This window comes from Diospyros lotus, chromosome 11 (genome assembly GCF_014633365.1).
Source record: "Diospyros lotus cultivar Yz01 chromosome 11, ASM1463336v1, whole genome shotgun sequence".
NCBI classification, from domain to species: Eukaryota; Viridiplantae; Streptophyta; class Magnoliopsida; order Ericales; family Ebenaceae; genus Diospyros; species Diospyros lotus.
This window is the reverse complement of record NC_068348.1, coordinates 18,416,954-18,524,192: the sequence shown is the minus strand read 5'-3', so window position 1 is coordinate 18,524,192 and position 107,239 is coordinate 18,416,954. Positions and strand designations below refer to the sequence as shown.

At 36.5% G+C, this 107,239-nt stretch overlaps 2 protein-coding genes and 1 pseudogene across 4 annotated transcripts; 2 read left to right on the top strand and 1 right to left on the bottom strand.

Moving 5' to 3' along the window:
• Positions 1–1,482: 1,482 nt before the first annotated feature.
• On the bottom strand, positions 1,483–2,848 carry LOC127812759 (uncharacterized; annotated as a pseudogene).
• A 24,288-nt stretch (positions 2,849–27,136) lies between these two features.
• Positions 27,137–29,997, top strand: LOC127812972 (uncharacterized). The gene is made up of 7 exons (XM_052353596.1): positions 27,137–27,439; positions 27,639–27,809; positions 28,457–28,621; positions 28,697–28,861; positions 29,029–29,163; positions 29,254–29,351; positions 29,485–29,997. Exons 1-7 carry the CDS (start codon positions 27,260–27,262, stop codon positions 29,702–29,704), a joined length of 1,134 nt encoding a protein of 377 aa, XP_052209556.1. The 5' UTR covers positions 27,137–27,259; the 3' UTR covers positions 29,705–29,997.
• A 145-nt stretch (positions 29,998–30,142) lies between these two features.
• On the top strand, positions 30,143–94,786 carry LOC127812971 (DNA mismatch repair protein MSH4). 3 transcript variants are annotated; one of them, XM_052353594.1, is made up of 24 exons: positions 30,143–30,788; positions 31,531–31,734; positions 31,855–31,890; positions 31,990–32,102; positions 38,242–38,287; positions 53,835–53,881; positions 54,078–54,185; positions 55,087–55,162; positions 55,611–55,683; positions 55,786–55,931; positions 56,009–56,094; positions 58,660–58,799; positions 58,895–59,034; positions 59,134–59,184; positions 59,539–59,602; positions 73,613–73,756; positions 73,836–73,903; positions 74,050–74,108; positions 82,470–82,626; positions 90,878–90,930; positions 91,022–91,120; positions 92,956–93,070; positions 93,152–93,274; positions 94,288–94,786. In XM_052353594.1, the coding sequence occupies exons 1-24, from the start codon at positions 30,723–30,725 to the stop codon at positions 94,453–94,455; spliced, it is 2,382 nt and encodes a 793-aa protein (XP_052209554.1). In that variant the 5' UTR covers positions 30,143–30,722; the 3' UTR covers positions 94,456–94,786. The 3 variants fall into 3 exon arrangements, 2 of the variants coding, with proteins under 2 accessions (XP_052209554.1, XP_052209555.1); XR_008026026.1 differs by lacking the exon at positions 94,288–94,786 and having other exon boundaries at positions 91,022–91,155; positions 93,152–93,175; XM_052353595.1 differs by lacking the exon at positions 59,134–59,184.
• The last annotated feature ends 12,453 nt before the right edge of the window (positions 94,787–107,239 follow it).

Below are 107,239 nucleotides of genomic sequence, written 5' to 3'. Positions count from 1 at the left end.
ATAAGTATTCTTGTCATTTATAATGCATTATATAATTCAAAGTATAATTTAAGGAATATCAATAGCATGATCCATATTAGAGAGATTATTTGTATCATAAATATAAAAATAAAAATTTAAAAGATTTTAAATAAATATTCATTTATTAGTGTTTAAGAATCATATTTCAAATGTTAGTTTTCAATAAAATTTAACTATGAAAGGGGATGTGATATAATGATCAAAATATTTTCAAATTTATAGTAATTGGATATGTTATGAGTTCAAATCTTATTAGTATCTTACTATAGTTATTTTTTTATTTTTCTAAACAAAATAGATAAAATGATGTTTTAAGAATTTAATTTATTAACAAAATTTCAAACCAACAAAATATGACATTTGCTTATATTATAAAATAAATGACAACAATTCCCTCATATTTTTTGACATTTCCTCTTTGTTTCTTCTCACTCTAGCGACTAACTTTTCGTTGTGTCTAATTTCTTTCCTAAGATTTTTTATTTTTTTTCTCTTTCTCAATCAAAATGACAATCTCTCCAATTAAAAAAATATGACTCTTAACCATAATTGTTAGTTTCAATCACGATTTTTCTTATAATAGTAGCTAACAATCATAATGGCTTTCCAAGCGAAATAAAGATGAGAGGTTAGAGAAATAATTTGTATGAAAATTCTAAGATTAGAATGATTTTTTATTATTTCTTTTACAATTAGAATCTTTGTCTTTTTTAAATGTTAGGGGTGTTTGTATCTTTTAGTCAAACCTCAAAGTATTAAGTGTAATTTCCTATGACAACATTTCAAAATATTTAAAGGTTTAAAGAAATAAATTCAAGTTCAATTTAAAGAAAAATTTATTTGCCTAAGTGAGTCAAATGGGCTAAATATAGGTTTATAAATACATATATATAGGTATAATATAAATATACCAGTTAAGCATAATATATATAATTGTATTTATTTATGTACTATATATATAGGTATATATATATAGGTAATACGAACATAGTGGACTGGCCAATTGCCAACTGTCAGGCTCCCATCCCCCTTAAATTTTCATCCTATTTTTTCCACGGAAAGAACCCACGAGACTATCTCTAACCCAAAACTTCAAAATTGTGCAACTTTTTGCACTAAAATGGTATAACTTTCATACTATCCTATCAAGACATCTCTAACCCATTACACCAAAAGTTACACCAAATGAATAGTATTATTTCTATTTTCTTATTTCTTTAATTCATAACAATTAATTTATTTCAAAAAATTACTTAATTATTTATGCAATTGCAAATTAAATATGTAAAAAAAAAATTATACATATTTACATAAAATATTACATTTATTTAAAAAATAAAATACGATATTATACATAATATCGCAATCTACAAGATTTATAATTTAACACGACAAGATTCAAAAAAGATTATTTGAATGAAAAAATATTACAAAGAAAAAAATACAATTAAGACTCGACATTTAATTCTCAGAATTAGTATATTCCTTCCACAAATGTTCAATCAATTCATTTTGAAGTGCAATGTGAGCCTCTTTATCCTTGATTTTTCGGTGTCGAGCGAGGAATTCTTGAAATCGGGTGCCTTCATCAACAACCATCTCAACGTCTAGACTTGGTGCTTCTACCCAATTTCGAATTGGCGACTCAACATCACGTTCATCCTCGATAATCATGTTGTGCATAATAATGCACACAATCATTATATCGTGTAAAACACTTTTTTACCAAAAGCGTGACAGTCCTGTAACTATTGCAAATCTAGATTGTAGAACCCCAAATGTCCGTTCTACATCTTTTCTACAACTCTCTTGTTTCATTGCAAAATATTTTTTTATTGGGACCACGTGGCTCATGAATTATTTGTACAAGAGTAGATAACTTCGGGTATATACCGTCTGCTAAATAGTAATCCATATTATATTCGTGTCCCTATATAACGTAATTAGCGAGAGGAGTAATACCTTCAGCTAGGTTGGCGAACAGATGAGAGGCCTCCAAAACATTAATGTCGTTATTTGAACCCGGCATATCGAAGTGTGTGTGCCATATACAAAGATCGTAATCTGCTACAGCATCAAGAATAATTGTTGGAAATCCACTTCAGCCTGCATATTGGCCGACCCAAGCGGTTGGACAATTTTTCCATTTCCAGTGCATACAATCAAAACTACCCAACATTCCAAGAAAACCACGTTGTCTACCAACATAGAGCAGGCTCGCAATGTTGTCAGCGTTTGGTGACCTCAGATATCGACCCCCAAATACCTCCACAACAGCACAACAAAATTTCTTCATACTTTCAATAGCAGTGGACTCCCCAATTTTGATGTACTCATCAGTTGCATCTGCTGCGACACCATATGCCAACATCCGAAACACAACAGTTACCTTTTGAATCAATGACAAATCAAGTCTTCTTAGAGCATCCATTTTCTGTACAAAGTAGTTGTCATGAGCTGCGGCGGCTTGAAATATATGCAAAAATAATCTTCGTGACATTCGAAAGCGGCGGCGAAACATCCCTTCGTCGTAACGTGGGTTCTTGACAAAGTAGTCGTTGAACAATCTTTCATCGGCAGCCTCCCGATTTGGATGAATGATGATATGACCAGGTATCGAGCCTCCATGTATCGGTTGGTGTTGTTTCTGATCAAGCAGGTGAGCGAGAAGGATGTTATTGTTGCTATACAAAAGACTGACTGCTTCAATTTGGACATCAATTGCTGCTAGGTGATTCGTAAGTTCTACTTCGTTATCATTATCACTTTCGGACAACGATGCCGAAGAAGTAGAACAATTTGAGGGACCTCCAAGATTGAAATTCATTATCGTCAATAGGGAATATCTTTTTCAATGATTTTTTGCAAATACTGAGTGTTGCAATTTATAGTTGTCGGATATATCTTATCCTCAATTCTCACCTCGTTATGCAAACATGCATCACAACCATTGATTGGATATCATCAAACCTCACCCATTGAATTTAATTCCCTATACCTAACCCTATCTTATCCCCAAGTCTCACCTCGTTATGCGAACATGCATCACAACCATTGATTGGATATCATGAAACCTCACCCATTGGATTTAATTCCCCATACCTAACCCTATCTTATCCCCAAGTCTCACCTCGTTATGCGAACATGCATCACAATTATTGATTGGATATCATGAAACCTCACCCATTGGATTTAATTCCCCATACCTAACCCTATCTTATCCCCAAGTCTCACCTCGTTATGCGAACCTGCATCACAACCATTTATTGGATATCATCAAACCTCACCCATTGGATTTGATTTCCCATATCTAACCCTATCCTTCTTTTTATTTTACTATAAATAGTGTGAGCCTCTTCATTATTTGCCACATTTACCTTCTGCTAACATTCATCTTCTGCTACCTCCACCTTCTACTAACCAACAAAAAATGAGTTCCAACAAACAAAGTGGCTCATACACCGTTTAAGAAGATATACACATATGTCATGTATATCTAGATGTTTCTAAAAACCCGATCATAGGTATGAATCAAACGAAAGAGAGATTCTGGTCTCGAGTTGAGATTGATTACAATAACGCACTACCAAAGTGTATTACTCAGACTTGACCGCTAAGATCATTGCAGACTCGCTACACGACAATTTCAAAAGTTATTAGCAAATTGCGAGGATGCATTCGACAAGTGGAAAATCTGAATCCAAGTGGTGCTGCTGAACAAGATATTGTAAGTATTGATTGAAAAGTTTGTATTCTTATATTATTCGTAATAAATATTAACATGTATATTGATATCATTTTATAAATCGATCGAGCCAAAATCTTATTGTCACAGGATTAAATTTGATCATGTCTGGCCCATCCTTAAGGATACAAAAAAATTTGGAAAACACGTGCAAGTGGAATTATCAAGCTTTCAAACACAAGTAGAGTCTCCAACTCTGGAGACTCCTACCTCAGGGTCTCCTGGATTGTCTTCATTTTCTTTTGATATAAATGAACAAAATCCAAGCGACAATTCGAGTCAACGGCCTATTAGGATTAAAAAGGCGAAATCAAAAGGGAAAAATGAAGAAGAGTTTTCAAAAATGATTGCAGAAAAGATGGAAGAGCAAAGTCAACTCGCTGAAATCATATGTAAGGGAATTGAAGATAGACAGGAAATTTATGAAATTCAGAGAGCTCGAACTGAAAGTAATCTAAAAAAAGCTAACGCGACGGAATTTTGTTCTGAAAATAAAATTCTACTAAAAGATTTGAGCTCTATTTCAGATCCAGAACTATGCGAGTTTATACGAAAAGAACAGAGAACTCGGAAGTTCTTCAACTCCATTTGGTCATTATTTTGATGGTCTTAGAGGATCTGAAAATAATCTACCGGATTATTAAATATTTGTCTTTCATTTTTAGTGTATCTTGCAATTTAATTTTCAATGTTTACGCTTCTGTATTGCTCATGTTGTTCTCAACTTTTTAAATCCTATGGGGTAATTTATTTTATCTTGTTAAATAATTATAATTGTTTTTGCTTAATTTTAATTTATTATGTTCTTAAAAATAATGATCAAATTAAATATATAAATTAAGACTAAAATCAATTATTATACATACTAAAACAAAATTTAAAAATGATATAATGGGAATAACATTTTTTTACATTGAAAGGGGAAAGGTAATTTGGGCATTAACTTCCCACGATATTTTTGTCGTGGGTGAACAGTGGGATGCTAAATATGGCATCCCACTGTTCATCACACCATTTTGGTGTGATGTTTTGCCGTCTCCATTGGAGATGGCCTGATGCTCATAAGGAGCAGTAATCGAGTTGTTCACTGCGGGGTTACCTTCAACAATCCCCCATGTTGTACCAAAATGACTTCTTAAGAGATTCTTAAGATGAGTCGAAATGTTCGACAAGTATAAAAGAGGTTTAGTATTATTATTAAGTAATGAATCTAGAAAATTACATATCGTAAAATATGGTATTTTTAATCAGGTCCATGCATTTATAATGTTTTCAATAACATCAAGAGTTAATAGTGGGTCTTAACATGTCATTATAAGTCAATGACGGAGTATGTTAAGTGTTTATAAACCATATGTAGCTAAATGGAGGCCATGCAACATATGAAGTGAAACTGTCAACTGCTTTTGTTATTGGTCGATAATTTTTTCAAGAGTTGGAAAAAACGATCAACAGTTCCTTAAAATCAGTCAACTGATTTTGTATTTTAAACAACTAGTGGAAGCTTCAGGAGACACAGGTCCACCTCGATAGTGGCTTACACGTGGTAAATTTATGAAGCGTGCTTGGGCCACTCCGTGTGCACCAATTGGACCCTTTAATGTGAAGCTTAACAAGAGACATTAGAAAAAAAAGATGGATTGTGCATGGGTTATTCATTCATGCTCTCGGCCATATTCACTCATGCATTGTAGCTTCTTATTTTCTCTTTTTTTTTTTCTTTTTTTTTCTACTACCCAATAGCTATTGGTTGCTTAAGAGTTGAGCTGGGTTTAAAAGACCAAGGAAAACTGAACAGGTGTCGATAACTTGGAGTCCTCAGTCTAGCACAAGACGAGGACAATGAGTTGGTTTTGGATAGCTTGATTAGTATGGACAAACTAGACCCTCCATGACTTGAGGAGGATTCGATCTCAATGTAGAAATTGTTTCTACACCCACATGACATTGAGCTTCCAAGTACACATTCATTTAATTACATATGATGTGATATTGTGTTGCTTAAATATCCAAACTACATATTGTTTGTGTAGAATTCCGTTGTGCATCTCTAACGTAAAATTTTTTAAAATCTATACACATCCATATGGCATATCTAATAGTGGTATCAGAGCCTCAGATTAGTGTTTAATGCATATGCAAGTGTGTTTGTGTTAAGTTTTGTAGGTTTTTGGCCAGTCGAGTATGTGCAAAATGAAAAAAAATTAACCATTTTTTGAGCATTGTCGACCGTTTTTCCTTATTATCTTAAAATCTGTCAACTTGTTAGTGTAACAAGTCAACTATTTTTCAAAAAACCAAAATCAATTAACAGTTTTGTTGTAACAAGTCGATTATTTTTCAAATGCCAAAATTGGTTGACAATTTTGTTGGAATAGTTGACCATTTTTTATTGTATTGCACAACTGCTTATATTACATGCTAATTGTCATTCATTGTGTAATAAGATTACATTAGGCAACAACATGTGAATGTCATGCATGAGATGTCGGGTGCCCAAAAATTAATTCTTAACATAAGCATGTGTTTATTTTTGAATGTGAATGTAGAATGGTTTGATGTGATCAAACAAGGTGATCATAGTCTTGGATATATGAATGAATGAATGAATGTTACAAGGTTCATATTAATTTGATTAATATGTAATTATTCTTTCATTCGATTTGTAATTGAGACGTAAGTCTTTGTAGCTTCTTTTAGTCTTTATTTTACAAAAGCTGTAAATGAAGACATGCATCAAGAGTTGATGAAAAAGACATCAAGAGTTGATGGATTCTCAATATAAGAAGCTAAAAGTGCCGAGAGGAATTCGAGTCACATGAGATGTGGTTTGATATAGTGTTGATTATTCCTAGAAGCTTGTGTTTAATTAGTGTCAAGTCCATGATCATCCCAGTTTTATATGTTTATTCATTCGTTTTATCTTTCGTGTGATTTTTGATGGAATTATCAATGGAAATGATGAGACTTGTAATAAGAGACCCGGAAATCTTAACATGTGCAATCAATATTAGATCTAAGAGATAAATTTGATTCATCATAGCCTTCCACTATCGTAGGAGTGCATCAGTCCAATTGGGTGTGTTATGACTACGAATTCGTAGGCGGGCACATTTTATGAAAGGTTGTTTTCCCTATTTAAACCATATGATGAAGTGGTGTTCAATGGTTCTTACTCGACCAAGTAACTATTATGGGCATGTTTGTTGCAGCTTAAAAGCTGTAACTTTTAGCTTCTAACTTCAAAAAAGTTGGGATGTAGTGTTTGTTTTAGTTTATAGAATTTTAACTTATAGCTTCTACTAGCTTTTAGAAGGGGTAGAAGCTGGGATTTTCAAAGCTAGGGTACCCCAGCTTTTACAACTTCTGCTTAAATAATTACATTTTTATGACAATTTTGCCCTTATTTTTAACAAAAAAATTACCCTCTTGTCTACGCAATCATGGGTTTTTCTTCTCTACCGCAATCTCCATTTTCAGATCTTTTCCTCTCTCTCATCATCTTCCTCTCTCTCTATACTTTAATTAATTTTTTTATAACACTTGAAACTTATACGTATACACTAATTAATTTTTAATTATCATTCTATAACTACTAAGGGTATTATGGACAATTATACAAAAATAAGTTATTTTACAGCTTATGGTATCAAACACCACAACTACTTAAATACAACTTTTAAAAAGTTGCAGCAAACAGGTTCATAACTTATTCTAAGTTTTAGAAGCTATAATCTAATAAGCTAGAAGCTATAATTTCTTTAATTAAGCTGCAACAAACGGGGCCTAAGTGAAGAAGAGTGATGTTCAAAACATTGCACTTAATTGAAACAGTGGGTTTGACTTAACTAGCTCACCGGGCTAAGTAACTTTTATGTGTGGTTATTGATAAGTTAAAGGCTAAATGTCAAGCTCAACATATGATGTGATGGCAAGCTATTGCCTACTCAATTATGTGAGTACTCCAAGTAACTATTATGTGAGAGGTATTCATATTAAAGAGAAATTGACCACCTACTATTGAATCTTAACGAATCATGTTTTCTACTTAGGAAGTGCATAATTTGAAAAAATTTAGTGGGAACAACCATTTAGCTTAAAATTCTTAATTAAATGGTATTTTTCAAAGATATATTTACTAATAATCTATTTATTTTTTGTAGTACAAATGACAAGTAATATGAATCCAAATTGGCCCAAATTTTGGATACTAATAGACTTATTGGCCCAAATTTTGCTAGTTAGTTCAGAAATTTTAAAATAGTGCTTAATATGGAGAAAATAGACAACGTTTATACCTTAGTTCTCCTAAGTTTTTATCTAAGGATGTGACTAATAAGCCTTACATTAGGATTAGAATTGATCAAACTAGTTTATTCTTATATAAATTAACTGGAGATAAATAATGTAAAGGGTTAGTGCAACACAATTTGTACAGTCAATGAAAGTCACCACTACTTCCAAAACTTTAAAGATTCTACCAATATTTATGCTAAGTATCAAGGGTACTGAGTGTCTCTCCTTTAAAATTAAGTATTTAAAATAATATATATATATAGGGACATTATTTTAAATAGCGAAGTATTTTGCAATTATTGCTTGCAATAACACATCTTATTTATGCTAATATAGAAATATATCCCAGAGTAAATAACATGTTTGATGATGACACCATATAAATTAAAGGGCTAATTATAAAAAAAATAAGCAATTATTAATTTTTCAATAGTTACTATCACATTTATTAGTTTATTAAATTTTATAATACTGGAAGCTTTTATCAATTCTCCCTTTAAGTGATGATGTAAGCTACAACGGTGGATTATCTTAACTTAAAAAAGTTATTCCCTTTTTCAAAGCTAACAAGCAACATTGCACTATTCTTTTTTTTCTCTTTGCCTCATGGTGTGGTATGGTTGTAATGATATAATCATCTTCTTCAATGGATAAAGATGAGAATGAAATTGGTGTTGTTAGAGATAGAATTTTATGATGGAGACCCAAACCCCTAGTGTAGTTTGTGATAGTGTAAAGATCTAGAAAAAATAAACTAATAATAGTATTAATAATTTATTCTGAAATAAATAAATAAATAATAAGTAAAATAATATATGTATATAAAAAAAACAAGATATAAAAAGAAAAGGGGAGGCACGCGGGTAGCCCTCCCCGAAATCATCTCTCTCTTTTCTTTTTTGCTCTCTCTCGAATTTTTATTAATTTCAAGTGATCGAGCCGTTCGATCTTCGATCCGACTTCACTTCCTTCGTTTAAGCGCCCTCGATCTACAAGGAGGTAAGTGTTTTGCTTTGATTTTTGTTGGTTTGGCAGTTGTTTTGCGAGATGTATGTATAGGCGCGATGTGAGTTTTGGCTGGTTATTTAAGGTCAAATCTACGGAGATCTGACCGTAGGATTTTGTTGGTTTTGGGATATGTTGGTCTGATTTCTCAAGGGTGTCGAATAGCAGTCTCTTATTGTAGGAAATCGTCGGTCACCTTGGCCGGCGATGACTGGTAGTGAGCTTTATTTTTTGCAGAAAACTAAACCTTAGATCTATGAAAATCTAGCCGTCCGATCTTTGTTATTTTCGGGTATGTTGGTCACCTAGGTGTTGTGCACCTTGTGGTAGCCTTCGATTGTTGGAAAAATGGCCGGCGGTTGGCGATGGCCAGATTTTGTCCCTATTTTGGCTAAAAATTAATTCTTAGATCTGTTAAAATCTAACCATCTGATGGCTCTCATATTGAGATATGTCGGTGTTTATAGCGAGGGCTTCGATTCGATATGCTTGTCGACCATGTTTCCCTGGTTGGCGGCAGCAGTAGATTGTTGAGAAGAAAGAAAAGAAAGAAAAAAATAAGAGAAGAGAAGAAAAGAAAGAAAGAGAAAAAAAGAAGAAAAGGAAATAAAAGAAAAGAAAAAGAGGGCTTTTGGAGTTGGGCAGGTCGAGTAAGGTTTAGCCTAGGATGGCGGGGCCCGATTGGGTTATAGAATGGCCCAATGTATTGGGCATGGTTTGACCCAGTTGTGGTAGCCCTTGGGCTGGCCCAGTCGACTTGTTTTCCCTTCTAGTCGCTTGTCCGTGGACCTAGGATGACTTGGTTAGGTTGGTCATACTCAGGATATTGACATCAGTCCAATTTGGTTTCTCTTTTAAGTCTCTTGGAATTGATGATATGACTGGCAAGTCACTTTATTTATCAGAGTTCTAAGAACGAAGCCCTATTAGATGACTCAAGGCCGAGAAAGACTGACCCCGAGTGCATTCTAGGCTAACTTATGATGATGACTTGGGTTTATTTCGAATCCTGATTTCTGATGGATTCATTTTATTATGAAGTTAGCACATTGTAAATTATTTCTTTTAAGCCATTTATTAAATCACTAATTAATTAATTATTATGTTTTTAAAAATTTACCAATTGAGTTATAAATATATATGTATTTTGAAAAAGAGAAACTTTAAAAATATTATTATCTATATTCATAGAAAACTAGTTTATGGGTGAATATAGAAATATATATATTATTTTATAGGAGCCTATAAGTGGGCATGTAGTTCCACTATACACTTACGTGTAGCATGCAAGGCGAGGCATGATGACGTAGTCGATGGCTAAGCTTGACGAATTTCATGGCGCCAAATTCGAATATTATGCGGGTCAAGGTATAAAATAACTGATTCAAAGTGTTAGGCAATGGTTAGGATTTTTGATAATTTTTATTACGTTGTTACTTGTATTACCCAAATATGACCACCCCATTCTATTTATTGTAGGCTTGGATTCCCAAGATTTTGTTCGATCTTCTTCCTAGACTCGGACTTGAGTTATCATTTGCCAGGCGAGTAGACATGATATGTTATAGTTACCTTATCTTATGCACACACACACACACACACATATATATATATATTGTTCCATGCATAATTTGTATATGATTTTTATATGCGAATCATAGAAAAACACTTTTGAATGTTTCTAAATTGTATGAAATATTTTCGTTCTACTGAGAGAGACATAAGTAGAAAGATACCCTAACTGATTTCTTGTCTTGAGAATGTGAAATATTGAATGAGATGATGTATTTTAGGCACCGCATGAATTGATAAATGGTTATGATTTGTGCATTAAGTAGGGTATCATTTGCATTACTATTAGAGGACTATCTAGTAGATTCCCTGGTAACTCATAGCAGGAAAAAATCATGGTACTGTGAGGTTTGGCATGGCAAGGCCATGAGAGATACGGATAGTATATTTCAACATTGTTATCACGTGGGCTATAATGGTATTATAGTGTGATGATGATGTATGTGTCAGTATATGTACTTGTGTGCATGTGTGTATAGGTGTTATGCCAGATTCTACTAGTGTGTCCTCAAATTCAATGCATGCATCGCATATAAAAAGTATATGAGACTTAGGTGGGTAGGTGAGCAACTTATGGGGATTGTCTCTAGGCACCTATTTTTCCTACACTATATTTTCCTTTGAACCTCAAATTAATTAAACGTATGGTACATATTCTCATTGTTCCTATTATTATTATTATGTTATTGTGTCCATGATATTCATCCTAGCATTTTTATTGCATACTCTCCTAATGGGCATGACATACCTTATACTCGTGAGTCCACAAGACTCACCATTTTTTTAAAAAATATTTTCAGGAGATTCTCCTTTTGAATACTGGTCCAGCAAATCTTCTAGTATAATGTCGGACCCTTTTTGATTATTAATGTGATATAGGATGCTCTATGGAGACCCACATGCACTGTCAAGCCTATTCTTTTGTATTTTATTTTTGTGGTACATAATTGTGCCAAAGGCCCGAGATATGGGACTGTATATGTATTTATGACAGCAAGATGATGGATATTCATATTTTTGTGCAGTTGTTGTATATGAGATATTGAAATATTTTTGTGGAAAGTTGATATGGTATTTTACTCCGTGTTCTATATTTTGTCAGTAGTACTAATGCTTTTAGCAAATTGAGCTAGAGAAGAGACTTACTAGTCCACGGTGGGGTCGTTGGGCCTAGGGATTAGTGCCGATCATGACTATTTAGAATCCAGGTCATGACAGATAATGTGTGTAAAGAAAGGAGAACCAATGTGACACCCCAAATTTTTTCTAGAATTTTGGAAGGAATTTATTAAGGAAGATATTTACTCAAAATTTTAAATAGATGACACTTTTCTCTTAAAATGGAAATATATACATACATACAAATATATGTGTGGAAATAAGAGTGCCACATATCAAATAGGCTGCATTTAAAGCAAGGGTGGCATATTTGATGTTGAGGAATGAAATAACTAGGAAAGGGAGTAGCATAATAAATGAAGGCAAAGAGACATAACTGAAATTGAAGATTTTAGACGACAAGAAACTAGGGAATAATAAGGAAGATAAGGGCTAGGTAATGGGAGGAGCGAGGATGCTAAGCAGACATCATAGAAAAAATCTAGTATGAAAGAAGAGATTACCTTCTTTTTTCTCTTCTTCTTCGACACTTTTAAGAAAATGAGCATCAGAGAATAAGGTAGAGAAGAAAGGAAGAAGATGGAAAGAACAAAGAAAGCTCAAACTCTAGGTGAAGGTCATTGTTATGTTTTAAATTGCATATTGCATAAATATTATAACTGTGACATTTCTACTATTTTCTTAAGCATTAATTTTTTGTATTTCTTGTGGTATCAAAGAAATATGTTTTCTTTTTTTCATTTTATGAAACTATGATGATACATTTAAACGTGAAGATAATACAATAGAGTATACTTTTTGCCACAAGATGAATGCTGAATGCATTCAGACTCATCTTGCAAATGGGAACATGGTAAAAGTTTAAAAGTTTGTTACCAATCTCTTGTCCTAGGCTATCAAAGTACTATTTTTGTTGGTCATGGTATAATCATGCACAAAATGTTTTCTAACCCTCACTAAGTGTTAAGCACTTACACATTTAAAGTGTTTAGGTGAAGTTGGGTCATCCAAGGGTAAGGAGAAGCTTTCCGAGTAAAATTTTAGTGTATAGTGGATTAGTAGTTTGAAATTATTTTCTGTGTTCAAGGTCTATTTAGGCGCTCAATATAGACCCTAGTACCTTATAGATGAAAAACTAAACTCCTTGGGGATAACACTAAGCTTTTGAGTTGAAATGAGAATAGTATTGTTAAATTTGTTTTTAGATTATTTGTTGAAACTTGTAATTATATAAGTGTGGAAAAGTTACTATTTTTATGATACGTTAACATGGCTACTAAATGCCCTGAAAGTGGGATAGAAAATAGTTTAAAGTTAATGGACGAAGTGTAGCATCCCAAAAATTTGGAGACAAGTAAAAATAATTAATTTGGGTATTTGAGGATATTTTAGAATATTTGAAGATTTTTGAGAAAATACTTATCTATGATATTTTGAAGAAATAGGAAATTAAGGTGATTAATTAAATTAATTGGAAGTATTTATGAAAATAATAATAAAATAAAATATAGTAAAAATAATAATAATAATAGAAATAATAATAATAATAATAATAAAAGATTAAATTAAATTAAATTAATTAGTTAACTAATTAATATATATATATATATATTTGTTTGTGTGCGTGGTAGCTTCTTGGCCTTCCCTTTGTATGGCTTAAAAGCCACTCAAATGTGATATAAATTGATGGAAGCTTAGACAACAAGCAAGAGGGGCCTTTAAAGGCCTTAATCGAGGGTGCTCTGGAGCCTTTGGCAGAGGAGAAAATTGGAGAAAGAAGAAGGCACGGCCAGCGACTTGAGGAAGAAAAAAAAATGGGACAAATGAGAGAAATTAATGAGATTTTGGGGAATATTTGGTATCTAAAATATCCAGGTAAGTGGGTAAAATTGTTAGATGTGTTATATATTTAAATTATGGATTTCTCATGGTTAAATTATGTGGATTAAGCAGTTAGATTTAATTAATTTAGGTCAAAACGCTATTACTTGCAGCAAAACATTTTACTTCGCATCGAGAGCGTAGAAAAGTCAAGAATCAACCTCTTACATGCAAGCTTCTAACCCTCCCCTCGTGTTCTTCATTTCCTGCGAGAGTTTTTGTTATTTTTCACATTTTAAACCCTCCCTCACCTTGACTCGGTTCCATGCATTAATAACGTAAATCCGTGTGGCCACTACCTTATGTCTTATATGTTAATAATGGGTTTATTGGTGATTAAATAAGCTACATAAATGATTCTTTGCTGTCATTTCTTATGTCCGTCACAGGGTCTTGTATCGCCCCGCTTCCCTTGGGAATGATGCCATACCCGTTGGGTTAGGTTCCTAGAAAAGTTGTTTATGGTTTAATGGGGTTATATTAATTATGTATGTTGAGATGGTTTTATGTGAATGAGAAGGAATGAGAATGGTGTCACGATGTTATGCAGTTATGTACATGAAGAGTTATGGAGAAATGTTGTGTAAAGTTAAGCTGGGAAGGTATAAAGTTAATAGTGTCTATGTGTGTCTTAAGGGTATGGGGTACAAAGCCACTGACTGTCGACCGTTGTTCGTGGCAGTTGATGGATGGATGTATGGGCGTTAGTCATCGGTTGTTACGATAAGTGCTAGACGGGCCAGAAAAGCTAGTACTTCAGATTCCCGCCTTGGTTTGTGCATATCATGATGTGTGTACAACATAAGGACTGGATTGCATTCACTTGGGGACATACTTTGTAGGGGTGTGCATTCAGTTTAACCGAATTGAACTGGCCGATTTTAAGATAATTGAACTGAATCGCCGATAACCCTATAACCGAACCGAACCGAACTGAACAAAAACACTAATCGAAATACCCGAACCGATTTGAACCGATTTTCAGTTTGGTCTGACTGAACCGATAATCGAACCGGAAAACCTAGCCTATAATCGTAACGAACCGAACCGAATTTAATAAAAATCGAACTAACTGAAACCTTTAATAAACAGCGATCTAACCGAATTTAACACTAAACTGAACATAAAACACAACCAAATTTGTGGCAGACCGTTAATGCAACAAATAGTTGTAGAATGTCTTTCAAAAATCATAAATAATCATGTCTTTCACATAATCATTCACTAATAAACACATAATCAACAAGGTCATGACAGAAAGTGCTCACTGCTCAATGTAAATCATCATCCATGAATAATTAGACAACATAGAACATTAATCACCTTGTAAGGCAATTAGACAACATAGAAAATTAATAAGCAACTCACGGTAATGAAGTATTTGGAAGGCACTATATTGCCAATTCTGTTGAAACAAATCAACAACTATGCTCTTTGGAACCTACATGAATTGAAACATAAGAAACCATGGATTAAGAGTTGCCAAACAACAACCAGGATATGATAAAGGCACATTCACACAGGAAGAGAAACCATGGATTAAGTTCATTAATATATGCAAACAATATTCCCCAATCACGAGGGGGGAAAAAAAGATGAGAAGAAAATATAGATTAAGATGGCAACATACATTTTTTAACGGGAATATGAAAATATAGATTAAGATGGCATTTAATCTTCATTAAGATATAGTTCTTTTGCCAAGATAAGAGACAAAATGTAGCCAGATTTATGAAACCATGGTTGATATTACTTATTACATATATGTTACATGCTTTTTCGAAGTGTAAGAAGGATCATTAGGACACTTGTGCACAGCTGCAGGATAACCCAGATATGTCTGGTTGGACATCCACCCAATATGTGGAATAATACTTCCAAGTCTACTAATACACACAAGTACCTAAACTTCATTCTCCTTTCGCTTTTACTTCCACAATATAGTTTCTTTAAGATAGCCAAGGAATCCACGCTTTAACACCATACAAATTATGCAATATACCTTAAAAGAGAAACTAAGAATATTTACTGGTGTCCTAGTATCATTGGATTCTAGAAATAGAAAAATCTAGCACACCCAACTCACGATTCACACAAAACCAAAATAAATCAAAACCAAAACCGCAAAACCAAAATAAATCAAAAAATACGTCCTAGGAGTGGACGGAAGATGGAAGGCCAAAGGCGGACAGACGGTGATGATTGACGTTGATATCTGCAAAACCAACAGCTAAGTTAAAAATCGAAGAGAGAGAGAGAGAGAGAGAGAGAGAGCAAGACACGATGAGTCATGAGACTCACTTGTCACCGTTGTGGCTATGTTGACGTCTAACAGCAAAGCGCAAGGCGGCGGATGGATGAGGCGACGAAGGAATAGACGACAACGTAAGGCAGAGGTGACGAAGAAACTGATGGCGACGGTAAGGCTTTGATTCCGAAGGAAAGGGCATTAGGGTTGGGTTGCGGGTTGGTTTATGGCTTCTAAGTGCAAAACGACGTCGTTTTGAGAAATACAAAATGACGTCGTTTTAAATATCGGTTAGTTCAGTTTATTCGGATACTCGACCGAGCTAATTGAACCGCAAAACCGAACCGCGAATAAACCAGCATTCAAACCGAACCGCAACAAACTAAGCAAAATAATCGAACCGAACCGATCGGTTCGGTTCGATTCGGCCGGTTCGGTTAACCCAAAAATTTGCACACCCCTAATGCTTTGTGTGTAATGGGATGTGTGAGCATCTGCATGACCTTGTTGGTCTAAGAGCCAATTTGGGTACCATAGGTAAACATGTGCATTTAGAGTATGCCGCATGTGTGCATTCCTATGTCAGCGTAGCATGGCCTGATGCTTGATTTATAGGGGGCTTTGTCATCACGTTTATGCTACAAAAGCCATTGCACTTCTTATGTGTTGCATTGCATGGTTCTATTGTTACTGTTATTCTTGGCGGGAGTACCGTGCCAGGTGTCGGGAGTACCGACTCGGTGGGCTTCGACTCGGCTTAGATATTAGCTCGGGGGTGGCCCGAGGGAAGACTAAGATCACGAAAGGATATGATAATGTGATGGATGACAGGAAGAGCATATGAGGGTATGATGGGTATTAGGAAGAACATGTAACGAGTATCAGGAAAAGCCAAATGTTGAATGTCAAGAAAAGCCGACCATGTCAGGAAAAGGCGAGTCCAAGCAAATGATGAAATGGTAGCCTATGTTAGGCTACAACAGGTTTGAATGCGGGACCTGAATGCCAATGTATGACTTATATGGGCCCCTAGTTCCTTTATGTGCAGTTAACTTTATGTTATGCATTTTGACGTAAAGCACGTATGGATCATGACTTGGCGTGGTTGCATTGGCATGAATTGCATAGGGTGTCTTAGGAAGAGTCCAATCTTAAACCTATAACCTTCCTTTCATGAGCTTGCTAAGTCTCGCGACTCACGTTTAATTTCCATCATTCCAGGTAAGTGTATCTCGAGACCGCAAGTGCGTACGACAAAGTTGGGTCCGGATCGTCTAGTTAAGATAGCAAGTGCAGAGCTCTCCCAAAACTAGATCCTGGGTGTCATTGTACTTGTATTAAGGTTAATGTTTTATGTTTGAGATATATGTGTATTTTGTAAGCCAAAAAGGGGCTCACGGTTATCAGCTATGTAATGACGATTATGAGACGTGATAAAAAAAAAAAAAAAGGATTATGATTTAAATAAGGGTTGTTTGTGAGTTGTAGTTGTGTTATTGTTCGGTATCATTTTAGTAATGACCTTCTCACGGATCTTCTATGCGCACAGAGACTCTGGGAGGCAGGCTGTTACACGAAGTGTACTGCACTAGGCCCTAGCTCAGCATAACCATCAACTAAAGGGAGAAAAGTATGAACGAAGAAAAGTATTAATTTGAGCATCATTTAAAGGCTAAAGTCCTAGCTTGGAAAAAGGGCAAAGTCCGAGCTCAATAGAAGCCTGAATACCACACTCAATGAAGTGTTAACATCTAAACTTAGTAAAAGATAAAAAACCAACCTCAATGGAAGGTTGAAGTCAAGCTTAGCAGAAGGTTGAGGATTGAGCAATAGGAAGCCAAAGTCTAATGTTGGGAGAAACTAAAGTTCAAGTACAATTAAAAATCAAGCTCTCATGCCACATAGATTCTCAAAGTGAGTTGGGTTCCACTCAGAAGTTGGACACTTTTTAATATTTCAATTAGAATTTCTAAGGTTGAAAACTAGCTTTAGGGTGACACCAAGGCTCTAACCTCAATGACCCTTGAAGAAAGGCGAGAAACATCACTTATAATGTGAGAGAGGTTCGAAGGGCAATTTAAGTGAAACTCTTACCCTTAGGTAAATATTCAAGGTTCAAACCCAACGCTTTTATAGAATTGAACTAAATAATTTCCCTTAATTTTTCACCTCACCCACAAGAATTGGGAGAGATAGGCTAATTGGGAAATAAGGATGCAAAAAACCTCTAGTGCGGTAAGAAGGAAAGTTCTTGTTGAGGAATTGGTATTTAGGGTTAATCGGTTATTGGAAAAAAAAAAAGAATATATATAATACTAAATATACATACATTCGATAAAATTAGGCAATATCATATTGAAAAAGAATGGGGTGTAACAACCAAGTTGGTTCAAGTCGTTATAGTGTTTGTTGCCTTGGTTATCACTGATTGTCATCGCTACTAATAAAGAAGATGGTCATGTTAACTCTATTGTTGTGTTGTAGAGCAAAGCTAATTCCTAGAGAAGGGACTTGTGAGTTGCTATTGTTCGTGTTTGAAAAGCGGATCACTAGGAGATGTGTTTGTGTTTGAAGAGCAAAACGCTAAGAGATGTTTGTTTTTAAAAAATATATCATGGAGAGAAATAGAAAGAGAAAGATCTTTTTTGTTTTAGTTTACCAAGGAGGCCCGTTCACCCTTACTAGGAGAAGAATCTCAACTATTGAAAAAGCTCCCATTGTTAAAAAGCGAGAATAGAAAAAGACCATTTTGCTCAAAGATTGATCAAAGCCACAAAATGAGAATCCAATGATGATATTAAAGAGATATTTGGGAAGTAGTTTGCATACTTAGTTGGTGAGATGAAAGGCGTGAATGGCACGCCAACAATTACATTTTGGGGGAATCAGCAAAGATAAGAGTTGTAAATTTGAGAAAAAAAACATGATGTAGGGGCTACCATAGCTAATATTTTGCATACTAGAAGCAAAAGCTACAGTGGTAAGAGGAATATTGAGAGGTTTGACTAATTATACAATTTTCCTTCATGCTGAAGTTCATGTATGTTCAATCTTTTACTTAATTATAATATTTTTATTTTTTAGAAAATCAACTCATCATTTAACGAAAAGAATAAACTGAAGATCACAATAGATATGGCTATTGAAAAAAATTAAAAAGCGGTTGTAAAATAAAAAATGTAATTAAAGATTGGTATTCCTTTTAGTAATTAAGCCAATAAAAATTTCAACAAATTTAATTTTATTTCATTTTATTGACTCATAAAAAAATAAAATTTATAATAATAAGACAATATTTAAGTAATTGAAATAAATAACAATTAAATATATAAACAAAATTTTTACCAAATATTAAATGCAATATGTTTTATTCTATTATTTATTTATTTCATAAAACATTATTAAAATTATTGAATTTAAAATATTTTCATTTTTTAAATTTTATCCAAAAAATAATTTATAAATGAAAGAATTTGAAATGTTAATATTTTAAAGGAAAAACAAGGCACCATATCGTTTCCAGGTAATAGGAAGTTACCACATGTAAAGGTGTTTCCGACTTTCACCAGTTGGAACCCAGTTTGGGTCAAAACTGGGTTTGATGTTCCAAGAAACTAAATCTAGTACGTAAGGATGAAATTGGTAATAAATTTGTTATAAGCACTCCCGTCCGGATATCCCAACCACCCGAACTATCCAATCAGAAGCGCTTACGAAAGGGAAAAAGAATGGAACACAAGACGGGAATTACCCTGGCAAGTAACAGAAGAAAGAAAAATAGCGAAAGCAAAGCTATATACATGCACGCACATAGGTACCCCGCTAAAACAGTGGTCACATAATATATATATATATATATATATATACATGAGCCTGTGCCATCAAATAGAGAATACAAGGAACAATCCGGCATAAAAATAAGGGACAAAAATCCTGCCAATCAATAGAGACAACGGGGGCAATCTAACTGTACACTATACCAACACGGCTAGCTGCTATGTGGTGCGATCCTTACCCTTAATTTTTGCTTTACCCTTACCTGGAATGATGGAAAGCAAGATGAGTCGCAAGACTCAGCAAGTTTATAAGAAAAGAAAGGCTATAAATTAAATAGAATAGGAGATCTCCCCAAACACAGTCCCACACATACACACAAGCCATGAGACACTACAACACAAAAGCATAGCATAAGGAAAACACCTACCGATCCTTGGGGCCTACACAAGACACTCGGTACCCAAGTCCCATACTAACTTGTCGCTGCCCTGTAAGGCAACATAAGTCTTCAACAAACCTGTGCGCACTCCTCGGGTCGGTACTCCCGACACCCGAGCCTCTGAATAACCGAGCCCTAGGCTCTCTCGAACGGTACTCTTGTCCGAGACTACTGAACAGATAATAACCATGCAATGCGCATATAAAATGCAAGGCGTAGTAAGCATCAACTAGATACACTGGCTACATCCAAGCATCAGGTAGATGTTTCGCCCACATAGTAAATCACACGCGATACATATGCCCGTGCCAGATACAACTAATAATTCTAGGATGTCCGTGTTCAAGTATAAACAGAACATGAAAACCCCAACATGCAGGCCGTACCCATGTGCATACCAAACCATGCAACATGAATAAAATATAACAAGTCATGCTATAACCACATAACGACAGAGCTAGTCAGCAATTCCTAGCATCGATCGATGGTTAGTGGCTAGGAGTGTCCGACCGACGGCCTAAGAAAGACCGTAAAATAGTAGCTTCAATGTCATCGAATAGCCAACCCTTGCCTCTACTGCCCAACAGCTCTAGCCTATTAACAACCAAGAATCCATAATTATACCTGAACATCTAAGAACCAAATCCCTGAGTGAGTACGGCATCATTCCCATAGGCGTGGGGGTGGCACAAACCCCCGTAGGCAATCGATAAATAAAATCCTCGAAACTAACTTATTAAATTTAATTTACATCAAAGGGCTCATAATTCCATAATTAATAAACGGGCCGAAACAAACGAAGGGAGGGTAAATAAATTGACAACAGAAAAAACATCGCAGAGGGGATAAGGAACTTGCCTCAAAGAAGGTATCTTTGGGCTTGTTCTGTCCCAACGCGGTAAAAATTATATAAAGTGTAACATCGTATAATTTGCTAAAATTAATAAAATTGGACTCTAAATGAAATTTCAACCGTACAGAATGTAGTATTCGGCTTCCTTAATTACCTGGTATTCTCATACTGCGATTAAAAGTGAGATTTTCTAAAAAAAAATCATAATTTTCCTCTAATTCTTCGCTGCTTACGTGCGCGTCGTTGCTTCTGTTCCCTTCTAATTTTGCTGCCAATTAATACTCCAATTGGTTGGAATTGTGGCTTTAATTTAGAAGGAGGAAGACTTGGTGGAGGGGAGCCATGTGGGCTAGGCAACAGAGGCGGCTCCTTCTTCATGCGATGCCGTTTTGGTGCTTCAATTGCTGAGAAAAATTATTTCCCAACAAAACAATGAAGCTCCAGCGCATACACCACCCCCCCCCCCCCCCCCCCCCCCCCCCCCCTCCCCCCATTTAAATATGCACACCCATTTAATCATATATGTAAACTTGTGGCTGCGATTTAATACCTTCACCCCATCCAATTTCTTTAGTTAAATATATTACATCCCCATAACCTATATCTATATTACATATGTTAGTGATGATAGCACGTGTGTAAGAAATATGAAGGAAAATTAAATACTATTGGGGGAAGAATCACTCCTTGTTTTTGGGTATTAACTTAAGTACATTCTATTTATTTTTTAATTTTTAATTTTAAGTTTTAAATACATTTTCAATTTTTTATTTTAATAATATATTTTCAAAAACTAAATAATGAGTTTTTTTTATCATTTTGAAAAATTATTTCTCAAAACAAAAAACTAGAAAATGCATTCTCTTTGAAATTTTGAAAATAAATTTTTAATTATATTTTATTAAATTAATTTAATTATCCAAAAAAATAAAACTATTTAATTTTTAATAAATAAATTAATTAATTTGAAAAAAAAATAGCAAGTGCGATCATAATGTAATTATAAACAGGAAATATTAAAATAAGAATTAAAGACTTTAACTAATATTACATAATATGATTATAAATAATAAGATTGTATCATTAGAAAATGCGTTTACTTTATAATTTTGAAAAAAAATATTTTATAATATTTTATTTAATAAATATAATTATTAAATGATAAAATTAACTATTTTTAATAAAAATTTACTATTAAAATAAAATAATAAATTTAATTAATAAATTACTGAGTAATAATTTATATTAAATATTATTATACATAATATGTGTAATATACTTAATAATATACTATATGTTATCTTATATTTTTAATTATAATATAAATATACTATATTTTTTAAATTTTAAATAAATATATAATTTTATTTTTAAAATTTAAGAATATTTTTTTTCTTTCTTCTTTTCTTTTTTTAGAGCCAAAATATGAAAAATAGATTGTATTTTTTATGTTTTGGATTTAAAGATTGTTTTGGTTGAAAACAACTAAAACAAGATTTTGTTGTTTTGAGTTTTTTTATAATTTTTTTTATTTTTAAAAATATATTTTTGAAAATGACAAAGTAAATGCATTTTCATTATTTTAAAAAATTAAAAACTAAAAATAGCCTAAAAACAACAAAAAGAATGCAACTTTAGATTTTTTTATTTCAAATATAGAAAAATCATAGAAGATGTACATGTTTCATTATCTTGAATATTTTGAAGAGAATTAAACCATATTCCCATTCATGTTTCTCGTATAATTATATTTATTTATTTATTCTTATTTATTATTTTTTATATATTGGTTTATTTTAAAAATTTTGACTTACTGCACATGCCTAGTCACGGCCTACCATCATTGCCTTTTCCTAATGCACTGCTTATCTTCTTCATTGCATCGTTCGTTGTATGATCGCCAAGAACGTTTGGATTTTTAGGTTTTAGGATATTTCTCTTATTTTTTCTTTTTTCTCTCCTTCCTTTACTTCTTCTAACCATCAATGGCATCGATAAGTGCTTGAAACTCCTCAAATTTGGCCGAGACACCTTGATGTTTTAGCAAACTATTCATTTTCATCGAAATTTCCTTTTTTGTCTTGATAAAAAGTTTGTGTTACTCATATCAAGGACTATTTCTTAGATTTAGTAGAAGCTTACTAAAACATTTAAAGCTCTGTTCTCTTTGTTGTTTTTAGCCTATTTTGAGTTTTTAATTTTTTAAAATATTGAAAACACGTTTATTTTGCTACTTTCAAAAATACGTTTTTGAAAACAATGAAAACTTTTGTTAAGAAAACCCAAAACAATATTTGTTGGTTTGGGTATTTTCAACAAAAACTAGCTGAAAACACCAAAACACAAAAAACCAACCCCTCCAAACCCAATCTTTCACAAAACCCATCGTCTCTCTCTATCTTATCTCATTTCTCCTCATTTCCCTTCCCTCTCAAGCTGCTATTGATCTCACTTGCCACCATTGCGTTTGCTGACTCATTTTTCTTCTTAATCCCCCATTGCTGGCGGCCACATGAAGGCAACGATGATGGCTTGATGATGCGGATGGCCAAGCAACGTCCAAACGACGACCGTGGTAGATATATAAAGGCTGACGACCATGGCGGTGCATAAGGCCACGGTTAGTCGAGCATGGCGGAGGGGCTCGAGGCCTTTGATCTTCGAAAACCACCGGCCACGGTGGCCGGTGGCGACTAATTGCGTTTTTTGCATTTTGGTTGAAAATTAAAAATTAGATGTATGAAAATCCAACTGTTAAATCTGGTCAATTTTTGTGTGTGTTAACCCTTTTGACTTAGCCTTTATAATGGTAGACTCTGATTGTGTAAATCTCTAATCGATTGTGATTGTTGGCAACGGAGAAGATGCAGGCGTTGGAAAGAATAGAAAATAAAAAAGAAAAAAGAAAAGGAAAAAAAGAAAATTTATTCTTAAATTTAGAAATAAAATTATATATTTAAAAAAAATTAAAAATATAGTATATATATTATAACTAAAAATATAGGATAACATATAGTTTATTATTAAGTGTATTACACATATTATATATAATAATATTTAATATAAAATATTATATTCAAAAGAGTTAATTTTATTATTTAATAATCAAATTTATTGAATAAAATATCATAATTTTTTTTTTCAAAATTTCAAAGTAAACATGTTTTCTAGTTTTTTGTTTTAAGAAAGAGTTTTTCAAAATGATAAAAATAACGTATTTTTTAAAATCTCAAAATAGATACTTAAAACATAAAATTGAAAATGAATTCAAAACTAAAAACTGAAACACGAAAAAAATACCACCTTAAACTACATTCTCTTTTCGTTTTTAATTTTTAGTTTTTAGTTTTAAATTCATTTTTAGTTTTCTATTTTGATAGTTTGTTTTCAAAAAATTGAAAATGTATTCTTTTTGTTATTTTAAAAAATTGTTTCTTAAAATAGAAAATTAGAAAATGTATTTACTTTAGAATTTTAAGAAAAATTATTTTATAATATTTTATTCAAAAAATTTAATTATTAAATGATAAAATTAATTTTTTTTCATAAAATTTTAATATTAAATTAAAATAATAAATTTAATTAATAAATTATTAACATCTAAGTGATAATATTATGCATAATATGTGTAATATACTTAATAATATCCTATATGTTATCATATATTTTTAATTATAATATAGATGTACTATATTTTTTAAATTTTAAATAAATATATAATTTTTTAAAAAAAATTAAGAATTTTTTTTTCTTGTTTTCTTTTTTTTCTTTTTCTTTTTTTAGAGTCAAAACATAAAAAATAGATTGTGTTTTTTATATTTTGGATTTAGAGATTATTTTGGTTGAAAACAACCAAAACAACATTTTATTATTTTGGGTTTTCTTTATAAATTTTTTTCTTATTTTTGAAAATGACAAAGTAAATGCATTTTAATTGTTTTAAAAAACTTAAAACTAAAAATGATTTGAAAACAAATGTAGTCTAAGGGTGTGTTTGATTGCAAGGGTGAAATTTAGGTGGAAAGAAAATGAATTCTATGGAATTAAATTACCTAGAATTAAATTCTAGGGAAAATATCAATTTAGAGCGTTTGATTGACTTAATTTTCTACTTATAAATTGTTTTATTTTTCTAACTTTTGGTGTTTGATTGCCATTATTTTCTATGGAAATAATCATTTTTTCTAACTTTTGATGTTTGATTGCCATTATTTTTCCTAGAAAATAAATATTTTCATGAAAAAATACCTTTTTTACCTTGAAATTCAAAACAAATTCAAAATCACCAATATGAATATGAAAGCAAATTTAAAGTCAAATTTCAATTTTGCAATTCCTATTAAAATGAATCGACCAATTTTACAATTTTTTTTTTTTAAAAAGAAGGCAGCGAATGTGAAAGCTACTCAATCAAACAACATGGATAGAAGACCATCATTGCTGTAATTCTTGACATTTAACAAAAAATAAATAAAAACCAACATAATACACCTATAACGCAAACAACAACAAAAAATATGCCCCCACAATTGTAACTCAAATAGCAACATTGCCAACAACATAAAGCCATAAACATAATACATTTGTAACGCAAACAACAACAAGAGCGATGGACAAATATCAAGATCGCTCACTGAAACAGAGAGAAAAACCAAGATCGATGGACAAATACCAAGATTGCTCATCAGATCTATAGAAATAAGAACAGAACGAGGACGAAAACCTTACCGTGGACGAAGATGAAGATGCGCCGGTGGTGTGAAACTTGAGATCGAAGATGGTCTTTTGCGGAGATGACGACGAAAACGAAGTCAGAGCTGGTCTTTTGTGGAGATGGCGACGAAGCCCTAGTGGAAGATAGATGGTAGTGGATGGCGAGTCACAGGAAGTCGGAGATGGGCTTCTTTGGCGGTGGATGACGACTCACAGGAAGTCGAATATGGCGACAAAGCCCAAGTAGGGGCTTAACTTCGACGGTGGATGGCGACGAAGAGGAAGGGAACGAAGCTGGCTCGAAGGCTCGAATGGGAGAGGAAACCCTAGAAAAATCGAGGAGGAGTCGGCTGTGCGCGCGATGAGGAATTCCCTGAAAATGTAAAACAACCCCCCTAGGAAAACTATTTCCAGCAAAAGCTAGAAAATAGGGTCACGTGACCGAAAGTGAGAACTTAAGTTCTCTAAAAAATAAATGCAATCAAACATCACAAAAGATAGAATTTAGATGGAAAACACTCATTTTTTATAGAAAAAAAGCGCAATCAAACAGGGCCTAAGTGTCTCAAATTATAAATTTTGAAAATATTTAATGAATTTTAACTTAACTATTTAATATCACAACGTTTTTCTAGTCATTTTAGAATTTATGGTATCACAACAAAATATTATTTAAATACTTATTATTTACTTTTAATATTAATAAGTACAGTACAATCCCCAATCACGAAACACAAATTTATTAATATTATTTTTATAGCAGAACCACTACTTTTACTTCGTCTCTGTTTTTTTTTCCTTGCTCAGCTGTTACACCGGGAAGACAATTTTCTTTCTTCCTGAAAAATTGAAACAAATGTGATCGTGAACCTGGATACCTGTTGGAGATAGGAGGGAAGAAGAATGAACCTAGACGTCTTTTTAGTTGAGGAGGGAAAATTATTTATTTAACTGAGAATGGCATGGCACCAGCTCAGCATGCTTATCGAGACACCTCGACATCATCGTGGATGGACATAGAAAGAGGAAAGAAAACTGATCTTTGCTTTCGAAAGAGGAAAATTAATCATTAACCCCAAACTGTGCTCATGAGTTATGACTATTTTATTTGTATTTTTATTTAATTTCTTTTTATTACTGTCCGAATTAAAACTTCTAAAAATGTTAAGAATTAATTTATTTTTATCATTTTTAAATTCGATATATTGTGATTAGAAATTTTAAAAAGTAATTTCCAAAACAAATACAATAAATAATAAATATGCTCCTTTAATTCTATAATAATTCCGAAATTAAAGTCGTGAAATTTGCGAGCACGTGCCAACCGGTGGAGCTATGACTCGGCTACCCAATTTACCCAATTAGCCCGTCGGAATATTCGGAATTTGTACGTTATCCCCGCACCATAGGCAGAGATGCTTTATATGCAAAAGGTCAAAAGAGTAATCAAGTTTACCGCCAACATTTGATTATTATTGGTATGGAAATGGAATCCACGCCAATGCCATGAAGATTGAAGACGGAACCAACCGTGAACGTAGCGACAAATAGACAATTTGGGGAGAGACAGAGAGCTCTGGAACGAAGAAGATGAAAGAGAAGACGGTGAGATATGGAATCGTAGGGGCGGGGATGATGGGAACGGAGCACCTCATCAACCTCCGCCACCTCCGCTGCGAAGGCGTCGCCGTCGTCTGCGTAGCCGATCCCCACCTCCCCTCCCGCCAACTTGCTGTGGATTTAGCGAAATCCTTCGACTGGCCTCTCAAGGTTAATTAGCTTTTCGATGGCTTCCCCTATGTGAATTTATTCTGTCTATTTCATGCTCTGTCTGAATTTTATGCATGACCTGATGATGAGTGTTTAGAGAAAATCTGGCATCTCTGTATCATCATCTGTTGCCCAATCATAATCCACTAGAAGGGATAATATTAATACTGAAACTTTTGTGAACTTGTTTCTTGAAAAGGTTTTTTCAGGACATCTGGAGCTCCTGGAAAGTGGGCTCTGCGATGTGGTGGTTGTTTCTACTCCAAACATTACTCATTACCAAATCCTGATGGACATCATTAACCACCCAAGGCCTCATCATATACTAGTGGAGAAGCCTCTTTGCACCACAGTTGCGGATTGCTGGAAGGTCAGGATCCTAGTATATTAACCATCCGTATTTAGGTTCTTATTTTTATTACTGATGCATCTTTTCATGTTGCATCTTGGGATGATGCTTATATATATATATATAAATTGATGGATGCAATTACTTAGAGTTGACTATTTGTAGGAAATCTTTCCTCAAAATTTCTGTTCTGGCTGATAGCTGATAGCTGATAGCAATGATGATTTTTATTGTTAATATTGATAATCATATCTGTTAGGGAACCAAATTGAGGGTTATAGTAAGTATAAAAACATTTTCTTATCAATTGAAATGCTAATCTTCAAAATATGCACATGACTAGTGCATAAAGACAGTGAAGTCAGACATTGTGTGCAACTAACAATTGGTTTGTTGTTGCAAATTTTATCTGATCCTGACTGGTGCATCTTTCACACAAGTGCTCTGCTTTTGATTTAGAAAGTATTACTGGAGTTTATACCATAGCTTTTCTAACCCACCAAATGCGCAAGATGTTTTTCATCTTGTATAATCTACTAGACCAAAAAAGCTTATCTGGATTTTGAGTCTCACTCTTCTGATAAATGCTTCGACATATTCTCCTCTACTAGTCTCTCTCTTTGAGTTATAAGATCAATGTAATGATAATTCTATGATACTGCATTTAGGTAATAGAGGCTGCTAGAAAGAGACCAGAGATGCTGGTGCAAGTTGGGCTGGAGTACAGATACATGCCACCTATTGCTAAACTAATAGAAATAGTTAAAGATGGATTATTGGGGCACATCAAAATGGTGGCTATACGGGAGCACCGATTTCCCTTTTTGGTTAAGGTACATGCTCTACTTGGTTTTTGTTTTGCTATTTGTTGTTGTGGGTGTTATCTCATTGATTTATTCATGTTATAGGTGAAAAATTGGAATCGGTTCAACAGTAATACTGGAGGAACTCTTGTAGAGAAATGCTGCCACTTTTTTGATCTGATGAGGTTGTTTGCTGGTTCAAATCCTGTCCGTGTGATGGCTTCAGGAGGTGTTGATGTCAATCACAAAAATGAAATTTATGATGGCAAAGTGAGTATATTTCAGAAATTCTGTCATAATAAACTCAATCAAACATTTGTTTTTTGTATTCATGAAAAATGCTATTTCTTTAAGATCTTTAATCTTGTAGACTATTGACGTTTTCAAGCTCTTCCCAATTCCTTCATCCAATTTTATTTACTGTTTTTTTGCTTCAGGTACCTGACATAATTGACAATGCATACGTCATTATCGAATTTGAGAATGGTTCTCGAGGCATGCTTGACCTCTGTATGTTTGCTGAAGGGAGCAAAAATGAGCAAGAAATATGTGTCGTTGGTGATATTGGAAAGGTTAACTCCCTCTCTTTCTCTCCGATGAGCACGCACACTGCAATTTTCTTTTTTGCAGTTGTCTTTATCTGACTCCAATTCCTTAAACAGGGGGAGGCCCTTGTTCCCGAGAGCATTGTGCGCATAAGCACTAGGCAAGATGGAAGAGATGGGGTTCGAACTTTAAAAGCTGAAGATGACCGAATTAAGTGGGTTAATCTCAACTTTTTCTGAACACAATTTGTGTTTTCGGTTCCTTTATCCATTCTTCTTATAGATTTTTTTTTCCCTCTCCCAGGCATTTAATTTACCTTGTAATAAGCTTTCTTATTTGTTTATTAGATATCAGGGGCTGCATCATGGTTCCAGCTATTTGGAGCACCTGAACTTCTTGTCTGCAATTAGACATAAGGGCAAACGAACTCCTGCCGTTGGTCTACATGATGGGTTGGTTTCAGTTGCCATGGGAGTTGCAGCACAGCTTTCGATCGAGCAAGGCCGTTTTGTTTCAATCAAAGAAGTGACGAGTGAAAACAAATTCAAGCCTTCCGAGTTGTTTTGAGTCCTAATTCCTAAATCCTGGTGGAGGTCGTGCTTGTTCATCATCCATTCCTTTTTCTGCTACACCTAAGGAAGAAACTAAACAAATTGGAAAGGCAGAAGAGGCTTCATCCAATAAGAAAGGCCAATTTAATTTCTCCATCCAGTACTTGTATTATTCTATTCTTTCCCTACTCTCTTCTCTTGGAACGGAGGATGGGAAGAGATTCTGATTCTGTCTTATAAAAATCACAAATACAGACCCGCACAACTGTTGAAAGAAGGGAAATTTTTATGACTTGTTCCTCTGCTGAACTCATTGCTCTTGCTTTGTACGCTCCAACTCTTGATGATTTCTCAGTCGCAGAGAATTAATTTTAATGGTGCTATCAAAGATCGCGCTGGCTTCAAAGTATGTGTTTTCTTTTGAAAAAAAAAAAAAAACAATTATCTAGAAAAATAAGATACAATTAATAAATGAATTATAGTTGAAAACCATGATGTCTTTTTCAATATTTAGACTATTTTCTTCCCAATACACACAGATAGACTAGTTGTAAAATTGGCACAATGCGATCAATATAAGATAAATGAATATTGTTAAATAGGATTTATGGGTATGAGTAAAGAGATTAATGATATTGTTCTTGATTATTTTATCATATATTATTTATAATAACATAGACAGTTACTTTAAATAAGGTGAATAATAAAATATTAAATTAATCGCACAAAATCTACTCTGACGATCAGTGAGGGGAGGGAGGACAAAAGATAAAGTCACGAAGCTGATATAACCCTCATTTCATCCATGGGAATCAATATATATTTTGCTAATTAGCCCATAAAAGTGAAGAACGCAAATTTGAAGCATGCTGCACAACTTAAGCATGAAGCGCTTATTACTATCGCACAAAATATAAATTCAAGCACCACTTCCGTCCTGCAGAAGCGGGAGGAGGTAGCATCTTTATTAGAGTTGGTAAGTTGGGGCGATTTTCAAAATCTGAAGAGTCTCTGTTCGTACTGAGTGGAGAGCAATGGAAGACGATGCAGGGGAAAGATCGAGCTTCGTTGTCGGTTTGATCGAGAACAGAGCCAAGGAGGTGTCTTCTTCAATCTCTCTCTCTCTCTCTCTACGTATGTATATATATGTACGTGCTAGGCTTATATGTAAAACATGCCGTATGCACGTGCAAATGTCACGATATTTAGGTTTCAAATCTTGTGCCGAGCGGTTGTTTCAAGACTATCGCAGATCGTAATGGATCAACCGCCAATGGAGCTTATACAATGTTTTGATTCTGCATTTTATGATCCATTGTTACGAAGTTGTGGAATTTCAGGAACGATCTTTCTGCAGTAAGCTTACTTCTTTTACGTGATGCAGTAGCAAATTGTTGCTTCAGCCACGTAGTTTGTTTTCAATCATTTGTTCACGGATAGAAATGACGAAATCTTTTTAGGTGACTTTTTCGTTTTTGGCGTCTACTACACTACTTGCGGATGGATGACTTGATATTTTCTTTGTTAGATTTGTGAAGATGATTGTGAATTTGATACTAGTGGTCTCTTTCTGTCTAGATGAACTATGCAGAAGAAAACTATGATCAAATAAAACTTATCTTTGAACTTTTTTTGTTCTCTTATTAGCTCAAGAAACTCTTGCTTATAATTTCTAAAAGAACCTAAAATTTGTGCTATTGGTTGAATAAAATATGCTATGTTGCACTTACTGCTGTCTGTTGTAATTCACAATTACTCAGCAATGAAGATTTTCTGACAGCTCAGTTTCTTTCGGTAGTGATGATTGATTTCATCATGCCTGACAACCAATTCTTCTTGCAGGTTGGAGTGGCTGGCTTTGACTTGAGATCAGCTTCACTCCATCTTTCACAATATATTGAAACTAGTAGTTCGTATCAGAACACGAAGACGTTGTTGCATTTCTATGATCCAATGGTTATTATTGTTGCACCTAATAAGCTAGCACCTGACAGTATGGTTGGTGTCTCAATACTGGTGGACAGATACTTTCCATCAACCAAGAAGGTGAACTCTCTGTGTTAATTGCATGTGCACTCTCACAAATGCTTTTATATGTCTTTACATAGAACATTAGTATTCGCATTTTTAGGCTTATGATTTCTGTATTTGTGCTGGTTTGTACAGGTCATTATGGCCCGTGGTTGCTTTGACGATACTAAGGTACTCCCCACAATTTCTAAAAGTGTGTTCTTTCTTTCATCTAGTTGCAACTGATGCACACATCTTTGCTGCAAACCTTTTTGTGGTTTACCATTGTAGGGTGCTGTGCTGGTAAAAAATTTAGCGGCCAAGGAACTGTTAACACTTGGACTGGATACTTACTACAAGCAGTATTATCTTTGCTTGGCTGCAGCTTCTGCAACAATCAAGTGGTACTGTGAAACTTTGTCCTTGGCAGAATTAATAATGCCAAACTAGTGGTTATTTTTTTTTTTAATTTGCACAGAGTGAAAGTAAAATAAACATACCTTTAAGAACCTGGTTCTTTTGGATGCTACAAACTATCACAAATAATATACAGCCACGATTTTGATTCCCCTGTCAATGGGCATTTCATAGCCAATTAAATTGTTGAAGTAACTAGGTGGAAGAATTAAGGGAAAATCACCATGAATAATTTCATTGATCAGAAAAATATATATACACAAAAGTCCTAAAAAACCTGTTAAAAAATCTCCTAACTTTTCTCCTATTTTATAGGAATAGATTACAACACTTTGCTATCTACTTTACAGATTTAGATCAACAATAATTAGGATAACTTATGACTAAACTATCCTTATCTTTCTGTTTGAACTTTCGGATTACATGAAACTATAATCTCGAGTCTCCTATGAATCCTAAGCTTTCTCTAACACTCCTCCTCAAGATGAGGAATAGATGCCAATCATACCCAGCTTGCCTCTAAGAATTTCAAAACCTTGTTTTTGCATAGCTTTAGTTAGGATGTCTGCTTCTTGATCTGCAGTAGGAACATAAGTGAGTATTATGTCTCCTTCTTCCATCTCTTGCTTGACGAAATGCCTGTCAATTCTGACATGCTTCATCCGGTCATACTAAACCGGATTGTTTACAATGCTGAAAACTGATTTGCTATCACTATAGAGTAATTTAGGAGATGATATAGGCATAGAAAGATCTTTTCATCAGTCTTTCTATCCATACTATCTCACTGCTACAAGCAATGGCTCGATACTCTACTTCCGCATTGCTACAAGCAACAACTTGTTGTTTCTTGCTCCTCCAAGTCACTAAGTTTTCCCAGAGCTTGGTACAATACCATGATGTGGACCTTCTATCTTCAATGGAACCTGTCCAATCTGAATTAGCATAGCCAATAATTCCTCTATCTTGATTTTTCTTGAACAACAACCCTTTTCCAGGTATTCCTTTGAGATATCTGAGAATGTGGTAAGTTGCTTCAAGATGTCTTTTAGTTGGTAGATGCATGAATTGGCTGATGATGCTCACAACATAGGTAATATTCGGCCTTGTGTGAGATAAATAGATAAGCTTTCCTACTAAGCGTTGATATCTTCCTTTGTCAACCTGATATTCTTCTTTCTCTTCCTTATTCTTCCAAATAGGCTCTAGGGGAGTACTTGTTTGTTTACACCCTAGTTTCCCTGTTTCCCGCAGCAAATCTAGGATGTATTTCCTTTGAGATATGAATATTCTTTCCTTGCTTCTTGCCACTTCCAATCCAAGGAAGTATCTTAATTCCCCCAACTCTTTTACCTCGAATGCTTGTCTCAGTTGATGCTTTAATATCTCAATCTCTTGATTGTTGTCTCCTGTGATGATGATATCATCCACATAAACTATTAAGTTTGTTCTCCTTCCATCCTCTTCAATCTTGGTAAAAAGAGTGTGATCAGCCTGTCCTTGCTTGTATCCATGCTTGTGTAGGGTGTCACTAAACCTCTTAAACCAGGCTCTAAGAGATTGTTTGAGACTGTATAGTGATTTCTTTAGCTTGCATACCTTTCCTCTCGTGTCATTTCCGTCAAAACCTGGAGGTATTTTCATATAGATCTCCTCTTCTAGCTCTCCATTCAAGAAAGAATTTAAATTTTTGACATCCAATTGATGTAGTCTCCAGTCTAGATTTACTGCCAATGACAATAGAACCCAGATGGAATTTAGTTTATCCAGTCGAGCAAATGTTTCCTCGTAGTCCAAGCCTTGAGTTTGAGTGAATCCTTGAGCTACAAGTCTTGCCTTGTACCTATCAATACCCCCATCAGATTTGTACTTTATAGTGAACACCCACTTGCTGCCTACTGCTTTCTTTCCCTTTGGTAGCTCCATAACTTCCCATGTATTATTCTTTTCCAAAGCTTTCATCTCTTCCATGAATGCTACCTTCCATTTTTCATCTTGTAGTGCCTGATAAATATCTCTCGGAATAGCCGCACTATCAAGACTGACAATAAATGATTTGTATTAGGGAGATAATCTTGAGTATCCAAGATAATTTGAAATAGGATGTTTTGTACAAGATCTTACCCCCTTTCTTAGAGCAATTGGAATACCTAGATCATCTTCAAATTTGTTCTATACTTTAGTATCTCTTGCAGCCACACTTTCTGGACTTATCTCTTGATTAGATGATTTAGTTGGTTGAGGATCACGAGGCCTTCTCGAATAAACCATTAGTGGTGGTTTATTTTGGACTTTGTTAAAATACATTTGTACTAGATTAGGGCTTGTAATGTAAGGGAAGTGTCATGTTGTATTTTCTGTATTTGTTCTTCTAGAAAGGGATGTTTTTTAGAAGGCTGACCGAGATTGTTTTAACTGCCATTTGGGCAGTCGGTCAGGAGGTTATCTCCCGCCCCTATAGCTTATAAATAGGGGCCGAGAGGTAGGCTTTAGGAGAGCTTTCAGTTGTGGGTTTACAAACTGTCTTGTGCGAGTATGTGCGGTGAGAAGGAGGGTATTACTTTCTGCTTTACAACTCTATATAGCTTTCAGGTTTATGGGCTAGGTGAGAGTTGGGTTTTGTGGCACATGTAATCGTGTATTGGTATTCAAGATAGTGGAGAAAGCTAAGGGAAAAGCCAATCTGGATGTAGGTCTTAATTGAGACGGAACCAGGATAAACTTCTTGTGTTGTTTGTCATTCTTGCTTATTTCTTGATTAATTCTGTCTTTCTGTTATGTTGCGGATTTGAGAGGTCGATTAGTGTGTGCTTGAGTGATTGAGAGATCATAGCTAAGGGTGAGATCTAGGTTAACAGACTTGATCATCTTCTTGAATTTTGGTGTTCTCTTTCTCTCCCCCTTGATGGTTGAATTTGAACTGAATTCAGGACTGATCTAAGGGTTTTTAGAGTTAAGGACAAGGCTTGGTAATGAATCAGTGAGAGGAGTAGGAGAGGAATGATCAGGTATAGGCATGATTGTACTCCAAAGATCTTTAGTTTTGGAGATACTTTCCTGTAGAGGAATGTTTTGAAAAAATGATTGATGCTCAATGAAAGAGACATCACAAGAAATAATGAACCTTCGGTTAGTAGGGTCATAACATTTATATCCCTGCTGAGTAGGAGAGTAACCAACAAATATGCACTTGAGTGCTTTAGGGTCCAATTTAAATTGAATGAGTTGGTTTTTGTGTACAAAAACAATACATCAAAAAACGTTAGGAGAAAGAGAATTTAGGACCCTAGTATAGTGGGGAAAGGATTCAAGAAACACATTCAAGGGAGTTTTAAACTCCAGAATTTTTGAAGGGAGTCTATTGATGAGATAGGCTGTTGTAAGGACAACTTCCCCCTAATAGACGTTTGGAACTGATTGAGCAAACATCAGGGCTCTTGTTGTCTCAAGAAGATGTCGGTTCTTTCTTTCAGCTATCCCATTCTGTTGGGGATTGTAGGGACATGAGCTTTGGTGAATAATACCATGCTCATTTAGGTATTGGTTGAATTCATTGGAGAAGTACTCTCGACCATTATCAGATCTCAGTATATGAATAGGTGATTGAAAAACATTTTTTACCATTTGATGAAACCTTTTGAATACAAGATAGGTTTCAGATTTATCTTTTATTAGGAACACCAAACACACTCTTGTGTGATCATCAATAAATGTGATGAACCATCGTGTATTTGTAAGGTTGGGAGTCCTAGCTGGTCCCCAAATGTCGCTATGAACCAAATGAAATGGTTTTGAAGGTTTATAGGTATGATTAGGATGAGAACTCTTGGTTTGCTTTGCAAGGATACAATGTTCACAATAGAAATTCTGAATTTTATTGCTAGGAAGAGAAGGATACAAAACTCTCAAATACTCTAGGCTAGGATGCCCTAACCGTTGATGCCATAACATTAGTTCAGATTCTGAAACAGTAGCTAAAGAAGATTGAAAAGATAACCTAAATTCTATAGGACGATCAAATCTTGAAAATTGATAAATTCCTACCTTCTCCTTAGCTTTGCCAATCATCCTCCTCAAGGATATGTACTGAAAAACACAATGAGAGTGGAAAAATATCACTGAGCAATTCCTTTCTTTAGTTATTTTACTTACTGATAGCAGGTTGCATTTTAAATCTGGTACATAAAATACTGAATTTAGGGTTAAACCTGCTATGTAAGTTGTTCCTCTCCCTTGGGCTAAGGAGGTTGTGCCATCAGCCATAAACACAGTAATGCCTTGATCACAAGGTTCATAATTAGATAAAATTTTGAGGGAACCTGTCATGTTGTCTGATGTTCCAGTATCTATGATCCAAAAGTTTGTAGAAAACTTTTGAGAAAGTAGAGAGTGACTTGTATTACCTTGTTTTGCCAAGGACACCACTGGATTGTTGTCTGCACTTTTAGCGTCCTTATGCACCTTAGTTTGGCTTTGTAACTGTTGTAGGGCCTCCTCTGTTAAAGAAAAAACAGTTGAATTCCTTTTTCAACTTCTACCATGTATGTGGATTGACCTCCCTTTTGCTGATTTCTGGGTTTCCAATTTGCTGGCTTTCCATGTAGCTTCCAGCATGTTTCCCTAGTATGATAGGGTTTCTTGCACCACTGCTTATCTTTTTGCATCTCACCTTTGGTTGTGATAGGAAACTTTCCTTGAGATATGTTCAGGGCAGAATTCTGAGTATACACCTCATTGTTTGAATGACTAGAAGTAGGTAGCATCACTTTCTTCCTACTCTCTTCTCTTCTTACTTCAACAAACACCTCTCTCATAGATGGGAAGGGCTTAATCTCAAGTAATCTGCCTCGTACTTCATCTAAATCTGAGTTTAGACCATGTAATAAGTCAAAAACTCTTTCTTTCTCCACCATCTTGTCATACTTTCTTCCATCCGCAGGACACTCCCATGTGATCTCATAGAACATCTCCTGCCATAATTTAGTCAAGGTGTTATAATACTCAGTAACAAAGTTATTACCTTGCTTTGTGGTTCAGATGATAGACCGGACTTAAAAACTTTGGGCTGTGTTTTCAAGATCTGAATAAATCTCCTTGATAGCCTTCCAAACCTCACTAGCTGTCTTGTAGAATAAATAAGTTTTTCCAATCTTGGGCTCCATAGAGTTTATTAACCAGGCCATAACAATAACATTCCCAGCTTCCCATACTGCATAAGTTGCTGACTCGGAGCTTGGCTTTGCAATATCTCCTGTTAGATAGCCTACTTTGCCCTTCCCTCTAACTACAAGCATAACTGATTGGGACCACTGGTTCCATTCAGCTTGTGTAGAGTAATTTGGAGAGAATAACTATCAATAACTGTTGGAGTAATTGGAACTTGATTGTTCTTCATTGGAAGAGAATTGGTGGTTGAAGTCTCACTTGCTGTTAGAATCTTAGCCATTGCGAGAGCTTTAAGAGTCCTATCTGAAATAGAACACTAGCTATCGGGTGCCGCAAGGACGTGGCTTTGATACCATGAAGAAACTAGGTAGAAGAATTAAGGGAAAACCACTGTGAATAATTTCATTGATCTGGAAAATATATGTACACAAAAGTCCTAAAAAACCTGCTAAAAAACCTCCTAACTTTTCTCCTAACTATTCTCCTATTTTATAGGAATAGATTGCAACACTTTGCTATCTACTTTATTGATTTAGATCAACAATAATTAGGATAACTTATGACTAAACTATCCTTATCTTGTTGTTTGAACTTCCAGATTACATGAAACTGTAATCCTGAGTCTCTTATGAATCCTTAACTTCCTCCAACATAAATATCTCTCAAAATTTGGAATTTTCTCTGATTGTGATTGAGAAGGTGCTATTATGGAAAATTGTTTTAGACAAGGTATAGACTAATATTGGTTGATGGAGGGCAGTTGGGTGCTACAGATAAATGTTGAAAGAAGCACGGTTGAGGAGTTGAAAAGATGCTTAAGTGAGAAGCCTGTGCAAAGCTATTTGGGAATTAATCACAGGCAGCAAAAACCTAATTAAATTTTGGATTTTCAGGTATTTGATTTTTTCTTGATTGGACTGCATAATCCTGAAACACAGGTTTCAACTGCATCATTCACAGGACTGAAGCAGAGAAAGGAGTCATCATTACAAACCACTCATTGTCGGTATGAGTTCACTTTGCATTTTATGTTCCGCATCCCTTACAAGCAATGGTCTTTAAATGTTATTTGTTGTATTTCTTGTCAACATTATGACTTCATTACACATACAGTTTCACCCTTCTACTTTCATAGTGAAAACTAAAGCAGGAATCAGGTCTAGGAATGGGAATATGGGAGTGCTGATGTAACTTAAGGGTCATGGTACATGTAAAACATTTTAGTCCAAAAAGAGGATTCATCATCTCTTCCTATATTTCCTAGTCTAGTGGCTCTTCCCCTTGAATTGGCTGTGATTAGCTGAAAATTTGCTGGTATTTTGGAAGCTTCCAGAAATTTAGACATCTTGCCATGGAGGATCTGGGGAAAAACCTCTTGGCAGTTCTCTGCAGTTGCTGAAGTTTGGCTCTGCTGAAATTCTTTCAATATGTTGAGCCTCTATGCTATTTATTATTTTTCAGTACCAATCAAGTCTTATACTTTGTACTCATCTTATTTGGATTTGGTCATTCTCTTGGATTTTCCAACCTTAAATATTTACTTAAACCAAATACATTTTTTTTTATTGAAGCTCATGTGAATAATTGAGGACTTATGTTCGAAAGATGACTAGTTGGTCTATCTAATCTTTACACTGCCACTTTTCCCATAGCTCTATTAGTGATTCTGGAAGCTGATTCCTTGCTAAGAGTCTCGTGTTGTCTTTTGGGGTGCTTTAGCCTGCTGACTTCCTTGGAGGCTATGTTTCTTTGGCCTGAAATATTTTTTATGTAACTCATAATTTCGTTCTTTTGGAGCCTTCGCCTTTCCTTTTCTGTCTCAAGGGTTCCTCTCACAGCATGACAATGTGAATATCATGTTAAACAAGACCCTTGGAAGATTCAAAAGAAGCAGAGTAAAGATGAAATATGATTGGAAAATCTGGTCCATACATTTGTGCCTGGAGAAATCCACTGATGAATTAGAGATACAAATAAGTCCAGAAAGGAGTAGTCACAGGGCTGCATGTGAGGATGACTTTTTCATTGCAAGTGACAATAGATAGCTCGCCCAAAATGGCTAGTCAATAAGATGACAACTGGATTTCATTTTCCTATTTATATCTCTAAAACCTCTCTTAACACCTTTTAATGGGGACAGAGAAGGGTTTTGCCCATAACTCCCACTGCCGTCCTTCGAGACACCCATAGTTGGAGAACACTCACATGAGGAGATTACAATTTTCAAACTAAAAAAGAATTCTGCTCCATCGAGGTTCTGACCAAAGGCATTAGGAAGCCAGGGTAGTAGATGTGGGAGGAAACTCCAGCCTATTCTATTGTAGAAGTTGTATGAAGAGGTCTTTTATAAGTAAGTAGGAGCAAGTAACCTGATTAAGAGTAATCCACAGGTCTTTTTACTGATTTTGCATGTGGGTGCTTCGCTGCTTGCTGGTTTCTTGATCTCTCTGAAGGCGCTGGATCCTTGCTTGTTCTGTGCTGCCTTCCTCGTGTGTTATTCTGTTTGGAGTTCTCAGTTTTGATTTCTGGTCGTTCTAACGACTGATGGAGCAGATTCAAAGTTTGAATTTTCAAACTCTGTTTTCCCGCCCATGCAAAGCTTGTTTTTGGGGATGCGTTTCTTCATTTGCGGGTTTACGCGTCCACATCCAGGTTGATTTTGGTGCTCTGGCATCTTTCTCGGTGATTATTAAAGCTTTGCTGCTTGATTATTGCTCGAGGCGACCCAGCTCGTGAAGATTAGTGTAGGAAATGGAGACAAAGCATCCTTACTTTATGGGATCCCCAAATTAAGGGATCATGTAACTATATTTTCTGGATGCTTTGTCTCTCTTAGTTGGATTGGGATGTGTGAGTAAATTTGTATATATTGTGTGTTGAAGATTATTTAGTTGAGGTAGAAGATATCATTTTCATCTTGTAAGATCCTATGTTATCAGAGCCATCCACGAGACCTGTGCGTTCAGCCATACCAGACAAGAGTTGCAGCTGCTGCCTCCGATCTATCGCTGGAGTTAGCAGAGTCCACCATTGTCTTCAAACGCCGGGAGTAGAGTAGGGAAAGGGTCTTCACCAGTACAGCAGGAAAAACGGCCTCCTGCATCCACCGGCATTAGCACCACTGAGCGCCACCAGCAGCCACGCCACAGTGTGTCACCTTCAGCAGCACCGCCATGCGCCGCCTTCAGCAGCGCCACCCACAACCACCGTTGATCTGTCAATCTCTCCACCACCACCATCACGGTCGCCGGCATCAGATCAACCAAACCTTCGGAGCCCAGCCGTCGGTGAGCCTCCACGCGTTGCCCATTGACTCTGTGCACAGATCGATTTTTTGCTCCAATCTCTCTCTTCGATGCCCCAATCGCAACACCGTTACCATCGTTAGACTCGGCTCACTCAGCCCATTCAGATTCCATTGGTTTCGACCACCGTTAACCACCACTTGTCGTTGTCCAATTTTGTCTGTTCCACCAGCTAGCGTTGTTCTCTCTTCATTGATGGTTTTGCATCATTTTTTGGTTCTTCTGTGTTGTTAATGAGTCCACTAGCACACTTCTGCCACTGCTCCCTTCTCTTCTCTTCCTAACTAAGTTCTCTTCTTCATCCCTTTGTGATAGATATCAGATCTGATTTTCATAATCTCAGATCTGGTAGACATTGATCTCAGATATGATTTTCACAATCTCAAATCTAGTGTGCATTATCCCTCTGAATTCATACTAGCAACTACCATTATCAAAAAATGGCCAACTCCAGTACATCTATAACAGAATCAACCAGTATCTCAACTGTCTCCACCCCCCAATTATCTTTCGTTCCCAGTCATTCTGAAAATCCCGCACTACAAATCACATCTCATAAATTGAATGGGAGCAATTTTAGAGAGTTGTATCAGTCAGTATTGCTTGTGATCAAGGGAAGTGGAAAAATTGGCTATTTGATAAGAGCAATGGCAGCACCTCCATCAGATTCCGTCACCTATAGTGTATGGGAAGCAGAAAACTCAATTGTGATGGCATGGTTGATAAACTCGATGGAACAAAAGATTGGACGTCTATATCTGTTCTACCAAACAGCAAAAGAAGTATGGGATGCAATACAAGAAATGTACTCTGACCTTGAGGATATATCACAAAGTTTCGAGGTTCGCTCTAAGATTCAGAACACTCAACAAGGTACACTATCTGTCACTGAGTATTTTAATATGCTCTCATAATTGTGGCAACAAATCGATCTATTTCACAATATTAAATGGAAGTGTATTGATGATGGAGTCCTATATAATAAGATGGTAGAAAAAGATTGAATGTTTGATTTCTTGCAAGGGCTAAATCAAGAATTTGATGACGTTCGAGGATGTATTCTTAGCACAAAGCCTTTGCCCAACCTGAAAGAGGTGTTTGCTGAAGTTCGGCGAGAAGAAACAAGGAGAAAAGTGATGTCCTCTCCAATGCAAAGTCCATCCATCGAAACAACAGTCCAGGGATCTGCCTTAGCAGCTAAACGAAATGAAGGGTATAATAAAAAAGGAACTCTTGGGAAGGACAAGCGGATGTGGTGTAAGCATTGTAAAAAGCCCAATCATACCAAAGACATGTGTTGGGATATTCATGGAAAACCTCCAGATTGGAAGCCACGAAGCCAGAGAAAAAAGAATGTTTATGTAGCAGAGAGTACAACTAGTGCGGCCTCTCAACCATTCACAGCAGAATAGATGGAAATTCTTTGAAAACTGATGACTTCCTCATCTATGATAGATGCCTTCATGTCTGTCCCATCAACTTCTACTAGCCTTGCAACACCTACATCACATAAAGGTATCGTTTCCTTATTGTCATATAAAGACTCACATGATACTTGGATAGTGGATACAGGTGCTACAGACCATATGACGAGCTCCAAAATAGGATTCAGTAACTATCAACCATGTAAGGAAAATGTTGGTATTATTATTGCAGATGGTTCTATGTGCACAACAACAAGGAGAGGAGATATGAAACTTAATGGGTTGAAATTGAATTCAGTTCTTCACGTTCCAAATTTGCAATGCAATCTACTTTCAGTGAGTAAATTGACCAAGGATTTGAATTGTTCAATAACGTCTCTTCCTTCTGGTTGTAAATTTCAAGATTTGCCATCGCAGAGGATGATTGGGAATGCTGAGGAGCAAAATGGTCTCTATTACTTGTCAGGTGTTGGTTCTCCTTCAAGACCAAAGTTACCTATTGTTTTTCCTTATTTTCTAATTCCAATGTTTTGTTGTGGCATCGTAGATTAGGTCACCCCAATTTCTCTTATCTAAAGCATCTGTACCCTCATCTGTTTGTTAATAAAGATCCTTCATCATTCCGGTGTGATCATTGTACTCTTGCTAAACAAACATGTGCATTTTATCCACCTCACACATACAAACCTTCTACTCCATTCCATTTAGTTCATAGTGATGTGTGGGGACCATCACGAGTGTTAAATCTAACTGGGGAACGATGGTTTGTTACCTTTATTGATGACCATACTCGGGTCTGTTGGGTTTACTTGATGAGAGAAAAATCTGAAGTGACTACCATTTTTAAACAATTCCACAAACTTGTCACAAATGTCTTCTAGTCGTCTATCCATATTCTTCGAACAGATAATGGTAGAGAGTATTTCTCCCATGAATTGAATGAATATCTCCGAGAATATGAGATACTTCATCAAAGTTCATGTGCGTATACTCTTCAACAAAATGGGGTTGCTGAGAGAAAAAATCGTCACTTATTGGAAGTTGCTCGATCCATCATGTTTGCTAGTAATGTTCCACTCTTTTTGGGGTGAAGCAATTCTTACATCAGCATTTCTCATCAATCGTGTTCCCTCCAAAGTCCTTCAATACCGAACACCCCTCAATGCATTGTTATCTGTTTTTCCTTCGCCTTGGGTTCATAATTCTCTTGAACCTCGTGTGTTTGGGTGTGTGGTATTTGTCCATAATGTTCAACCCAACCGGGTGCAAGTTTGATCCTAAAGCTCTCAAATGTGTCTTTCTTGGTTATTCCACGACACAAAAGGGTTATAAGTGCTATCATCCTCCTACAAAACGATTCATGATCTCATGTGATGTTTCCTTTGTCAAAAATCAAACCTTCTACCCCCATGTTTCTCTCCAGGGGGAGATTCATTCTGAAGGAGACAAACATTGGGAACCAAATGTTTTTGAGCCTGAGCTTTTTCCTTCGATCTCCTCATTCTTTCCTTCCCAATCTGACTCTGTACCCAGAAACAGTGGTGATGCAGGTCAAGGGGAGAATCTAACACTATTGACCCAAAACCAATTCTGGTTTACTCTAGAAGACCACAAGCTCCAATGCAAACTCAAGAGGATGAACGAATGATAGATCCCAATACGATGGATAATCAAGAAGAAGAGAAAAATGAGTCATGTTGTGAGGAAGAAGAAGAACCTATCAATAACATTGATCTTTTGATTGCCATAAGGAAGGGGGTAAGGTCTTGTATGAGAAATTCTAAGTATCCTATATTAGATTATGTTGCATACACCAAGTTATCAAGAAATTTCAAAACATTTGTTGCAAAGATTGATGGGATTCACGTTCCTAGAAATGTTCAAGAGGCACTTCAAGATCCAAATTGGAAGAAAGCCGTGCTAGAAGAGATGAAGGCATTAAATGATAATGAGAGTTGGGAGACGGTGAAGCTACCAGAAGGAAAGAAAACAGTGGGCAGTAAATGGATTTTCTCAGTGAAGTACAAACTAGATGGAACTATAGAACGATATGAGGCAAGACTAGTAGCACAAGGTTTTATTCAAACCTATGGAATTGATTATGAAGAAACCTTTGCACCAGTTGCCAAACTTAACTCAATCAGAGTTCTATTGTCTATTGTTGCTAATTTAGATTGGAGACTACACCAACTTGACATCAAGAATGCTTTTCTCAATGGCACATTAGAAGAGGAAGTATATATGAGAGTTCCTCTTGGACTTGAAGCAAATGGAAATCCAAATAAGGTATGTAAGCTAAAAAAGGCCCTTTATGGTTTGAAACAATCACCTCGGGCTTGGTTTACACGGTTCGGCACTTATATGAGGGACCTTGGATATAGCCAAGGGCAAGTTGATTACACCCTGTTTGTAAAGAAGAACAAGTCAAGACAACAAGCAATACTCATTGTATATGTAGATGGTATGATAATCACAGGTGATGATGAAATGGAGATTGAAAATCTAAAAAAGAGACTTCAAGCTGAATTCATGGTAAAAGATCTTGGGGAACTTAGATACTTTCTTGGAATGGAGGTTGCAAGAAGTCACAAAGGGATTTTCATTTCACAAAGAAAGTACACACTTGACTTACTTAAAGAGATAGGAAAAGTTGGGTGTAAACCTTCTAGAACGCCTCTGGAGCTTAACTGGAAGCACAAGGTGTCAGATACTGATCCTCCAGTGAATAAAGAGAGCTATCAACATTTGGTAGGAAAACTCATCTACCTATCACTCACGAGACCAGATATTGCCTTTAGTGTGAGTGTGGTAAGCCAGTTCATGCATGCTCCCACTAAAAGGCACATGGAGGCAACAAACCAGATACTGAGGTATTTAAAGGGAAGTCCTAGTAAAGGGTTATTGTTTAAAAAGACTGGAGTCAGGGATATCGTTGGTTTTTCAGATGCAGATTGGGCAGGAGCTGTTAACGATAGCAAGTCAACAACCGGGTATTGCACAAAAGTTTGGGGTAATCTAGTAACATGGAGAAGCAAAAAGCAGTTCGTAGTTGCTTGAAGCAGTGCATAAACAGAGTATAGAGCTATAACTCAAGGAATATGTGAACTCATTTGGATACAGAGGTTGATGATAGACTTAAACATGCCAGTAACAGGTCCTATGAAGTTGTTTAGTGATAGCAAATCAGCTATCAGTGTAGTCCATAACTCGGTTCAACATGATCGAATGAAACATGTGAGGATTGACAGAGACTTCATCAAGTTAGAAATTAAGAATGGTACTATTGCCTTGTTCTACATTCCTACCAAGTCCCAAGAAGTTGATGTTTTAACCAAAGTACTTCAGAAATCAAGTTTCAATATCTGTATTTGCAAGTTGAGAATAATTGACATCTATTCTCCAGCTTGAGGGAGAGTGTAGGAAATGGAGACAAAGCATCCTTACTTTATGGGATCCCCAAATTAAGGGATCATGTAACCATATTTTCTGGATGCTTTGTCTCTCTTAGTTGGATTGGGATGTGTGAGTAAATTTGTATATATTTTGTGTTGAAGATTATTTAGTTGAGGTAGAAGATATCATTTTCATCTTGTAAGATCATAATTAGGATCCGAGTTTTGCAGTTGTTGATTGAAAAGTAATGGTGCATTAAAATCGGTAGGCCCTACAGTGGAGGAGGTGTTTAACGCATTCAGGGTCAAACCCTCTGATGTTCGTCCAATGGGGTCAGCAGTGACTGGTAAGGATATAAGGCCTATTGAGATTCAGAGCATTGTGTCGGGTGAGAAGGCGCTAAAGGCTCTAGAAGAGGTCCTAGCTCTGACACAGGAAGCTTCCCATCCAGTAAGTTCTGCTCAGGAGCTTGTGTCTAGTTGCAGGGAGGAGGAAAATCCCTCCAATGAGAGTCATCCTCTAGTGGAGAAAGATTCGACTAAGTCCTCTTTGTCAGTTCAATGGAGAAAGATTCGACTAAGTCCTCTTTGTCAGTTCAAGTTCCCGAAGCCAATCCTCCTACAAAACCAATGTCTAAGATGGCTCCATGGGTTGGTTTGTTTAAGGATAATAGGAAGTTGGACCAGGGCATATGCTGAAAATGTTTGAGAATGAGCAAGATGATGTGTTTCTTGATGACCAGGATGTTTATTCGGTTGAAGTTGCCTAGGGTTTTTGTCTTGTTGGTTACTTTGCGGGAAAATTCCTAGGAAGATCGGCCATTCTAAAAATGTGCGAGAGCTGGAATGTAAGGTGCCAGTTTCTTACTCATGCTAGTGGTTGGTTAATTTTCAAATTTGCAGATGAGGCTTCCAGAGAATAGGTACTTAAAGGTGGACTTTATTTTTTATTTGGATGTCCTCTTATGCTCAAGGTAATGCCACCTTGTTTTGAATTTAATGCTGATAGCTTTTGGCCCTGTTTGTTGCAGCTTAAAAGCTGCAACTTCTAGCTTCTAGCTTCAAAAAAGTTGGGATGTAGTGTTTGTTTTAGCTTATAGAATTCTAACTTATAGCTTCTACTAGCTTTTAGAAGGGGTAGAAGCTGGCTTTTTCAAAGCTGGGGTACCCCAGCTTTTACAACTTCTGCTTAAATAATTACATTTTTATGACAATTTTGCCCTTATTTTTAGCAAAGAATTACCCTCTTGTCTACGCAATCATGGTTTTTTCTTCTCCACCGCCATCTCCATTTTCAAATCTCTTCCTCTCTCTCGTCATCTTCCTCTCTCTCTATACTTTAATTAATTTTTTTATAACACTTGAAATTTATACATATACACTAATTAATTTTTAAATTATCATTCTATAACTACTAAGGGTATTATGGACAATTAAACAAAAATAAGTTATTTTACAGCTTATGGTATCAAACACCACAACTACTTAACTACAACTTCTAAGAAGTTGCAGCAAACAGGTTCACAACTTATTCTAAGTTTTAGAAGCTATAATCTAAGAAGCTATAAGCTATAATTTCTTTAATTAAGTTGCAACAAACGGGGCCTTTGTTTGGCTTCGGTTTGGATTAACCTCCCAGGCCTCCCCATTGAGTGTTTGCATCCTAACGCTCTAGGGAAGATTGTGTCTAAGGTGGGAAAGCCCATTGCAACAGACAAGATGACAACGTTGCTAGAGAGGTGTCCTTTGCTAGAGTGTTGGGGGAAATAGACGCTTCAAAAGAGTTGATTCGTAATGTTCGTATTAGATTACCTTTTGGAAATTTTAGAGATCAAAAGATTGTCTTTGAGTTTGAGCCAAAGTTCTGTTTGGATTGCAAGACCTTGGATCACTCTATTGGCAAATGTAAGCTGAAGGTTTCGGTTCCAGTGGATGCTCAGGTGGACCCGAATAAGGAGAAAGGTCTAAGTCCAATGGATACTCAGGTGGATCCCAAGAAAGAGAAAGTTGCTGTAAGCTGTGAAATCTCGAATCCGAGTGGGCAGATGCAGGAGGTTATTTTTGATGGGGGGGTTAAGCCTAGGAAGGAGCATGATGCCGTGGATTCTAATGCGATTGAGATGGAAAAAGAGGTTCCAGATGGCCCTTTGAAATGACCAGATCTCCTGATATCTGATAAGGAAGCCCCTTTCCAATTGGTTTACAAGAAAAAGAAGAAAGTAAGCCTTGTTAAGAAGTCTTTGCTTATTAAAAAAAGGATATCAAGAAGGGCCATGCCCTTCTCATATCACCATGATTATAGCATGTTGGAATATTAGGGGCTTCTCTAGGGCCCGTAAGCATAATGGGGTTAAACACCTCATTAGGAAGCATGCGATTGATGTTTTGGGTTTTTTGGAGACAAAAATCAGGCTTGATAAGTTCCGTGAGAAAATAACTATGAGAGAAAAATCTAAAAGATTAGCCTCTCTTAGCTTGTTGTTTATAATAGGCATAATGAGCCTTAAACATCTATGGGCTAACCTATGGGCTTAACTTAATTACAAATAAAACACACACATATAATAATTACAATTATATTAATAATTCTAACACTCCCCCTCAAGCTGGAGCATAGATATCATATGCACCAAGCTTGTTACAAATATATTCCACTCGAGAACCCTTTAGAGATTTGGTGAAGACATCTGCAAGTTGATCATTGGGGTTAACAAACTCGATAACAATAACACCTTCAACCAGCTTTTCTCTAATAAAGTGACAGTCGATTTCAATTTGCTTAGTTCACTCATGGAACACTGGAATGGAAGCAATGTGTAAGGCAATCTGATTATCACAAACAAGCTTCACAGGGGATACTTCACAAAACTTGAGTTCCTGCAGAAGTTGTTTAAGCCAGATGAGCTCACAAGTTGCATTAGCCATAGCTTGATACTCTGCCTCTGCACTAGATCTAGTCGTTACATTCTATTTCTTATTTTTCCAAGAAACCAGATTTCCTCCCACATAAACACAATACCTAGAGGTTGACCGATGATTAGAAGGAGATCCTGCCTAATCTGCATCTGCATAACAACAAATATCTGTGTCCCTTATCCTCATAGAGTAGCCCTTTACCTAATGCTCTTTTGATATATTTCAGAATCCGGATAATAGCATCCTAGTGAGAATCACATGGAGAACTGATGAACTGACTAACTACACTCACAACAAAAGCATTGTTGGGACGAGTGACTGTGAGATAGTTCAACTTCCCTACCAGTCTCTTATACCTTCCAAGATCTGAATAAAGCTCCCCTGTCCTGGCAAGAGTCGAACATTTGAATCCATTGGGGTGTCAACTGGTTTGCAGTTCACCATACTAGTTTCTTTTAAGATGTCAAGGGCATACTTCCTATGAGAAATTGAGATACCATGTCTTGACTGAGCAAATTCAATACCCAAGAAATACCGAAGTCGGCCTGGGTCTTTGGTCTGAAAGTGTTGATGTAGATGTTCCTTCAGCTTCTGTATTCCAACCTGATCACTCCTTGTAATAACAATGTCATCTACATAAACAACAAGGTAGATACATAAGGAAGAAGAATGGTGATAGAAAACCGAATGATCAGCTTCACTTCGAGTGAGACCAAAGGCTTGAACCATAGTGCTAAACTTGCCAAACCACGCCTGTGGAGATTGTTTTAGATCTTAGAGAGACTTCTTGAGTTTGCAGACTACATTGGACTTCCCCTAAACAACAAAACCAGGTGGTTGCTCCATATATACCTTTTCCTACAAATCACCATGAAGAAAGACATTTTTAATATCAAGTTGATAGAGTGGCCAATGAAGCATGGCAGCCAGAGAGAGAAAGAAACGAACAGAGGCCATTTTCGCAACAGGAAAGAATGTATCATTGTAATTCAGCCCATAGATCTGTGTAAAGCCTTTGGCAACCAAGTGGGCCTTAAGACATTCCACTTGGCCATCAGGATCCACTTTGGGAATGAATACCCATCGACAACCAATGAGAGTCTTTCTTAGTTGTAACGGCACCAAATCCCAAGTACCATTTGAATGCAAGGCGTCAATCTCATCTAATATAGCCTGGCGCCAACCAGGATCAGGATGGGACAGAGCTTCACTTGTGGTTTTAGGAATAGAAATAGAGGAAAGACTCGAAACAAAGACACTATAAGAAGGAGACAAATAATCATAGCATAAAAAGTTATAAATAAGATGAGGATTACGAGTAGACTGTGTACCTTTGCGAAGAGCAACATGGAGATTGTCGGGCTCAGGATCTAGAACAGGAGGGACCATAGACGGAGAGAGCGAGTTAGGAGAGTCCTGGGCTGGAGAAATGCTTGCGCCAGTAGCGGGATGAGGACGATGGTGATATGTAAGAAGTGGAGGAGCTGTGGAAGGTGGATTGGAAAATGGTAGGATTGACGCCATGGTGGGTACCATAGAGGAGACAAATGGACTTGATGAGGACAACGGAAGAAAAGAAAAAGGAACAGACAAAACCTGGTGAAGACTCTGTGAATCAGGCTGAGCAATCAAAAAGAAAGATTGTTGTTCAAAGAATGTGACATTAGTAGACAAAAAATAGGGGTTCAGCTCAGGAGAGTGACACTTATAGCCTTTCTACAATTGGGAATAGTCGAAGAAGATATACTTGACAGATTTTGCAGCAAGCTTATCCTATCTAAGTGAAAAAGAATTCACAAAACAAATATAACCAAAAACACGAAAAGGAATAGAATAAAGCGGCTGTGTAGGGAACAAAAGAGAATGAGGAATTTGGTCCTGTAATGCTGAAGATGGCATGCGATTGATTAGATAATATGTAGTTAGAACAACATGACTCCAAAATTTAGTGGAAAGATTGGCTTGTAAAAGGAGCGTTCATGTAGTCTCAATAAGATGACGATTCTTACGCTTAGCAACACCATTTTGTTGAGGTGTGTAAGGATAAGAGGATTGATGCAGGATGCCATTAGCAGTCATAAAGGTAGTAAATTGAGAAGAAAAATACTCAGGGGCATTATCACTGCGTAAGGTACCTATAGAAACTCTAAACTGTGTTTTTATTTCAGTAATAAATGTCTGAAAGTTAGAAAACAAATTGGACCAACTCTTCATAAGAAACAACCAAGTGCAACGAGAAAAGTTATCAATGAAAGTAACGAAATATGAAAGACCAAGAGTAGAATGGACACGACTGGGCCCCCATACATTAGAGTGCACAAGGGAAAAGGGAGCCTCAACCCTATTATGGACTTGTCAAGAAAAAGAATTACGAGCGTGTTTACCACGCTGACACGACTCACAATTAAACATGGACAACGATGACAAACTAGAAACTAATTTCTTCAGTTTGGAGAAGCTGGGATGACCAAGACAATAGTGGAGAAGATTTGGAGAAGCGGCACTGGTGCAAGTTACTGGGGAATTAGGCACAACAAGATGATTGTGACCCTATGACTCACTCCCGACGCCAATCGTTCGCCCCGTACTCTGGTCCTGAACACAAATAGAGGTAGGAGTAGAGATAACATAATAGTTAAGGGTTTTGGTGAGTTGGCTAACTGAAATCAAATTAAAAGGACTATCAGGAACATATAAAACAGAATTTAATGAGAAAGACGACGTGGGTGTGATTTGGCCAATCCCTTTAACTGCAGTTTTGGTACCATCAGCCAGGGTAACAGTAGGCAAAGTATCAGAATAGGTAAGTGAGGAGAAAAGAAGTTCATTACCACACATATGGTTAGTGGCGCCAGAATCTATAATCCAAGGACTAACAGATGAGCCTTGAGCAACATAAGCAATGGGATTACCAGGATGAGACTGTTGGGTGGCCTGGAACTTCAGGAAGGCATCGTACTCAACTGCAAACATAGGTACAAATTGCGAACCTGGTGGAGATTGAGTAGGACTAGTGTTGTTATGTGTGAAGCATCAAAGCGATGCCATTTTATGCAGGAGCTGGAAGGTGGCATAGGCAACCTCGGGCTGCTTCTTGGCGCCCGATGAATGGCCACGTGGCAACCATCCGTGCATTCTAGATGGCGCCTGATTGAGCCTTTCGTGTTGAGAAATATCGTGTTGCAAGAATTAATCTCAGCCTTCCATCTTGCTTTATGCTTCCTTATCTCATCCGTCCAATATAGCTATTTATCTCTCCATCGGGATTTGAAGCGACATATGATGTACTCGATTCTGCCATTGACAGTGTAAAAAGAGGTAAGGCCGAGGATTAGAGAGAGAAAAGAGAGGAAGAAGGTAAGTTCTTCGGAAGGGTTTTCTGTCTGAGGTAGCCTTGTGGCTTCCCTCGGTTTGTTTTGTAAAGCTCTGTACAAGTTTTTGTATGTATGATTTTCTTTCTGGTTTGATAGTTGTGCCCTAATCTGTATTAGTGATTTTGGGCGATTTTTGATTATCAAATTAGTATTGTACAAAGAGTTTTGTGAGCTTCCTTAGAACTTGTAATCTCTATTTCTCGTATAGTGCAGTGAGCTCTTCTCACCAGAGCTCAATGTGGACGTAGCCCATTTGGGTGAACCACGGTAAAATCTCTTGTGTCCTTTACTTCTATTTTTGTGTGCTTTCTATTTGTGGTTATTTTTCCAGTACTGTTTCCATCTCTGTTGTTAGGTTTAAAGGCTTCAGTGGTATCAGTGTGTGTGTGCGATTCTGTTGTTTGTGCAACAACTAGGATTGCTTTGAAATACATGAACTGCACTGGTAGATGATGTAGGTGGAGCAGCTGACCAACCATGTTTCTTCCAGCATTTGTCCTTAAGATGACCCAATTTCTTACAAAAGGTACACTGTGGACGTGGGCGACCATTATTGCGTCCTCTAGTTCCTCCAACGGTGGAAGCTTGAGACACAAGAGCTGAAGATTCGGTTAGAAGAACAGCATGAGAAGAAGAGGACATACCATGAGTACCTGTCATATTCAACAACCGTTTAAAAGAGTCCTTCATGGTAGGACTAGCGGAGCTAGTCAAGATTTGATGCCTGATAGTGTTAAACTCTGGTTTCAAGCCAGAGAGAGCAATAACCATAAAAAACTTCTCTCGTTGAGCAATCTATTCGGTGCGGGTCGTAGCAAGAGGAAGAAAAACATCAAATTCTTGCATAAGAGCCTGAACTTACCCCAGATAAGATTCCATGGATGACTCCTGCTTGAGATTCTTGATATTAGAGACCACAGTGTACAAATGTTGGATGTCGTTTGTATAACACTCTTCAGCTTCCTTCCACACATCAACTCAAGTTTCAAAGGGGCGAAAGTGCTACATGATGGACGGATTAATAGATTGCCATAGGAGGCTACATAACTGGGCATCAACTTGTTCCCATCTAGCCTGATTAGCTTCTGTCACACTTTCAGTCTTTGTGGTAAGATGATCCTCTTGGCCTTGCCCTTTGAACTACATTCTGACAGAGGCTGCCCATGAGAGATAATTAGCAGACCGTATCAATTTGACAGTGGTAATTTTGGCCGTCTCAAGATTGGAGACAGTAAAGGATTGAGAGGCAGCAGAGGCAACGGCAGAAACTAGAGCGGGAGTAGCACCGGCATAAATCACGTCACTGAGATCAGACATGGCGAGGACTTTGACACCGAAAGTAGCTTTAGGGGTCGTCGGAGGTCAGATTTGGAGAAGTCGGAGAAGAACGTCTGGCGGACGCGCTGTCCCACGCCAGTGTGTGGAGGTAAAGGCAGTGCGTGGTGGTGGCGCGTGGGTGGTTTGGCGGTGGCGATTCTTTGGTGGTCGGTCGATCTGGTGGCAGCGAACCCTAGGGTGGTGGCCAGACAGTGGGGTTTTGGTATGGGTAGTGACGATGACAGTGATGGCTAGGGTTTGACAGTCGTTGGAAAAAGATACATAGCGATGGCTAGGGTTTTTCTCATCGGTGGCTCTGATACCATGTGAGAAAATAATTATGAGAGAAAAACCTAAAAGATTAGCCTCTCTTAGTTTGTTATTTATAAGAGGAATAGCGGGTCTTAAACATTTATGGGTTTAACCTAATTACAAATAAAACACACACATAATAATTACAATTATACTAATAATTCTAACAAGTTCCATTGGATTATGCACAATATGTTCCTTGAAAATCAGATTTTTTCCTGCACATGCTTCAATTTTTTTTTTTGTTTTGAAGTGACTGAACTGTCTCTAAATGAAAACTCCATTATGCCCAAATTATTTCTTGTTTTTGCATTTGGTTTTAAGAAATTAGAGACTACTGTTTCTGATATAATTTCTGAATGCATATCGTTGCTCCATCACTTTTTAACTCATCCATGGAACCACCCTAAAGATAAAAATTAAAATTTAATTCTTTTCAACTTTTTTTCTTCTACCTTAAAAAGTAAACTGAGGATGTTAAGCTTTATTTTTATTCTTCATTTTCTTTAACAGGTTACTTTCAATGGATCATTTGACCACATGAATATTGATGCCACTAGGTACCATTTCTGAATGCCAACTAACAACTATTACCCTTTTCTTTTTCTTTTTCTTTTTCTTTTTCCTTCCTTGATAGAACCAATGTCTGTTCTTCCATCATGTAGAAGTATTCGGTAGATATTTACATGAGAGCTCTTATAATTTGCAATCTGTTTGTGTATGTGAAACATTTTAATACTTGCAATTTGATAACAGTGTCCAGAATTTGGAAATCATTGAGCCATTCAATTCAACTCTTTGGGGCACAAGAAACAAAAAGAGAAGTCTGTTCCAAATGCTGAAGACAACAAGAACTGTTGGAGGGTATGTTGACAACTGTAACAAAAGGCAGATGGTGCAAATGTAGCATTAGCTGCACTTTCTTACTTTGAAGGTTAATCATTTATTACTTAGGGAATGAAAATATACCAAATATATCTGAGGCTTGTATTTATTTAAAGCTATTTTGGCATTATCAGATATATATGCCATTAACATGATTCAATTACCAGTTATGTTAAGACTTAATTATGAGTGTCGGGAGCAGGTGTGTTTCCAAGTATTGGATGATTTAGATCTTTAATCTTATAATAGATATCTATCCCAAAGTTGGGTATGGGACATAGGCACATGAATATTTAAAAATAATGTATGTTGTATGATATTCTGAAACAAATGTGTTGTATGAGATCTATCCTATGAGGCAATAGTGCAGATGCGGATATAGAAATGAATAAGGACTCTGACATGAGATATGCAATTATGGAAAAATTAAGGGTATGCACATGTTATATTTTTTTCTGTAATGTTATGTACATAATAAATAAAAAAATGTAAAAGTGTTAAAAAGTACCACTAATCCAACTTAAAGATGTAATTTAATCCATTATAACGATAATATAAACATCATTCAACATACAAAAGAAAAATGAACCATTTTTCTGAGTTCTAATTATGCTTAACTCTTTGCCCAAAAACTTACTGCAGATGTAGATTTTAACTTCAAAAAAGTTCTTTAAAAAAACTCTATTACATACTGCATCATGTTACCAAGTGTATTGTTCATGTGTCTAACACATGGGTACCCATGTCCTAAAATTGTCCAAGAATAAAAATAATAATAAAATATTAGGGCATGGCCCTTGGTTTGTCCAACATGTATTGTGACATGTTCAAGGAATATCAAGTTTCATTTGACCAATGACTGATATCTGATATGCTGCAGGACTAGACTTCTCCGTGCCAATCTTTTGCAGCCGCTGAAAGACATTGAAACTATCAGTGCTCGACTTGATTGCCTGGTCAGTTTTGAATATGGTCCTCTTAGGTGACATGCCAGATTTTGTAAAATTAGTTTTTTAATATAGAATGAAGCCACAATTAGATTATAGCTTGAGAACTATTCTTTCTTCTGAATCTTCTATTTGTGTAACTTGGGTAGGACTGGGACTCGTCTGCTTGTACATTTTTGCTATATCATACTTCTGATTTCTTTATCCTTTATACTATGGCTGTTGTCTGAATGTATTAATGTACAGCTCAAAAATTCATGGTGTTGATGTCATACATATTATATTTCTTTTTGTTGGACTAATCAGAACTGGAGAAACATGTAAAGAGAATTTTTTAAATATCCAATCTGGGCTACATAATATTCATGCAACTTGTAATGATTCTATTCCAAAGATTTAAGTTGTAGAAGTCAATTTTTATTTGAGATCAAGGTCTATTTTTTAACTTGAACTCCAGGATGAATTGATGAGCAATGAGCAACTGTTCTTTGGTCTCTCCCAGGTTCTCCGTAAGTTTCCAAAAGAAACTGGTAAGCAGAAAAGGAAAGCCATGGTAATTTGTTTTTGCAGTTTAGGGGGCCAATATACTTGTTCTTAGTTTGGAAATGAACTTATTAATGATTTTAATCCAGATCGGGTTCTTTGTCACTTCTGCTTCAAACCAAAGAAAGTTACAAATGAGGTCTTGGGCATTGATAATGCTAGGAAGAGCCAAATTTTGATTTCAAGCATTATTCTTCTTAAAACTGCTCTTGATGCATTGCCATTACTCTCCAAGGTACAGTAGGTTGATTTCCTTTGCATTTCTTTGTTCTATAACAATCGCATAAGTAATATCATTTTTATTCATCTCAGGTACTCAAGGATGCAAACAGTTTTCTTCTTGGAAACATTTACAGATCTGTATGTGAAAATGAAAAATATGCGTTGATAAGAAAAAGGTAAACTTGAAGGTTTGATTTTGCTTTTGATAATTTAGCTTTATTGATCCTGCTTGGAGATCTTTAGATGACTGTAAAATTTGAAATTTGGCACTTACAAAAATGCCTAAACTACGAGTCCTAGAAACTTCTTGAAAAGGAGTATATTCACTGTAGTCAGACTGATTTGAACTCTTGTTAGTACATGGATGCACCTTTTATTAATGTGAGGAAACATTGATTTCCTACAAAATTCATTACGCATCACTTCTCTTCTTTTGTTTTGATCATCATCTCTCATGAGCAATGTGGAAATCCGATCTTGATCTCTTTTAGAATAATCAACAATATTTGTTTTTAGTTAAGTTCTTATTTTTAGTATATTGTGATTTGGGTCCATTAACTTGTTTCCTAGTTTGAGTGGAGAATAAATCTCTCTCAAAGCTAGCTGTAGCTTCCTAATCTATTGTAGCTGTAACTTCCTAATTTAGTGTATGTAAATCTCAGAATAAGGAAGCTAGGATATTCAGTCTTCTGTATTTATATTCCAGTGAGGCAGATGAATAATATCATCTTTTCCTACCAAAATTTCTACAAACAATTATGTTCTATCTTGTATATATCCTACCGTTTTATCTCTGTTGCAGCCAAGCTCTTTTTATATGCTGAATTTCCATTCATTTGTGGAATGTTGTTCACCAAATGTCTTATGTATTATTCTGTCAATTGTAAGATATTAACAGAGTTAAGCCCGGTGCATAAGGCTCCCACATTGCAGGCTTTGGGGAAGTCAACCTTACCCTTGGTTAGTTAGCAAAGAGGCTGTTTCCTGACAAATGTAAGATATTTATGAAAAAGAAAAGAATCCACCACATAAAACCTTATCCCGCATGGCAGCCTATTCAGTATGTACCTTTTTGTTTTTTTCTTTCAAGATAACTTATTTTAATAAATATTTTGTCTTCCTTTATCCTGAGTCACTTGTTTCTTGTTAAACTTATGTTTGTATGAATTGAGTAATTAAACATATTAGAATTTCTCATTCATAAATTTTATGATAAATTTTTTATTTGTGCATAAAAATATAGTTTTTTCATTTTTTTTTTGATCAAATGTAAATATATATATAAAGATCAAAATGTACAGTATACACCGGGCATACTCGGAACGATAGAGGCAACAAAACTAAAGCCCCTGAAGAAGAGTCTCATACTGGATCAAAACATGGGGATACAAAGAAAATATAGCTTTGTATTTCTTTGTATCCCAAGGTTTTAATCCTATATGAAATACTCTTACTACAAGGCTTTAAATTATAAAAAACGCTCCGATTTCTAGCAACCTAAATCTGGTAGACCGTGGCTGCCAAAGCTATCCTTTTAACACGACTCTGCCAAGAAGACCCTCTGGCTTGCCTCTGGATACACTTTAACACCCTTGACAGTGTTGGCATTGTGCAGGAAAGGCCTAGCCAAGCCCTGATCGAGCTCCAAATGTTTGAACTAACATGGCATTGAAAGAAAAGATGTCTTAAAGACTCTTCAGCTGTGCCACACATAGGGCATGATCGATCGATATTAAGAAACAAAAGCTTGTCCTTCGTGAGAATTTTTGCCTTGGCACACAGCCACAAAATGAAAGCCTGCTTAGGGATCAAGTTGGACTTCCACACCACTGAGAACCATATGACTCTTTGACCCTTAGGCCTGAAATAATCATATGCTGCCTTAGACCTGAAGGCCCCGTTCTCAATCCAACCCGATATAATGGCCACAATGCCATCGGGGGTTCCTCCATCCTGTAATAAAGAGTCCCTGATACACAACAATTTTTTGAATAAGGATGAGTCATCCTCTCTGCGCTTCCTTTCCCAAATGGACCCTGTCCCTAAGTATTGGTGGCTAATCCATTTAACCCATAGAGAATCCTTCTTGGAGTGAATGTTCCATAAGATCTTGGATAGCAACCTAGTGTTCCAGCTTTTGAGATCTCTAAGGCCAAGGCCTCCTTCAGTCTTCAGCAAATATAGTTTTTTCATTTCTTGCACTGTTGGTGGTTTCGTTCCTGGTGCACTAAGGATGCTCTATTGGTGGTCTTGTTGCAGATAACTATAATATGAGTGGGTGATTGTTTATTTTTTCAAAAATGAAAAATAACCAAATTGACTTAGGTCATTCAAACTTGTTTGTATATACATGAGTTGTCATTTTCATAGAAAAGAACACCACAAGATCAATGATTTGATTTGTCATTTTTTAATCTTTGATCAGTATGCCCTCCTAACCTTAAATCCTGGCTATGCTCTGCATATATGGAGCAAAGATGTAGAAATCATGGAGGTGTCATTCACCGTGATGAATTCTGTTACTATGAGCGACTTCATGAGTGACGTGGACAGAACAACATAATCAAAGATGTTTTAATTTGGTTACAATTTCGGTATTCAAAGACGTTTTAATTTGTGCATATATATGCTTTGCTTTAATGCATAAATATATTGACTGGTCATATGTATTGATGGTCAATATCATTTGGAAAATGCATAGATAATTCTTTAGTCACTGTACTTGCTCAAAAAAATTTCAGAATAGGAGAGGTGATTGATGAAGATGTTCTTCATGCCCGGGTCCCTTTTGTTGCCCAGACACAGCAGTGCTTTGCTGTTAAAGCTGGAATAGATGGACTTCTTGATATTGCAAGGAGGTCTTTTTGTGATATCAGTGAAGGTTCTCTGTTAATTAGCTGGTTGATTATACCCCAACTCCTCCACATGAGCAATTATGTTATCATGCCTGCATCCTAATCAACAGTGAATTGACAGCCATACACAACCTTGCTAACAAATATCGTGAAGATTTCAAGCTTCCAAATTTGAAAATCCCCTTCAACAAGAGGCAGGGGTTTTACTTTAGCATTCCACAGAAGGACATACAAGGAAAGCTTCCAAGCAAGTTCATTCAGGTTGCCAAGGCGATGTTTTTCTGCTACAATTTTTTTTTTGGCAAGAAACATTTCAAGTGTCCTTCCAGTTAATTTTATGTGGTTTTGGAATGAAACCAGGTAATGAAACATGGGAACAATATCCATTGTTCAACTTTGGAACTTGCTTCTGTGAGTACTGCCATAACTAGTCCTTAATATTCTCGTATTTAGTGTGTCACAGTATGACATGAAGTTTCTTAGCTTTCTTTCCATTGCTTTGCCTTATGTGATCTTATGGAAATTGTTGTGTTGCATGTGAACCTGATTTGGAAACTAATGTATGTGTCTAAACATGCATGCATGCATGTCTTTATTTATGTTATTGCTCCTGTTGATGTGAATGTGTATGTGCATGTGGCTTTTTGTTTCATGACCCTTTGGTACTTGATAATTTGCTTTTTCTTTTTATTGTTTATTGTTGTGACCCTGTCCATGGTCTAGAAAGCTTTTTGTTTTTCCTGATCTATTGCATGAAATTTCCAGTTAAATGCAAGGAACAAGTCTGCAGCTGCTGAATGCTATATAAGAACAGAACTTTGCCTGGAAGGTCAGACTAAACTAGACAATTATGTACATATTGATCAAGTGATGGAGCATAATTTGTTTCCTTGACTGTATGTGAATGTTCTGGAACATCAACTGCATTACATGCTTTATATATGTAGTCGCCACAAAATGCAACTTGCAAGGTAAATTTAAGGTGGCTTTCCCATATGGTGTTTTAGTTGATGTTGATCATTATCATATGACTGAGTTTCCTAATTAGAGGTTACATTATCTGGGAGGCGAAGGGGTGGATTTATGTTGTGCGATTTCAGCTGATGAAAGTTTTGCAATGACAAACTGCTTCAGTCAAGTTATTCGACACAATTTTTCACAGCTGGACATAATTGGAATAATTGATACCACTTTGGATATATCAACTAAAGCACTTTGCATCAGACACACATCTACAAAATGCTGAATTCCTGCACTTGGGGGGAGGGGGGGAACAGAGTGTTGGAAGATCAGAAGATTCAAATCAAATCAAGGAGATTTACTCTGTTTCCTTTTTTTTCAATATTTCCTTTCTTCGTTTGTTTCCTGTTTCATGTCATTTCCTAGTTTAGAGATTGAGGAGTCAATTGTTTCCAAATTAACTCCTTAATCTTTGCCCTCCTCTATCTATATATTGTTCTTGAATCCAATGAATGAATTATCGGTGGTATTATTTTTCAATATACCTATTGATTTCATGGTATTAGAGCACGACTGTGGTAAACCCTAGCCGTTTAGGTTCCGATCCTCCATTGCTGTCCAGGTTCTGAAAACCCAGCCGTCCAATGCCGCTATGACCAACCCTAGCCGTGCCCAAGCCCGCTATCCAATGTCGCTACAGTCAAACTTAGCCGACTAGGCCAACTGTCCAACATCACCATCCACTGCCGAATGAAAACCAGATTTGGCCTCATGGAGGACATCCCTCCATCGCTAACCAACATGGAGTTTAATCCCTCCATTCAAATCACCCAACACAAAAAAAACGGGTTGAACTTCCGTGAGTGGTTCCAGTTGGTTCTTTTAGTAATCAAAGGGAAAGGGAAGATGGGCTACTTAACTGGTGAAACTACTGCTCCACCTACAACTGATCCAACATTCAAGACGTGGGATTCTGAAAATTCCAGTCATGGCATGGTTGATCAATTCCATGCAATCAAAAATAGGTAGGACGTACCTGTTCTTCAACATAGTCCATGAGATCTAGATAACAATTCAAGAAATGTACTTTGATCTCCAAAATTCTGCCCAATGCTTCGAAATTTGTTCTGCCCTTCGTAATACTTTGCAAGGAAATAGGCCAGTCATTGAATACTTCAACATTTTAATTGAGTTATGGTAAGAAATGGATTTGTTCTTGTTGGAGAAGATAAAGGAAAATAAAAATTGATTCAAAGCTGTGAACGAGTAGATAAGGAGATGAGGTTGTTATGAGAAAAGATTGGAGAAGTTCAAACTAAGAGGATAAAGGAAAGAAAGGATAAAGCAGTGTTTCAAAAACAAAAGAGGGAATCCAAGTTCAAATTTATTGTAATCTGTAATATATTGTTATTTAAATTTGTTGTAATCTATTCATGTAATTTAGGAGAGTTTTTAGTATATTTTGTGTATATATAGTTCACCCTACAGATCAATGAAGTGTGAGGAAGAACATTTTATTTCTCCCATTTATTTCTCATGGTATCTGTTAGAATATTTTGAATTTCCTGTATTAGCTTATTAGGTTTTATTCTATTCTTATTTTATTTGGTACATTATGTTGTTATACTTTGTGGTACAAATCTCGTAATGCATATAGATCCATGTATATATATTGGCATGTTAAATGAATAAAATAATACATATAAGTTACGTGACATGGTATCAGAGCCCTTGTCCTAGGGTCTCTGGGTTCTTCTCGATTGTTCTTCTTCGCTGGTTGGGTATAGTCGTCACCGGAGTCCCTCCTCCCGTGGTGATGAGCCACACTAGTGTTCGTCATCGGCCGGTCTGTCATTGCCGGTGTCGACTCTTGTTCCAGTCAATTGGTGCGCCATCACAATGTGGTGCATTCAGTGGTCTTCTAGTCTTCGTTATCGGTTGGTCAACTTGTTGGTCGCCGTTTCATCTCCTTGGTCACTGTTGGTTGTCGGTCGCCGTTTCTCTCCTCGATCACCATTTCATCTTCTCGGTCACTGTTGGCTGCCGGTTGTTTCGTTAGTCGCCATTTGTCTCCCCAGTCTTCTCGGTCGTCGTTTCTTCTTCCTCTTGACTGTTAGGTGTCTCCGTGGTTATCCTTGAACTCTGTCGGCAGTGGCTTCCCAGACAGTCTGTCACTACTTGGGTTGTGTGGGCTGTCGTCTCCTGCTGAAGCTTCTAAACCAAGGTTGAACTTAAACCCTAGAACACCATGGTTGACCCTTCAGCTTCCGATGCTGTTAGTCCCAGTAATTCCATGTTTCTGGTTGAACTGGTGAACCATTCCCCTTCTGGTGAGTTATAGATGTTAGTGAAAGTGCCCTAGATGCTAAATTTACACTTTGAGATGTAAGTGAGCGGCATTGTTGATTATTCTTGATGATAAAGGTTATATCTTCATTCATATCTCTTCATCTCATTATATGAATGAGTCCCTAGACTTCTTGGTAAACTTCCTACTCTCAAGGTGTTGAGACCGTGTGACTTGGATTTTTAGTGTAATAACCAGTATTTAATATTAAGAGTATTTTCAGAAATTACGGGATCAAAATTGGTATTTACTATAGTTTCGGGCCTACGTGTAATATTCAAAACGCAACCGAAGGGTGAGGGACTATGTCAAGCAAGTTAATGAAGGTATAATTGTCCAAACAAGCAATATTTGATAAAACCAAGAGATTCGCGAAGGTTTGAAGTCAAAAACACGTGATTAGGGGCATCCGAGCAAAAGTGCAGATTTTGTAAACTACCTGAGGAGGTCGAAACGACGAATTTTCTAGAAATTCTTGAGGGAAATGAATAGTTTAGAACTTGAGGGCAGTCAAGGAATTAATGAGAAGTTTAGGGGTGCCAAGGATAGGGAGAAAATGAGATTAAAAAATAACTTAGGGGCTAAAGTGCAAAATCTGGAAAATCAAGTGGGAAACCGATTGGCTGCTCTGTGGCAGCCGGCCAGCAGCCTGGAGGCGTCGGGAAGGTCGCCTGGAGGTGCTAGGTTGGTCTCCAGGTGATGATGAGGTGGTTTGTGGTTGCCATTGGCCGAAAATAGCTTTGATGTGATCGGTTTTAATGGCGGATAAGATTTCCGATTTGGCCGAATTTTTCGAGGGCTTTAGCTCACGATTTGGGGCTTTTTGGTTGGTTAGGAGGCTAGATCTAGGGACAAGGGGATAAGATTAATTGAGTTCTGGTGGAAATTCGGGTTAAAGAACGGGTATAAATAGCCAATCGAGGCCGAGGGTTTTTCAAAGAAATCGAGAGAAATTAAGGGTGTTTTGGCTTGAATCGAGGCTCACGGATAAGGGGGTTTTGTTCTTTGAAGTTTTGGGAGAATTTTTGGAAAATTTGAGAGGAATTGGTATAGGTTTAGAGGGGTTTCGCAAAGCTTGCCGGAAAATCGGGCTCGACCGGACCGCGACCTGCAACTGGGTTTTAAACCCTCTTCCGGCTACTTTTTCTGAGGTTTGAAGGCACCATCGAGGTCACCTCATCAAGCTCTTCAAGCCCCTATAGTCGTTTGGAGCATCGGAGATCGCCGGAGAAGATAACCTGGCTGGCTGCGCGTGGGCTTCACTTGCCGAGGCCTTGGGTAGCACGTGAGGGAGCGTGAGGTTAGCTTTGCCTCTGAAATTAATTTTGTAATTTTGTTAAGATTATTTTAGGAATAATCATGGAAAAATATTTGGTGAAATTTGATGTTAGGTATTTTTTATGAATTTTCGAAAGTAAGGAAGGTTTAAAAATAAAGAAAAATAGAGAAAATTAAGGAAAAATAGAAATATTGATTTCTAAGGTCTTAAATGGTAAATAGGAGACGATTGGGCTGTTGGAAGAAAGGATTGCACGAATTTCGAGGCAAAAACCGGACTTTTCCGAATTGAAGTGAGTGGTCTGATTTCAGTTTTACCCTTGTTTGGAAGTGTCTTGGTGTGCATGTAGTGAGTTCAAGTGAGCGGTTTTACCCTCCCGAGCTTAGGTTATATGTGATTGAACCATTTCAAGTGAGCGGTTATACCCTCCAGAACTTGGGTTGTTTTGCAAAGACATTTCTCTTGTGTACTTGTGACATCATTTGCATATTGAACATGTGGTATATTGCATCAACTGTTTTTAACTTATAAAAGAGTCGGTGCATGGCGTGTGATTTTCATATAGTCGAGATGTCGATTTTCGTGTCGTTGTTGGGTCTGTATGGGACGGGATGGGGTCTTCTTGAAAATGGGACAAGGTTAATCCAGGTGAACGAGTGACACGGTAGGGCACTCGGGGATTAAGTATGTCACGGCAAGGTCAACCCCAACGGTGTGTGGAATGGATTTTCCATAGGAGGTTGAGTATGTCAGGGAGATTTCTCAAGTTAGACGTGTTTGCATGTTGTTGTTTTGTCCGTATATGCCATGCTCGTATGTCTTTCATGCATTATGTAAACTGTTTCATGCCATCACTTAGATGTTTTATCATCTAACCTGGGTTATGCCCCTGGAACATTCAACGTTCTAGCAAGAGACTGTTGCGAGGTCGAAGGACATGGCCGGTGAGGCCAACGGTGTTTAGTTGGATAGTTGTTGTATTACTTTGGAGGCGATAGTATTTATTTTGGTATATGTATGAACGGTTGTATGATAACGCTGTTATCTTTTGATAGTTTGTAATACATATTGCGGTGTGGGAACACCTTGTAAGGAACTCATGTTAGGTCACGACATTTTGATATTATTTAATCCGTTGCGTTATATTATGTCTCGTTTAGTTTTAAGTCTACTGATCTTGTTAGTTAAACGAGCAAGATTGGGGTTCTCGGGATTTTTACCTGCATGTGAAGATTGTTCTTGAAATCACCGCGGGCGCCGGCCATTGTATGCGACGGGTGTTTCATCTGCATGTGAAGATTGTACTCATGGCGCCGCGTGTGACAGACTTGGAAGAAAAAAAAAGATTCATGGGGATTCCCTTATAGTGACGCGCCTGTGTAAGGCGGGGTGTTATATCTAGTCTAGGATTTCTTAAAGGTATTCCTAGTCCTTAGACTTACTATGATCTGTTGATTAGTGGACTGACACATGGGCTACTACCATTGTTTAGCATGGAGATGCTAATGAGATGGGGTGGTGAGTCACACGCCACATTGTATAGGGATTCATATAGTAGACATGTGGGTGGGTATTGGAGAACATCCACTGAATGTGACGCCTGCGATGATCACATGGCTTTGGGATTAATGATCGGTCGATGGCTCTCGATTGTGTATATGGTCCTTTGACCAGAGGCAACATAGTGTCTTGTGCACTACTATCAGGGATTTGCTGTTGAGCGGAACCATCCGGTGTAAGAGGTGGGAATGCTCACTGTGCGGTCTCTGTATAGTGGTGTATGGAGATAGATGTTCGTCGATGGGATCCATCGACCTCCATTGGTTGGAGGGTACATCTTGTAAGAACTGTGTTGGTGGTGATTGGCAATTCCATGGCCAGGGTGAGCATGAGATTAGAAAGAGTTCCAATGTTAGATTAGAAAGAGTTCCAATGTCGGATTATCTGTGATATGCTATCGCAATCACACTGTGTAGATCAGACCCAGCTACCAAGTCCTGTGAGTTTAATCAGTCCATGACTCTCACTCGGTTAGGATGTTAGTCAGTGGAAGGACAATAGTGCACAATAATCAAGGAGCCTTAATAGGTTCATATGAAGTTTGACTTCATTACCATTGGGATCGTCCTGAGTTCTGGCTAGAAGATACTTAGTATCTTTCAGGGTGTTTTGGGGATTTGGAGAAATCCTCTTAGTAGGTTGATGGGGATTAACCGACGTCAAGGAGTTGACATGTCCTGATTGTTACATGGCTGTGAACCTAGAAAGTCACATGCATACTGAGTAATGTTCGGATTAGTGATTCATTGCTCTTAGTGTGTTCCTTGTCGTTGTTGAATAGTGATGTTGTGTTCTTTAATGTGTTGGGCACATTGATTTATGGTATGGGAGGCTTCTATTGAATAGCAGGGGCCTTGTTTGCATTATTGGATAGTGCAAAGGCTATTACTTGTTAATAGCAGGGCCGGGATGCAAATTAGACGAAGTAGGCAGATGGGGCTACATCGGTCGACTGGACCCTTCAGGTCAGTTGACCGGAATCAAACCGTGAGGTCAATTGAACCCGAACAACAAGGTTCTGGTTGACTTCAGTCGACTGAACCTTGTAGTTCGGTCGACCGGAACTCCGCCGCGTTTGTCACGTTCGAGCATTTATTGCTTTGACGTGTTGCATAAAGGGGGTATGGGTTTGAGGGACGCTTTCACAATTGGAGAAGAGGCATTTGTAGAAATTGGAAAGGGTTTTGGAGAAGGCCTCTCATGACAACTCCTCTCTTCATCTTCTTCTTGCTTCTTCCTTGCTTTCGAGTGTGGCTTCCTCTTCTCCATCTTTGTTGCTGCCATTCTCTTGTTCTTGCTCCAAGAGTTGGTTGGTGTGGCTCCTCATCTTCTTCTCCCATTTAGATCGGTTGTGAGACAACCAAGGAGCAACCAAGAGGGAACCATAATAGAGCTTTGGGTCATCTCCTTTGAGAGGGTCCTACCACGGCTTCGTTGGAGGGTTTTGAAGTCGTCTCAGACGTGGACCGACTAGGTTCTCCACACTTGAGGAGGCGGGTTGGTCACCCAACATGCGGGTTGGTCACCCAACATTGTAGCTGGTTTGAAGGAGCTAATCAGGTTAAACAAACAACAAGGAGGCGGGGTGGTTGCTGAACCTAGTGGCTTGTTAGTGGGAGCTCATTCGGACGACAAGGAGGAGAAGCATCTATTGGGACAACCAGCATCCAAACCGTCATTGACCTTCTTGAAAGGTGTTGGAGAGTCCTAGGATTCTAAGGAGTCTTTCTGTGGGAAAGAGTATGAAACAAAAGAGGAGACTGCTGAAGATGTGGGCCTTGGTTATGGGCTGCTGCGTCAAGATAGAGAAGAAGAACTAAAGGGATAAACTTCCAAAAATCAGGAGAAATTGTAGGAATAGGATTTGTACATTATCTTGTAAATAAATTCAAATAATGTTGTATCCTATCTGCTAGGTGTTGGGAAGAGATAGCATTATCAGCTAGAATTTAGGAGAAGATAGCATAGAACCTCTGTATATATTATTCCTTTCTCGGAAAATCAAGGCAGGAGTTTGATTTCCACAAACTCAATTGTTAGTTTCAAGTTCCATTCCCTAGGAACCGATTATGTTCAAAGGGTATACCAATAAAACCCCCTATGGCATGGTTTTATGGTTTTGCATATGGATGAGTTATATCGAGTCTTGCAAGGATCGTTTTTGCTTTCGCTGCTCTGATGTTATTTTTGGTTTTGAAAAAGTTTTAAAACCCATAGATCCTTGCAATGATCCACTTGTGGTTGGCTTTTGGCCTAGGCCCCCCATTTTTCCTCGCTCCCCTTCAGTGGTATCAGAGCCTCAGCTCGATATTTTTATCCTATGCGAGTGTTTGATGTATTGTGTTCTTATTTCGGATATATATATTTGTTTTGGTGTTGGTTTGTGTTGTTCGTCGTTGCTCGTCTAAGATTATTGGACTGCTTTCCGAGTAAGTTCAATTGTTCGAACCGTTCAGGTCAGTCGACCGAAGTCAGAACCGTTTGGTTGTGGATGGCTTCGGTCGACCGAACGTCCTTAGTCGGTTGACCGAACCTAGACCCAACGTTTCAGTCGACTATTTTTGGGGACCTATCGATCGAACATACGAAACCAACTTAAAATAGGCGATTGCTATGAGATTGTGTTTACCGATTATTCCAGTGGGAGGATCTATTGACTGTCTTCGGGATAGTCGACTGATCCAAGACCACAAGGGAATTTTGGTGTACCATTTTCATACTTTTGGGTTGCTGGTTGTCCAATTTTTTGATGTATTTGCTTGGATGTAATTTGTTTACATTGGGCGGGCTTTATGAGATTGATGTTGATGGAGACGTTGAGTCATCCGGTGTTGGTGCCTCGAGGGAGCAAGTCAACCTCATTTGATGGAAGCGGTAAATGAATGGTTGAATGTCTCTTGGAAGCCTCTTTAATTAAATCCTGAGGCTCAGGTTTAATTAAAAGCTTAAAAGCCCATAATCATCTAGGAAATGTGCATGTATGCTTTTTGTTTTATTATGTATTCGTTACATTGATTGAAACTTAATGCATGTGCAAAGTGAGACCTAAAAATTAAAGATCGGAAAATTCTTCCCAATTGTGCAAGAGATATTAGATTTAAATGGTGAATTCAGTTCATTGTGGCCTTCCACCGCCGTAGGATAAATCCTCGCTTGATTGAGTGTGCCTTGGCTGCCCATAAATTGGAGGGTACATTTCTTGAGAGTTGATTGATATTCTTATATAAGCATTGTTATGTTGTCGACTATCCCACATGGATATGGCCAACATATACCACCATAGTGTTGAGGCTATAGACGTTCCAAGTGGACTACTGGCTGGTGCGGTGGGTGGAATCTAATTGTGTCACTATCCTAGAAACTACCATAGTGTTACAGAGTCAGTGACACAGGGGCTGAAGATTGAACTCCATTGGGGATGTGGAAAGGAGGCAAGGAGTTGCCTCTTCAATCACCCACTACAAGTCTTCCATCGGGATTTGCGTTTACAACTTGGGGAGTGTGGATTCGAAAAAGTTAGTGGGAGGTACCTTTAATTCAAGACCAGAATTAATTGTATTTTCAAGATAATCACATTGACAAACTTTAAATTCTTTTGCAGCTAAATCTCTTTTAGAATGACAAATGAGTCAAACCCATTTTCTCGTAGTCTGGAAAAAATCGTTTTGACAGGACCTAATTTTATAAACTGGCTTAGGAATTTAAAATTGGTTTTAAATTTGGAGGGAATTGCATACGTCTTGGATCGACTAGTTCCTTTTGGACTTCCTAAGGGTTCCAATTAGGAGGAGCGAGTCTCTAATAGATTCAAATCCTTGCTTTTGCATAGCTTTAATAAGGATATTTGCTTCTTAACACTCGGTAGGAATATAGGTGAGACTTATACCTTCTCTCTCAATTTCTTGCTTGACAAAGTGTCAGTCAATTCTCACATGTTTCATCTGGTCACGTTATACCAGATTATTCACAATGCTAATTGTCGACTTACTGTCACCATATAGTATTTTGGGAGAGGATGTTGGTAGGTGTAGGTCTTTCATCATTTTCTCCACCCAAATCACTTCACATAGCCCTTGTGCAATAGCCCTATACTCTGCTTCACTACGCTGCTTCTTGCCACTACTGACTGCTTCTTACTTCTCCAAGTTACAAAATTCCCCCATAATTTTGTACAAAATTTAGGTGTAGATCTACTGTCTTCAATAGAACCAGCCCAATCAACATCTACAAATGCTCTTATTCCTCTATCTTGACTCTTCTTAAACAAGAGTCCTTTCTCGGAGGTTCCTTTTAAGTACCTTAGAATGTGATATGCAACCTCAAGATGTCTTCTTGTGGGAGAATGCATGAACTGACTCACTATGCTTACAACATTTGCAATGTTAGGTCATGTGAGTGATAAGTAGATCAACTTCCCCACCAACCGCTGATATCTTCCCTTGTCTACTTGATACTCTCTTTTGCTATCTTCTTTATTCTTCCATTTAGGCTCTAAGGGAGTACTAGTAGGTTTACAACCAAGTTTACTAGTTTACTTTAGCAAATCAAGTGTGTGCTTCCTTTGAGATATAAATATCCCTTCCTTGCTTCTTGCTACTCCCATCCCTAGGAAGTATTTTAGTTCTCCTAGATCTTTTACTTCAAATGCAATCCTTAGTTACCCTATTAGGTTTTCAATTTCCAGAACATTATCCCCTGTGACGATAATGTCATCCACATAAACAATAAGGGTTGTCTTTCTGCCATCAGTTTCAATTTTTGTAAATAAGGTATGATCTGCTTGCCCTTGTTTGTATCGTAGTTGAATAAGAGTGTCATTGAACCACTTGAACTAGGCCCTTGGAGACTGCTTGAGGCCGTATAGAGACTTCTTTAACTTGTATAACTTTCCTCTTGTGCTTTCTATCTCAAAACCTGGGGGGTATTCTCATATATATTTCTTCTTCCAGCTCCCCATTTAAGAATGCATTCTTGATGTCCAGCTAATGTAACCTCCAATCTAGATTAATGGCTAATGATAGTAAAATTCGGATAGAATTAAACTTAGCCACTGGAGCAAAAATTTCTTCATAATCAGGCCCTTGGGTTTGGGTAAACCCTTGGGCTATTAACCTTGCCTTGTACCTATCAATACTTCCATTTGACTTGTACTTTATTGTGAAAAATCATTTGCTGCCAACAATGTTCTTCCCATATGGTAGATAGACAATATCCCATGTTTTATTAGCTTCTAGGGCATGCATCTCATCCATTACTACCTTCCATATCTCATCTTGCAATGCATGATATATATGCTTAGGGATTACTGTATCATCAATGCTGGCTGTGAAGGCCTTGAATTGTGGGGCTTTGAATATCCCTCATAATTTGAAATAGGATGTTTAGTACATGATCTCTCCCCTTTCCTTAGTGCTATTGGAATATCAAGATCATCAAATTTGTTAGTTGCCAACCTTTCCATGTTGCCATTGTCATTAGTTTCTGGACATATCTCTGGATTAGACAATGGGCTTGGCTGAGGGGCATGAGGCCTTCTAGAATATACCAAAGTAGGTTTATCAGATGCTGGATTTTCCTGAATCTAATCTTCTTGATCTCCCCCTGAATTAGGTACTGAAGTTTGAGTAAAAGGTTGAGGTTCAAGGACTGATTCAGTAACAAGAGGAGTTTTTGAAGTTTAGATCATAGGTAGAGACAAAGTGGAATCCCATTGTTCCTCTGCATTAGGTACTTGCTCCTGTAGAGAAGTGACGTGAAAAAATGGTTGATGTTCAAGGAAGGATGCATCACAAAATACAATAAGTTTTCGGGTAGAAGGGTGATAGCATTTATGTCCTTGTTGAATAGGAAAATAGCCAATAAATATGCATTTGAGAGCTTTAGGTTTAAGTTTAGATTGAGAAGGCTGATATTTATGTACAAACATGGTGCATCCAAACACTTTAGGTGACAAAGAGTTTAGCACCCTAGTATGATGGAGATAAAAATCAAGGACACTCAAAGGGGTTTTGAAGCCAAGGACTTTGGAGAGAAGGCAGTTAATAAGGTAAGAGGATGCAAGAATAGCTTCCCCCCAATATAAATTAGGAACCAAGCTTGTGAACATAAGTGCCCTTGCAGTCTCAAGGAGGTGGCAGTTTTTTCTTTTTGCCACCCCATTTTGTTGGGGATTGTAAGGGCATGAACTTTGATGAATAATGCCATGTTTAGCTAGATAATGACTAAAATCATTGGAAAAATATTCCTGGCCTTTATCTGATCTTAAAACATGGATTGAGGCTTGAATACTTTGTTTATCATTTGATAAAACCTTTTAAACACAACATAGGCTTCAGATTTGTCTTTCATTAAGAACACCCAACTAACCCTTGTATGATCATCTATTAATGTGATGAACCATTGAGTGTTAGTCAAATTAGGAGTCCTTGTTGGTCCCTAAATGTCACTATGAATTAGATAGAAGGGCCTTGTAGGTTTATATTTATGAGATGGATGAAAACTTTCGATTTGTTTAGCAGGGATGCATTGCTCACAATGAAACAAATGGCTTCTTTTATTAATGAAAAGATGGGGATACAAAACTTTGAGATAACTAAAACTAGGGTGCCCTAAACGCTGGTGCCATAATATAAGTTCATAATCTAAAATAGTAGACAAGGAGTATTGGATTTGTGACCTATATCCAAGGGGCTATCCAAGCTTTTGATATATAATAGAGGCCTCCTTTTTCCTCAGCACTACCAATCGTCTTCCTCGAAGATAGGTCCTGAAATTCACAATAGGAAGGAAAAAATATCACCAAACACTTCTCTTCTTTGGTTAATTTACTCATTGACAGTAGATTGTACTTTAAATCAAGAACATATGGGACTGACTTCAGATTTAGACCTACCACACTAGTTATACCTTTCCTTTGAGCCATGGTTGTAGTACCATCAACCATTGAGATGGTTAAACCTTGAGAACAAGGTTCATAGGCTGAGAGTACCTCAAGAGATCCAGTCATGTGATCTGAAGCGTCTGTGTCAATTATCCAACAATCTATAGGAAATTTGAAGGAGATTAGAGAGTGTCTAAGTGTACCATGTTTAGCTACATGTTTAGCAAGAGACACTACCGGATTAGGGGATTTTGTTGTCTCAGGTTTGGTCACCTTGGTTTGGCTTAACAGTTATTGTAAGATCTCCAACTAATCTGTAGATAAAATTAGGTCAGTTGATTTTCCAGTCTCCACTTCTCCCCCATAGGTTGCTTGATTTCCTTTCCTTTGATTTTTAGGTTTCCAATTTGCTGGTTTTCCATGTATTTTCTAGCAAGTTTCCTTTGTGTGATATGACTTGTTGCAGTGGTCACACCATAGTTTGTCTTTTTGGGGCTCTCCCTTGGGTGGATTAGATGGTTTTATCCTTGAGGAGACCAAGACTGATGTTTGTGAACTTGCATCAGAATTGGACATCCCTGAAGGATTTAACATCACCCTTTTTCTGCTCTCTTCTCTCCTGACTTCTGCAAAGACTTCCCTTATTGATGGAAAGGGTTTGGTTCCAAGCAACCGCCCTCTTACTTCATAAAGATCAGCATTAAGTCCATTGAAAAAATCAAACACTCTTTTTCTATCATCTTTTCATATTTCTTCCCATCTCTAACAAATTCCCATTTACTCTCGTGGAATAGATCCATCTCCTGCCACAACTCGGTTAAAGTATTGTAATATTCAGTAACTGAACTATTACCTTGTTTTGTTGTCTGAATTGTAAACCGGATCGGGAAACTTTGGGCTGCATTTTCCATGTCAGAGTAGATTTGTTGCACAGCTTCCCAAATCTCCTAAGTTGTCTTGTAGAATAGAGAAGTCCTTCCAATCTTCGGTTCCATAGAATTGACCAGCCATGCCATCACAATAGAGTTTTCAGCCTCCCACACACCATAGTTTGCTGAATCTGTGCTTGGCTTAGAGACTGTCTCTGTTAGGTATCCAACCTTGCATTTTCCTCGAATTACCAACAAAACTGACTAGAACCATTCTCTAAAGTTGGTTCCATTCAGCTTATGCTGAGTGATCTGGAGGGAATGGCTGTCGAGGGTGATTGGAGACGTTGGAACTTGAGTATTCCTTGCTAGAGGAGGTAAATTGGTCGAAGCTTCACTTGCTGCTTGAGTTTCAGCCATATCGTGAGCTTAAAGGAGTCTACAAACTATAGAAAGAGGAGAATAGGTAGGAGATCTTGCCATGAAACCGTGGCTCTGATACCATGAAAAATAAACTTTGTTGGAAGTTTTAATGAGAGGAATAAACTTCCATAATTTCATTAATCAATGGGATGTAAATATATACACAAAAACTCCTAAGAAAACTCCTACAATTTAGGACTAGATTACAACAACATATTTTCAGATTTGGATTAGGTTAACTCCAGGATTTCCTTATCTGATTTAAGGAACATCCTTATCCTTTTATCTTGAATTCTTCTTTATCTCTTTACATCTTTATCTTTACCATCTTCTCTTCTTTATCTTCTCGTGTGAAGCTTGAATTCTCTCTCTTTTATCTCTCCAACAAGACATGTTCAAAAATTCCTTTGAGGAAGCATCCTTAAACAGTCTTTCCCTGAGACATTTGATCAATTGTCAATTAGTGCTACTGCAGGTGGAAGATATGGTACTGGTTTTTAAGTGTTTCTTTATGGATGCAGCACTTGTTGATGCCATAAGGGAGCATGTATCTCTGCTTAACCTGCTCTCTGAGGTTTTATGCCTTCTAGATATGATTGTGAATTCATTTGCTCACACAATATCCACTAAGCCTGTTGATCAATGCATTAGACCTCAATTTACAGGTGCCAGTTCTATATTGCCTTAGTATACTGCATAAAAACAGGAATAGATGAGTGCTTGACCCTGTCATGTTGTTTGTAGATAATGGCCCGTTAGCAATTGATGCTGGAAGACACCCTATCCTGGAAAGTATACACAATGATTTTGTTGTATGTTCTATTTTTCTTTCTGAAAATTTGATTGTGCTTCAAATTGTTTATCAATGAAGAAATTTAATACTTTTCATAATGTCAGTTTCAAGATTGTGAAATTGTGAATGCATTAAGAAGGTACCATCTATCTTTGTCTTTTGCAGCCCAACAATGTCTTCCTTTCTGAAACATCAAATATGATAATTGTCATGGGCCCGAACATGTAAGAAATGCTAGCACGGGATTTTCCAATTTTAGCACGATTTTTTTGCCACTAAAATTCAAGTTTTATCCATGAAGGCTACACAACCTTTTGACACATTTGTGCTTATTGGGCCAGAAAATAAATGGATAATATTTTTTTCCATTATGAATGATAAATCAAAATGTTTGTGATCCTAATTGGTTTTATAATACTCAACCTTATACATGCTGCCTTTTTTACTAGCTCAAAATAATTTTTTTCCTATAATATTGTGAATGCAGATATGTGGAATGTAGTTCAATAAAAAATAGAAGTGTGGATGGTGTCATTGTGAGACTTGGAAATCAAACAATCCCAAGAAAAGATCAACTTAGGTATCTTGGATCAATTGTTCAAAAGGAAGTGGAGATTGTGGAGGATGTTACTTATAGAATCAAGACATGATGGTTAAAATGGAGAAGTGTGTCCAGCATTATGTGATCATAAAATCCCTTTAAACATAAAGGGAAGTTTTATTGGTTAGCTATAAGGTCATCTTTATTGTATGGTTCAAAATTTTGGGTCGTTCAATACCAATATATTAAATATGAGTATAATTGAAATGAGGATGTTACGGTGGATGTGCTTCCATTCAAGAAAAAACAAAATAGGAACAAAATTGTGTGTAATAAAGGTGAAGATAAGATGTCGGTGAGAGGGGGGGGGGGGGATGTGCTTCCATTCAAGAAAAAAAAAATAGGAAACAAAAATGTTTATAATAAAGGTGAAGATAAACACATCAAGAATGGATGTGCTTTTATTCAAGAAAAAATAAAATAGGAAACAAAATTGAATGTGATAAAGGTGAAGATAAGCACATCGTGAATGGATGTGCTTCCATTCAAGAAAATACAAAGATGAAGATAAGATGTCAGGGAGAGAATAAAAGAGGATGTTACTGGATCTGCTTCTATTCAAGAAAAAAAATAAAGGCAAAGATAAGATGGTGGGGGGTGGGGGGTGGGGGAGAGGGGGAGAGAGAGAGAGAGTGACCCATTCAAGTCAGTTTGACTCGGAACTACAAATAGCATTTCCCTTCACCTTGTTTCTTTGAAATAATTACGGTCTATGATATGCGATAGGATATTCTGAACTGAGAACTGCGCACGAGTTAAATGCTTGTACTTCAGAACATTTATGCAGAACTTCCAAAACTAGAGATATGGATGTTTGAAGTCAATAAGAATTTTTCCTCTAAAGTGTTTTAGGTGATGCAATATGACATAAAGTTGTACTTCCTTTATCCCCCCCCTCCTGGGTTTTGGCCTAGGGGCAGTTGTGCTGGTTCCTCGAATTGTTTCTATTAGAATTATTAGTATAATTAGATGTATTACATATTGTTGTATGAGTTTTATTTATTTATTTGTTATAACTATGTGTAATTAGGCTAAGCTCATAGACTATGCCCGTAGGTTATTAGGCCCGTTGTGCCTATTATAAATAACACACTAAGAGACTAATCTCTTAGGTTTTTCTCTTATAATTGTTTTCTCACATGTTATCAGAGCCACCGGTGAGAAAAACCTTAGCCACCGCTGTGTATCTTTTTCCAACGGCCTAAAAAACCTAGTTTTTTTTCTTCATCATCACTGTTCACGCCGAACATCACTGTTTGGCCATCTTTTGCTGGAACCGACCCCACCCTAGGGTTCGCCGCCTTCAGGCCGAGTTGCCGCCGAAAAATCGCAGCCATTGGAGCTCCCACGCGCCGCCATGTGCAGCCGTCTGCCCCCACGCTCCGGCGCTTGAAGGCGCGTCCGTCGGCCGTTTTCTCCCGACTTCTCCAGATTAGCTCGCCTCCCTGCCCTAGGCCTATTCCCGGTGTCAAATCCTTGTTATGTCTAACCTCAGTGACGCAATTTCTGTTGATGCTACTCTCGCAACCGCAACTGTTGCCCTTGCTGCCTTTCAATCCTTTATTGTCTCCAATATCAGAACAACCAATATCACCACTATCAAGTTGATAGGGTTTGCTAATTATCTCTCATGGGCAACCTCTGTCAAAATGTGGTTCAAAGGGCAAGGCCAAGCCGATCATCTTACCATAAAGGCTGAAAGTGTGCCGGAAGCCAATCAGGCTAGATGGGAACAAGTTGATGCCCAGTTATGCAGTCTCCTATGGCAGTCCATTGATCCATCCATCATGCAGCTCTTTCGGCCATTTGAAACTTGTGTTAACGTGTGGAAGGAAGCTAAAGAATGTTATACGAATGATATCCAACGTTTGTACACTGTGGTCTCTAATATCAAGAATCTGAAGCAAGAGTCGTCTATAATATCTTATTTGGGACAGGTTCGGGCTCTCATGCAAGAATTTGATGCTCTTCTCCCCATCACTATGACCAAGACTGAACAGGTTGCTCAAAGAGAGAAGTTTTTTATGGTTATTGTTCTTTTTGGTTTAAAATCAGAATTTGACGCCATCAGGCATCAAATCTTGACTAGCTCCACTAATCCTACTATGAAGGACTCTTTTAAAAGGTTGCTAAACATGACTGGTGCACATGGTATGTCTTCTTCTTCTCATGTTGTTCCTCCAGCCGAATCTTCAGCCTTTGTGTCTCAGGCTTCTCACTCAGGAGGAAATAGAGGCCGTAAAAATAATCAGACACATCCACAGTGTACCTTTTGTAAGAAATTGGGTCATCTTGAGGACAGGTGTTGGAAGAAACATGGTCGGCCCGCTGCTCTGCCTACATCATCTTGTTAGGAAACCGGCCAACCGTGAAGCTTCGATTCTGCCTTGTTTGATCCGTAGAGTCGCAAACACGAACTCCTCCAAGTCGGTCCACACGATCGACCCTTTCCACGAACGTCTCGAGTAATGCTAGTAACCCTAGGCGCCTTTGAGAGATCCGAAATTTTCCCTTCACCTTCCAGCTTCTTAAGTGGCACATTTATAGAGTTAAAAAAAACCCTAATTGTGCCTTTGGAAAACCCCTAAACGATTTAGGCTTGGCCCATAATCACATTGGGCCGAATCTCTCTTTTAAATTGTGGAATGGGCTCGACCTAAGTGTGTGACCCCTTAGGTCCACCATTGGGCTAGATGTAGGGCCAACTCTATTGGGCTATATGAAGGCCCAACTCATTAGATTAATTAAACTCTTTAATTAAACTTATGGGCTTCTTAATTAGCACATCTCATGGGCTTCTTAATTAAACTCTTTAATTAATAGTTTTAGAATTAATCAAATTAATTCTAAAACCCAACATATCATGGTTAACGTCTAGCAACATGCCATGAATACCTAGCAAATGATGAAAAAACACGGATCTTTTCAATTGCAATTACCGTGCAGTAAAATCCTTTCATCAATCTATGTCCCGATTGAATTTAGGGTATGGTTTTATGACGAAATCCTAATAATTCAATAACTATGTATCCATTCCAGATTTATGACTTGATAGGTGAAATCAAAACACCTTTTGATTTCCACCTCACCTTTGCCAAGGATTTCCTCAGTTATGAAATCATCGGAATACATAGGACATCTTCTCATCTTATCGATAAGTGATGAATCCTATTTCGACATTCACAAGCCTTCATATGTGATAAGGTTACGCCCAGTGATAATTTGTTAATGACTCCATTAGAATCCAAAAAGAATCAAAGCATAACTAGTCAAATATAAGACTATCATGATGTCTTAAGTCTTAGGATCAATCTGCACTATTGCAACACAGAAATTCCAATTCGACATTAAAAATAACCATTAGGAATTCTGTAGCGGGTCAGTTCAATGTACTTATTCTTATAATAAGCACCCACATATATGCACTAGTGTCCCCACACCAATGTCTATGAAACGAGACATTCTCCTAATTGAGCATGCATCATATGTGCTAGTCTATTCGAGTTATTAGTGTCCAATCCTAATAACTCTATGACTAGAAACATTTAAGATCAAGGCTTGTAAGGAATATGTTTCATGATCGTCATCTCTATGCACGACCATATTCCATGAGCCTATTTGATCTATGGACTTTGTCAAGAATAGATTATAATAAATAATGATGACAATCATTAATGACAAATAAAAACATAATGCCTTGCAATAATAATTGATTGAAGATAAAGAATCAAAAAGTAAAGTATGATCAATTACATGTAAATATAATTGGCTTGTGGGGCATAACTCTAACACATCTACCAGTGCAGCTCATGCATTCCAGAGTGATCCTAGTTCTCTCCAATCTACACTGGGTTCACAGTTGATACCTATGTCTGCAGCTGAGTATGATGTCTTTTTGAAGTTTCAGGCCACCCAGCAGTCTCATCCTGGTAATCCCGTTGCTTGCGTTGCTAAAAGCCCATCTCTTGGTCCTTGGATTATAGATTCTGGCGCCACTGATCATATGCGTGGTAATAAACTTCTTTTCTCTTCACTTACTTATTCTGATACCTTGCCTACAGTTACTTTAGCTGATGGCACCAAAACTGCAGTTAAAGGGATAGGCCAAACCACACCCACTTCATCTTTATCTTTAAATTCGGTTTTATATGTCCCTAGCAGTCCTTTCAATTTGATTTTAGTTAGCCAACTTACTAAAACCCTTAACTGCTCAGTCACTTTCACTTCTACCTCTGTTTGTGTACAAGACCAGGGTATGGGGCGGACGATTGGCGTCAGGCGTGAGTCACAGGGTCACTATCATCCTGTTGTGCTGATGGCTTGCACGAGTGCTACTTTCCCAGATCTTCTCCACTCTCGTCTTGGTCATCCCAGTCTCTCCAAATTGAAGAAATTAGTTCCTAGTTTGTCATCGTTGTCTATTTTTTATTGTGAGTCATGCCAGCGTTGTAAACACGCACGTAGTTCTTTTTCCAGTCGTGTCAATTCTACTCTTGGTTTCTCATATTTTGTTACTTTCATTGACGACTTTTCTCGCTGCACTTGGTTGTTTCTCATGAAGAGTCGGTCTGAGTTGTTTTCTGTCTTTCAGATATTCATTACTGAAATAAAAACACAGTTTGGAGTTTCTATATGTGCTTTACATAGTGATATTGCCCCTGAGTACTTTTCTTCTCAATTTACTACTTTTAAGACTACTCATGGCATTCTGCATCAATCTTCTTGTCCTTATACACCTCAACAAAATGGTGTTGCCGAGTGTAAAAATCACCATCTCATTGAAACTGCACGAATACTTCTTTTACATGCCAATCTTCCCACCAAATTCTGGGGAGATGCTGTTCTTACTGCATGTTATTTGATCAATCGCATGCCATTTTCAGTGTTAAAAGACAACATTCCTCACGCTCTTTTGTTCCCCTCCCAGCCCCTTTGTTCTGTTCCCCTTTGTGTATTTGGATGTATCTGTTTTGTACATTCCTTTTCACTGAGACAGGATAAACTTGCTTCCAAATCCCTCAAGTGTATTTTCCTCGGTTACTCTCGATTGTAGAAAGGCTATAAGTGTTAGAACCGCTATACCTTCCGGGATCTGAGTAAGACTCCCCCTGAACTTCTCATAGTCACTCATCTCGACATTGCTTTTGCTGTGAGTGTGGTGAGTCAGTTTCTCAATTCTCTATGTGATTCTCACTGGGATGTTGTTATCCGGATTCTGAGATATATCAAACGAGCACCGGGTAAAGGGCTACTCTATGAGGATAAGGGGCACACAGATATTTGTTGTTATGCAGATGCAGATTGGGCTGGCTCTCCTTTTGATCATCGGTCGACCTCTGGATATTGTGTTCTTGTGGGAGGAAATCTGATTTCTCGAAAAGTAAGAAACATAATGTAGTAGCTAGATCCAGTGCAAAGGTAGAGTATCGGGCTATGGCTAATACAATTTGTGAGCTCATTTGGTTTAAACAACTCTTAAAGGAACTCAAGTTTTGTGAAGTGTCCCCTATGAAGCTTGTTTGTGATAATCAGGCTGCCTTGCACACAGTTTCCAATCCAGTGTTCCATGAGCGGACTAAGAATATTGAAATTGACTATCACTTTATTAGAGAAAAGATGATTGAAGGTGTTATTGTTACAGAGTTTGTTAACTCCAGTGATCAACTTGCCGATATCTTCACCAAGTCTCTAAACGGTCATCGGATAGAATATATCTGTAACAAGTTTGGTGCATATGATAACTATGCTCCAGCTTGAGGGGGAGTATTAGAATTATTAGTATAATTAGATATATTGCATATTGTTGTATGAGTTTTATTTATTTATTTGTTATAACTATGTGTAATTAGGCTAAGCCCATAGACTAAGCCCGTAGGTTATTAGGCCCGTTGTGCCTATTATAAATAACACACTAAGAGACTAATCTCTTAGGTTTTTCTCTCATAATTGTTTTCTCACAGTTTCATTGTGTTAAAACTGGTGTTGTACATATATAATATATATGCTGGATAGTGTTGTACATATATATTAGAAAGATATGCTGTCCCATGATTGTATCTTGTAGATTGATATATATATATACATATATATATATATACATACCTCATTGTGAAAAAAATAATCTGAAAACTTTTCTCCTCTCAAAACACAATACATTGTACTGTTACAGTTTTTTTGGTTGGATTTTTAACTTCATTGTGATTTTTCTGTATGGAGGTCTGCTTCATGCTAGGGCAATTCTCCTTACTCTGTTTAGTTTCTGTTTGTTTATTTGGAAAGAATAAATGAAACAGAAAGGAGAATCTAAGCCTGGCCAACTCAACTAAGAAAAACCTGATCTAACAAAAGTTTCCTTCTCAGGATTTCTCCATTTGTGGAGCTGTAGTATTCATGGGAAGCCAGTCCATTCCTAGGATTCATGATTACAACATTAATGGCATAAAAGGAGATTTCAGACGTGTTTAGATTGGCAACTAGTCATGGTGTTGTGATGTTTTACTCCATCTTACTAACAAAAGTAATCATCTATATTCAAACTTTGTCTCTAATTGGATCCAGACTTCCTATTGAGATGAAAAATATCAAGGACATGAATTAATGAGTAAACTTGCTTATGTGCTTGAATTCAATAATTTTTGAAAAAAAACCTATGTTTTACTTTATTTGTTACTATGAAAATTGTTTCCTACTACTTGTTGGTATTTTATGAAGAAAGAAGAAAAGGGAAGGAACATACAAGAATAGATTGGGAGAAGGGATGAAGCTAATCATTTTATTGAGCATTGATATCACTTATTTATATAGCAAAAGATCAACAAATCTGCAGAATAATCTACTAACAAATCAGAAAATATTTTTCTACAAAATAGCATAAATAACAAGTCATAGTTTAACTGATATTTGACTTATTCAAACAAGATCTAACTGACACTGACTTATTCAAACTAGAATTAACAGTATCTTAAGTCATAATTCAACACTACTTCTGGTCAGCTTATGTGCTTGAATCAACCAGTACAACAAAAAAAGAGTAAAAAGAAATCATTTAATTTGAGCTCAATGTTGAAGTAGATCAACATATGAGGATGAGGTTAAATTTAGAATTAGGATATTTAAATAATGTATTAAAGTAATATCAATGAATAATTTCATTGCCCTTGCTCAGTTGCTATTTTAATAAGGTTAAACTTAGACTTGACATTCAGTTGTAATTTCCAAAAATTTCATAGTCTTCTGTTGAAATAAGTACATGTAATTCTTTATTTTACAGTTAACTATGAAAAATTCCTTGGATTTGATACCTTGGCAGCTGTTTTGGATGGGATTCAAGGTTCTTGGCTATCCAAGAGTAATAGTTGTAGAAAACTGATACTATTAATCCACATTGTTAGCTGTCTAAATCAAACAAAACGAAGATAAACGCATTGAATTTTAGTTTTCATAATTTTTTCATGTATATAATTTGTAGTGTCCCAGAAAATTAATTATGGTCTTTGTTGTTTGCTTAACTGATGATTAGATTTGGGTTATGGACAGGTTCAGTAACTGCAGTACTTGGTCAGTGTTATGTCTTCTGTACTTGATAACTACAACAACAACAACATATCCAGCCTTTATCCCACTATGTGGGGTCGGCTACATGAATTCTAGACTTCCATGTATTTCTAGACTTACATGAATTCTAGACTTCCATGAATTCTGTACTTGATAACTAAAGCAAAAATTTTTCAGGGAGAGATTTTCACCTTTTCTCACCAGATTTGAGAAGATTTTGTCCAGCAGCATATGACATTTCCTAAAAGAAAAGGAAAAAAAAGCATCAAATTCATAGAACGTTGTCCTTTCTTTGAATTCTCATTCCAGCTAGAGAGCCTTGAGAAAAAAGTCCATCTAACCATTATGCTTAGGATACTTCATATCATTTTTGTTTGTCTTTCCCTTTTGCTTCTTTCTTTTTTAACTCAGTATATCGTGTTTCCTTCAGGTGTGGAAAAAGTACTTATCTTCAACAAGTTTGCTTGATAGTCATACTTGCTCAGATCGGTTGTTATATCCCTGCCCGCTTTGCAACTCTAAGGATGGTTGACCGTATATTTACAAGAATGGGGACTGTCGACAATCTTGAGTCAAACTCTAGCACGGTATAATTTATAAATTAAGTCTTAAGATGAGACTTTTTCTTGTTCTCATATCAATTTACTAACTTGCAAAAATCCCAAAGACAGAGATATTATTTCACTGAATATGAAATTACTATACAAATGTCTATGTAGTATGGTAGCATCCCACTACAATCTCAAGTGTCTGTTGAGGTATTGAGATTGTTTCCCAAGTGGTGGTTTAACTTTGCCAGTGGTGACTATTTGGCAAGTGGGCTTTTCCAGTATAAAGTATTCCTTGCATTCTACTATCCTTTATCAATTGCTAAAATGAATGTGTGTGTGTGTGTGTGAGAGAGAGAGAGAGAGAGAGAGAGAAGTATATGAGACTGCTTTCTATTTTCTCCCCGGCTGAAAATAAAATTGACAAATTTCATCAATGTACAAAAGGCTTCTAGAATCTAGAAAATTCTCCGCCCTATTACTCTATTTAGAAATTGCAAAAGCCCATTGTTGATCTTCTCCTAGTACAATTATTTTTGGACTAAGTGCTCATGTATTTGGTCATGTTCTTTCTGGAAAGTATTGGATTTAGCTCTATTGACCAGCTTTGCCACCCCCATTTCCTGGTCGACCATTTTTAATGAACAAAGTTCAGCCTTGCTGTTATATAAATGGTAAAAACAATAAGAATGTGTAGTTGCAATACTATTGACATGGAAATTTGTCAAAAAATGGCAAAAAAAGATATTCGATCTTATTTCCCTTGAAGGGTTCGAATGAATATATATACAAGATGTTCTACCACAATAGGTAGCTTCCAAATCTAGATTAGAGAGTTTCCTAATCTAGATTTGGAAATATATACAATTTAGGATACAACCGAAACATATAATCAAGACATTATCTTCTAGAAGATGTAGCACATAAATATATATAGCAAGATCAAACATATCAAGTCCAAAAATATGGACAAGGTATCTCGGGTAGTTTCTAACACTCCCCTCAAGATTGTGAGTGAATGTCATGCATTGCAATCTTGCTTAGTAATCTTTGACACATAGCTTCTAATAGATCTTTTGTCAAAATATCTGCCAGTTGATCACTTGAAGGTACAAATGGGGTGCAAATAAGTCCACTGTCCAATTTCTCTTTAATAAAATGCCCATCCACTTTAACATGTTTTATTTGGTTGTGTTGAATTGGATTATGTGCAATGCTTATAGCTGATTTATTATCACAGTAGAGTCTCATAGGTGCTGTCCAATTGATCTTGAGGTCATCCAATAGTATCTTAAGCCATAGTAATTCATAGATCCCTAGGGCCATTGACCTGAACTCTGTTTCAACACTTGACCGAGCCACAACATTTTTCTTCTTACTTCTCCAAGTCATAAGATTACCTCCTAGGAATGTGTAATATCCGTATGTAGACCATATACCCACCATAGACCTTGCACAATCAGCATCTGTGTAGGCTTCAAGAGACACTGCTTCTCCTCTTTTGAACAGTATACCTTTTTCAAGGGTCCCCTTTAAGTAGTGCAAGATCCTATATACTGCTTTTAGGTGAGTCTCATTGGGATTGTGCTTGAATTGACTGACCACACTTACTGCATAAGCAATGTTTGGCCGAGTATGTGCTAGGTAAATAAGCTTCCTACGAGTCTTTGATATGATCCTTTGTCTACCACACCATCCTCTAGAAGCTCTCCTAATCAGTGATTAGGCTCAATTGGTGTGTCAACAACATTGCTTCCTAACATCCTTGTTTCCGTTAATAGATCAAGTATGTATTTCTATTGGGAGATAAAAATTCTCTCTTTAAAATGAGCCACTTCTATTCCCAAAAAATACTTCAATATCCCCTGTTCTTTAATTTCAAACTCCTTGACTAGACATCATCTCAATGTTTTTATGCCCTCTATATCATCATTGGTTACAATAATGTCGTTCACATATACTAGTAATGTTGTCACTCCCCTTATAGCTGAGTGATGTACAAACAAGGTATGATCTCCTTAACTTTGTTTGTATTCCATACCGAGCATAACCTTTGTAAAGCGGCCAAATCGGGCTCTTGGTGATTGTTTTAGTCCATACAGAGCCTTTTTTAATCTGCACACCACATTTTCCTTAGTCTTTGGCCCAAATCCTAGTGGCAACTCCATGTAAATCTCTTCCTGTAGGTCACCACGCAAGAAAGTATTCTTGACATCAAGCTGTTGCAGTGGCTAGCCTAAATTAGCAGCTAAGGACAATAGCACCCTTATTGTATTTAGTTTTGCAACTAGAGCAAAAGTATCCAGATGGCCTACCCCATAAGTCCATGTATATCTTTTAGCCACCAACCTTGCTTTGTACCTATCTAAGGATCCATTTGACCTGTACTTTATAGTAAATACCTACTTACACCCCACTGGATGTTTCCCTTTTGGTAAAGTGACCAATTCTCAGGTTTGATTCTTCTCCAGGGCTGTCGTCTCTAGCATTCTTCCAATTCTCATTATCTATTGCTTTAGAAAAGGTCTTGGGAATAGGAATTGTGTTCAGGCTAGTGAAAAAGGCTTTATGTCTAGGAGACGATTTTGAATAGGTCATGAACAAATGTAGTGGATGTTTTGTACATGTCCTTGTTCCTTTTCTAAGGGTAATAGGAAGGTCAAGGTCACAAGTATGAGGTAGATCATGATCACTCGAATCAGGTTCAACATCAGGTATAATAGATGATGTTTTAGGTTTAGTAGGAGAAATACCTAGAGAAATGTCAATAGCAAGAGAAATGCTAGTAGCAGGATATGGTTCATATGTTGTAACTTGCATAGGTGGAGTAACCACTTTTCTCCTTGAGTAGACTTGTAGTGGACAGGAAGTAAGTGGTAGAGTCTTTCCTTGTATCATACCTGATGAGTCCTCTGAGGTGGCAGAAGGGAGAGAGGAAGAAGGTAGGTCAAGGAGGAACAAATCCTTATTCCTATCCTTTGGTACTACAATCTCCCCCTGAGGATAAGTCTGTGCAAATTAGGGTATTGTAAAGTTAAAAGGAGATAAGAGATAAAGGATAAAACTTGGTTTGTGATCAGGTTGTTGAGGATAAAATTTCAAGTTAAAAGAGATAAGAGATGAGAAGATAAAGCACCAAGAAAGAAGGAGATTGCATAGAACTTAGATAATCCTATTAGAAAAATCAAGTTCAAAGTTGTTTGATTTCATTTATCATGAAATCCTGTATTTTAGGAAGAGATTAGATGTACTCATGTATAAATACCCTACTTGAGATCAAGGAATGGCAGGAAAACATTCCTCATTTTATCCAAGTTTCCTCCCTACTCTTTCTAAGCCCTCGGGTACAACATTTAAAGGTACCCGAGTACATTTTTTCAACCTCGGGTTGGTTTTGTTCAATGCTAATTATCAATTTGCCTTTTGCTTTTAGTGAACTCTGCCAATCTCATGGTTTGTGCTGTAACATTGAGGTACGGAAATCAAGTGCATGTTGTCATGAAGTAATATAACCCAACTATATATAAACCAAGCATTTGACAACATGAAAAACACTAGCAGGAGATATAGGCTTTGAACAATAATTATGTGAATGATAACTCATAAGAGTTCCCCTTTTTAACAAATCTATCCTACTTATTCTTGATCAGATTATAACTGAATTGAGAATCACCGATGGGGTGACCTCAATTAGAATATGGAGCAGTCATACACAAACAATGTTGTCAGTAGATTATCTTGTCAATTGATTGATCAAAACTTGCAAAATTAGTTTTTGTTTCTTAGGGAATCTAAACATTTATTTGTGTCCACAGTTCACGATGAATCAAATAATTTGAGGAAAAAAACTATTCTAGGGGATATGAAATTATTGATAAGAAAATTATGCAACAAGTATATAAATCTATAGAAGTTTCACCCTGGCTGTAGGGGCTTAGCAAGCCTTCATAGTTCCTGAGGAAAATAAGAAGAGAATAGATAACCGGTTGCAAGATGATATTATCATGCTTCTCTCTTCCCTTTATATCCTAAGAATTTTGAATCCTAAAAAAGAATGGAAATCACTGGAAATTGGAAGAGCAAATTTTTCTGATATTTAATTTACAGAATTAGTCAACTTGCAGCTCAATTTGACCCATCAAAACTCATGATTTTTTCTTGGAATGCAAAATTGTTTAGTTTAGGTCTTCTTCCCAATGCCACAAAATCAACTTTGTCAACGATTGAAGTTTAAAGCTGGATGATTGGCTAACAAATAGAAAAGGATAAGGAGCCGAGAAGATTGGAGTTGACTAGAACATAAAGCCTTATTTATTTTTAAGTTTTTTAATCTCTTCTGTAAATTGTAAAGTTATCTAGTCCTACTAATTAGGATTGCAATCTTTTCCTAGTTTCTAGAAGAATTATTAGGAGATTTCTTGTATATTTATTAGCTTACACACAGAAAGGAAGAATTAAGGAATTCTATTCTCTAAAATGCATCTTCATCGAATATCATCTACGCAAAAAGGCTATAGATGTTACCATCCCCCTTCAAAAAAATTCTCTGTGTCAGCTGATGTGACTTTTGTGGAAAACATGCCTTACTTTGACCATTCTCATAATAGTCAAACAATCACAAACAAAGACCCAATTTCATCTCTGCCTGATCTAGATTTTTTCTTACTCTTTGTCTTATTCTAGTTTGGTTAATCCTAAAGATTCATCAAATATGATTCAGGAGGATCCTACTCCAAGTACTCCTCCTCTATAGGTCTATTCAAGGCGGAAGCAGCTGGTTTCTAGCCCTATGCATGTCCAAGAATCCAATTCATCTCCTGTACCTGCTGCTAAGAGCACTGACAGTCTCCTTGAAATCTCATCAGGTAAATCTCCTTGGATCTATAATGAACCTATTGAACCTGTGAGTGAGCCTGAAATCTCTCAAAGTGACCTTGAATGGCCTATTGCCCTTAGAAAAGGCACTAGGACCTGTACCAAGCATCCATTGCATCTGTTTTTGTCATATTCCAAATTATCTAACCCACATAAAACCTTCATGACCAGCCTACATACCATACCTATTCCCAAGCACGCATTTTACCGAAGCTACATGGGATGAGAATTGGAGGAATGCCATGGAAGTCGAGTTGGCAGCCCTTGAGAAAAAACCAAACTTGGGAGCTGGTTCAATTACCTAAAGGAAAACACCCAGTGGGATGTAAATGGGTTTACACAGTCAAATATAATTCTGATGGGACATTAGACAAATATAAGGCCAGACTAGTGGCCAAGGGATACACTCAAGTATATGACACAGATTACCTAGACACATTTGCCCCTGTTGCAAAGTAAAACACAGTTCGAGTTCTCCTATCTCTAACTGCTAATCTAGGCTGGCCATTGCTACAATATGATGTAAAAAATGCCTTCCTGCTTGGAGACCTAGAAGAGGAAGTTTATATGGATTTACCACTTGGATATAGTCCAACTACCCAAGATCATGTAGTGTGCAAATTAAAGAAGGCTTTATATGGCCTTAAACAATCTCCCAGGGCTTGGTTTAGCCGGTTTACGAAAGTAATGCTTACTCTAGGGTATAAACAAAGTCAAGGAGACCATACCCTCTTCATACATCACTCGACCACAGGGGGAGTAACAGCTTTACTTGTGTATGTAGATGATATTGTTGTGACCGGAAATGATGAAGAAGGCAGGAATAAACTCAAGGAATGCATAATCAAGGAGTTTGAAATTAATGAATTGGGGAGATTAAAATACTTCTTAGGCATAGAAGTTGCCCACTCAAAGGAAGGCATCTTTATTTCACAATAGAAATATATTGTGGATTTGCTAACAAAAATTGGACTACTAGGTTGTAAGGCAATTGAAACCAATCATAAAATGGGGGAAGTTCCAGAGGATAATGAAGTTGATAAGGGGTCCTACCAAAGGCTAGTGGGAAGACTAATTTACCTAGCTCATACTCGGCTAGATATTGCATATGCCATGGGGGTGGTTAGCCAATTCATGCATAATCCAAAAGAAACTCACCAGAGGGCAGTTGATAGAATATTGCATTATTTGAAAGGAACACCAAGAAAAGGCATCATGTTCAAAAAGGGAGAATGCGTGACACTTGAAGCCTATACTGATACAGATTATGCAAGGTCAGTGGTGGACAAGAGATATACATCTGGGTATTGTACCTTCCTAGGAGGTAACCTTGTGACTTGGGGAAGTAAGAAACAAGGTGTAGTGGCCCGGTCAAGTGTGGAGACAGAATTCAGATGCATGGCTCTAGGAGTTTGTGAGTTGCTTTGGTTGAAAATACTACTAGATGACTTGAAAATCACTTTGGTAGCACCTATGAGACTCTATTGTGATAATAAATCAGCAATAAGTATTGCTCACAATCTTGTCCAACACGACAGAACTAAGCGTGTTGAAGTGGACAGATATTTTATCAAAGAAAAATTAGATAGTGGCTTAATTTGTACCCCATATATATCATCTTGTGAACAGCTTGCAGATATTCTAACTAAAGGGTTACCTGCAACCATTTATCAAAAGATGACTAGGAAGCTTGGAATGGATGATATCCATTCTCAATCTTGAGGGGGAGTGTCAACGATTGAAGTTTAAAGCTGGATGATTGGCTAACAAATAGAAAAGGATAAGGAGCCGAGAAGATTGGAGCCGATTAGAAGATAAAGCTTTATTTGTTTTTAAGTTTTTAATCTCTTATGTAAATCTGTAAATTGTAAAGTTATCTAGTCCTACTAATTAGGATTGCAACCTGTTCCTAGTTTCTAGGAGAATTATTAGGAGATTTCTTGTATATTTGTAGCTTACACACGGAATGGAAGAATTAAGGAATTCTATTCTCTTCAAAGTTCCTTTTAAAAAACTTAATCTGATATCAGAGTTGAAAAAAGTAATGGCTGAAATACCAAAACTGTCTCATTTCTTCCAGAACATTTTTGAATCAAGTAAAACAATCTAACATTTACCTGATGAATTTCAAATATTAGAAATTGGTTTCATAAGCCTTTGAACGACTATCAAATGGATTATCAAATGTTGGCTGCTGAAAGGAAAGGAGTTCTAATATTCACAGGGGCATCTAGATGTTTTATCTGCTCTTCTGGCAAGCTTACTGCTATTCCTGTCAAGAGAGTGATCTTTTGACTCCCAACATTCTTATTCTTGGATGTTGGTTCTCTATATGGTCGATTTACTTAACTTTATAAGTAATGAGTATTTTTTATGAAAGCTTTGCTTTACATACCATTTAATTATGAACTATTGGTGTTAAGAACTGAAAGTTCAGCATGTAAATGCTCACCTACTTGCAAAATGAAATATGATAATGCCAAATAAATATCACATGAACTGCCTTATGAAACAATTTTGACTTAAGAGACATTTCTTTCACAGAACTAGTCCTAGACCAAAGAGTGGAAGGGCATTTTGGTAAGTTGGCAATTGATAAAACTTTTAGTGAACTTGCATCTTTTAATTGTGGCAAAGTTTGGTTGTGAATGGGAGAATGGCCAAGTGAGGAGATTAGATATTCATTTCATATAGGAGATATTGGTTAGGGAGGAATTCTTGAAATTTTATCTTTTGAGATCTAAAGTTTAAGGTTACCTACCTGGTATGGGCTTTTTGAGGAGAACAGTCTAAACCTGAGTGAACGAACTTCAAAAGCTCAAGACCTAAGGTGAAATCCCTAAATCTTCCCTATCACCCAATGGATTTGTTGCTAGAATACAAAGATTATGCTCACATTGTTGTTTTTCCAAATAACCCTCTAATAAATTGGGAGAGCAAATAACCATGGTTGTTTTTCCAAATAACCATGTAAGAGGCACCTGGAACCTTAAGATTCCAGGTTCAAATCCTGTTATATGCAGATTTTCTTTGAATTTTTCTCCAACATGTTGGATTTCTTTGCTTCGTAATTATTGTTCTTTGATGAGTTGCATTTTAGTTCTTTAATTTGTTATACTCTTGGATGGAATGTACATATCTACCATATCAAAAATCCAAGATACAGATTCCAAGTTCCAAGATACAGATTCTACCATATCAATCTCTGAGAGAGTCCAGAGAAGTTTAAAAGTGAATTACTCAGTTTTTCAGGAAGCAACTGGTTGTCAGGTGGCATTCACTTATAGTTAACCGGCATTAGAGTGCATGTTATACACTGGCATATTGATATCAAAAGCACGAGGGAAACCATCATTGTTCAGATATCAACATATGATAATTCTCCTTGTTTTCTAAAAGATTTTGTATTTTGTAGTTTATGACAGAGATGAAAGAGACAGCTTTTATCATGCAGAATATTTCCCAAAGGTATGTATTCCACAAGTGTTTTAGGTTGTTTGAATATCCATTGGTTTTCATTAAAGAATGCACTTTACTGATAATTTTTTCCTGGGTACAGGAGTCTGATTGTAATGGATGAACTTGGGAGGGCCACTTCTTCCTCAGATGGATTCGCAATTGCATGGAGCTGCTGTGAACATCTTTTAGCACTCAAAGCGTAACTGGATCCCTATCCTTTTACCATTCTTCACAGTTATAATAGTTGAAACCTTCTTAAATATTTGTCTGTTGAAAGCTACATAATGTACTTAGAAAATATAGAAGAATTTACCTAGTTTGGAGTAATTTTTTATATGCATGTAAAGGGGGGGGGGGGGGGGGGGGGGGGGGAGAGAGAGAGAGAGAGAGAGTTTACAGAAGCTTGACTATAAGTTCCAGAAACTGAAGACTGACTCATAAGATATTTTAGTAGATATGCTGCCATGCAAGAATGGGTTGTTAAACCTTTTGATAATTTATATTCTAATGTGTTTTTCATATCTTACCTATAAATTACAAAAAGATACTCTAGAAGCCAATCATCTTAACGTGCATAGAACCAATGGATGGACGGCAGTTGAAGTCATGAAATCTTTTAGTAATAACCACCTTTTTACCTTATTTATTGCTAATGCCCAAGTTTACAGTCTTCTGCATCAAATTTTGTGTTTGTGTGGGACTTTTTATTTTATTTGCTGTGCCTGCGCTGTGCTTTTTTTGGTCCTGAAGCTTGCTGCTTTTTGGTAGGGCAGATTTTAATAATCTTGTAAGAGTTTGTGGTGTGGAACCTGATGGTTTCCTTTTAGGTCATGTTTTCTAATAGAAAGTACCACTTCTCGCTGATAGTTTTGCAAAATGAAAGCACAAAAAAGGTGCCTTCTCCTTGTGAATCACTGGAATTTTATAGGTTGACTAAAATCTTTAGATGGAGCTCTTTGGAGTGCCTGGAAGCTGCACATTCAATGTCTGTTCAGATTTCTATCAAAAAATGTCAAATTAGCACTTTGTTGTCCTTTTGGTTTTAGCTGGAATTTATCACTACTTTCTCACTCTTTATTGATATACTACTATTCCACTAGGAATTGAATGATTCTTCCTTAAGTTTCTGGGAATATGGAATGACAAAAGGCAGTGAAATATTGATGACAAGATTTACCCATCATCATCACTAGCCTTAATTCTACTAGATTGGCTATTTAAATTCTAGCTCTCTAATGATCCCTGTCCATGACTGTATTTTTTGTAAAGCCGTTATGTCCCATGGCATGTTTATTTTGTATATAATCCATGTTGAAAAGATTTGATGGTTTTATGTCAGCTACCTAATGCAACCACTGTCCATCTAGGCACATCTGTTGTAAAAGTAGTACTTCCAACGCTATAAGTGTTGAGGGAATTACTCAATCAATATAGGTTTGATGTCAATTTTCTCTCATCTGCTGTTCTCAAGTGGCTTAGGTGGTGACCTACTCCTTACGGTGAGCATGAGGTTGTGGATTTAAACTTTCCTGGGTCCTTTAGTGTGTGGACATTTCCTATGGTTTCCTATGTACCAAAAAAAATATTCACTCATCTGCTAAAAATCTCTCCACTGAGTATATCCTCTCTGTAAGCATATAGTAGTCATGTGATGGAAATCTACCTACTGAATGGCTGAATTAGTGAATTTCTAAGGTTTTGATCAAATCATAAGTAGATTACTAACTATATTCTTGACTCAAGCTGATCAGCTGGCATTAGTGTCATGACCTGGTAACCACTGGAATTACCTCAATAGTTTCTAGGCTCTGTCTTGTGGCATTTCTGCTATTTTATGGACAGCCAGATTGTATGCCGATATCCTTTTCTTCACTGTAGTTTTCTATGTTCTAGCAGATGAAAATTATCCGCATAGTAAAATTATATTCTATTGGTTGATTCCACCATTATCCCCCTCATCTGCACTCTGAAAAGTTTCTGGTTAAACTGAAAGAAGAAAGCAACACAACCAATGTTATTATTGTTGATTTACAGGTATACCATATTTGCTACTCACATGAAAAACTTATCAGAGTTAGCTACCATTTATCCAAATGTCAAAATTCTTCACTTTCATGTTGAGACCACAAACAGTCGCTTGGATTTCAAGGTGATAAATTCTGATTTCTTTTGATGGAAAGTTTCTCTAGCATCACCATCCTATTAAACTTATGAATGTTAAATTGAATAGTTTCAACTCAAGGATGGTCCACGACATGTACCGCACTATGGGCTTCTGTTAGCAGGAGTGGCTGGGTTGCCTAGTTCAGTCATCATAACAGCCAAAAGCATCACAGCAAGGATAACAGAAAAGGTGATGTACTAAATTCTAATCGTATGAGATGAAAACTTTCCAGTTGTATGTCAGAAGTTAAGAAATTAGAAAATTAAGATACCTTGCATTGCATGGGTTGATGTCATTTAGTCGCTGCTGTCACTTGCTGAAAATAAATTGATGCTCGAATGGTTTACTTACAAATCTAGTAAATAACTCTTTAATTTTCTTTGATCCAGAAAAATTACATCAACAAGACACAAGGAAAGCCAACACATGTAGAAGCCCTTTAAATCTAAATATCAATAATCATAAGCCTGAGACTTCCTTTCTCTATCACCTAACCATGAGCCTGAACACACTTGCAAGTAGTATAGACAATCTCAACCTGTTTGTGACACAAAGCTACTGTTCATCTGGTTTTACTCCACTGCCTTCATATACTTGCGGATTTTATGGCATATGACCAGCTTCTGACAACTTAATGCTTTCTGGCTCTCGATTCACAGAAATAGTTAGGAAGACACTGTTTCAGTGCCAAATCCAAAAGGTTGTCTACCATAGACACTCAAAAGACCTTAAGAATGTTAATGTCACGGGGACATTGATGGCACAACACTTCTTGTGGCTTTGATGTCGGATGGGATTATAATAATCAAAGTCTTAGCTGAACGATCTTCCGTAGAGCCATCCAATTTTGGAACTTCTGCAGAATTTTGCACGTAACTTTACCTGGAGTAGCTAAGTTTATATGCTTTGTATCCTTATCTATACTCTCTTTGAAATTTTCTTTTTCGATGTAGTTGGTTCCATGAAACTCTCATAGTAACTTGATTTAGTTGCTGCGGTAAATTTGCTTGAAACGCACTTTGCCCCTGCAGCAAATTTTGGCTTTATTACTCTTTTAACTCTCGTTCAGAGGGGGGGAGAATAGACTTGAAAGGGAACAAATAAGAAAAGATTGGATTATATATGAAAGCTTTGGCGAGAGTCAGACTAGATCTACAACTTGTGGGTTGGTTGGTTTTTAATTGTTTTTGTCCAATGTATAGGAAGAGAAGAGAATGGAAGTGAACTGCCAGCAGTATCATGACATCCAGAAGGTTTATCGTGCCGCTCAACGGCTCATATGCTTAAAATTCTCCAGCCAAGACGAAGACACAATCCGAGAAGCACTGCAGAACCTCAAAGATTGCTACATAAATGGAAGCCTCCTCTAGATAGTCATGTTGTCAGTCATCGACCAATACTCTTATTATGGTTTATGGATATGTTTCTCAAAGGAAGGGAGAACCGTTCCTTTACCATTTGGCAAACTGCATGTGCGTGTCCAAACCTACACTTGAAATGCAAGCACCATTCTAAACAAGGCTAGCATAGAACCCGTATAGCATAGATTGCTTTGTTATTAAATAGATAACCCATTTTCTTTTCTTTCTTTTCTTTTTTTTTATTTCTCTTAAAATCTTCTACCTTTCATTATTGCATAGATACCATATTCTTACTGAAACTCGAGGGGAAACAAATCTCTTTAAATAATAACATAGATATTGGTCCTAGTTCTAGCAGCAAAAGAAAGATCATGATCCTCCTATTGAAATTAGGAGAAGTCAAAGAGCTAGAAAAGAAAAGACTTTAAATCCGTATTATATTTTCTCTCAAGCTATTGTTTTCCTTGTTGAAGGCGATAGGCCTACAGTACTTCATAAGATACCTATCTTATTGAATGTGAAAGATAATTCTAGAACATTTCAAGAAGCTATGTCCTCTAGAGATGTAGCTTTTTGGAAGAAGCAATCAACGATGAAATGGATTCTTTATTAAGTAACAAAACTTAGACCATTGTTGATTTGTCTCCTAGTTCCAAACCAATTGGATGTAAGTGGGACTTTAGGAGGAAATATAACATTCATGGATAGCTACAAACCTTTAAAGGGAGGTTTGGGAGCGAAAGGCTTCAAGCAAAAGAAGGGAATAGACTATTTTGATACTTATGCTCCAGTGGCTAGGGTGACATCCATTAGAGTACTTTTTGCATTATCATCATTATATAATTTGTTTGTATATTAAATGGATGTCAAAATAGCCTTCTTGAATGGGGATTTAGATGACGTTTACATGGAGCAACTTTGAGGATTTTGTTCTACAAGGAAATGAAAAGAAAGTCTGCAAGTTAGTTAATTCACTATATGGTTCAAGCAAGCTCCAAAACAATGTCATGAAAAGTTTGATTATGTAATTTTAGAATATGGGTTTCAGCATAACAATGCTGATAAATGTATTTACTCTAAATTTATAGAAAATTATGGGGTGATAATTTGTCTTTATGTAGATGACGTGCTCATCATTGAACCTAATATGGTTGGTGTCAATGATACAAAGAAGTGTCTATCCTCTCGATTCAAAATGAAAGATTTATACGAGGTAGATACAATCTTGGGTATCAAACTTAAAAAACATAGCGAGGGGTTTTCCTCTTTGTCAATTGTCAATCTCACTAAATTGAGAAAATGTTAAATAAATTCAAACATTTGAATGTCAAAGAAGCAAATGTTGGTCTCTTAACACACAATGACCACTTAAGAGGAAGGTGAATTGAGTGATTAAAAACTTATCAATCGAATTCTTTTCTTTTAAAAACTTTTGAGATTTTCTTATACAAAATACACTTGTTATAACTATATAAGTTGTTTGAGAGTGATAATAATATAAATACACAAATAACCACAATAATCAACACAAGAAATATAGTGGTTTGGTGTCTTCAACATCTATTCCACTCTCTCAAGGTCAACCTGACATTTGAGATTTTACTAAAATCACAGCACTAGGTTTCCACATAAGATCCCCTAGTAAACTTGTACACCCTGAGGTTTTCCTCTTAGCTCACCCTGAAAACTTATACAACTATACAACAACAACAACACCTAGATTACAATAGGCTCTAGGATGCCACACCACAATCCAATACAAATAAATCCTATGTCCAAACAACCTTGGACTAATATGGAAATAAACACAATGATATACAAGGCAAAATAGAAATAATATAAGTTACCACAAATTGAGAGAATGCCTTCTCCTTTGCCTTGGGCTCTAATAGATTAAACTTTAAACTTGAGCCTTGGATTGCTATTCTTGAGTTGCTTGAGAGCTTCGATGTGCTTTAGGAATATAGGAAATGGTAGAGCATTAGCCTTCTCCAAAAATCCCGTCTTGATATTTATAATGGAGCTTCCAATAGATCTGTAACGGGTAGAAAAAATTCGATCGTTGGATCTAAGATTCGATTTCTCTAAAACAGGAGTTGACTCCTATTTTAAGTGGAAGTCGACTCTAGTTATACAAGAGTCGACTTCTCTAATGCTAAAGTCGACTCTTCGAAAAACACTAATGCTGTCAGGTCGACTCTACATCAACTGCTCTCGACTGGGTCGACTCTAGTTTTACAAAAGTCGACTTCAGCTTAAGAGGAGTCGACTCTAGATATACAAGAGTCGACTTCTGAAGCCAATTTTACAGAAAATAAATTTTATATATATAGCAATTGTTTGAGTACATAATCCATATAGCATGTATACATTACAAGATATTTACATTACATATAAATTTTATACATTATAAGTAAATGTCCTCATTTTTTTAATTTATATTTTACTTTTCATTTACTTTAATACATAAATGTAAATAAGAAAGTACCTCCATTTAGATTCAATAAAAATATCTAAAAAAATTAAAATCCAAATTAATAAGAAAGTAGATTTTTTGTTTTAGAACAAATTAGGGATTTGGCGATTTTACCATCACCAAAATACATACTTTTTATTTTTTGAAAAATTCATTAAAAATTGTTAATAAAAAATTTATTAAAAATTATTTTAATAATAATGAATATTAGCTATTGAAATACCGGGAGATAAAAATATTTTCTTTTATGTCCCCTTATAATGCAATAATATTTTAGATTTAGAGAAATAATATTTTTTAATTCATTTTGATACACAAAATATTATAATACTTAAGACATCAAAAATCCATTATGAGTTTTAAATATACCAAAAATAATTTTACTAAAATTATGTTTTGTCAAATATCAAAATACACAATAGGTTGATTAGAGTAATTTGGCTCAATAGCAAATACTCCATATGATGTTTCTTCCAAATTGGTTAAAAATTCTGATAGGGCAATAGGTCAAATTGAGTTTGCAAGTGCCATTGTTAGTTTAATGTATGCAATGCACTGCACAAGACCAAACGTTGCTTTTTCAGTATGTAAACTATCAAGATTTACTAGTAATCCTAGTGTTGATCACTGCTACTGTTAGTTTAATGTATGCAATGCACTGCACAAGACCAAACATTGCTTTTTCAGTATGTAAACTATCAAGATTTACTAGTAATCCTAGTGTTGATCACTGGAAAGCAATTGGAAGGGCACTTAGTTATTTAAAGAGGACTATAAATTTTGGATTGTTTTATAGTAACTTTCCAACAGTTAAGGGTTATAATAGGTCAACCTCTGGATGGGTATTTACCTTAAGAGGAGTAGTAGTTTCTTGGGCATCAAAGAAATAAACGTGTATAACTCATTCTATTATGGAATCTGAATTTATAGCTCTTGCTGCAGCAGGTAAGGAAGCAGAATGGCTGAGAAACTTATTGTTAGATATAAAACTGTGGCCACAACCGATGCTAGCTATTTCCTTACACTGTGATAGTCAAACGACTATGTCTAATGCATTCAGTAAGATATACAATGGAAAATCTAGACACATTAGCCTAAGACATGAATATGTAAGGTAATTAATTTCTGATGGTGTCATTACCATAATGTATATAAGGTCTTGTAATAATTTGGCAAATCCATTCACTAAAGGACTCTCAAGAGATATGATTAAAAGTACTTCTGTCGATATGGGCTTAAGACCTTTTAACTAAAACTTAATAATAACAAGAACCCAACTTATTATTAGTTCTACAACTAATACAAGTTTAAAGGGTAATAACAAGTTTTAATAAGTGGTTATATATAGTGTTAATTTTGTATTCTATTGGTCTTACAAGATAATGTTAGCATAAAATTTGAGGATGAGTGACCACATTCTTAATAAAGTTCTATCTAAAAAGTGAGCTTCAGCTATATGAACATAAGAGTGGTGCCACTCTAGCAAAAGATAGAAAACTTTTGTAAATGTTCATGAAGACGAAGCACAAGGCCAGAATAGTGCTAAAAAATAAAAATATGATTAGGGTCAATTTCTTATTGAGACTGAGGGTTTCATGTGTGTACGCGGTATGCCCAGTTTTGAAACAATAACCTAGGTTTAAGCTTAGGCCACCATTGGTTTGATCAAAACTTTGATGTCCTTGCTCTAATAGAAGGTTTAAATCAAAGGATAGCTTCCTTATGCATGAGAACTGAAATTAGTAACCTAACATATAACCAGAGTAAGGGATTGTTATAAATACATGTGTAATTTAAATGTAAGTGGTTTGTAATCCCACTCTAAAGAAGTATCCGCGTATGTAAATTCAAGTCTGGGTATTTACAAAAAAAGAGATAGTTATAAATATTTTTGTTTTCAAACAGTTATGTCCTATCTGAAAAGGTAGGACATAACCCTGCAGCAATTCTTTCATAGTGGGGAGCAATTAATTCCTTAAGAGATAGTGATACATTTACGTCTCAAAATAGTTGAGTATATTGTTGGTAATATTAACATTTTTTTAATAATTTATTTATTGAATTCATAAATTTAAGCTTTATATTTAAAAACAATCCTCTGCATAATGTTTCATTTGTCTTTATGTCTTATAATATAAATGCCAAAATGCTATTTGAAAAGTAAATTTTAATATTTTATATGATATTTAATATTAATGATCAAAAAATTATCAATGATTATTATTATGACACTTATGAATATTACAAATACATTTTCGACTTATCAAAATTCTAAATCTGAAATTAGGGGTGTTTAAATAAATCGGTGGATCACGAAAACTGCCCGCACCGAACCACACGGTTTTTTTAAAGAGACGGTTCGGTGCGGTTTGAAAAACCTTCAAACCGCGGTTTGGAGGTTGGCGGTTCGGTTTGAAACCGAAACTGCCCGATTATATTTTAATTATATTTAAAAATATATATAAAATATAAAATCAAAAACGAGGGCCGCCGAGGGGTGTGTGTTAGGTTTGAATAATAGTGACACCAATACCAAGAGGGGGTGAATTGGATTGTTTTAAAAATTTGATTGAAATTTGAAAATCCTTTTGATGAAAAATGAGATTTTAGTGTAAGTGAGGATTAATGAAATGCTTGGAACAATAAATGAAACAAAGAGCACAAACAAATAAGAGGCACAACGATATATAGTGGTTTGGCTTAAACCAAGCCTAATCCACTACCTTAGCTCCTCATTAAACATTTTTCAATCGATCCACTAAAAACCTCCTATCTCTCCAGATAGGCCCTCTAGCAACAAGTTAGAACGATACAACCTCTTGCTTAACCAAGCAAGCCCTCTAGCACTAAGCTAGGTATTTCAACCCCTTGCTTCAATAAACAAGTGCTCTAGCACAACAAACTAGGAATTTTACAAAGTAGCACAAGATAAGAGAGGATCTAAGAGTTATCACTCTTAGTTACAAATTCTCTCAATAATACAACAAGGCTTGAAGATAAATTTACAAAGATAAGCACAAAGCCTTTTTGGAGAGAAATAAAATCACCAATGAAGCACACAATAGAGTTAGCACTTGGAAGCTTGAAATGTAATCTCTTGGTTTATTTGAATCACCCATTTGATCTCTATTTATAGAGCATCTCAAGCCCATTCAAAAATATAGTCATTGGAGACATGAACAGTGGAGAATCTAGCCGTTGGAAGCTGTCTGAGACATAAACTGTCAACATTTGATGAAGAATTGTCGATAGTATTGAAGAACTATCGACATTTTTGATGCATGAGCTGTTGACATTTAGATACAGAGAGCAATGTTTGAAACTATTGACAGTTTCTATTAAACTGTCGACAGTTTTATAAAACTGTCGATATCTTGAAACAAATTGTTGACAGTTTGCCAAGATAAAAATTCACTGATGCTATTAACTTTGCTTTGATGATACAATCCACAACATATTTATATTTCTTGAGTTTAAGTAAATGGAAGGTAAAATATAAATAACTAATACATAAATGTAAATAAGAAAGTATCCCCCATTTGGATTCAATAAAAATATCTAAAAAATCAAAAACCAAACCAATAAGAAAGTAGAATTTTGGTTTTAATACAAATTCAGGATTTAACAATTTCACCACTCCCAAAATACATATCTTTTATTTCTTGAAAAATTTATTAAAAAATATTTTAACAACAATGAATATTAGATATCAAAATACTGGAAGATAGTTTTTCAAAATGAAAACATTTTCATATATGTCTCCTTATAATGTACTAATCTTCCAGACTTAGAAAAAATTATAGATCATTCGGTTTCATTTCACATAGGTACTTAAAATTGATTTTTGTTGAAAACCATAAACTTAACTCATGACTTGGGGATCAAAATTAACAAAACCAAATGTCGTTTTTCATCATCAAAATTAATCACAAGAATGTAAAACATCAGGGTGTTTAACCCACTAACCCTAAATCCCCAAATCACTTCTCTCTCCCCCTCTTCGTCTGTCGGCGTCGAAGACGCACCCCGCGCCGTACCAAGTCTCTCACTGACAGACCCATGCCCTTGCTGGCCGTTGCTGCCAAGCAGCTGGCCCTGACCCACCCACCGCACCCAGACACTGACCGAGGCGAGAGCAACGAAGCTTGCGACGAACCGAGCTATCCCCCTGCCGGTCACCGCTGCCACGCATATGGACCTGACCTACCCGTCGCACCCAAGCACTGACCGAAGTGAGAGTGACGAAGCTTGCGACGAACCGACCCCCGCCGCTCGCCGCACTAGACCAGCTCGCGACTCCATTTCGATCAAGGTACTGCAATATCTTGACTAAAATAAGATGGGTTCTAAGCTTTTATTATTTGGAGTAAATCTTAGTCGATGAGCGTGTGTGGAAGCTTGGTGATGGTGAACTAGATTGAGAGTTGTTGCATTTCCAGCAAACCGCGAAAACCGAACTGCACTGCACCGCAATCTGCGGTGTGGTTTCTCCTCACCAAGTCAGACCAGTTGGTTTGCTTATAGGTGCAAACCGCATGTGCTGTTCGGCGAATTTTCTTGGCCCAAAATCGGCCAGACTGAACCGTGTACACTCCTATCTGAAATAATATTTTTTAGGAGTTTTTCTAACTCGATATTTTAAAATTATTTTTATTTTCAATATTCAAATACTTCTATAAATTAATAAAATATTTTAAAATATAATATATATTATTAATTAATAAAATCAATATTCAAATACTTCTATAAATTAATAAAATATTTTAAAATATAATATATATTATTAATTAATAAAATTATTTAAATATTAAAAATAAATGTATTAAATATTCATTAATGTATATATACTGAAGGGGGAATGATTTGTTGTCGTGGGGCTACGCCTCTCTTCTTATTTTACTTGGGTCGGGTAAATTTAGAAAATGCTACATGAACAAACTGATGAATAACTTGGGTAAAATTAATAAACACTCACTTAACTTTAAAGTTATAATTATTTACTCACTGAACTTTAAATTGTAACTAGTTACTCATTGAACTTTACTCAACGTCAACCATTCATCACTTGTTATAACTCCATCAACTATTACAAACAGAAAATTTTAACGGAATCTGACGTGGCTAACAGAATCTGAAGTGGCAAAAATTAATTTAACATACACTCACTGAACTTTAAAAATGTAATTATTTACTCACTAAATTTTGTTCAATGTCAACCATCCATCACCTCATTACATCACCGTCTGATCTTGAAACACCCGTTACATCACTGTCTGATCTTGAAATATATTAAAATATTTTTGTATACATTTGAGATCACTTACTTCTCAAATCAAAAGTCAAAAACTAAACTAATGGTTCAAATTAAAAAAGCTACTGATGCAAACCAAAAGTAAAAAAAATGTTTGCTTAATAGCCCAAGAGCCAAAAACTGATTACAAAAATCGTATTTATTCTATGCCAAAAACTAACAATCTTTAAACTTATAGGGTAAATGTACATTTATTGTATCTTATTTTGAATTCGAAAACATTATTATTAGTCAATAAAAAATGTATCATGTTTTATTAACTAATAAAATTATTTTGAGACTAAAAATATGATAGAATAAATATGTATTGTCTAAAATGATTTTTGTAATCAGTTTTTATCTCTTGGTCTCATAATTAAATACATTTTTTGTGAATTTCATTGTTCGTAATGGAGGTAAAAAAATCTAAGCAAACATTTTTTTTACTTTTAGTTTGTATCAGTAGCTTATTTAATTTGAATCATTAGTTTAGTTTTTGGCTTTTGGTTTGAGAAGTAAATGATTGTAACAAAATTGAGAACAGAAGTTGAGAACAAAAACAAGTAGCCAAACCAAGGATAGAGGAGTAAAATGAATTCTATTACTCAGATGAATAACAGAAAGAAGAACTTGAAACTTACACACTGATTACCAACTCTATAAATGCTAAAATTATCCTAAAATATCTCAACCAACACCAACGTGTTTATCTGCTTGAAGACCACTAACTCCTAAAAAAACTCAAATAAACAAATAATAGCTGATGACTAAAATAGACCTCCTGAGATAACTCAAGACTCAATCCACTGGAAGACTTATTCAAATAATGAAACAGATCAGTGAAGACTTATTTCAAAACAGATCAGCATTAAACTTTTAACACTCCCTCTTAGTGCTGACTGGTGATCAGTAACGCCAATAGCACTACGAAACTTTTCAAACTTAACCCGTGGAAGAGATTTAGTGAATACATCAGTGACTTGATCACTGGTTCCTATCTTTTGCAAAACAATTTCTTGATTTAACACCTTTTCACGAACAAAATGATGATGAATCTCTATGTGCTTTGTACGGGCGTGAAACACCGGGTTTCCAACTAACTTGATTGTACTTTCATTATCACAACAAATAGGAAATTGATAGTTCAAAGATACTCCAATGTCTTGAAGCAGTCGTTTAAGCCAAATACATTCTTGAGTAGCCATAGTGGCTGCCACATATTCAGCTTCCGTACTTGAAAGAGCTATTGTTTGCTACTTCTTACTACACCAAGAAACTGCAGCAGAACCAGTATTGAAGCAATATCCCATCATTGAACATCGATCTATGACATCTCCCGTCCAATCCACATCTGCAAAGCCATGTAAAGAAAAGGATACATACTGTTTATAAAAAAGACCAAATTGCAGCGTGCCTTTCACATAACGGAGGATTTGCTTTGCTACAAGCAAGCGACCAGCACACGGATTATCCATAAACTAAGACACAATGCCTACAAAATATGTTATGTCAGGTCTTGTGATAGTTAGATAAAACAAACTACCCACAAGATGACGATACTTTGTGGCATCATCTAGTAGATCTCCCTCAATTTTCTGTAGGTTGAGTTGTTGTTCCATGGGAGTAGACATTGATGTTGAATCTCTCATACCAAAATGGTTTAATAAGCTTGTGGCATAAGCTTCTTGAGAGACAAAATACCCATCTGTTTTAACAAATTCTAAGCCAAGAAAAGAGTGAACCTCTCCAGATTCTTCATTTCAAATCTGATAAACAACTCATCTCGAAGATGTGAAATTTTAGCATTGTTGTCACCTGGTGAGTATCATATTGTCCACATAAAGAAGAAGTATTGTGCACATGGAGGAAAGCAAACTTGACAAACAAACTAGGATCTGAACTTGAAGAAGTAAAGCCACAAAAAGAAAGATATTGAGCAATTTTTCCATACCAGGCACGTGGGGCTTGCTTGAGGCCATACAAGGCCTTCTTGAGTCGGCATACATGGTTAGGGAACTCATGTGAGATAAATCCCTGAGGTTGCTCCATAAAGATTCACGATCTAACTCACCATAAAGGAATGCATTCTTTACGTCAAGCTGCCATATATTCCATTTGTTGCACGCAACCAAGGAAACAATTGTTCGAATCGTTACCATCTTAGCAACTGGACTAAAATTTTTCTCATAATCCAGTCCATACTGTTGAGAGAATCCGCGTGCAACTAGTCGGGCTTTGTACTTGTCGATTGTCCTGTCTACCTTCTTTTTTATCTTGTAAACCCATTTACATGTGACTAACTCAACTTTTTCTAATTTTGATACTAATTCCCATGTGTTATTTTTTTGCAAAGCCTCTATTTCTTCTTTCATAGCATCTTCCCATTCAGCGACCTTGAGCTTCTTTATAGCACTTGGGTTCATCATTACATGTCAAACCCATGAGGAAACAAGAGGTTACAGTAGAGTAATTTAACTGAACTTCAGACTCAATTAAATACCCAGGTTGCCTTCTAATTTGCCTTATTGGCCTTCGAATAATGGTTGCATCTTTCTGAGCATTTTCTTCAGATTGCTAAGCATTTTCTTCAGATATTGAACTGGTGCTCTCCCTTTCTCTATTAGAAATGCTAATAGGAAAAGGCTCAAGATTGGTTGTGTTGCTCCTCACACTTTCAGTAGAATAATATGATGATACTTCATCAAAAATCACATCACGAGATATAATAAACTTCTTTGTTTTAGGGTCCATACATCGCCAACCTTTTCTACGAGGGTCATAACCAACAAACACACACTTTTGAGCCTTTGGATCAAGTTTGGTTTGACTACTTTTAGGAACATGAACATAACAAAGTGATCCAAAAACTTGAAAAAAACTAACATTTGGCTTAATCTTATACATAGCTTCAAAGGGAGATTCTTCTTTACCTGGCCATGGAGGCAGCCTGTTGATGACATGACAAGCACATTGAATAGATTCTGGCCATAGTTCCCTTGGAAGATTTTTATCATGCAGCCAAGATATGCAAATTGCAGTAAGATGTTCTAACTTTCATTCAACCACACGGTTCTGTTGAGGTGTATTTGGACTTGTCAATTGACGTTGAATCCCATGTTGTTGACAATAAGAAAAGAAATCTTCAGACATGAATTCACCCCCATTATTCGTGCGCACACACTTTATATTCTGCCCAAATTCTTGTTCCACTTGCATTTTGAATTGAATGAATGTGGAAAGAGTTTCACTTTTGTGTTTTAGAAAAAACACCCAAGTGAAGCGAGAGAAATCATCTACAAAAATCATCACATATTGAAAACCACTATAACTGGCTATTTTTGTTGGTCCCATTAAATCTGAATGAGCCAGTTGAAGCACAGTTGAGGCACGGTTTGTTGATCTCTGAAAAGAAGTCGATGAGATTTCCCATATTGACAGCCAGGGAAGACCACATATGTATTTAAATCTTTAAAAATAGGAACACCATCAAGCAGATTCTTTGTGGAAATCTGTTGCAGCAACTGATAACCAACATGGCCTAATCGAGAGTGCCAAATAGATGGACTAGTATTCTGACTTGTTTTTCGAATGTACATTTCGCTTGCAGATAGAACATATAAAGCATTTTTCTTCCTTCCAGTGAAAAGAACATCAGCATCAACATGTTTCAAATTATCAACAATTTGCACATCATTTGGACCAAATAGAACATACTTACCAAAATCAGTTATTTGAGAAACTGAAGCGAGATTCTTTTTTAATCCTGAAACAAAATACACATCTTTGAGAGCAACACCTTCATCATTTGAGCTATCCGTTGTGACATTAAAATGTCCTTCTTTCATTACAGGATGTAATGTATTATCTGCTGTCACAATAACTCGCTTTTGCTCATGTGAAGGAACATCTTATAGTAAAGTAGCATCTCATGTAGCATGATGTGAACAACTTGAGTCTATGATCCACTTCTTATAGTCAATGGAACCAGTATAATTTGTTTTTGCGTCAGTCTGGTGCATAACAAAGGCCATGTTATGTGGTTTATCAATAACTTCGATAGAAAAACACTGCTCCCATTCTGGTTCATCATCAAGAGCTTCAGTTCCATGGACAACATTTGCATTATCGTCAGCAAGTTCTGCACGACAATTTTTCTTGATATGGCCTGATTTGCCACACCTAGAGCATGTCATCTTCACACGACAATCACGGCTTAAGTGCCCCAGCTTTCCACACCTGTAACAAGTTCTGGGATTACTTGTTGTCTCCCAATTAGTTTTAGAACTATTTCCTAAAGTGTTCTTGGAGGAAACACTATTTCTACTCAGATCTTTGCTGTAGAGAACATCATCCACTTGAGAAGAGGATTTGCTAAACATTTGTTTCACCATTGCTTCCTGATTTGAGAGTAAATTATCTAGTTCAATGATTGATGGTTGATTTACCCACCCTTGCACCAAAGAAATGAACGGCATAAATTCTTTTCGCAGACCACGAATAAGATAGCGACGCAAACGTGTTTCACTAATGGGCTCCTCCTTATCTAATTTTGAAATTTCATAGCATAGATTTTTAACTTTCAGAAAATATTCTGAAATTGAGATATTACCTTGAGTCATTCCAGCAAGTTCATTCTCCAAAAACTGCAATTGCATCGTGTTCTTCTAAGTAAACAGCTTCTCAAGTGTCTCCCACATTTCCTTTGGGGATGTCACATCACGAACATGCTCAATGTAATCCTTGTTGATTGATGTTTGCAAAGCAAACAGAGCTTTGCCACGTTTGATCTTCCACCTTCGTCGTAACTTAACATTTTGTGGAGTGTCTTCTGGAATTACAGTTTCAGCACTAGCAACGAGCTCCCACAGATCCTGCCCTTGTAAGTAGGCTTCCATACAAAGCTTCCAATATCTGTAATTGTTAGTGACCATCTTGTCAACAATAGCTTGAGAAGAACCATTAGCAGTATTTATCTTAAACCAGCTTCAATTACTAGCAACCTAGGCTTTGGTACCATGTAACAAAAT

Bases quoted from the DNA above. Each gene is read 5' to 3' on its own strand.
- LOC127812972 (XM_052353596.1), top strand. From the start codon at position 27,260: ATGAAAGAGAAGACGGTGAGATATGGAATCGTAGGGGCGGGGATGATG. The intron at 28,622-28,696 runs GTACATGCTCTA...TTCATGTTATAG, and splicing joins GATTTCCCTTTTTGGTTAAG to GTGAAAAATTGGAATCGGTT. The intron at 29,352-29,484 runs GTGGGTTAATCT...TTTGTTTATTAG, and splicing joins GCTGAAGATGACCGAATTAA to ATATCAGGGGCTGCATCATG.
- LOC127812971 (XM_052353594.1), top strand. From the start codon at position 30,723: ATGGAAGACGATGCAGGGGAAAGATCGAGCTTCGTTGTCGGTTTGATC. The intron at 55,163-55,610 runs GTCAGTTTTGAA...CTTGAACTCCAG, and splicing joins GTGCTCGACTTGATTGCCTG to GATGAATTGATGAGCAATGA. The intron at 59,603-73,612 runs GTCAGACTAAAC...TTATGGATGCAG, and splicing joins AACAGAACTTTGCCTGGAAG to CACTTGTTGATGCCATAAGG.